General features: G+C 40.4%; 4 protein-coding genes across 11 annotated transcripts in view; 3 read left to right on the top strand and 1 right to left on the bottom strand.

Moving 5' to 3' along the window:
* The first annotated feature begins 13,949 nt into the window (after positions 1-13,949).
* On the top strand, positions 13,950-100,071 carry LOC137881052 (A-type potassium channel modulatory protein KCNIP2). 5 transcript variants are annotated; one of them, XM_068722761.1, is made up of 9 exons: positions 13,950-14,241; positions 94,645-94,743; positions 95,460-95,584; positions 95,741-95,810; positions 96,207-96,277; positions 96,495-96,602; positions 97,152-97,256; positions 97,406-97,468; positions 97,883-100,071. In XM_068722761.1, exons 1-9 carry the CDS (start codon positions 14,169-14,171, stop codon positions 97,928-97,930), a joined length of 762 nt encoding a protein of 253 aa, XP_068578862.1. In that variant the 5' UTR covers positions 13,950-14,168; the 3' UTR covers positions 97,931-100,071. The 5 variants fall into 5 exon arrangements, with proteins under 5 accessions (XP_068578862.1, XP_068578898.1, XP_068578889.1 ...); XM_068722788.1 differs by lacking the exons at positions 13,950-14,241; positions 94,645-94,743 and adding exons at positions 54,518-54,622; positions 54,749-54,893; XM_068722797.1 differs by lacking the exon at positions 94,645-94,743.
* Positions 100,072-100,149: 78 nt separating this feature from the next.
* cox15 (cytochrome c oxidase assembly homolog 15 (yeast)) lies at positions 100,150-103,837 on the bottom strand. Its single transcript, XM_068722749.1, has 9 exons — positions 103,593-103,837; positions 102,772-102,959; positions 102,551-102,673; positions 102,031-102,217; positions 101,665-101,832; positions 101,438-101,519; positions 101,053-101,207; positions 100,808-100,921; positions 100,150-100,722 (listed from the first exon to the last, which is right to left on the bottom strand). Exons 1-9 carry the CDS (start codon positions 103,665-103,667, stop codon positions 100,591-100,593), a joined length of 1,224 nt encoding a protein of 407 aa, XP_068578850.1. The 5' UTR covers positions 103,668-103,837; the 3' UTR covers positions 100,150-100,590.
* A 1,731-nt stretch (positions 103,838-105,568) lies between these two features.
* cutc (cutC copper transporter homolog (E. coli)) lies at positions 105,569-109,001 on the top strand. 3 transcript variants are annotated; one of them, XM_068722727.1, is made up of 9 exons: positions 105,569-105,700; positions 105,815-105,893; positions 106,102-106,161; positions 106,261-106,455; positions 107,618-107,653; positions 107,810-107,943; positions 108,034-108,124; positions 108,206-108,311; positions 108,429-109,001. In XM_068722727.1, exons 2-9 carry the CDS (start codon positions 105,824-105,826, stop codon positions 108,538-108,540), a joined length of 804 nt encoding a protein of 267 aa, XP_068578828.1. In that variant the 5' UTR covers positions 105,569-105,700; positions 105,815-105,823; the 3' UTR covers positions 108,541-109,001. The 3 variants fall into 3 exon arrangements, with proteins under 3 accessions (XP_068578828.1, XP_068578837.1, XP_068578818.1); XM_068722736.1 differs by having other exon boundaries at positions 106,261-106,470; positions 108,097-108,124; XM_068722717.1 differs by having other exon boundaries at positions 106,261-106,470.
* A 3,558-nt stretch (positions 109,002-112,559) lies between these two features.
* The window catches only part of abcc2 (ATP-binding cassette, sub-family C (CFTR/MRP), member 2), a 21,259-nt gene continuing 809 nt past the window's right edge, over positions 112,560-133,009 (top strand). The window contains exons 1-32 of one of the 2 annotated variants that reach the window (XM_068722705.1): positions 112,560-112,730; positions 112,864-113,132; positions 115,084-115,260; positions 115,585-115,725; positions 115,811-115,951; positions 116,092-116,214; positions 116,380-116,435; positions 116,523-116,778; positions 117,010-117,194; positions 117,749-117,926; positions 118,324-118,578; positions 119,382-119,447; positions 119,731-119,868; positions 119,972-120,118; positions 120,196-120,280; positions 120,414-120,480; positions 120,608-120,734; positions 121,737-121,913; positions 122,510-122,677; positions 122,916-123,099; positions 123,269-123,404; positions 123,645-123,747; positions 123,840-124,059; positions 125,824-125,978; positions 126,750-126,905; positions 127,015-127,214; positions 127,578-127,704; positions 127,843-127,944; positions 128,127-128,270; positions 129,401-129,559; positions 129,642-129,808; positions 130,531-130,725. In XM_068722705.1, the coding sequence (XP_068578806.1) occupies positions 113,088-113,132; positions 115,084-115,260; positions 115,585-115,725; positions 115,811-115,951; positions 116,092-116,214; positions 116,380-116,435; positions 116,523-116,778; positions 117,010-117,194; positions 117,749-117,926; positions 118,324-118,578; positions 119,382-119,447; positions 119,731-119,868; positions 119,972-120,118; positions 120,196-120,280; positions 120,414-120,480; positions 120,608-120,734; positions 121,737-121,913; positions 122,510-122,677; positions 122,916-123,099; positions 123,269-123,404; positions 123,645-123,747; positions 123,840-124,059; positions 125,824-125,978; positions 126,750-126,905; positions 127,015-127,214; positions 127,578-127,704; positions 127,843-127,944; positions 128,127-128,270; positions 129,401-129,559; positions 129,642-129,808; positions 130,531-130,725 (4,580 nt within the window). In that variant the 5' untranslated portion in view covers positions 112,560-112,730; positions 112,864-113,087. Of the gene's footprint in view, positions 113,133-115,083; positions 115,261-115,584; positions 115,726-115,810; positions 115,952-116,091; positions 116,215-116,379; positions 116,436-116,522; positions 116,779-117,009; positions 117,195-117,748; positions 117,927-118,323; positions 118,579-119,381; positions 119,448-119,730; positions 119,869-119,971; positions 120,119-120,195; positions 120,281-120,413; positions 120,481-120,607; positions 120,735-121,736; positions 121,914-122,509; positions 122,678-122,915; positions 123,100-123,268; positions 123,405-123,644; positions 123,748-123,839; positions 124,060-125,823; positions 125,979-126,749; positions 126,906-127,014; positions 127,215-127,577; positions 127,705-127,842; positions 127,945-128,126; positions 128,271-129,400; positions 129,560-129,641; positions 129,809-130,530; positions 130,726-133,009 lie in introns of both variants that reach the window. The other variant, XM_068722695.1, reaches the window with a different exon arrangement.

The raw sequence follows: 133,009 nt of genomic DNA, 5'->3' as shown, positions 1-133,009 counted from the left end.
TGGGTACTACACAACGATGGTCACCATACTGTATATGTACATCTGGACTAAACCTTCCTATCCTGCTCTTCAATCTGTGTGGCCATGTGGCACTAAGCTGGTGGTTAGGTGACAGAGATGGGGTGAGCTCCAATGAACCATCCCTGTTTGATGATAACTACCCTGTGGGAGGAAACAACAGGATGCCTGAGACAGCTTGGCTCTGCTACGGCTCCCCCCTCAACAGAGGAGTGTTGAGTCGAATGCTGATTATCTGGTGGGATTCTGTGAGTGGCTAGAAATGAGTAAAGCAACTACCTAAATTAAATCCCAAAGAAGTTTACTCAAACAAAGGTCAGAATATTGAAATATTGATATTGACTTATTAAATATCTGTTAAGATAATTCTATTGGAGTCAACTGTTAAGAATATAATAGAATCTGTCAACTAGCGAAGGATTTGTGAGTGCCAGTGGGATGTGAAAAATGTCTTGTCTACTGTGCCAATTTGGTCATTATAAATCGCGTTAAGCCCTAAGCCTTTTTGTAGGCCTCTCCTCGATTTTTGCAACCCATAGTTAAGAGAGTGATTTTCGTCTAAATATAAGGTGTATTTTAATAGTTTTTATAGTGTAGAAAGCTAACACTTGTGAAATTTGTTCTAATTTGTAAATATCAGTATATATGTTACTGGTTAAGACAAAATTAAGATGGAATACAGCACAAATTGAAATTCTTTGTCTCCGACTATAAATTAATCCAATTTTGATAAGATATTTTTTTTTAATGTTGTAGTTGAAAGCTTTTATCCTCTCCAGATCATAGCCCAATGGGTTGGAAGTCTCTCTGCACAATGTTTTCTTTGATAAAGTGAAGCATTCAAGAGCTAGAGAGGTTAGAGTGCAGAGATTTCAGCCGAGGTCAACCAAAATGTCATTTAGTTCCAGCTGTTCCATTGTAATTTTATATAGTATATAATTATATATTTCACTTCTTTTATGACTAATAGTGTTCAATCTATCATATGCAGAAGTTTGGCATCATTTAGAGAGCCTGGATCCTCTCTGAGCCTGTTTATGTCTGTCATCCATGGGATTTTCTCATCTGGCTTCCACTCCAGGTCTCCTAGCTCAGCCTGTGGTTGGTCGATTTCAGTCAATGGACCCACCTTAGAAGCGTCTGAGTCCTGGCTATCTAACAAACCCCTCGTGATTTTGATAGACAGAAGCGTTAGCCAGTAGGGAGTAAAACAGTGGCGCGTCACCTGAACCGTGCGCACAACCTCGCCAGAATTCACACCCATCCCCCTCACGGTCCCTTTGTTATTGGGCCCTTGTTTCTCCGCGGGGACATTTAAGAGACGCACCGGAAATACGTAGAAATATTGTTGACGGAAATAAGCGGCGATATACAGCAGAACAACGAAAAGGTAAGGAGCTTTGGATGATTTTGAAGGATATTACGCATTGTGTTTCTGGTGTTTGTTTGCTCACAGCCTTGTGAGGGTTTACCGGAGAGGCGATCTGATAGTAGTTCTGGAATCTGTGTCGAATGCTCGTGCTGTTTGATATTTCGGTTGCCTATGCTAACCGTTAGCTTTGTTATGCTAACTCGGAGAAGAGCGACTTATGGCTAGAAATACGTGATTTTGTGATAAATCTTTTATTTGCGTACACTATTTGTGTAGAATGGTGTTTGGAGTGTGTAAGAATGTCTTAGATTGTTTGTTTTAAGCAGATTTTGATTTTTTTTTTTTGAATTTTTTATTTTTTTTTCATATTCATAATTACATGCAAATGTCATTTGCCATTTGTCATTTTTGGACGGTAAATGCTACAGCGGACCCGGAATCGGGGGCGTCGGGCTTAAGCCAACACACACACACACACACACACACACACACACACACACACACACACACACACACACACACACACACACACACACAGAGAGAGAGAGAGAGAGAGAGAGAGAGAGAGAGAGAGAGAGAGAGAGAGAGAGAGAGAGAGAGAGAGAGAGAGAGAGAGAGAGAGAGAGAGAGAGAGAGAGAGAGAGAGAGAGAGAGAGAGAGAGAGAGAGAGCCAGTTGACATTTTGACATTTGAGGACAGATGGAAGCCTTGGGGCAGAAGTTTGCTTGCAATATTTTATTTCTTAGTTTATTTTTATTGTATCGATTGGTTTTATTGTTTTATCTATTGTACTGTTTTATCAGGGTTTAACTCTTAACTTAGTTTGTCATGTTTTGTTGGGCGTCACTGTTGAGTTTCTGTTTTATTGCCTTTCTTTTGCTACTTTGTCTGTTCAAGTATTTCGTAAACTCTGCTTTTAAAGGTGCTATATAAATAAAGTTATTATTATTATTTAGACTATTTTCATTCCCATGTGTTGATCAGGGACACGACTCCCATAAATTAAGGAGATGACACTTTGCTAGTTTATAATAGTATCGACCAGTTAGAGCAAATGCCAGTCTTAGGATGTGGAATCAGATGGAGGCTTTATGGATGGCGAAGCACATTGATTGGTGTGCACGCTAGTTTGAATCAATAGACCATAGAAGTTTAGAGCTGCATGGTTTACAGAGAATAATGGATAAATACAATCCAACTCAAGTTGGAAGGCATATGAGTGTTCAGTGCAAGAGAAAAGGACAAGCAAATAGACATGTAGTCCTGATGTCAGGGAAGATGTGGTGGTTTAATTAAATATATACTAAATTAACTTGGTTTGCTTGGAGAGTGCTGTGGTTGACCGTCCCGTGTTCATCAAGCCCAGGTTTGTGGTTAAGCCCCGGGGGAATGTAAAAAGCAGCAACACACCCTTGTCTTTCACACTAAAGTAATCCGACAACCACAGACACATCATGCTGTCCTTCACAGTTAATATGCTGCGGCCTGCCTGGCCACACCTGATGATTTAATACCCTGAAGGGTTTTAAGTGTCAGTGTGCATGACTGTACTTGCCTTTACTGTATATGTTGCAGGAGGTTTTCACAGTCCTACATATGTACTGCCTTATAGACCTGTGGTCAGTGGTGTGCGTCAGTGACTGACATGAGTGTGGTTGGTAGTTTATTCATGCCGTTTCATGAGTGACTGCTTCTGTGGGTTGAGGTAAAGCTTGGACAACCTCATACAGTATGTTGTGAGAAATGAAATGCTTCTTGCATCTTCTAACACAATAAAAGCTGCTGCCTTTATACGTGCATGACATAAGCCACTGCAGGGTTGTTGATGTAACAAAAAAGTTGGATAGCACACTGTCTCTTAGGCCAACAATCAAGGACACAACAGCTACTTATTGCTCTCACCTGCTGTATTTCAAAGAACCCCTTGAAACTCCCTAATATCTCTTTCCATTATAACAAGCCTCCAGGAGATACCTGAAGTTTTTATTCATTACCAAAAATACTCTCCTTCTGTATCCTGCGTCATCTGCCTGTCTCCTCTGATTTCCCTTCTGTGTTTGTCCCCTGTGGTTTTCTCCTTTCTGCAGTCTTTGAACCAGTATGTTGCTCTGTCTGTCCACCCAAATGTCCTCTTATGTTCCTCATGTATCTTGGTCTCTTCAAACTATTCCCATTGTCTTTCCCTGCCATTCAATCTCTCTACCACAGGATAACCTTGCGTGTTAGCTCTCCTTAATGTATGCGTCTGTTGCTTTTACAAATCCCTGAAGAACTATGATTCCTGTAGTGATTCAGTCTCTTCTTACTCGATCTTGATCCCTTGTTTCCTTTTTATCCAGGGACTTAAAATAGTTTAATTATTGATTTTCTGATACTTTTTTTTAAATGAATCATTAAATATGAAAGTGCCCATCAAACGCTGAACAGAGACAAAGACAGTATCTTAAGATGTTCTGTTGATCGACTAATTGATTAATTATAAATATTTGGCAATTCATCCTCGACTACACACAGATAGACAATCTCTCTGTTGTTCTTAGCCGTTTCTCTTCCTACGTGGTATTTAAAAATATTCCATTTCTGTTTCGTTAAATGGAGCCCTCACTTATGTCTGACCTCTTTATCTGCAATTCTTTTCCTTGCTTGGAGCAGTGTGTATGTGTGTTTTTCACTCATCATTTCTTATCTGCTAGCACATCTCGGCTTGAACCAAGGAGGTGTGTGTGTGTGTGTGTGTGTGTGTGTGTGTGTGTGTGTGCGTGTGTGTGTGTGTGTGTGTGTGTGTGTGTGCTCCCTTAATTTAACTTTCATTCAAAGACCCATTCACTGCTCTTACCTGATTGTCCATTGTTTGAGTCACACCTCTACACAGTACATCAACACTCATTCCTTAAAGCATTCAGAATGATTCTGTAGCAGCTTGGCCCCACTGAGGTGGAAAGCTGTTGCCAAGATTAGCGCTAAGAGCTCTTCCTAACAACAATGTGTGGCGAATAAAACTGAGGCTAATCCTCCCTCCATAGCTGTTGACTGGATGGCCATTTATGGGTGGTTTGGCTGTTGTGTTCTGTTTCCATCTCCTCTGTTAATCCGCAGTTGCCTGAAGTGGTTGATGAGACGCTTCAGCACTTCTTAGTATATACACAAACAAACCGACACACTCACTGGCACCCGAGCTCAGCTTGAGCATAATGCACTCTGCATTGAAATGGTTTTGTATTTTTTCTTTGTGTGCCTGTGTTTGTATATGTGTGTACTATATGTGAATGTGTGTGTATACTTTGTCTACATAGAAGTAATATGCTCTAATATGAGTCACAGGGTGGAAATTAAAGCCTGGGATGATCCCTTCCTCAATGAGCAAACACTTCATTTTGACAGATCATTAACTAGACATTATCTTTCATTAGGCGCCTCTGCATTACTTATTCAACACCCCTAGGACACGCATGCACATTCACAAATGCAGGCACAGATAACCCCCTCCAAACACACACAAACTATGGACTGATTTGATACAATGCATTTGAAACAGTGCACTCACCACATTATCTGTGTCGCTGGATTTGACACATACGGGAACATATTCTTGATAGAAGTCTTATCTAATATAGTTTACACTGAAATGCCATTTCTGTAGCACCCGTTCATTTCAGTCATTCATTCCCCATTTGTTTTATAGCACACTGATCACACAACCACTTTACAGATGGTCCGAGTAATTAGATTGACAATGAGTTTTACGAGATAAGAGCCGGCAGTGTTGTAAAGAGCATCCTGATAAAAAGAGGGACGCTCTTAAGAGCATCACGAGACAGGAAATCATCAGGGGGTGATTCAGATGCATGCTGCTCTTGTCCCTCACAGTGGAGACAAGTGGTGAGGGACCAAGCTCAAACACCAGCAATGTGAGCCCTCCCCCTCCGGCACAAGAGTATCAGCAATACAACTTTTGTTTCAGCTTTGAAACAATCCTCCAGCGACATTAATGGGACAACACATTAGGGGTTAGAGACTGGGGCAGTTTGCGGCCCGCCAGACTCCATCCATCTGTCTGATCGGCACATTTCCTGTTTTGTCTCTCCATCACATCCTGCATCTACCCACCAGTCTCTGCTCTTCATCCATCTCTTTAGCTGCTTTTTTTTTTTACCCACTCGCGCCTTTCAAATCCGGTACGCCTGCTTCGGCCAAGCACACCCCAGTGATCCATCACAGGGTGATTTTATGGGCTTTTCCCACCGTACTGATGGCTATTTAGCTGTCCTCGCCCAATGCAGGGAGATTTGTTATTGTAAGTGTTTGTCCAACACATTTTTGCTGTTGGCTGTTTGCGCTGACGACACACTGATGAAAAACGACAAAGGTTTATGAAAAGTTATGACAATTCATTGCGCCGGCAGATCAATGACACATCAGGGAAATAGGAAGTGATAATGAGATTGTTTTGAAAGGATATTGAATAGATAAGAGATTGAGATGAAGGATGTGATGAAATGGGATTCACCAACGCGTCTCTAGTTTTACCTTCTAATCAATGATATCTTTTAAAAAAAGGTCTCTAGAATCCCACCTCTACCTCTTTATTTTTTCCTCTCTATTGTTGACCATATTGTCTTTCATGGGCACTTCGTGGAACACTTTAATTGCGTTCTATGCCCTTGGTTGCTGTCACTGCTTCAATACACAAGCTCAAGTTGCATTGCCCTGATGGAAGAGCACAGGCACAGACCAACACTGCTAGAAGAACATGAGAGGTTGTGTTACCTCTCAGCCGATGTTCATTACACATCAATGAAAATTCACTTTTAAAATCGAATGTTATAACCCTCTGGGAAACATTGGTAGGTGATTTATAAAGTGATGTTAATGGCTTTCCAATTGTGTAAATTAGCTTTGATCGGTCATCTTGGATGACTAAATTGAGGAACAATACAAACAAGGTATTCGATAAGCAAATCAATTTGAGGTTTATGGTTTGTAGCAGAAACAGCCTCATGGTCCACTAAACACCATTCTTCATTAGTGTAGTGTAGCACGGGAGGTGCATGTGTATGCGTGTTAACACATGTGTTTGTGCGTTGATGCACATGTGTATACATGTGTTTTTACGCAATGTGACTCTTGAGTAAGATAAATCGAATGAGGAGAAACAGGTAGAGGTACCTGGTGTTCTCTCTCTGTACGAACACACAGTATACAGTACATACATAGTATTGTGATGCACCCTTTCTCCTTTATTCCCCTGTCAAAGCAAATACCATTGTTTTTTTATATCTTTTTGCCTTTTCATAAGAGAGACAGAAATCACAGAGATGATGGTAATCATGGAAAGAAAAAGAAAAAAATTGGAGTGACATGCAACAAAGACCCCTAGTCGTACACAAACTGGGGACAACATGGTTCATGGTCAGCGCCCAAACCTCTAGGCCTAGGGCTAAGTGTAATGCCTCTTAAATCATGATGTTATCAACTTCACAAGCAACCTTTTATGTCTGCAAAGTCTCAAAATGTTCATACTGAATGTATCTAGTTTTTCCTACAATATCTCCTGACAACTAAAGCATTATTAAAGGTTTTATGGTTTGTTTAAGTATGTTAAAACACTTTGTCAAGGTTATGGAAATCCAATAACAATTCATTTAGTTAAATAATTAAAGAAGTCAACAGACAATACACATTGTGGGACTAAACCCAGTACTTCCCTGACCTTTTCCAAGTCTTTGAAAGCCTAAACCGAACCAGACAGTTGTAGCTCTGCAAAGCCCGGTCTCCAGTGTCAAAGTCCTGAGATTTGTAAATGAATGTGACGCTTCCTGGACTGGAAACACAACCAGTGAACATAATCCAGGCAGCAATTATACCCTTGAAATGATACTGTATTAGGCAAAAACATTCAGCAGTTTATGAATTAATTTCTAGGAGACATATGATGAAGAGGCAATAACACAACAGTTTTATGCTAATGTCAAAGCCAACTTACTGCCGGCTTTTTAAAATGACGTCGCATAAAACAGACTTTGAGTCTTTCACTGTCGGACTGTATTTTAATGTGGCACAAAGCAGATGGATGATTTATGTAAACACCAATTGTCTGGCGATTAACCATCATAGGGGGCACCTCTGGGTAATATGCTCCAATTTGGAGTGTGTGTGTGTGTGAGAGTGAGAGTCTGTTTGTCTACTTTTCCACAGAAATTGGTCCACTGTCTGGACAGAAATGACACGTCTGGGACAGACTCCTCAAGGACACACGGTGGGAATAAAGATGGCAAAAAAAAAAAAAACAGAGGAAGAGGAAATGAAAATCAAGAGTGATGTGAGTGAGTCAGAGAGAGGGAGAGAGAAAACATGCACTTTACACTCATGAGTAATTCATACAGGTTTCTATTCTGACTGGTTTTCTTTCCTCCAGGCCAATAAACATAAAGAGATGCAACATTATTTGGCTGCTCTGTATTGTGTACCAGAGCTGTATATCTTTGCAGAAGGAGAAAAGGAAGGTTGTAATTCTTGGACACCCACACTGTCATACATTCACCACCCAGATGACAACTTCTGGCATGACTGCGTGTGTGTGCCACTCTGTCTCAGAGGTTGTCATCCCTGAGGCAAAAGGTGGCATCTGTCAAAAGCTATCACAGGTTTTAAATGCTCTCTGAGACAGCAAACATACCCGGGGTCAGGGGTTGTCCTCCTTTGTCTGAGACAGCACCACGAAACAAAATAAAGACAATTACAGTCAACTTGGATTAGAGTGAAAATAAAATAAATCTGACTGATGCACAGAGGGAATCTGTTCATGTTTTCTGAAGGTCACACACTTCCTGTCCTGGATGACATCCTCACATACAGTATCTCTGGATTATAGGAAGGGATGGAGGCTTCCGAGAGATGGAGATACAGAGAGAAAAGAGAATCCGAGTACGGCGGGGACAGGCGGAGAGCGAGAACGGACAGTCAGTTTGGATTAAGGTTACAGTGGGTTTGATGAAAACGGACTGAACTGATAGTAGTAGGTTTAAATGGGAATAAATGGCTAAAGGATGGGAACAGGGGGACGAGGAGAGAAACTATAATGCTTTTAAATGCAGAGGATAGCATGTGGTTTGGAGCCAGCCATTATTTGAACTGTATATAAGAAAGTGATGTTTATGGGTCTAAAGGGCGTTCTGTACAGAAAACTCACTGCAGATAAAAAGTAGTTTGGTGCAGTTTAGAGGTTTATGGTCAATTTATGTCAAGTACATTTTCATCACTTTTCTCAGAGCCAATATTTACAACATAAGGTTTCATCAAATGACCCCGTGTGCCCAACTTAAAAGTACATTACATCTGGAAATTGGACAATATGTAAGTGTATCTTAACAAGTTAGGCTTTTAAAAAATAAACATTATTTTTTCTTAATTTAGGTGGCGTAGTGGTTGTGTAAAAGTGCTAAATTAATTCAAATTTTAAAAATATTTGAAACCCAGGTTGTATTTTTGGATATAAAATCAGTATATTATACCAAAACTGAGGCTTTCAGTACTTCTAGTTCTGCTACTTGTTTTCCTCCTTTGGCATGGGAGATAAGAAACTTTATTGAAGGGCCACAGCATCAAAATGAACTACAAGAATAGATGCATAGATAAGTTGAGAAACCTTTTTTTTTTTTTGTTAGAAAAACAAATGAAACTTTATACCAAATACACCATCCGATGTTTGTTACTGCTTTTGTTTTGTAGTGTAGCGTTGTGTTTGCTAAGCTATTGAGGCACAAACTGTCAAGTTCATCAGAGCCTGGACGTTTGCATGCGTGTCTGCGTCTCACTGGACATCATCAATCAGTCAGCCAGCCAGTATTGTGACTGAGGCCAAGCTGACAGCTCTGTGCTGGAGGTCGCAGGCTATGGGGAATAATGAAAGCAAGTATCATTTAGACGTTTGAAGTGCTTTTTAATACTGCTTAACAAGGAGGGTTTTCTTTCTACTTTTGGGAAGCTCAGGGCCATATAAATACCACCAGTGACAGGTTTGTCTAAGTTAATGCATCTTATTCCCTCCTTTCTGCTGAAGAGAAGAATTGTTCCGGCAAAGAGTGGTTGCCCTTCTCTCACATGATCCTACAGAAACTGCATATATTAAACATTGTGTCTGAGGAAAAGCTTTACATAGAATAATACTGCATTATTTTGCTGTTACAAGGCAGCATGGGACATGCTGATTTGATTCTGGTTGACATCACTTTAGCTATGATTTGAACACACACACACACACACACACACACACACACACACACACACACACACACACACACACACACACACACACACACACACACACCTTGGTTTTGGTTTTGGAATCCCGGAGTTTGTACTATTAATATTCACAAAGCTGTTCGGTTCATGAGAGAGTTGCCAAGGACGGGACTAACCTTGGGGTTGCAGTGAGAGCCAGAGGGTGCATCTCAATAGTTTGATTAGTGTGCCTCCCTCTTCTTTCCTCTCCATTCTTCTCCTCTCCCACTTTTCAACACTTGCACTTGTAACACTTGAGTTTTTATCAATAACTTGCAGACACTAACAACATAACCTGTATGTCCGAGTGTGTGTGTTTGAGCTTTTGAGTGGGTGTGGATAATCCGGTTACAAAGTGCTGGAGGTTCGTGGGTAGACTGGGATTAAACTGCTAATTCAGGCTTGATTTGAATTTTCTAACTTCCAATGTGCAGCAAAGCTCACACGCACACTGACAAGTCAGTTTTTCTATGTTGCGTTATGAAATGAAAGAAGCTTACTCTAAATTGCAAATACCAGCATGGGTAGACATGTTCCAGAGAGAAGATTTGTGATGAGTCATTGCTGAATAGGATCACAGGCTAACACTGTCAAATCAATGAGAATATAAAGCTGTTATGGGAGTTCAGAAAGCTTTCACAAAATTGTAACCACTTATTAACAATAGTCTCTTTACTGTTGGTAGTAGGTCAACTATGATTTTGAATCAGAAGCATGGAAATAACCTTCTCTTACGCTTAATGTTTTCTGATGTTGAAAATATGGATGCAAACGACAGACTGCTAACAAAGCAGCAGCAGACCTCCCTAACCAGCTGGCATCATGCCAGGCGTCTGCTATTCTGTTCTGGGATACAGCAAGGTTGTCTCTGGGTCACTGCGCAGCAATGGATGTGTGCACATCCACATCTAGGTTTTTCTAGAAGTCCTGACCCCGCAGTCACAGACAGCCTCCTTAACTATGACTCGCAGATTCTCTTTATTTTGGCTCTGACTTGCTAAATCCCCTCTAACTCACCATGAATCGATCTCCCAGCGTCCCCTATCCTTCATTCTTTCACACTCCTCCTCGCCTTCATTTAGAATCCACCTCTCCTTGTCTCCTTTCATTTACCACACACAGCAATCCAATCACTAACCAATCGTCCGTATCTGTGAAATATTTTGTTGGTATTAGATGACAGAAAAGCAGGCCTTATGGTTATTGTGGGCCTCTGTCTGTTTATTGGCAGCACGCAGGGCTCAAATGAAGCTTAGCAGGGGGAACATCCAACTCCTCATGACCTTAACTCAACTCTTTTCCAGGGTGTTTTGGTGCCTTTCAGTCATACTTCAAACTCAAAATGTAAACAACCACAGATAAACCAACCATGTAGGCATCTATATGGTAATGAGACTAGTAGATTGGGTTATCAGGATGTGGCCACCTGCTCCTCAAGATTCATCAAATAAGCAAAGCTAAGCCTGGTAACAATACGGCTTCTTGTTGTTGTGGTTTTTAAAAATGCAAGTGGCAATAATCAGAGTTCTGACCAAACAGAGTCGGTCTAATGTACCGAGGCCAAAGTCATTTGTGTATGCTCCCAGTGTGTCATTAATGCTTGCAAACACAGCAATTTTCACCTAAGAGGAATGTGAGTCAAACCCACATTTCTTTTCTGTCTGCCAAACACACAGGAAGCAAATTCTTAATTATGCTGTATAATGACACAATGGCCATTTCAATCAGAGGAGTGAGTGCAGTTTTGTCTCTCATTAAGACCAGCCACTGTGACCAGCTTCATTTAATGGTATTGTAGATTCCACAGGTGTCAGCATGTCAGTTACAAGTAACAAATAACACTTATTAATCACACCTACAAATGAATATTTAGGCATTTTTGGGCAAAATTGTTTAGAGCATAGTCTAAACAATGTTACAAATATAACACTGGGTTAAGAGGGTCACCTGATAACTGCAAGGTCGAAGGTTCCAATCCTTTCCTGGGACATGTCCTGTGTTGAAGTGTCTGAGGAAGACAGTGTCCTGAGAAAGACACTAAAAACCCCTAATTGCTCCCTGGGTGCTTCTCATTGCTCCCAATAAGTTAGTGATGGGTTAAAAGCAGAGGCTAATTTTGGTATATGTGTAAAAAATGTATATGACAATAAATAAAATGTAATTTCATTTAAAAAGTGATATCTGATTTGAATCACTTGAAATGAATTTGATGTGTTGTCCAACCACGTCATGACACTGTTTAAGATACTCTTAGCGCAATAAATTGTACAAACACGGATTCTCAACATTAGCAGTGTTGCCCTCAGTTGGTCACTCGCAAAGCTGGAGAAGTAGTTTTTGAAATGATGAAAAAAGAGAGTTTGAAACAAGGGTTCACATCCTGCACCTGTGAACACCTGAATAATCGCTGCAAGAAGTGGGATTGGATTGACGGTTTTGTAAAGTTACAAAAATTGTCAGGTGCAGCCTCCCCTCTTCTTGCATTGGAAAAGTGTGTCGGAAGGGGCCTTCTGATGCTGTTGGACGATCCCACAAGCACTTAATTTGAAGCATACTGGGCCCTTGGAGTCTATTGTAATCAACATGACTTTCACAGCTGACCTCCTTTCTCTGTGAAAGTCAAAACTACCAACTTTCAGGAGCAGTCTTTCAAGGCATATTTGATGGTAAAAACAACTACTCTGAGACCTCACGTAGAACTAAATCAAATAAGATGATTACAGCATCTTATCTCTCACAGAAGCCAAACCTTCATCAACAACACCATCCTCCATCAGTGTCACACTTCACTGTATGCTCACATAACTGGCCGGTCAAAGGTAACATCTCATGTGCATTTACATGTGGGTATTATGGGACTGTTACATGTGACAAATGCACACTTGAATGGTTATTACAGTGACAGATATGACACATAAGGCAGCCACATCTGAAGACAAGGTCTTATGGCCAACGTTTTCGTGACACATGTCTGATTCCGATGTCAATTGATTCCTGAGAGATCAGGATGGATGACTGAGCGCAGTGGTGAACAGGGAGGGAATCTAGCACCCAGCATTCTACAGTTTACACTCTTCATTCAGCGGGAGGCAAAAGAGTGTGAACATCTAAATAAAAGAAAAACTTCACCACACAGTTACTATAAAAAGAAAGTATTACAATTATTCATACTACAAACTACAAACGGATGGATAGAGTATTATTCATGCAAATCCTAATATAATGTAGGAAAATATGGCATCAAAGACAGATTGCGTGACAGATTGTGACCAAATGTAATTCTGTAAGCAAGCAGGAGTGAGGCAAAGAGAGGAAAAGACACTGAAAGGAAGAGGAGGAAAGGGATAGACGCAAGGCTTCCCAGAGCCAGTGAGTATTTATAGATCAGATATAGTCAGAACCTCTGCCTGGCAGCAGCAGTGTGCTCCTTGTTGCTCCTGCTGATGTCTCTGTACACATCAGACACGGCTTTGACTCAGTGGAGAACATCAGGAGAGGATTTAATGGTAATGGAAGAGTGGCTGGCTGATGACCAACTCTGAGTGAGATTCTGCATGAATGGAGCCAGATAGATATTGCTGGTTACACTTTACAATACGATACCCAAAATGTGAGTTATTACTGGGGAAGTGAGTGAGGAACGAATCAGGAATGACATGATAATTATTAACTCTGAAGGACTGTATAGTAGATATTGATGAGTTTCTAGAGAACGGACAGGAATAAACAATATCATTGATAGATCATTAGGGAGGCTAATTATTAGTCCACAATTATCTGTGGATCAGAGTAAAGACCACTTTCTTCATGAGTTGTCCCTGATTAACTGAATCAGCCAGTGACTGACACAAATGACTCATTAACGGTGTCAGTGTTGCTAATTTGGTGACTTAATTTGAGCAACTTTTGGAGCTACTGCTGCTAGCTACTTTCATTTACTAATTTTATAATCTAGCACACTTTTGCTTTTGCTGTTCATAATCCAGTCGTTCCTGATTTGTTCTTCACCCATTAATTTGTGCACCGTGTCGCAAAGTGTTGTCATATTGCTTATTCCCACAGGGGGGAAATGTTGGAGAACTCACCATTGACATATTCATATTTTGGTAATGTGTACTTTTGTTATGGTCTCCATGAAAAGCAAAGCAATGTATAGATAGATAGATGTGTTTCTCTTTGTCCCCTCTGTCTGTCTGTGTGTGTGTGTGTGCTTGCGCGCGTGCCAGCCCGTGTGAGAGTACCGACCAGAAGCGCGCTTGGTTCACTCCTCCTGGATGCCGAGAGCGCACACAGAAACAGACACGGGGAAAAACAATTTGCATGGCTCTCTCTCTCTTTATTTTTATCTATGGCAAATCAATTATGACTTCTCAACGGTAGCGTACTTGTAGCCATCTTACGTGAAGGCGTACAACAAAACCACTGTTGTTTTCACACGTAAAATCGCCAATATATCAGCTCTTTGCCACAGTTCCACATTCCGGCGCACACGGGGAAAATGAAGGCGAAAAACCGTGACCAAAGCTTGTCGGACTCCAGAGAGCTGGACGGATCCTATGACCAGCTCACGGGTGAGTAAACCGGCATCTGAAACATCGGTGCATGTTGTACGATTGTCTGCAAAAAGAAAGATTCAATATGTCCGGTTGATAATTTAAGACCTAACTTCGTGTGGCTTTGAAATGTCTCAACCTGTTCGTCATTCATCTCATCACCAAACAAAAAACGACTAAATATGTTACATATATTTACAGTTAATTGGTAGAGCAAGTTTATATGTATAGGCGAAGTTTAAGTCTTCTTTCTCCTTAAATTACCAGCTTCCGGGGTAACACCATTTTTATTCATGTAGTTGCTGTATTACCAAAAGTAGTGGAACATAAATGCTCTACTAGCCTTCTTTTGGTAAATAACTACATTGTATTATTATTTATCACAGGGGAGAGATAATGGCGACGAGTTGAAGAAAAATATATAATTGGAAAAAAATACACATTGAATCTTGTAATTGTCATTGTTGCATGTCAATGTGGTTGCATAATGTGGTGCGTAATGTTGGATGACTTTTAAGACAACAATGTGATGTTTGCTGGTGCCGGCTCAGCTATGGGAGACCACCTTATTGTCGCTGTCTTGGCTGTTGTGTAAAGCGCTGCGGGGCGGGTAACACCTGTCTGACCGATCTGATGATGCCCGAATTGTGGAGCAGATTCCTCTGCTGCTGTGAGTGAAGTCTGGGTTTGCAGTTTAAAAAAGAGCTGATGTGTGCAAGCACAGCAGACACCTGAGCGACACTTAATGCCATGTAGATTTTCAAACGGGATCAATTAATGCGCACTTTCGTTTGTTGGCGTCAGCTCTGTGGATTCAATAAAAACGTGTCCCTATATTGTGCTTTATTTCCCCTCGTGTGTGTGTACTTGGTATCGGTGTCAGTATGACACTTGACACACATCAGTTTTATCGCGTTATAACGAAGCACTTCATTGAGTGGCAGCGAGCTTTCCTGCATATACCTGCGCGTTGTATGTGCTCCTCGTGTGAGCTGAGCACTCTCTTGAGGTGTTTCCCTGTCACCACAGCCTCTCATTGTCACATTATTGCTCACAGCTTCCCCTGCTTATGTGAGCACCGTTTGCATGTTAATTGCCAGCTGCTTAAAGAAAATGCTTGCTTTAATGCCTGAACACATCTCAGGCCTGCAGAGTGAAACAGTGCCTGTCCAGACAGCTGTGTGCCTCGGGCTCCACGGGAACACTATAATCTCATTTGCACAAGTCCATGCATTAGCAGCTAAACAGCACTCTGTCCCAAATTGAATGGTTCCTAAATTAGGAAAAAATTGTAAGGTGTCACAGTGAAACCGTGTGTGTGTGTGTGTGTGTGTGTGTGTGTGTGTGTGTGTGTGTGTGTGTGTGTGTGTGTGTGTGTGTGTGTGTGTGTGTGTGTGCGCGCAACAGACCTATGTGTGTATCTTGTGCTGGGTTTATCTTTGATAGTTGTGCATGCGTGTGGGTATGTATGTGTGGGTGAGTTTGGAGGCAGCAGCTTCATTTTTCTACAGTCCATTGTTGAAAGTTACAAAAAAGAAAAGAAGAATTCAAATTTGTTCTGCAGAATTCTAAAACATCCATCAGGCTTTACTACTCAATATGGGAATTGTAAGTCATGTCAGCCAACCCACACAGTGCTGGCCGTCATGCCTGGACAAACACTGAGCTTTGCAGGGCTTCTAAGAGACTACCACACTTCAGCAGCTTGACTTCTCTTTTTTTCTCCTGTTGCCGTGGAACTTTACCTTTTTGGCTGTGTAATCATTTGCAGATTAGTGTGCAATACACACCTGCGAATGAGATGCATTATGGAGGATTAGTAAATGTGACAGTGAAGGAGATGAAACTTTCTGTAATGTAAATCTAAACTCCTCAGAAGAATCATTATTTTGTCTTCACTCTTTCCTCTTTCATCTCCTCCCCTCTCTTCAGTCCAGCTTGTTGAAGTGGTCCCCTGTGTCTGACTGTCCACAAGAAGTCATATTGCTTTTTTAATAGTTGAGTGAGGGGAGGGGGAGAGGGACCAAGTCATTCAGTGTGGCGGAGCAATTTACTCGTGGCATAGTTTTTAATGACTTTTTCAAGGCTTTGAATTGCATGGTTGATTAATCTTTGTAAGACGCTGTCAACTCGAAAACATACATAGCCCCGATGGTTTGGATGGTTATTAAGGCTGGCTCTTACCAAGTAGAGTCAGTGTAATGGAGATATGATGCAGCTAAATCGGTGGTGAAATATTTCTGGTCATAGGATTTTTCATATTATAGACACAGCTGCCCGCAAAGTGTGTGTGTGTGTGTGTGTGTGTGTGTGTGTGTGTGTGTGTGTGTGTGTGTGTGTGTGTGTGTGTGTGTGTGTGTGTGTGTGTGTGTGAGAGACAGAGAGTGAACAGGTGATTTTCTGCATAATTCCCACTAAAATGCAAAAGTATAGGCTATAGTGATGTGAGTGCATCACTTGAGAGAATGGATTCTTAAATGGGTTCTCTTGTGTGGGAAGGACAGCTACAGGTGAGTCACTCTTCTTACTTACAGCGAGATAGTGTGTGTGTGTGTGTGTGTGTGTGTGTGTGTGTGTGTGTGTGTGTGCTGAAAGCAAAGCTGACCTGTGTTGCTTCAAGGTAGTGTGGGTGGTCTCCTATCACCATTTGAGTGAAATGTAACCCTCTCGAAATAACTCCCTCTCAGCCTGCTACATTGTACTGTAAGTGCGCCCCACTGTGTGTGTGCATGTGTCGGAGTGTGTGGTAGCCTGGCGTTCCCCGTTGTGTTGAAGAGCACCGGCTGAGAGAGATGAGAGGTAATTATAGAAGCGTGGTGCAGTAATCTCCTCTTCCACCTCACAAGCCACGCTCAAGAGAAATCATATCACCTACACACACACACACACACACACACACACACACACACACACACACACACACACACACACACAATGGCTTCTCTCTACATATGCATATGCATCTATTATCTCAACCTTGTCACGCTTCCGTCTCTTCGCTCCAAGTCCAGAATACAACCCTGTGAGGTACTAATCATGTGCATCATCTCATGTTAGTGTTTTTTAAAAATATCATTAAAACTTTTGAGATATATTGTTTGTTTGCAACAAATTTCATAATCGATTCGTTGTGTCGCGCGATTATTACGCCACTCAATAAGTCGCGGAGATGTTTGAGTATAAAAAAAAAAGTTGAGCGCGGAGCAGAGCGGTCTGTAATCAACAGATTAATCGATTATTAAAATAATTGTTAGTTGCAGTCCTACAATGATCAATAGTTTAACCATACATGTACGAATGGCTGGAGTGCAGAGGGATAATCACCACCGCTCTTGTGAGAAATTTCTCTGTTTAGAAGTCAAATGATAAGTAAAGTAGTAAAGACACACTCAGATACAAGACAATATTGTGTACAAACACCTTCTTGTTTGTGTGTGTGTGTGTGTGTGTGTGTTTGTGATGTTCTGTGTGTGGAGGATAAGTCAGGCAATGAAGTCCATCTCTTAGATTAGCTGTATATCCATTTTGGCAAAGTGAGCTGATTGCCCAACTCTCAACAGTCAACACAATTGAATGCACGACTTACACACAACTTACACACACACACACACACACACACACACACACACACACACACACACACACACACACACACACACTTTATATCATAGACAAACCAGTCGTGACCTCTGGTTCTGCCGAGTGAAGCCATGGGGAAGTGTCTTAAAACTTGCATTGTCTATACTGACCAGCAGGGGGCGACTCCTCTGTTTGCAAAAAGAAGTTTAATTGTATGGAAGTTAGTGCTGGGCGGTATGACCAAAAATGTGTATCACGGTATTTTGTAAGATTATACCGGTTTCACGGTATATCACAGTATTTTTTTTCCGCGTTAATGCATTAACTAATTAATGCCGAAAATTATTTTATCGCATGTTTAATTATTAAGTGGACATTTTTAACACAAGAACCGTCCGGCCAACCGGCCAGTGAGCGGTGAACAGCTGTTTGTGTGGTGTCACTTCCTGTTTCCTTCACCTACATTCCCCTGGGTCCTAAGCTCCTCCATGTACAGCTTCTTTTCACCCTCTATGTACCAACGTCCATTTATAACAAATACCACACATATTACACGGTACTCAGCGTTGGATATGTGTCTAACCAAAATACCCAAAAAAGCAAAAGTCTCTTTGTTCCTCCTGCATCGCTCTTTTCTGTTCTTAATGTAGCGTCGGAGCCTCTCCCAGCTGTTAGCAGACTTGTACTACCGGGGTAGCTAGCGAGCTGTACCCAGCATGCCGTTCGGTGGTGTAATTTTATAAATGTACAATTATTAGGGTTACAAATCGTTTGTGTCACAAACTGTTGTGTTGTGGTGTTTTCCTGTTAAAGAGCGTTAGTTGTGGGTTATTAATTGTTGTGTTATAAAGTTATAACCATGATTAAGGGTCCCTCTCAATACAGTTAAGACAACTAGCTCCGACCATGGCATCCGTCGCAGCGAACAATATATTTTGCTACCTGTTGAAGAGTGACAGCAGTTGTTTCGGCTATGGCGGTATATGAAAAATTAATATCACACGGGAAATTAAAACCGGTATACCACCCAGCACTAATGGAAGTCTTTGAGAAAATGACCCTACTTGTCTCTTGATTTATTACCTCAGTAAACATTGTAAACATGAGTTAATGGTCTCAATTGCTAGTTTCAAGTCTTCTACAATACAGCATGATGCTCATTTAGTAAATTATGGTCCCTTTTTAGAGTTAAATAGACCATAAAGCCGAGTATGCTTCAGGGCGGGCTTACTGTGATTGACAGGTCGCTGCTGCTTACAGAGCCGTATACGACGCATTTACGTCACTCCTCCGCATTCCAAATATAGTAACTTCTCTTCATTAGTTGCAAAAAAAACAACAACATGGTGACGGCGAAATCGCCAAACTCAAGGCTTCAAAACGACATTGCACAAACCAATGGTTGACGTCACAATGACTAAGTCCGCTTCTTATATACAGTCTGAGACAAACATTTGTTGTAGGTTTCCATTCAATTGTCAAGTAAAATTTATCAAGCTTTAGACATTTTGCAAACAGAAATGTGAATTGGGCACATTTCCAGGAACTGGTTGAAGTGGAGCGAATAAACTAGGTTGGGAATATTGGTCAGAAGTTGGCTAATACTGTCCATGTTTCCTCTTCTACTTCAAAATGTGCATAATACTAAAGGTAATGGGAACAAGGCCATTCACTCATTACTTGAGGTGAAGTCTTACTTAACCTAACGTAACAAATATGTAGAACGTCCTCTACAGTTGACTTGTCTCACGCAGCAGCTCAGCTCTCGGCTCTCGGAGAGATGTTTAGCCTTTGATGAATCTGGACAGTTCATTTCTTTCACACAAACGCACACACAGCTCTTAATGAGCAATTTTAAAAGCTCTGGCATTAAGAGCCATGCCAGACTATAAGTCGACCAAAAAAAAGAAAGCCGAGAGAGAGGGTAGAGGTGTTTAAGGGAATGGCATTACAGTAGCTGGTCTGGAAGCAACAGGACACACACACACAGACCCCAACCTCCTGATTGATGCAGAGCCCCCATTGTGGAAATAATGATTTACAATTGCTAGACCAAAACGATTCCAGGGCTGAGATTGCTTTCATAATCGAGCCTGACAGAGGGAGTTCAGCCTGGAGTCACCTTCCCGGCATGACAGTATTTGCTGCAGCTAGAATCGTAATGGCCACTGGCACTAATTAAAAGACTTGATTTAATGTGTCATCCAATGTGCCGTGACATGTGTAACATACACTGCCTCGTCAGGGATCCTCTCTGGGTTCCCGGGCCCGGGTTGCTCCTGGAAGTGCCAGAATTGCCGATGTGAAATGACTGGATTCCTACATGGAGCAATGCTTGGAGTGGTTCACTTAGGCTTATCTGTCACATTGGCTACATCATTGTGGGAAGGAAAGAAGGAAATAATAAAGAAAGATGAGAAGGAAGGAGAAGGGCAAAGGAATGTTGGAATATGAGTTAGTTGGAAGACTGTATGTAGAAGGTGTTTGACCTATTATAAAAGCTCAATGCATTAGTACAGTCTGACCTGTAATGATATACTGTAGGTGCTGTCTCTCTGACATTTAAATGTGTGCCTCTTAAGGTAAAGTGGATGTTTGCATGTAGAAATAAAAGAGTTCACAGTATGTAATTGGCCATTTATTCTTCCCTCTCCTCTCCCTAATGTCTCCTACATTTCTAAATATTTTGACTGACAGTCCCCACTTAAGCTGCACTCTCTTTTTCCTCTCACTCTATCACACTCCTCCCCCTCACTCTGTCTTCACTCTCACAGATCAGATTGCATAATAATATCATATATATTTCTGCCTAACAGAGTGTCTTCAGTGTCTCATTTTCTGTGCCCTTGTTCATCCCGCCTCTCCTCCTCCGCTCTCCTACTTTTGTCTGCCCCCCTATTATTGACTTCACTTTTTAGCTCCTCCCCCCGCAACCCCTCTTGTGCCTCCCTCTTCTCCGTCTCTTTCAGGCCACAGTGGGACCAGTGGCCTAATGGGCCTGGAAGCCAGTGTCAATCCTAACCGGTTTTAATCTTTGACCAAATCTACGGAGGAGTGGGGAGATCGTTAATTAAAATAAGCCCTGCTCACCCCCCCTTCTCCTCTCCTTCTATCCTTCTCTGTAAACACATTCATTTATAAATGTCTGCAGGGAGAAGAGAAGAGGAGAGGAGGGGAGAGAATGAAGAACGAAGCAAAGGGAGATGGGAAGGCGGGAGGGAGGAGCAGAATTTGCCGAGGAAAAGTCAATGTACATCTGAGGATGAAGGAATAATGGGGCAGCGGGGAACGTAAATTGGAAGAAATATTTGATTCAATGTTTAACAAACGTAGAAGAAGTTTTCCCGTCATCATCATTCTGATGCTTTTTCCTTGTCAGAAATATTCATCAAAAAGCGACTGATTGATCGACTGACTCAGTGTCTCTGAGTGTGACGGAGCCCTGTGTCATTCATTGTGTGTCTCTCTCTCGCTTTGCTGTACTGTCACTCACAACATCTGATCCGCATTACAGGATGATTTTCTGTCCATTAACTCAGCCATTCTCCATTAGACTGATAGTAGCTCATCAGTATGGGGAAGAGGAGAGACCAGCAGATAGCCAACAATGTTACTGTGTAAAACTATGTAGGTCGCAAACCTGTTCCCCTTTCTTTGTGCACTTTGGATCTGTGTGTGGCTGTATGTAAGAAAGAGTCCTTTGTCATCAGAGGTTATCAGGTTGCACATCTCAGATTGGAGATGGGGGATCACTGTGGGTGTGCGTGTGTTGTGTGGGGTAAGCTGTAAACATTTGTGTAGAGGATGTCTGAAGGGCACACGTGACTGCCATCGAAATGATGCCTGCAGAAGTGTGTGCTGCAATCTTCTCATTGCTCTTTTACTCATTTAAGTGGTGCATGTGTGAAAAATTTACTTTGAACAAAAGATGCCGTGTATGTATGATTTTTAAAAATGTGTTGCCTTCCCCTTCATCGCGTGTGTGAGAAAAGTAGAGAAGGCACAAACAAGAGGACAGTAGCCGTGTTTCTGTTTATGTATTTTTATGCACATTTTGAAGTATCTCAAAGTAGTTTTTGCCTATTGTTGGGGGAAAAAAAGTTGAGGCCCTAAATGGCACATGGAAACGCCTTTGCCCAAAAAATTCTGACGTATAGTGAACATTTAGCTCACATGACTGATCAGCTGGTTCTACTGTCACTGTCTTCTCAGATATTCCCATAACGTGCGACTGTTTGTCTTGCTTTCCAGACAGCATGAAACATGGCCAATAGTTAAATTTGCCCAATTAAAATACATTCCTGATGACCTCTCTCCATTTTTCTCTTGTAGATGGGTTAGATGGCCAAGGCAACAATTACAGCAATGCATGACCTATAGCGCCAACATCTGATGAAACTACAGTGTTGCCTAGTTTATACGCTCCAAACCAGTTGATGGCAACGCGCCTGATTCACATTTATTCTTTTGCGACATTTCAAAAGTTTGCTTGACAATTGAATGGAAGCATGGCTAAGGAGTGACTTAAATTTTGTTGTGAACAGGCCTGCTGAGGACGTTTACTCTTTTCACTGAAGGTTCTTCAGTAACAACTTCACTGTGATTGACAGCACAGCAGAGAGTGATAAGGAGGTGGTGGTGATTAGAGAAAGCCTGGGGGTTGCTCTTGTCAAAACCAAAATCTCTCATGCACTCACACAACACACACACACACACACACACACACACACACACACACACACACACACACACACACACACACACACACACACACACACACACATACAGGGTTTTGGCCCGAGGGATGTCAGCGCAGGAGAACACTGCAGCTGGTCTTACAATCAGTTAGCTCTGAGAAAACTTTGGACAAGGTCTAGTCAATAACAAACAGGCGTGCACATTCACACTAACACACATATGTGCGTGCACAGCTGTAAAACAGTCGGGGAAGAAAGCACAGTGGGCAACGCCTAGTCAATATCTGTCTATTAGACTACCAGTCAGAATAAACTGAACATCACTCAATGGACCAGTGACTAACTGATAGCCCTATCAAGCTATGTTAAATGGAGAATGGCAGTTTTTGTTCAGTAGTACACCTGTTTTTATGCCATATGAGTCTAAATGGTCAGGGGAGTTTTACCTGGACTGTATACTGAACTAATTGAAGGTAACATGTTATATTTTTCTGTTGTGATTTGAAGGAAAGAATGAGATTTAATGGTAAAGAAACTTGGATCAGCTTTTAAGTTTACTTTACAAGTCAACCCCTGAAATCCAACAAAAATATTACTTCTCGTGGGCTCCTTTATCAAAACAAAAATCGACATCTGTCAAACACAGTTTGCCATGATCATTTCCTGCTGTAAAATGTGTGGAGAAGTTAAACAAATGATGCTAGTAAACGACATGCTAGACAGAGAGAATCCAATTTGAATTTTTAATCAATATTAAGAACCTTAAAATCTATGCTTGTGTCATCAGACAACATATTGTATTATTGTCCAGCATCATTAGCTCGCTGACAGGCCTAGCTGCCCTTGCTCTGTCCCCCAAAATGGCTGCGTTCATCATTGCTCCTCTGTCAGCCTGGGGCCAGGTTGTCAGAGGGGACACTTCCAGACAACTCGGTCTTTATCTCTCCCAGGAGAGATGCTGAAGTCAGCCAAATCCGTAACCAGCTAATTATGCAACGTGGGACAAGGTAGAAGGAACCAGGACCGATAGCATTTGGAGGCTGCAATATGGTTCAAGGTATTACAATTGTGTGAGAGAGGGTATTGTCAAACGTTGAAATGCTGAGCTGGGGATTTTGCGTTCAGCTTCACTGCGCTTTGCCATTGTGTCTTGACTCGGCTGTTGAACCAGCCTGTACTTCCCCTAGGCAGCCGCGCCAAACTGCACACTTGTAAATACACGGACTTTAGAAATCCAACAACATATTTGTGTACTTGAAAATCCATTTGCTTTAATCAACTCCATTGCACACTGCTCGCTCTGGATGTTTGCTTGTTGGCTGTGGGGCTTGAAAATTCTATTCCCCCCCGCTCTCTCCCTCTGGCACTGGTAAACCGATTACTCACACAGCAACCTGACGTTCCATAAGTGCTTCTCCCCAGGCACCACGGCCTGGCGCAAGAATTTCATAAGAGTTAATGGAGTCATTCTAATCAGCAAGTACAAAAACACGCACAGAATAAGACTCGCACACAGGCAGGTTTGATTGATTGGTGGAGTGACAGTCATGACAGCAAAGGGATCGTTACTGACCTGGAGCAGAGCAACAGCCACTGACATTGCCATCAAAGGTGGACCAGAACTTAATGTCTTCTACAGGGGAGAGAGAGAGAGAGAGAGAGAGAGAGAGAGAGAGAGAGAGAGAGAGAGAGAGAGAGAGAGAGAGAGAGAGAGAGAGAGAGAGAGAATGGCGGCGAAGAGTGAAGAAGGAGAGAGGTGGAGGAAGTCTAATTCTACTCTGATACAATATACATATAATAGCTTGTAACACATAATTAAGCACCTGCTCACATTCACCAGCAGCTCATTACCTGTTGGGACACTTAAAATAGCTGTATTTTGTGCTGCTGAAAGAGCCTAACTTGTCTTTCAGTTTTGTATTTGTACTTTTCATTTCACCAAAAATAATCAATCATGTTACTTAACCAGTTACTTAACCAGAAGCTGTTCCTTCTAGTTATCCAGAAAGGTTTGACTTGGTGACTTAACGTTAGCTAATAGCTTGTAAGTCGAGACTCCAACGGCAGCACACACAACAATTTAAAATTGACAAAAGTGCTTGCTTAGTAGCATAGGATTGTAGGTGAGATTAGCTATTGCAACGTTAGGAGGTCAACAATAAAAATATTTTAAAAATAGCACAATTTTGGGGCATGTTAAGAGCAAGTTTCTTTCTGTCTGTTTTTACATTCCTCAGTTTGATAGAATATTAATACAGACATGTCTAAAAATCAAACCCCATATCAATGTCTAGCATTAGAGTTGAATCCCCTGACCAATTTGCTATCATATAGTACAGTACAGTCATTTAGCAGACGCTTTTATCCAAAGCGACTTACAATCCAGTATCTATCTACACACCGTAGACGCAGCTACGGGAGTGATTTTGGGGTTAAGTGTCTTGCTCAAGGACACATTGACATGAGACTAGCTGGAGACGGGGATCGAACCACCGACCCTCTGATTGAAAGGCAGCCCTGCTCTCCACTTAGCCACGGTCACCCGGTCATATGACTGTAACTCTGGAGGGGAGAGCCACACTGAAACCTACCACTAGGGTGGACAAATAAAATATAAATGTTCATACAATACATTTAATGACCTTCTTACAAAATTCCATCTGTGGCCACCAAACCCGTCTCACAGTGCTGGGCTGTTCTCGGCTTGCCGGGCCGGGTTGTCAGACTTCCTGACAGCATGGTCTTTATGTCTCCTCTGGAGAAAAGCTTAAGTCAGCCCAATGCTCAACCCGCTTCAGGTAATTACATTTTTTCCTAACATTTGAGAAAATGTTAGGAGCTTAAGGTGGACAAGTGGAGATATATATATATATATACAGGATAAACTCAGAGGGACTGAGTTACTTTTGTATTTATAAAGCACATAAACGATAAAAGCTGACTGAAAATGCTTTCTCTGTATTAGATTTGTTTGTAAAATCAAGTCAATGCATCATGCATGACCAAGCGTGATATTGAACTGTGACTCATACCTCCACAGAGCTGCACTGTAAATAATATTGCATGTAACTATAAAGGCCGTAATAAAAATGTACTTGAAGAAAGTCATACAGCAGCATCTTTCTGAAGGTTGTTTTGTCCCCAACTACAAGATGTTTGCTTCTGAGAGTGAATTAAGAAAACACGGTGTACACGTTCTGATGCACATTCACAGAAAGTCATTAAGAGGGGTAACGGTTATTAATGAGGCCAGTATAAAATTCATGCACTGAAATATGGGCCTGTTGTTTCCTTACTGCGTGATCATGACTGAGAGAGGCTCTGCTGGATTTTGGCATCAAAGGAGACTTTATGGTGAATAATGGCACTCCTGACTCACTGAGCAGGTTGAGCACCATTTGGGGATTGAACCAGTTAATTACAGTTTCACTTGTATGTGAGTTATATGCCTAGATAGCTATCACATGCCAATCATATTCATCACTGTAGCTATAGTTCTGTATAATAAATGGCCAAAATGATACTTGGTTATAAGGTCTAGTTACTGTGCTCTCTAAAACTGGTGTCTGTACTAAGATTTTAGGTTTGTTGATTTTAAGTTTGTTATGTTAGGGTTACCATTCTGTAACATGCCTCTTTGATTAACAGTAGACTGTGTGTTTTTACAAACCGATGGATGAGACTTCTCTGGTAAAACAATCTACCTCATACTTTGATCCATATCACATCACAAGTTTGAGCTCATCAATTTAAGAAGCAATATATTTTTGGAGCAATATGCTTGTGAAAGCTGTGCAAAAGTAAGAAGGTCACACCTGTTATTTGATTGTGTTGTCTACATAATAAATACTGTAGATGTCTAATGGTATGCTTATGCTGCTCAACAAATTTTTTAATTAAGTTGTAGCTACAAGTTGTAAACATTAATTAGGCTGCTACTCAGAACTGTAGTGTTTCAGCCAACAGAAGGTTGTTACAGAGCTCAAATCTTACAAATGCTTAAAAGGGACCCTCAGTGGATTCAACCAAGGATGCAATAGGCAATGCTTGAATCAATTTCATATTGGATTACGATTCGATAAAATGCTATTAAACACCAACACATCGAAATCCAGAATTTAATTGTACCTTACTGTCTTTAAGTTGAGCTTAAGTTTTACGTCGACTGGTTTTGTGCATGGTGACAGGAGTTGCATTTAGAGTTAATGCAATCTGTGAGCAGAACAGGGAAACATCTTGGTTGCTGTGTGTGCTTTTGTGAAGTGTTTGTGGGAGTGTCTGTTTAGTACAGTACCACCTCGTTGATATTCCTGAGTAGATCTTAACATTAGGGAGTCATTAGAGTTTGCCAAGCGAGAGGCAGAGGTCTATTAGATTCTTCTCACTTCTTCTCTCACCTTCACTTTTCACCCTCCTTATTTTTTTCTCTTCTACATGCCTCACTTTTATCAATGAGAGTCAGTACCACTTTTAAAGTTTTCCTACTTAACCCTCTCCTCTTCTCCTCGGAGGTGGAAAAGATGATTAAAGTGGATGTAAAATGAATAGTTTTAGCCCCAGCTCTCATGCCTCTCTGGGCACTAGATGCATGCATCTTTGTGCGTATGTGTGTAGGGGTCGTTTGTCACTAAGGAAGATGTATTATTATTCACATTAGCCCTTTAGCTCAGTGTGGGCGACAGGGTGAACACGGATTAAGGTTGTACAGTTAAAAAAGCGAAAGACAGATCTTTCTGCCTGTCAGATGTTATCTGTCAGAGATGAGTCAGTCAGAGAAAATAACAACTTAAGGTAAATAATGTAAGTAAATAATGCCCTTCAGGCATTGTGCTATGAAGTGACTTTTACAGCATAAGCAGGCCATCTGGGTTATTTCCATGGTGAATCATTTCTAATGTAACAAGCTGCCCTTTATTATCATTCCAAAGTTATATATTTTTAACATTTCAGGCTGTTAATAGTGGAGAGCGCCAATGTGAGAAATCTGCAAAAACAATCATAGACTAACATCATTGAGATATGTTTGCTGAATGACCTCTTCATGTCGCAGGAGCACTATTTTGGCTGTGCTGTGCATTATTGTGAATAACTGAATTATTAAGACACATTGAAAAAACATTTTCTCCTTTTGAATGTGTTTAATTTGTAATTCCTGGGCTTTTGTTTAAAAATCTCTCAGTTTAGTGTGAAGCACATCAAAGGTGTGTGTGTGTGTGTGTGTGTGTGTGTGTGTGTGTGTGTGTGTGTGTGTGTGTGTGTAAATGAGAGATAGAGAGAGGACCACAGAAGTCATCTCAAGCGGCCCTCTCAGTTGTCCCTCTCTGTTATAGGGATTGTGAACAGAGAGTCGCTTTGGTCTCAGATCCTTTTTTTCTCTGAACTTCTCCCATTTCTATCAAAGACTTCCAGAATAAAACATCTAACATGCAGTTAAATGTGATCAGGGCAAGCAGCCAGAGAAAAACACACACCACTACTCAAACACACATAGACTAAGGGCAACAGCAATTTAATAAGCTCAGATACAACCCTGTAGGTCAATTGTGGGACGAAAATTAAATAACTTAAAACTTGGAAGGCACCGTTATCATCTGGTCTCCTATCTCGTGTTTCTTCATTAAATTATTTAACAGGCTTTCCAGGCAGGGAAACCAAGTCAAAGTTTTACAGACTAATGCAGCATCCATTTAGTGAGTATTAGTCAAGTGAGACACAGCACACACACACACACACACACACACACTGGAGGTGAGACTGATGCCTGTTGATCTGTTGATTCAGAACTATAATATTACAGCTGCTCTCTGTCAGCACCTCCAAGCAGCTAGAAAAGAACCTCTGTCACCACTCGCCTGCCTCTTAGTCTACCTTTATGTCAGCATAATGCTTGTGGGAATTATTTCTTTCATTTTGTCCTTGGATGAAATGCAGCATTACCCAGACTGGAAGGAGGGGATGTGGTCGGTTATTGCATGGAATTGCTAGGAAGTTCCTAATAAACTAGCCATTCTGTGTAAATATGTCAAAATACACAAAATAAAAAAGAAGGAAAAAATGTGAAGTCTGATGTTATCATGTGCAACACACCAATAACCTCCACACATCACAGACACCTGTTGACTTTGACCAGTTTCCTGTCAACAAACGATGATGTAATCTTGTCTCGTCTGCAAACTTGCAGCCCAGTGAATCAATGATGGAAGATTTACTTTACACACTACATCTGAAAGCTAATGATCATTGCATGTTGTTGGAATATTTCAGCAAGTCAACCTCTGCTGATATTTTTACTACTGAGAGATTAACCCTGGTCTAGGACACTTTAGGAATATTACATGTTATTGGTAGAATTGTCAGTTTTCTCCTAAATGTTCTTCTTTCTCCCACACAATGGTGAACAGTGACGTGTATGTCCGTTGATTTGGGGGATTTAGAGACAACTAGATGACGTCAACGTGTGTTTATGACCCTCCGCCATTGTTAATGGCTAGCTTACATTAGATATGAATAACATTGATGTGTGCAGCCACTTTCAGCCTCAGAAATGGCTGCATGTGTTGTATGTGTGTGTGTTTGAGCCCTTGAGTCACAAACACAAACCGTGCTAGACCTGCAACAGAGGGAATCTGTGCGCCTTCCTGTTCCTCAGTTTCTCCATCTCCTGCTTTCTTTTTTGTTTTAATGGAGACAGTGACAGAGGGAAACGCACACCAAGGAAAGCCTGCAACATATTGTGTGTGTGTGTATGTATGTGTGTGGGTGGTATGCCTTCAACAGAGACAGGAAGAGGAAAAACAGACAGGTGTGTGTTCCTCTTTCACAAGTCTGCTTCGCCTACTTTGCTGTTACAGCAGCAGAGATGAATTGGTCTCTCTATGTCTCTGTTTCCTACCAGCTCCTTAAACAATCCTCTGCACTGCTCTTCACTTAGCTTTGAGTTAGACAGGCGGTCTAAATATAGAATGGAACAATGAGGACTGCTCTGCTCTAATAAGCAATGATTGGTACTTTGTGTTTTCTTTTAAAGACTCAAACTTTGAAATAATAAGAGCTGATGCATATCATTATTATGTATAATTAAGTGTAGCCTCAGTATTGTAGAATTGGTATTTTATGATTTAGCACTATAATATGTGACCTTTTCATACAATTAACACATTAATTACCCTGGCATCTCTCCCAGGAAAACCTGGAAAACTTATGTCGCACAAAAGAGGCTGATGCCTTTCATGTGTCTTGCAGCATTAATAGTTTGTTTTTTTTGCAATAAATACAAGAGAAAAGTTAGCATGAGTCAAAAAAAGAGGTACTATGTTGAAGCAGTCTGTGGAAGGTGCAAAAACACCTCAGCAATGAAAGGCAAGATCTCATACATTGGCACTTATAGTGTGTGGGTGTGCGCGCGTACAGCAGGAAATTGATGGAAGGTTTGGCAGCCACTCTTGCCGTCCTGATGGCGTGCGTGAGAGATTGAGTAAGGGAAGAGAGGAATAGAGAGATGCTGGTCAGTGCTCTCTTCTGGCACAAAAACGAAATGATGTGTCTCAAGGATTTGAGGATCCTCGGTAATGCTGATGACACCTTTTGTCTCTCATTTGTTAGTCAAAGTGCAGGCCATCTTGGCCCAGTAGTAAATCCTCCTCCCCTCATCCTCCCTTCTCTTCTGACATCCCTCTTCTCTCTGCTGAATTTGCGACCTGCATTGTGGCGGTGATGACAGGAATGCTATGACAATAATCCCTTCGCCTCTGTTCTGCTCCTCACCTCTTTTATCAGCACCTCTCCCTCAGCCAGCTCAGCAAAGACTGTTTTCTGTCACATGAAGACAGCTGCTGTGTCAGAGTGTCAAAGTATAGGTTTCAACTCCACTCACTCAAGTGGGAGCACTTACAGATTGTAATATGGATGACAGTGATACGCTCTAGTGCACTCAGAGATACTACGTTGTACGCACGCATAAACACATGCAGAAATACTTAAACAGAGATCATTTTTGCAGGTAAAAGTTTAGGGTCACCTAGAACAATTTATGCATCTTCAGCATCAACGCCTCCCCTCTACTCAGCCAGAGAGTTCACCTTTGTTGTCCTGAAAACACAAATCACCTTTTAGGATGGTTGTTTAACAGCAATAATGCATGCATGTCCACCCTAGCTGTAATAACCACCTGGCACCTGCATGAGGACATTGTGGAAAACCAATGAAGCGTGGGGAGTTTTCACTTTGGTGTGTGACAATCTTTGTCACACGCCAAGTTGAACTTCAAAATTAACTTTATGCATTGTACTTTCTTTTTACCTTTTGCAGCCAAAGCTGTTTCTCTGGGATGCGCTGCTCAGTACTTAATAGGCCAGTGCTCGTTATCAACGCCTTCTAGGTGTGACTCATATGTGAATTGTTTCTTACAAATGGGGACTCTATTTTTCTGTCATTGTGTTTGTGTCTTTCTGACCTTGCTAAAGTTTGGCATTTTGAGTAAAGCACTTAGAAAGTTATAGACAGATGGGAAATATGTGGTTAATCGCACCGGTTAATGGCCCAGTATGAAATCTCAAACACTCGCCCACATGAACACATACACACACACAGACATGTGCGTGGACACATACAAACATTTTCTGTCTTATAAAACGGTGACATTTCTCTGCCGCTCACCTCCCCCCCTCTCCTCCCCATCCTCTCCTCTCCTCTCCACTCATCTTCTCCTCCTCTGCTCCCATTCAGCTGCGTCCTGATGGGGGAGCCTGTTTGTCTTATCGCCCTCCGCCAGCTGTGGTTCGGATCAGGCATCTAGGGGTCTCTTCTTCCCTCAGCTCACCCCACACTGAAATAGAAGGGGGACAATGATTTGTCATGCTTCACACACACTCATATACAATTATTGCACACAAAGACACACAAACACTGACGCATTCACACACTTGTGGAGCTTATCCAAATTTCATGGCTGCAAGTTGTGTGGACGTCAGAGGCAAAATTATATTATTGAAGAAAGTAATCTTGTCCGACTCCTTTCAGCTGGCACTTTCCCCTTTCCACTGTCATTAGATGCTCTCTTTGCTAGACTCTGTCATGCCACCTGACTTTAGCTGTTAATGACTATAGCCTCTCTCCATTCCCCCATTCTCCTCAGTCACTTAAGCACTTTAATGAACCACCTGTACAGCGTGTGCGTGTATCTTTGGCTGTGCATGTGTATTTGCGTGTGTGTCTGTGCAATAGGCCTACTTCAACTGCCTGAGGGTTGCCCCCTGTGTATATGAGCCAATTATCTTTACTTACTTCTCTCCTAACAACTACTTTGAAATGAGCACAGAGAAGGTAGAATAGAGACAACTCTGGCAGCCACAAGGAGCACATGTGGCCTCTCGTTTGTGCGAGAGGCCACCGGTTCAAGCCAATCATGGAGATGACTCTGGCAAAGAAATTTGGATTGCATTTTGATAGTTTAATTATTTGGATCACAGCTACTGCAGTGGACATTTTGCCTTATTATTGATTTAGAATTTCCTCATTTAAATCATGCTTTTTCATTATTTGCCTTCACATGCCCACAGTCACTCAAAACTTCATGAAAAAGACAGTAGTGCTGGTCATTCCTTGACCTTTCAGATAAATCCCACTTTTTACCAAGTATGTATGCACTGGAGTTTTAGAAAGGATGGTTGAAATTGACTTCATGCATTGTTACAATTTTTGACAGTAAAAGTATGTAACACAGATTTTCAGGTTGTGAAGCAGCCATCTGTGTTCCTGTAGACTGTACCTTAAAGACAAAGCATGCAGTAGCACCAACATATGCGTTGCAAACATGAAATATACCTATCTCTCCTTCTTGGAGCTTCAACATGATAGATGGTCTCTGGGGGATCTCTTGCCTTCCCTTTAGTAAGACACGTTGCATTAAACCCATCAGCACATCAGTGGTTGTATTGAGTGAGGGCGAGCTTGTCATGTTAGTTGATGCCGTTCAGATGATGTTGTGCGTGACTAGTATGCTCTGCCAGAACCAACATGGTGCTGCATTAGTCAAAATATTCATATCAACATTAAATCCCATGACTTTAATCATATGGCTGCGTGTAAATTGAAAGTGGTCACTCATAATGACAGAACCCTCGAATATTTTCACCCAACTCTGCAGCTCCATGAAGCTTTTTCCAGCAGAAACCCTTAGATAAACCATTGTGCACTACCCTCCCAGCAACATCAAGCAGTCTACAGACCCAGATATTTTAACCTGCATTATTTTTGCCATTAGAAGTTTGCAGAAGAAACTGTAAACACAGCATTAACACATTATTCCCTTATATAGTTAATATGGCAAGTATTATTCTTTGGAGCGTTGGCAATGTGAGTCCAATATTCAGTCTCGCTCAAGCTCTGCTTTAGTTTCAACTGATTCCTGAGAAAAATATCTGTTTCTCTAGCTGCTAAACACTCCACTGTGTGTTTGCTATTAAGTTTAGTTTCAGTTTTTTAGATTTTATATATTTAGTTTTAGTTTTCCAGTAGTCATAGTTTGTTGTTGTGAGGGCCAGGTATAATGTTTCAGTAGTATAAATGCATACAAAATAAATGGTTGGAGAACTGTGTAGGAACAGCCATAATGTTTAAATCTTTTGATTTTACTATACTTATTTGACCAGTAACATCGTCTCAGTTTAGTTTTAGTTTTTTTGGACGTCGCTCTTATTAAGTTTACGACAATGTTTTTCACTGCTTTTTTTTCAGTTTCAGTTTCAGTTTAGGATAATAATGTTGAATGTTGCTCCATAGCTGCAGGACGGCTTTTGTCATGGATTTTGTATCTGTTATAATTGTTTAGGGTTTTTAATGCCCTTTAGTAGCCAAAGAATGCTTAATGCAACTTTAATGCTCATCTTCTTTTTGTTCAGCAGAATGGAACAGATTGCCTTTTTTTTTTTTTTTAAAAAGCCCAACTTTTTTCCTCAACTGAAGTTAGTAATTGGACTGTCTCTCAAGATTCTTTTTAGACACGCTCACCCAAACCTGCCTAATTAAGCCCACACAAACCTCTGGCAGTTTCTCATCACTTTTGCTGTACTCTGGCCTTTTCTAATAAACTTGAGGTTAACAGGTTGTGGTGGCGTAGCTGACAATAATGCCTTTGTTTATGCTGCTCTCCATGTCACTTTCAAATTACCCGAACACAAGAGGCAGCGGTTGCAATCCACTGGAACCTCTGTTTAATAAACAGAATTCATTCCCTCTGTCTCTCAGCATTGCCTCGGGCAGGGACTGCATAGTGCCGTGTTGTTGAACGCATAGTCAGATGGTTGAAGTGTCCCAGCTTGTAATATTCCTCCTCCTGTTGTATTTTGTGGAGTGTCTGCATGTTTTTCTCTCTATATTTGGATATCAAGTGTCTGTCTTCTATTTAATTATTCAGGTTATTTCTTTGACATGCAAATATGTTCACATGGGCACATGGTATTAAAGCTTTCTTCAATGATTACTTTATTCAGCCTTATATCAAGAGAACCATCTACCAACACACAGAAGCCCAACAGATGCCAAAAATACAGCCACTTTTAATACTTTGACTGGTCGACACATCAAACAATCTAATTCCATCTATTGGGCCATTTCATGGCTCCATAACAAACTCTGAGATTAGGCCAGTGTCAGCTCTCTATGCAAACACACACATACCGTGTGTGTTTATTTATATCCTCTCTATACTGATGGTGTTGCCAGGCTTGTAATGTCTCTGAGGTGTTTTCTTGGATAAAGGTCATCTGAACAATTAACCTTGTGTGACGAGTGAGGGAGCAATGTAAACAACAGGACAGCAGCCCCTCAGTAATAGACAGTCTGCGCTCAAACAAACACAGACATGTATAGCTATACGCTTGGCACACAGTCACCCGGGCTTTGATTTGAGCTGCTTCGTGGCTTTGTGGGTTGAGGTGTGGGACCCACTTCATCATATCCCTAATGCCCGTCTGACCAGGAGACTAAATCTGACAGAAAACCAACAAAACAGAAGATCTGCGTGCGCTTCGAGCCCTTGAAAAAAGGACAATACAGCTGCAGCCAACAGCTTGGAGGCACATTAGCTCTGTTATTGAACACCTGCTGGGCTGGTGCAGAGCTCTGGCTTTCAGTTCTCTGGGGTATCTGAGAGCTGAAATCTATCTGAAGTTAGTGGACGGATGAATGGGATTTGAAAATGAAAATACCTGGAGGAGATTTTATTGAAATGAATAAAACATTTGATAGAGACTAGGTTTAATGACTGCTATATTTATAATAGGATTAAAACATTTCACACTCTTCATTATCAGGATACACACCTGTTTAATAATGTGGGGCAAAAAATACACAAATATACTTTTATTTCCTCATATCTCTTCCAAATAATATACATTACTGTTATTGGAAGTTTACTGGAGTCAAATGGAGACAGTGAGCTGACGCAACAATCATGCTCCCATTTATATACCACCCCTGTCCTTCACCCTGTGTGCTGCTGGTCTATAAGGCATCCAACACTACCACTTCATGTCTTAAGACTCCCCGCTGGTGCTGAGTCCCCGACTCCCTCATGCAGAGATATTTGCCAGAATCTGCTCATGCATCAGATCAAGCCGGCTGTGACGTTTGCATAAAAACTTCTCATAATAATCATTTTAATAAAAACATTTAATATGATGTAAAATCTACTACAGGAGAGCCTAAACATATTTACTAAATTTAGCTATGCTTCGTGTTTAATTCATACAGGTATTTCACATATTATCTGGATCTATAAGTGACTATGATCATGTTGTATGAGGCAACATCAGGCTTTAATTTAGTTTGTAAATTAAAATGTAACAAATAAATACATAAATATAAATTTACTGTATTGTTGTATACTATTAAGATAATAAATCATGTATCAGTAACTTGGTTACAATTTTCTAAATTAATTATAACTACAATTCAGTTCTAGTATATAATGTATATACATATAGAATTGAACTGAATAGATTCACCCTAATGTCACCGATACCCGACCCAGCTATTTGAATCCGTATCGCCCAAAATCCAATATTGGTAAAGGTATCAGTACATCTTTATCTATAAGTAGCTGTGAGAATGCCAACTGTACATGCATGCACATGGATAGGCACAGCAGGTCTTTTTTGTCACATTTAGAAGCTTTATTCCCTTCCATTTCCTAATACACTGCACTACAGTATGCTTTGCTATGGAGTCAGCGTGCAGGAAACTGCTCCACGGGGAGTTGATCTCCAAAGTAACAAGACGGCGAAGTCTGAGAAACTCTGTCCCACACACAAAGTACAGTAGGTGGCATAATGGCCTTTGTGTTCAAAGGTCATACTTCTGCTCCTTTTAAATTATCATCGTTGTGACACCAAAATAGAGAACCACACACCTACATGCTGCATACAAAGAGTTTTGTGATATCTCTGCACATGCAGGTATCACATTCACATTGTTGCTTCTATTCATTTTTTCACATAGGTTTTGCATTGTCATTAAAGCTTCAACTTGTTAATATAAACTCTGTAGACTCTTACTGTACACTCACAGTTTTACTCGCTGTAAGAAGCCTGACACTTATTCCCTCTTTACTGGATCCTCTCCTCTCTCCCTGAGCATCTCTCTGCTGTCATTTCTCCTCATTGGCCCACTCATTTTTACGTCTTTATGTATGCATGCGTGTGCGTGTTTGGTTGAGATTTGAGTGTATTGCCTGTTTGGATAGAACTAATCCATCCCGAGAGATACGGGAAATAATAGAAACTTCATTCAGGCTTTATGAGGGATGCATAAACACAAGTACTCACTCACTCACACAAACGCACACACATGGTTTGATCCTGTTAGCTGTTCAGTGTTTGAGTTGCTTGCTATTACTCTCGACAGCAAAAGCTATCTATTTCTGTTTTGAGAGATGTTGTACGTAAGTCCCACGAACGCACACACACACACACACACACACACACACACACACACCGAGCAAATACTGACAGATTTACAATAGCCAGCAGCTGACATTTTATTGTACAGATGAAGTTAACTGCTCCAATGATTAACAACAATCCAATAAAATAATATGATGTTTTTTTAAAGAATTGTCAATGAATGACACATTATTATTATTATTATTATTATTATTATTATTATTATTAGTAGTAGTAGTGGTAGTGGTAGTGGTGGTGGTAGCAGTAGTCGTATACTTTTTTTAAATTAATTATTTTACATAAATGTACATACAGTATGTTTATGTAATATTTTTTACATATATGGTGCTTCAGTTCCAACATACTAGTTGTTGTTTGACTTTTGCCTGTGTGTTGGCAAAAATACTATCAAGGTACATGTAATCGCAGTATGCTCAATTACCCTGCTGTCATGGCACACAATACTCTGTGTATACTTAACAGCAGGTGAGCCATAGTGTGCAGTGTTGTCTTATTAATAATTTGTAAAATACACAGGTGGTTAGACAAAGAGTGCCTCCGTATTCGATTAATTAATTCAGAGTAAAGTGTGAATCGTCCTTAGAAACCAGCAAGGCAGTGCGCACCAACCTGGGCAAAGCAGGGAGCAGAGAGTAGGGGAAGTGGTACTGTGGGATGAAGATGCCGGCCACAAAGTTTCTGAGTTTGTCGGCTAGGCTGTATATCACCACCACCGCCAGGCACAGGGTGGGAACCAGGGGCTTCAATGCATGAATAGACGAAAGACTCTTCGACGCTGAGGCACACCATCCCCTCCTCCACCTCCCTGAACTGCACACATGATAACTTAATGTACGGATCACATAATAACGACGTAGCTGTGAATGTAGTTTGGTGAGAATTGCATTTTTAGTTAAGATTTTTAAAAAACCAATGTTACTGAGCTAAAAAAACAACAAATTCCGCCTCAGAATTAGAAGACAATCTGTTTATTATTAAAGTCATTTTCAACTCCACAGTTGTGCAGATTGTGGCTTTTTTGTTTGGGTTGTAGACTGTTGTGGGTCAAAGACATCAACTCGGGCTCTTGGAGATTTTGATGGGCAAATGGAAATGGCATTAGATTTGCAGGTATTTGGTCATTAACCAAAGTATTGGACAAATTAAAGCTTTGATCCGGTGATGGCGTTAGACTAAAAGTTCAGAGTGTCTATTTGCACCTGGGTGAGAATAATCACATGGCAGTAATATGGCTATTTACACCTGGCTATGTTGCATATGCTACTTTAATTTGGTATTAGCTAGCTGAAAGAATTTCTGGCCAGCTTTCTGCCACAAACATATATTTAGTATATACAAATATTTAGTTTTAGTAGTAATAGTAATAGTAAGTTATGTGTAACTTAGTACTTAGTGCTAACTTATACTCCTACTTAGGAGTAGATTAATGGGTCAAAGTAAAATTGGTTAAACTGGGTCAAACGCCAGACTTACACCCAAAAGATTGGGGTTTGAATCCATGTGGAAAGCCTATTTTTACACTTAGTTGATATTATTTAGGTTTTTTTACCATTTTATACATTTTTCAGTTTGGTTTGGTTTAGGCTACAAAAGTACTTGGTTAGGTTTTGAAAAAAGTAGGCTACAATGCACTATACACCCAGGTGTAAATAGCTAAATTGGCTTTGCAAATATTATTTTATATTTTATGTATAGTATTGTTGGCTTCTGACACCTGGATACTAATAGCTTCTGCCTTAAATTATTGGGGTTCTTCAAAGTTATTACAATTCAATCTGAGGTGGACATGAATATGTGAAACAAATTTCATAACAATCCATTAAATAGTTGTGAACACATTTCACCCAAAATCGCAAATGTCAACCCAATGGTGACAAAGAGGGGTCACCAAAGTACCATACGTCATCTGAGATCCATGGATGTCTGCTCAACATATCATGGCAATCCATCCAATATAACATGTACTGTAGTCATGAAGTGACTTGGTGCTGTGATCCTCTGTCCTTGGCCATCCCTTCCAGTAAACTAGTCACCTCAGCACTATAGAAATAGCAGTTGTTCCTGCAGCGACAGCTCTCCTTATCCATCGTTGTTTGGAGACTGTCACACTATTTTGTTTCTCCATGAGGCAATATGTCAATCCGTAAACAGGATATCTTACTGTCCTCTATCATTCATTGCTAATACTGAGGTTGGTTAATCAACCATGATATAAATCTCTCGGACATCCTCTGAGGATGGTTGTGTGTGTGTGTGTGTGTGTGTGTGTGTGTGTGTGTGTGTGTGTGTGTGTGTGTGTGTGTGTGTGTGTGTGTGTGTGTGTGTGTGTGTGTGGGTGAGCACTTTTCTCACCAGCTCCTGGCCCTCACTCTTTATGCATGAATCAGAATCAAGATCCTCTTGTTATTGTTGAATATGAGTGTGTCATTGAGACTACCTTTTCAGAGACAAACAGACAGACAGTATTTGTATGTGTTGAAGAATTTAAGAATGAAAAAGGCAACAGGAGAGCAACAGACAGCTCAAAGATTCATGTTATTCACTGCAGCATTCATCTTTTCAGCTCTTTATGAACGCTCTTCTGTTTTATTATGTGCCTAATCTAAATTAGACGCTCCTATGTCTCTCTTTCTAACTGCTTTTCCATTTTTTTCCGCCACTGTTGCCTTTTTGTCTCTCTCTTTCCTTGTCCTTGGCCGTCCCTCCCTCCAAACTGTGTGTCGAGACTTAAGAAGCAGAAAGATAAGGACGGAGAGAAAAGATTGAGTCAGAGATGGTGGGTGTATTAGACAAAATTGGTTGGCAGAGATGGGTCGATAAGAGGGGGATGGATAAATGAACATAAGAGAGGAATAACCCAAAGCATCTTTTTTTTGTTTTTAGAGCTGGATGGTTAAAGCCCAACCTTTTCACAAGGAAAAGTACTTTTTGAAGAGTTTTTGGAATGAAATGGTTCTGTGGGGCTTCAGCCAGAAGACTTAGTGAATTGGAAACAAGGGGCTGCATTTAATATCAGCCACTCTATATATTATAGATAAAGGAAAGTTGTGAAGCCTTGAGAGCTTCTTTTTCTCCAACGCTGCCCTGCATGTCTCACCTCATGCTGCTTCCTCTCTTCTGTCACCCGTGCAGAATAAAAGAGTGCAAGCAGCAGGAGAGAGGAGCACATGCTTCATATTTCAGAAGAAGTGAAAGAGTAAAGCAGGAAGGTATTATAAGGCAGTGCTGACAGAAAAGGAGAATAAGAGAATATAGCAGTAAACCAATACACTATAAAGTAAAGCAGCACATATGCCTGCATGAACCAATAATTCAATTGATAAAGTAATTCCATCAAACTCAACTCAATGTTTAAATGTTATTGACCTTGTCAAAGGCAGTAGTTTGTTGAATTGTTAAGCATAAGACATTGTTTTAGTCAATGATGGTGCAAGTCTTATTATGAACTGTATTCCTCTTTGCAATGCATAAATCATCATATTATCCCCTGGAGCATTACATTATTTTGCAGTGTTTGAGACTGTAAATCACAATTAGTTGTTGGTGTGCCATATTCATTTGAAAACCAATTAGCAGAATGTGTCGGCTTTAATAGAGGTCTGACAACCACAATTTTTATGACTGACATTTCAAGGAAACGAAAGAGAAGTACAAAGGCGTCAAAATGAAAATAATTCTTACAGGTTGCCCTCTTCAGATTACCAAGTTTGCAGTGTCTGTTGCTGATACATGTGCTACACACAATAAGGCTCCATTGACAATGAGGAGCAATGATCACAAAAAGACAAACAGTGTGTATTTTATTGGGTTTCCGTTATTTTGTCCACCCCATATAGCAGTGGAGGAATGAAGTAAAAAAGAAGAGATAAGAACTAGTGTCATTGTGATGTTTGAATACAACATACACACATACAAGCACACACTTTTTCATTACCTTCTGCACGGTTTGACTTTTGTAGAATTGTTTTATGTTTCTTTGTTTCTTTGTCTCCGAGAAGTATCAAATACACAGGCCTGTCACAGCGACTGATGAAAGGAGAAAGCGCTGAGCTTATTTTCTTTGTATTTTTGGATTTGAGCTGCTTTTTTATAATGTTTCCTTACATCTCAGGGTATCACCAGTGAGATAATGCATTAAAAAATGGCTGCTTACGTTTACATGTTGTCTGATTGGTGTGCTGGCTGATCATTTGGTCTGTGTCCCCAACATAAACCCTGGTTTAACATATTGTTATAACAAGTTGAATTGATCTTTTCTATGAATTTAACAAAGCATTCTTTATTTGTGTGTGCGCCAGAATGCATTGATAACATCCATCAGTTCACCTGCAGTTATTTAGAGTCCACAACCAACATATTAAAGACACATTTATACCACTACCATTATGCATTCATTGTAAACAGTTTTTTTGTTTTGATTTGAAATGTCCGCTAAATACAAAAAAAAGGCATATTTGTATGGTGTGTTGCTGGAGGGATTAGAATTTATGTTATCACATATCAGTCAAATATTCCACACATTTTTTACAGTAATTTTATGCATAAAGAAGTTATAATAAGACACAATGTTTGATGTTATGTTCAAATTTACGAATTTACTTTGAGAGTACAAGAAAAACGTCTTTATTCGTCCATCCTAAATATTGTCAAAACCTTGCGAATTCTGTTTATGCTGTTCATACCTAGAGCAGTATTTATCCCACAGTACGTACAGATAATGATCAGTTCAGGTGTTTAGAGAGACGTGTAACTGTTGAACGTGCACCTGTCAAAAGAAGATAACCACTCGGAACAGGTCTAGTTATTTTGAAGAGGAGAAGAGAAAGAATCCATGAGAGACACAGAGAGAACGAGAGCGTTAAAGTGTGTTAAAGAGGGAACCCAATCCAACCTACCAGCCCTCCTCCTCCTCCTCCTCCTCCTCCTCCTGTCACCGATCCATACCTGTCCGCCCACTGATTTCCCATGAGCTCTTGGGTGATTGTGGGAATTTACCCAAGTCGGGCTCCTTTTTACGGAGTTACTGTTCATTTACACAAACACACATGCAAGCATACACTCCATGCGAGAACACATACTGTACACCAATGCTCACATTAGCATTCTCTCCCACTCGCATGCACATACTCACTGTCCTCTGTGTCTTACATAACAGTTGTGTTTACAATGATGGAGGAAAGATGAGCCGCTTGTCGGGAGAAAACCTACAGGCAACAAGTTAAGCGTCCTCTAATCAATACAACTCTAACATAATTTTTTATTCTGTGAAAGATGTTTGTGCAGTGCGCGTTAGTGTTTATATTGTCAGGTCTGTCTAAATGCTGCAGAGTCTGCTGAGTGTCTGGTCTTTCATCACTGTGTTGTTATAGTGGGTTGCAGTTCACCCTGGTTCACTCCTGGCTTCCTGCCCACATGGAGAGAGAGAGAGAGAGAGAGAGAGAGAGAGAGAGAGAGAGAGAGAGAGAGAGAGAGAGAGAGAGAGAGAGAGAGAGAGAGAGAGAGAGAGAGAGAGAGAGAGAGAGAGAGAGAGAGAGAGAGAGAGAGAGAGAGAGAGAGAGAGAGAGAGAGAGAGAGAGACTATTTTCCATTGCTTCACTCCCCAGGATCTCTGGTATGATGGATTGGTGTGTGTGTGTGTGTGTGTGTGTGTGGGTGTGTGTGTGTGTGTGTGTGTGTGTGTGTGTGTGTGTGTGTGTTCACAAAATCTGAAACAGTGTCATTAGACAGCACTTAAGAAGCCCACCAAGAGCGTGCGAGAGAGGTGGAAAGTTCAGCAGCTGGAGAGACATACAGTGAGAGCTCCTTAAGAAAGCTAGGAGGTGTCAAGAGAAGTGAGGGATTACATTAGGAGAGTTGGTGATTATAGTAGTGTGGTGTAAGTACTGCACTTGTCATGATCAAAGCTGCTATTAGTGCTCTTAGTGAGGATCAAATGGGGCTCGTGTTACATGAGTGCAAATGGAGAAGCTGTCAAGAAGTTAAAGTATTTGAATATTTTTTTTTCTTCTTTTTTCTTATGTGTTTGGTTGTATTTTGTCAGCGAGTGGGAAGGTGTATAGGTTTGGGACTCTGGCAGGACATAAATGGCTGTTTTGGGATTAATGTGGCCTCTGAGGGCAGTCCCTCCAACCACCCTTCTCAGACTCAGCATGCTCTCATGCCCTGTATAACCTTTGCACCAACACTTTTTGATGAATTATCCCCTCAGGGTTTGGGTCCCATCAATAATGGCCATACACACCTTCATTTTCTGGTGCAGTCTTCAAATTTCTGCGTTGAAGCACAGAATTTGAGCAAAGAGTTGCTGTAAGCTTGTTGAAAGACAAACAACCCTCCTGACACTTTATACGTAGCTGATATCAAAACACACACATTCCCAAACACAACCAGGCAGTTGCACGGCTTTAGGAGAGTCTCTCTGTGGATCTCCAATCAGGTGGACTAAATCACAGTCAAGGTGACCTGTTGTCCTCTGATGGCTGACAGCAATGGGACTGATCTGTCCCTGTTCTATTAGGACTGATTATATCATTTAGATACAGATGGGTCGTTTAACCCAGCAGCTGTCCTCATCAGACACACCAGACTGAGCCCCCTAGTTAATGGCTGACAAGAAGCCATGAGCGTAACAGAGGCTGGCAATGAAGAGGAAACACACAAATTTGATACACGGTCACCAGGGTGTTGCAGTGGATGAAGGAGCCAACCTGTGACCAAAAGGGCTCAAGCCTATTCCATGGAACCCCGGATGTGTGGTCCGTAACAACTTAAGCAGTATCCCGACTCCTTTTATGCTCACTCCTGCAGTAAATAACTTACAAGTGGATCTTGTCCTCACCAACAGGGGGCATAGCAGCTCTGATTTAAAACCTGAATTGTTTGAATCCAAATAATTTTAGAAAAGTTCCATGTTTTCAGCGATGTCTAAAATTTCCATCAGTTGTCTTCCAATGTGAGTTGTTCCACCATCTGATTTACCACGTGGTTGCTGTCAAAAGATGAGTCGTAAACCGTAATTTGTAAAATTATATTGTCGGACCATATTGTCTGCATCCTGCGGCCATCTGCAGCTCCATACTTACTTTTTAATTCCCGTTTTCCCTCCATACTAGAATTTCCAACATGTTTGAAGACGTTGTCGTCTAGTTTGAAAAAACTTTATTGGAATTGTCAAAGGACAAAGAGAAGTTTGAATTCAATGACAGAAGTAGGTTGTTTCGCACAAAGTTAGTACACTTGAGAATTTATTTATTTTGAATGAGCTGACGGTGAGATATATAGTATGCATTGGGATGTAAACAAAGGCAGTGACCTGGAAAGGAAAGTGGAGATGCTTTTCCATCATCTCTCAAGCATAATGGAACAGACCAATTGTCAATTGGTGGGCAAAGAACTGGACTACTGAAGTCAAAAGAAGGGCTGCAATCAACAACTACTTCTTGATACATTTAGTAATTATTTCTAAAAAAACATAGCAAACATAAGCAAGTCAGAGGATGCCAGGCAAGATGTTTTCAGAGGGAGAATTGTTTCATACAGAAACAAATGTTGCACTGTATATTTTTAGTCACCCACCCACAAGTGAGAAGCTATGCCGTTTCCATGACTGTTTTATATTTAAATAAAAGCCCAGCCAAGGATCAAACCATCATCCTTCCAGTTACCAGACAACCCTCTTAGTCCAGTGAGCTAGCCCCCTCAAGGTTGGTAAAATGGAGGATGTTCTTTAAATTGGCGATTTGCGGATCTCTTACAGGCTGGTCTTAGAGAAAAGATGAGCAGGTGAGAGAGGGACTGTGAAAAAGAAGTCAAGGCATTATGTGGTTCTAACATCAAGGAGGGACGGAGAGATGGAGAGTGAGTGAGAGAGAGTGAGGGAGAGGGAGGGAGAGGAGAGCTGTTGTATAGTGTTAAGTCAGCATCACTGAACCTAGTTTTAGGTCAGAGAATGGGCTGCTGTCAAATTGGGTTACCACAAAAAGGTTTGATTTAATCAGTGCAAAGTCATAGTGTGTTTTAGTGTTATCTGCATGTCATGCAGAGAATGGACACGTTTCCATTTCTCTTTCTTTACCTCCCCCACTCACTTGTCCTCTTCATTTGCTGTATCAGTCATTGCATGTGTGCACCCACACTGTCTCTCTCCCTGTTGACACCTCAACTCAGCAGCAAGTCGCTCACACGACTCTTAATAAAAAGGCTCCTCACTCAGAAGACATACATGAACATATTACATGGATTAGACACACCCACTTGTATTGAACTGGTGCGACTGTGGTCCGGGGGTGGGATAAGCGCTCCCTCCTGTTGCAGAGAAGAAGACCGACTGAAAATGGAAGCGTAGATTTTCCCTCCTCCTCCCACACAGGCAGCCTGGTTCAGAGGGGCTCCGTCTCTCGGAGGCTCTCAGATCTTCGAGTCACCAAACACCTGCTGCCTGAGAAAGAGAGAGGGGGGGGGGGGACCGCAGTCAAGCAGCCAAGAGGTTGGGTGTGAAAGCGAGAGGAAGGGAGACACAGGCTTCAGAGGAATTACAGAGGTCCTGTGTTAGATGATAGCATGTAAAAAGGTGTGGAGCAAGATGTAGCAAAGGCGAGGTGATGGCAGGAGTTCACATCGACACAGGCACTTAAGGAATATCAGAGACCTTTTGTCACTCGCAGAATGCTTGATGCCTTCAAGGAGGAGCAGGTAGCAGCATGAGATTTGGTGCTCCTCTTTTCCGATGTCAGGGTCGGTTGACTTTGCTGCCTGGTGATAAAAACAATGGGAAAACCACAGAATCTCCCCTGTGGGTTATTTGTAGACCTCATGGCCCAGTGATCCATTCCTCTTGCTTATCTCTCACTGTTCATTTGTCAGTCTTGTCTCCCTTGGGTCCATCACCCTTTCCTTCCTCTTCCTTCCTCATCCTCCATACAGTAGTAGCTTCATCCCTGGCTTTATCGAAAAGGAATACGTCAGGAGCTCCCACGAGGTATAAAAACTGAGAACAGTAGAAGAGAGGGTGTGCTGGTGTGGAGGAGAGGCATGGCTTGAGTCTAATAATTATTGTTTTGTTTATATTTTACCACAGCGAAGCCAAAGATGATTATTATTATTAATTAATAAGTGTGACATTTTTTTAGTTGCCATTTATTAATTTTCTGTATCATCTAATTACTCTTCCTGTATTATTGTATACGCTATACAAATCTCTCACCATACCTGACATTTCAGCTCTTTTTCACCATCACAACGCTGAACTGATACAGATTGGGAGATCAGTCTGATGCCCAGAGTAAAGAGCAAAGCAAAAGTCTGAATCTTAAATCAGTAACTCTGCTGTGGGCCGATACAGACCAGTAAATATCTCTGCATATACCCTCCAACTCTTCTAATGGTCCAATTACACTGTTGCTATATTTTCTGTAGACAAGATAATTAACTGTATATAAAAGCAGACAGGCGTAAATTGGTGCCAACATTAATCTAAGAAAAATCGAACCAATAATTGCTTTGCTAAGATTTATGTATGAAGTCATTCCCAAGCTATAAAATGTTGCTATCTATGTACTAAAATATTAATTTGGAGTGCCAACCTTTCCACAATAATGTATTCAGAGTGGAGGTAATGCATTGGTGAAATGTATAATATATAGTATTGAAATCTATAATTTCATGTGTATTTCACTGCTTCCTTATGAATCTAGTTTTTCCGCAGGGCATTATGATCCCCATAAAATGGAATGTAGGAAGAAAATTGTTTCTTTTCATGCTATAAGGGGAAATTACGAGTTTGCACGAGATATTGTTTTAGACCTACAGCAGCTATGGTTTTTACTGGTCTGTCACTGCCCTCTACTGGTGTACACTGTTCAGTACAGCCAACTATTCTTAAGTCATAGGACACAACAGTAAACCCCCATACACTGTGCAACAGTTCTCAAATCAGCAAACAGCTGTTCTGGTGAAATTGTTCTGGTGAAGTTGTACCTCTAAGACCAAACCAGTTGATATCACTGCTATTTCAGATCTGTGTTTCTCTGTGTTAAATAATATTTATAAAAGTATTCATGGGTTTACTGGGGTATGTCAGTAGATGGTGCAGGAAACATACTTTGGTTGTCATACTTTTGACATTTGACATAATATTGACTGAAGCAAACACACACACAAGCCCCATGATAAAAGGTTGTCCACTCTTGATGGGATGAAGGAACCATGTAAGGTCTGTACTTGTGCGGCAACCCGATTCTTAAATGCTTACAGACACACATATTTGTACACACAAACAAATAATTATTTTTCTGTCCATATTCTCTCATCTTTAGAACAGCTTTTAAGTAATATTCATATTTCCCTCCCAGCTGGAAGAGCCATGTATTATTAGTTACCTTGTTCCACTATGGTCTTCATTGAAGTTAGGTGTGTGTGTGTGTGTGTGTGTGTGTGTGTGTGTGTGTGTGTGTGTGTGTGTGTGTGTGTGTGGGTGTTGGTGTTGGTGTGTGTGTGTGTGTGTGTGTGTGTGTGTGTGTGTGTGTGTGTGTGTGTGTGTGTGCACAGTTCATACATTTCTTTTCCCCTGTGCCCTCTCTCAGTCCATCTGTTTGCCCTCAGGGCAGATGACTTCTCCTGGAGTTGTGGCTCTGCAGGTTTTTGCCTGCAGGTGGCAGCAGTGTCATGGAGCTTATGTTCTGGTGTTTGCTATCTGCTCTGCTAGACAGCCAATGGCTACTGTGTTGTCCTTATTAGAGAATATTCACCATCTCATTTAAAATATAACAAGGTTCAGTGTGTTTCCTGCTAAATATCAACAAGATAAAGACATTGATAGGTGCTCTCATCTTTCCTTCTTGGATTTTAGTTGCTTATTTATATTTACTTACATTTTATATGACGAGTAACTACTGTATCAAATAAGTGTAGTGCAATACAAAGTACAATACTTGCCCTTGAAATGTCATACAAGTATAAAATGGCATAGTATGGAAATACTCAAGTAAAGTGTAAGTAAGTACAGAGTAAATGTAGTCCACTTAGTTGCATCCAACCGCTGGATATCACTCTGTGAAACTGACAGAGGACGTGACAGGACTCAAGAAAGGATGTCATGTCCAGTGAGAGAGTTTGTGAGTTGGTTTTCAACCTGTGACATTACCATACATGGCACATGTCTTACACCTGCTGAAACACAACAATGCTCTTATTGAACAAGTCAGATTAGCTTCAACTGACACTATTAATTAGAGCCCTACTGTATGCTGATAGACTGCTAGGACACATCTGCTAGCAAAGCTCCTGATGCTCCAGTGTTGTACTCATATACAGTATATCTTCTGTATGATGTTTGAGGGTTTGCAGGAGTTATTTTGTGACGAGATGCTGCAATTTCCCTTTTTGGTTGAGCCCACTTTTCCTCAATCTGGTTTATCTGAGTTAAACTTTTAATTATAGAATATAGCTATACTTTTCCAAATGATCCCCACTGACTTAACTATGGAGTGCCATTCCACATTAAATCATACTTGCAGCTTTGGAGAGCCCTCACAGCACATTAAAGGGGAGGGTATAAATAATCAGGTAACTTGCGGGACACACTTGCCACACTCCATAAGCAGAAAATGTCCATTATCATGGATACGGATAATTGCTTTGCTCATTTAGCTGTTCAGTTACCTCACGTTATGTTCTGTTTAACTGTAAATGTGCAACATCCCTGAAACAATCTTCATGTCATGTTCATTTTTAATTGAATGATGCATTCATGTGGAGATCAAATATACTAAAATTGCTATATAGAAAATTGGGAGCATTTCTATTGCCTCTCAACAGCTCTCAACATGGAGACGACTGAGCTGGCAGCACACAGCTAATGATGCAAACAGTACTTACAGTGAAAATCATGGCAACAGTGCTGACCGAGCAGTGTTTACCTGGGGGGGACTAGAGGGTAGGCACTACAGTTCGGTGACGACACCATTGTTTGGGTTGGTGTCATCTGCTGTAAACGCCATATGAACGCAGTGCCGAGTGACGGACTGTGAGCGAGCCAGTGGGGCACTCTCACATGCTCAAAAATACACTAAAAGCAAGCACACACAGCCGGCCGGCTATTTAAACAAAGCAGGAAGAAGCTCAGATACACACACAGTGGGAGAGCAACTTCTCATCAAGGTAGATTACTCCACTATATACTTTTATAGCAAATAGTTGTTGCTACTATGTTAATGCTCAAAATCCTATTCATGGCACCCTCATATAGTTTATAGTCGATTTCCAATCCACACTAGCTAGTTTGTAACAGACCCTAAGAGGGCAAAACCTTTCACACAAATATGCAAATGATGAGGGAGAAGTTGAAGGGCCAAGAATGTCTGTCTCAGCTCTGTGACAACTTTGTATTTAAGTCCCTGAAGCCGAGTGCTTCCACCTGTGCCTCTTTCTCGCTCCTCCCTCTCTTTCTCCTCTCCTTCCCTCCACAGTCGCATGTTCCCAGTGAATAGAATGTTGAGTGGGTTTCACCAGCTGGTGCCTTTGCCTGCAACATAAATAGTGTTAAAGACAAATGTGTGTGTGTCTTTGCCAGATACTTAAGTGGAGTGTCAGTGTCACTGCCCTCCAACATTACTTTGGAGTACTTGGGCCTTTGTGCTCATATAGCAGCCTGCACAGACTGCTACACTGATTCCAAATCTGTGGTAAATCATTATGTTGTCCTTGTCCCTCGAAACACACAGACACACAAACTTGATCTTTTATAATATTTACCAGCCGCAACACTGGTGCTGTTTTCACCTTGTGAGTCAGTGTATGTGTGTGTGTGTCATATTGGTAAAATGTGGTCCTGGAGACAACTACTGTAGCGGGAAACTACCACAGAGGCGGTGTTGAGTACTTTACCAGATGTGGATGGATTTTGTGACCCCTATAGTGTCCCAACCATGCAAGATGAAGTCTTGATACAAATGTGTAGTTGAGATAGAGTTCGATGGCACAATTTGGCCTCACTGCTCTTGTGATCCCAGCTTATCTCTGCATCTGACTCTCCTTTAGTACAAACCTTAGTTTCGAAACAGGGAAGGAAAAGAGGGAAGCAGGTAAATAAGGTCAATCAGACAGTCAGTATAGATTTATCCTCCTGTTGACCTGCCAAAAAAAGCTCCAGATTTCCAGTCTTTCTCGGTGATGTTTCTGACAGCCACTTCATGATGAGGGCAGGTCTTAGGCCTCCAGGGTCTCCATCCTAATGATGGATCCAATCACTCAGACAGCCTGCGGATCTGGAGCGTCACTGTCGGGCCAATGGTTCAGCAACAGTGCCTGCTACTTCATCTTTCTTCTTGTCTGTTTGACCTCTCTGTCTGTCTGCCAGCATGTTCCTCCTTCCTTCCTGCCTCCCCGTCTGTCCATTTTTCTGTTTTTTGATCGCTGACATTTTAAGGCTGAAACTATTTTTAGTCCTTGAATGAATACAATGAAGAGCTGCTGGCATTTGATTGAAGTCTCAATTAACACTAAGCACAAAAGGGTTTGTCAGCGGATAATTGGTGCTAAAAGAGCCTGTTGTGTGAGGTGTTGTGTTCTTTGTTTGTGTTGTATTTCTTGGTAATAGTCGATAATGGACTGCAGCCTGGATTTCGCTCTGCTAGGTTCACACCCTGGACATCTTGGTGGTGGTGACTCAGACTTCTGGACAGAAACACATACATAGTCTGAGAATAGGCGACTGAGTCTTGGCATAAATCCTGGACATGTCACAGTGTCTTAAACAACAACACGTGCAGATATCTCATTCTGAAGCCACACCCCTCTTTCCACTTCTTCTCATCTCCTCCATCTTCCCCTCAAAGAAAATCTTCATCTTTCCGCTGGGTAGCAGTAAACTAATTCTGACTCTGTGTAATTTTTAATTTGACCACTGCTTCTTACTATTTCTGTGTGTCTGTCTGGTTGGCTCAACTAATGGTGCCACAGTGTTGCAGACAAGCCTTTCTACATCCTCTGTAAACCTATCAGATATCTGGAGATGGTCTGACATGCTCTACCTCACCTACAGTGTCAGAGCTGGAGGTAAAATAGTTTGGTGTTGAATATGTAAAGCTTTTCTGAAAGGAAGACAGGTCCCTGCAGCCCAGTTGCCTGGAAAAAATGTTGGCATTGTCTGTAAAAGCGACATGCAGAGCAAGTGACATAGTATACGGAGCAGCCTTTGTTGAAAGTTACATAATAACAAGTATGAAGGTGAGAAAGTCTACAAAGGGCAGGTGGGAGTGGTGGTTGATGGGTCAAACAAACAAAGGACTTTCACCCAGGAGACCGCTTTTGGGGTCTTGATTGAAACCAGAAGTAGACATTGAAAAAAGATCATGGTTTGTGTTATAATAACAAAACAACTATGTAACGAGCTTAAACTCAAAGTACTTCTGTTGCCTAAACCAAACCAATCGTTCATGTTGCGTCTCTGCAAGCATGATAAGAGTAGAATATTAAAAGTACTCATGAAACCTATTTTTGGTTCAGGATCATCAACATTCAAGGTAGAAGTTGTATCTGGAATCAAGTGTGTGTCGGACACAATTGGTCCAGTAGGTGTCACCCTTGTGCTTTAATATTGGTAGGTGTGACCAATACATAATCCATCAACGGCAAAGAAGCAGAAGTTGAACTTGTTAATAGCTAGACACTGCTAAGCTGTGCAACAGCAAGTACATCAATAATTAACCTGTCTATGAAGCTCCTCAGTAGCATTATTTTTAGGCTTAGCCGCAGCACCCTGGTTTACAAATATTGCCTACATTTGTCTGGTGACTAGGTCGGTCCTTACCTTGCACAGCAGCTGGATTCTCGTGATGTCAGGAGATCACACAATAATCCTGGTATCATACCATATATCCATCTTGTCAGGTTTCAAGTATTGCGTTTGTGTCCGGCAAACCAGTGCACAGACCAATCAGCGTCCTGTGAGGAGCTAAATGCAGCTACGCCGTGGCTTACGTGTGTGCGTTCCAAACAACAACGGCAGCTCCTAATGTAGATGCTACAATAGCATCAGTTTTGCCAGAACTGGAGATGGACTGCAGATGGTTCATCCTATCAGCTGCCAAGTATTCTTTGAAAGTGCCTGCCCTCTACAGTTTCCAGTGACTGCTTCTCAGACGGCTCTGTATAACAAACCATCTGGCGGGTCAGGTTAGGTTAGTCCCTGAGTGATAGCTAATATTCAGAGAGAAGTCAAAATGACTTTTGATTTCAAATCTAAGTAACATTTATGATCTGAAAACTGAAAGAAAATTACATGGATAGTTCACACAAACTTTGTTGTTTACTTTTCAGATCTTTTTGCTGTATAATTTTAGAATTTCCAAAAAAATGTTGTGTTCAAGTGCAGCCCTTTTTAGCATGTTCACAAGAACAAACCATTTTAACAACTCAATAAAGAGGCATTAAGAACATTTTACAGTAAGTGATTGATGTTGTTGTCTATTCTTTTGTTTTTCCTAACATGTTGTTGATATAGAAAAAGCACAAACTAATTTATTAACTTAAATTTGTGAAAATAAAATGAGGCAACATACATTTTTTTTTCAATTTCTCTTTTAATCCTTTTTAAAACATTTTATATGTTTTAGCAGTTTGATTTGTGTTGTAAGGTTTTATTCTGTTTTTCTTATTTACTGCCTTTCTGCGTTATGCAATTAGAATTGCCTTTATGTTTTGTAGTTGCCTTGCTTTTATATTCCAGACATATAAATGTTGAGTAGCCTCTTTTTCTTCCATTTTTTCATCTTCCAAGCACAAAGTTGGCTGTATTAAACTCCATCATCAGATCATACACACTGTTGTGTGAATGTGTGTGTGTTTGTGGTAGGAGACGGTACATTGTATCAGCCACCAGTGCAAATCGGTAATCCTTCATGCTACACTGATCACTCAATCTATTTCTTCAGTTCTTCTTCAGCTCAGTAGGTGTATGGATTTATGGGTGTGTATGTGTGCCTGCGTGCTGTCCTTCACTACAGTGTGACTCTAGACATCTCTATTATCCATGGGCTTAGGGAGAGGAGCAGTGTGCATGAAGGTGTGTGTGTGTGTGTGTGTGTGTGTGTGTGTGTGTGTGTGTGTGTGTGTGTGTGTGTGTGTGTGTGTGTTTTTATGTTAAAATAAGTTTGTTTGCATCCCTCACATTTCTTTACAAAATCCTGGCTTCAGAGTTAAAGTTAAAACTAAGAGATGAGTATTCATTGATTGCCTATAATCCTGCTATGCACGTTCTTCAGATTATCTTGCTCGCGTTTATGAGAAACTTTTCTAATATATTAAATCTGCTATTGGAGTTGAGCAATGCAGTATGAATTACCTAATATTTCATAACGTGTTGTCAGGCTTGCAGTATACTGGCAGGTTGATGAAGACGGGGCCTGAAGGCAGAAGACAAGTTCAGCTGACTGCTGTCTGCTCTACTTGCCCACCAATGTCAACAAATGTATCTGTAAATCTGTGCTGCAGTGAGCTTCACATTCTCCACTATGTTCATCAGCTAGTTACCAACTTTGTCTATCTTTAAAAGCTTGACAGGTAGCTTACATAGGATTTTATTTTATTTTCTCTCAAAACAGCTGCTAGCTACAGCTGATAACATCACTGATGTGCTTGTTCTAAACCCGGCATTAACACAAGTAGGGGGTTTAATCCTGATCTGAATCATTAGAGATCCCTGACCCAAGAAGCCAGGAGTCACCATTAATAATTAGTAAGTGATCCTTGTATGATCTTTAATACCGACTCAGAACAACCTTACAGTCTTTCCAATCTGCTCTCCCACATGCTCAGAGAGCCCTGACACAGCCAAGTAACACAGCAGGACTCTGTCTGACAGCGTTGCATCGACTCTTGGGTCCAGAACAGCTCACTGTCCAACGCTCACCTGTACTTTGACCCTATTTTTTGACTGCTAAATGAGAATGAGAGCACAGAGCCTGCAGAAAGAGAGCAAGCACATTTAGAGGAAGCATCTGCCTGACGTTTGATTGATTTTCTCCCTGACCTAAGGAACAGACAGGTGTGTATGTAGGTGTGTGCGTGTGCCACTACCAGAAAAATCCATGTCGTCTGAGGTTGCTGTGGCAACGGTAATCACTTTTAATTCAGCATCAGGGAGAAGGAGAGAGTATACAGGTGGAGTGGCAGCAGTTTAGTAGGGCAATGTGGGAGTGGGAGAAACAATAAAATGTGTCGACAGGGAAAACAAGGTAAGTGTGTTTCCTTGTTTAGTGACTGCAAGCGTTCACACTGAGTGAGTGGACTCAGAATGATAAGGCTTTACATCAAAATCTTTCTGTCTCAATGCCACCGGATTTAAAAGCTCCTCCTCTCTCTTCCCTTCTTCACTCATATCACCCCTCTCTATTGGCAGATAATAATCTGTTTGTCAGCGACTGGTGAAGGCTGGTATTTGTCCAATAACCTCTCTCCTGTCAGGCTTTTCCTCTCTTTTTAAATTTTACCACATTGGAGAATGGAGGGAAATATATGAATTATGCATTCCCCTTTTTGCCCCATCTCCACCTTCCTATCTGTCTCTTCATATTCCTTCACTTTTCCTTTTGCTCCTACACTCCCCCTCCTCTTCGTCCTTTTCCTCGCTGTTATGAATGCCATTAATGAACGAGCGAGCGAGAAACATACAGACAGACAGAGAAGGACGGTGTGTGATGCTAATTGATGGGTTTGCTTCGTTTCCTCTGTCACTTTTCTCAACCTCCTGCTGGCTCAAACACACACACACACACACACACACACACACACACACACACACACACACATACATACACGCTCAGAATCTGTTTTCTTTATGAGCCATGAGTGGAGGAAAAAGAAAGAAAAATATCCCCAAAAGATGTGTGGAGCTCGAGAAAAACCACCACCTGCCACTCAAGACAGCCTCCTTGTAGTATAGCGCTCACACACATACACAAACGCATTCCCGCATGTGCGCCGGTCCGTAATTTTCCGCCACACTCTGCTCCCAGCCAATGAGAGGCCAGAACTGGGCTTCTCAGAACGTGAGAGGGAGGAGGCAGAGCGCGGCTGGCTGATTGACAGCCAGCGCCCTACAGGTGGAGAGAATAGCGGAGAGAAAGAGAGACGGGGGAAGAACGACAGAGAGAGGAAAGAGAAGGGGTGAGTGAGGAGGAGAAGAGAGGCAGGCACACCTACTGTACACACACACACACACACACACTCACACACACACTCACAGTGCTCTGTTTCTCTCCTCCTACCTTGAGAGCTTGCTTTCCCCGGCAGACTAGCCGACACAAACACCACCATCACTATCATCACTTCCACCACAGCTGCACCAAGATGAGCCAGTGCAGGAAAAGGTGCAAGAGGCAGCTCACCAAGGTGGCTCGCTATTTCTACCACTTCCTCATGGGAACTCTCACCCAAGGTAGGCACCCAAAACTTCCACTTCCATACACATAGAGCTTTTGCTGGTGCGTCCCCTTCTTCCGCGAGTACAGAAGCCAAATGGGGATGGTCTTCACTGGAGTTTGCTGTGTATTTAGAAGAGGTTGTTTCCGATCTTTGCTGGTGGTCCTGTTGTTGATCCATCACTTCAGTGTCCTGCTGTGTCTGTGGCTGAGTTTGTTCTCTACCTGAATGATGGTCGGGCAGATGAATACGTTTTTGCATAGATCTAAAACGAGCAGATTCTTTTTTTTTTTTTCAAAGAGCGTGAGTGAACTTGTAGGGTTTGCGTGTGTGTGTGTGTGTGTGTGTGTGTGTGTGTGTGTGTGTGTGTGTGTGTGTGTGTGTGTGTATACAGTACGTCTGAGTGCTTTGTTTCATCTCCAGACAGAGAGATCATACAAACAAAGACATCAAACAGCTTAAAGAGTATTCTCTGCATATTTTTCATATGCATTGTATATAAGTGTCTATGTATGTATGCTTGTGAGCATATGTTTTTTTCCACTTTTCCTCTATATGCATACAAACAGAATCAATGATCTGTATGCACAGTGAGAATTAGAAAACTGTTGGGGTTGAATGAACTCACTCCTCCCCTCTTTCTATCATTTTTTTGACTCCCTCATCCTCCCTCCCACAGCTTCATTTCTCTCCTGCTCTCTCTCTGGCAGTCAAAAAGATTGCCCTCTAGAAGCAAGTGGCATTCCACCTCCATTGAGAAACTCTCAGTGGGAGAAAGACACAGAGCCTTTTATCCAGCCCTTTAGTCAGCTCTCAGTATGACATCGACTCACCCATCCTCCTCTCTAGCTCTCCTTGTACACTTACACACAACTTTACAATGCTAATCTTTGCGCTAAGATTAGAATAAAGTTGTATAAACCACGTTAGAATATTTTCTTGATACTTAAAAGGTCTTATTTCTTTTCTGTACTCACCCTCTTTGTCCTACTGAGCTTAGTGTTGAATAAAGTGTCCTTTGCCAGAAACACCCTCTATAATGTGCCTTTTGACAGCCTGCTGCTAAGCTTTACACCCATTTTCCTCTGTTTTTCTTGTGAGTGATATTGAGCAGCAGCTCACATTGCCTTGGGGAAGACACAGCAGAGTAGGGTGTTTCTATTGAATCCCAGCAGTTGATCCTAGAACAGGGGTCAGCAACCTTTACTATCCAAAGAGCCATTTTTCCCTATTTTCCACAAAATAAATTTCGTCTGGAACTGCAAAAGCTATTTGATATTACAGCTTATAAAGTTGTATATTATATATACAAAAATTATAGTTAGTTGTATTTATGAAAATAGACAAAAAAGACAATTCTTGACATTCTATTGCTATTTTACCTGTTATAACAATATCAAACTATTATGAAGAGGAGAGTTTTTTCGCTCATCTCCAGCGTGATACTTTTCAGCAAATGCGGTGTGTTTGTTCTGGAAGTGTCTTTCTACATTACATTTTTTGCACATATCAAGCATACAGGTAAGCCGGCATTGTTTGCAGTGAAAGCAAATAAATACGTCCACACAGAATTAAACTTTCTATTTTCCTCTGTGACTTTTATTTTGTTTATCCATTGACAGGTTACCGAGGGCGGGGGTCTGCAAATCATGATTAGCCACCTGCAGGGAGAAGCGCTTGACCACGACGTAATAGGATGTCACATTTTAGTTGACAAAACATTAAAACATTTTTTTATTTTCAGTGACACAGTAGAGTAGACACCCACGTTCGCTACTTGACTGGTTCTTAGCAGTCACGCCGTGTCCTTCCCTGATTCGTCACACCCCTATCACGTGACCCTTACCCGGAAATTCACTAACAGCCTTGGTTATCTATCGACTACCAGGTTAATTTAACACGGACAACTGATTACAGGCGTTGCTGACCTTGTTGTCTTTACTAGCAGCTGTTGTTCAGTTAAAGTCGGCATGTGTGCGGAGGAAACAGCTGTTATTGTAGCGATTAGCGAGCGGTGTGTCCAGCGGCATTATCAGACCCAAGGAGCGGCAATCTGAAGTCAGGTTAGCGGCTTTGAGCAACCAATCTACTTCCTGTTTACACCGGCCCCACCCGCATGCCCAGTGTACGTGAATAGTCACGTGATATTCGTTTTCAGGCGTTGTAGTCTGGACGGAGATCGTCTCTAAAACGATGCTGAAACGCCGCGTGGATGGAGATCGTTTTTGTTTGTTTTTTATTAGTGTGGATGTAGATTCAAGGAGCCGCAACAGAGGGGCTGAAGAGCCGCATGCGGCTCCGGAGCCGCGGGTTTCCGACCCCTGTCCTAGAAGGTGGAGATAAAGCAATGTTTTGATGACCTTGTCAATAGAGCGGTGCGTGAATGCTAATTTGACATCTGTGCCGCTCATCTCCACCTCGGCTCTTCTCCTCGTTATCTCCTCAGACTTTGACATCTGCAGAGCTTCATGCTCTGACAGCAGCACTTGGATGCGAGTGCATGAGGCATACACACACACACACACACACACACACACACACACACACACACACACACACATGTTATAATCCATGTGTGAACATTGTATTTTGACCAAAACAATAACATTGGGTATGATGACCAATTTAGTCATGTGTAAAAGAATCAATTACCAATATTTGTGCTGATAAAGAATTATTTGGTTGTTAGAATGATTTCAGGTTTTTTTTTTGTATTTTGTTTTTGCGATGCAAATGTGTGACAAATTACCACATTAAAACGGTCAAATCTTAAAGCATTTAAAACTCAAACAATCAAACTTTGGATTTAACAATGAAACACTGATAGATATTTTTTTCTAAATATGGCAGTATATTAAGTAGATTGACTGAATGATTAATTGGCTCTAAAAAATGGATAAGACTGATATTCTGTATTTTTTAAATCCAATTTCAAGGTGTAGTCAAAGCCTGAGAGCTTATTGCTCTGTGCCATACACATCTGAAACTACTAAAAGCGCAGCAATTAGCTACAGTACATTGTAATGAGCTACATGTTCCTTCGTTACAATGAACATGGGCACATCTTGCTGTTAATAATCCACCGAATGCATATTAATCCTCCGCTGACTATAGTTCCTGACAAACAAAATTCAGTTTTTTTAGCATTTGCTAAAAACTACAATGCCCAGCTTTTAAAATAATTTACTGAGCCTTTTTAATACAAAACTATGTATTCCTGTGTTTTCTTTAAAAGGTTTGATTGAATGGTATTCATAGAGCTATCTACTACTAAAGAAATTCTTAGTCGAATGACACCTAACATTTTAATCAATTAGTTAGATTTAATAAACAGATCTGTAAAACTGAGTTGCTCCACAGATGGTATTGCAAAAGCAGTCCTTTTAAATCTGATGTACTCATTAGTTTCTTGGAAATAAGTAATTTAGCATGAAAAACATGGATAATTGATTAATTAATTGACTTTGATTGTGCATAGCTGCTAATTTACGACCATTAAAATGCATGAACGAGTTGAAATTATTGAATCATGAATGTACCAGACATCTGTTGGGTGCTTCATGCATCAAAAACAAATTATTATAAAGTCAGATAAGGAAATATAAACATTGATAAATTAAGTTATGGAGTTTGACATCGTGCTTTGCAAAACAAACTACTCTCTGTTTCCACAGCTAACTAGCTACCAGAGTCTCAAAGCCCCTTCAACAGCTCCCCTCCATGAAGTATTTATTAAAAACTGTGTGTGTGTGTGTGTGTGTGTGTGTGTGTGAATGCACATACGCATCCTTAAGTTTGCCCAGAATGGAGTTACCATGACTACTGGCTCCTGTGTGTCTGTTCCAATAGGAGAGAGAGAGAGAAGGAGAGCGATGTCTGCTTCAGTGTGATGGGAGCCAGTGAGGGCAGAACTGTGTAATGGCTGTGCTACATAGGGATTTCATCAAGGCCATTCACAGTTTGGTATTTGAGTATTGTGGCATTTTTGGCAGTGCTGAGGGACGTGTGATTTAAGTCGAGCATGGACTCTGCCATCAAAGTTGTGTGTGACCCTTAAACTATGCAAAGAAGGACACATGAAATGAAGAAAGTCACGGGTTACTTGGTGTTTTATTATCCCTCATTGGATAAAGTCAGCAGACCATGTTTGAAAGATTCTACCAGATTATTCTTGATTTTATACCCCAACTGAGCCTTGATACCACACAATGTTTCTGGATATGTTGTTGCGTCTGTAATTAGTCCAGTCTATTATAAGTATACTTATAAGTATGACCTGCGTATTCCACCACAGACCTGCACGATGCTTAGGAGTCTGATTGTGTCTGGTTATGGCTGGTTGGGGTTTGTGTGTGTGCACATTACTGATGACAGTCATTTGTAGTCACCCTCCTTCTTGCCCCTACTTTGCCCAGTAATTAGTTTGTTTCATTAGCCTCTGTAGGGGAAACAAGCCACTCTGATGTGTGTGTGTGTGTGTGTGTGTGTGTGTGTGTGTGTGTGTGTGTGTGTGTGTGTGTGTGTGTGTGTGTGTGTGTGTTCTCTGCCCTAGAGCTTTGTTTGTGTCAATTTGCCTAATAGTGGGACTAGCTTTGTTTAGTGCAATTAAGATGTATTAAATACCGCTAAATTTGTTTCCCCGCCCACATACGCACACAAAGTATATCACATAACATACACCAACTTAACTATACACACTATCTTCCTTTTGTACTTCACTCTGTTGCATGACACAATCTTCGTCTATAGATGAGTTGTTGTGGCTTTGGCTGTATAGAATCTCGGTGAACCTTATTGATCTGTCCTATAGCGGTGCTCTTATCTCACGTAACGTCCAAGCTGACAGCACAGGTCTCTTTCGTCATTCTGTACCCTCTCCAAGGGCTGTGCAATATATCCATATTCTATCTGTATTGTGATATAAGACTAGATATTGTCTTAGATTTTGGATATTGTAATATGGCATAAGTGTTGTCTTTTCCTGGTTTTAATGGATAAATTACAGTAAAGTGATGTTATTTTCTTACCATGTCCCACCAGACTTTCCTAGCTGTTCTGTTATTTGATTATTTCTTAAAAATATCATTGTATGAATATTTTGTGAAAGCAACATATAGGGGGATCAATTGACAGAAATGGCATATAATATTATTAAGTGTGTTTTCATTAGTGTATAATCATCTCAAAGCAAGGATCGTGTTTTCGCCTTTTGTGGAGCTGTTTACTTGTTTGTCTTGAGAGAGGGTCCTTTTCACGGCTGCCAACTCCACCGCAAGTTGCAGCCAGATCCTTCACACTAAATCTGTAACTGAAGAAAAAACCCTAGTAATACCACCTGTGGTTTGGCATGAAATTAAAGAGGTTGGATTTGTGAGCCTGTGCCTACGCTAGAAGGCTGTGCTCACCTTCACAGTTGTTTTCAATTTTGGGGGCTGCCTAGGCCTCTGCCCAGGTTGAATTTTGGTGTAGCGATGCTGGGAATTGCAAGATGTAGCAATATGTAATAATTGAGGTTTGTAAGACAGAGAAACAATCAAAAACTCTACATGCCTGTACAGTCCTGAGAAGAGGCCCAATCAGGCTTTGATGACGCAGCATAGCAAAAAAAAAAAAAAATGTTTAGGTGTACCATGAATGTGTATAGTGCTATAACTGATGGCTAACCATGACAAACAGCAAATATATGTCAATTTTCTGATACTTTCACATACTATCTTTGTCCAATTTATATATTGTCCATGTTGTGCTCTTTAAGTATTATTTATTTTGTACTGAGACCACATAATCCCCTCCAAAACATTGAATCAGTGAAAAAGGCCTTTGATTCTGTTGCTGATACACACATCTGTGTTTGACGGGTCAAAAACTGTCCACTGCAATTGTTTGTCCCTTTTCCATTGCCTTATTAATGCATCAGTACACACAATATTGAACAACCCAGTTTGACCTTGTTGTCTACATGTTTACTGCCCTGCATACTTTAGCATTGGCCCCTGAATGCATTCTCGTTCTGTTTTTGCTAAATAACAAATGACAAATGTTTCCCAGTAATTTCACAGTGACAAAGAGCGGTTACATTTTTTCTAATCAAATAAACGAGCGACACCTTGTGCCCTAACAACTTTTGGCCGCAGTAACTGTACACAAACATGCTGCTTTGACTTGTAAATTGCTTTAGCTTGTAATGAATAGTCTTAAATCAATATTTCATATCTGAAGATTAATGTGTTTGGGAGCTGTGTAATGAGCAGCAATACATACTGGTCATTGCTGCATATTTATTCTCTTCAGGTGATTCAGATCATGTGTTGCAGAAACTAGCTTCCTGTGACTTATTCATTTTATAAAATGCCCCTCCCCACACGGCACCTTCATACTTATGAGCAAGAATTAGTCACATTAATTTCCTTCTTCAGAGTCATTTGTTAGGGGATTTGACATTTTTGGAAATTAAACTGGGTGTTAGTCTTCTTCTAGAGGCTGTTGTGGAAGTAGACAGGCCCAAGCAGCAGAGTTATAAACTACAAAGTGCAAAGTTATACTTTGTAACTCATAACTCTGCTGTTTGGGCCTGTCTACTTCCACAACAGGGCTTACATTGGCTCAGATTGACAGACACCACGTACATTTCCACAAGTTGTTTGATTCTCTCTGCAGCTCCATCGCTGCTATGACCAAAGAGATTTTGTTATCAACCTTTCAGCCATGAATAAAATATGTTCGGTCTCAGCCTTGGCCCAAGCCTAGAGATTCTGAGCTTTATGTGTATTTGTGTTCAAGATATTGCTACTACCTATTTTGTATTTTATTTTAAAAAAAAACTCTCTTATGCTGTTTGAAGTATATGTGTATCTTTCCTCTGAACTTATCCCCTTCAAGCACCTGTAGAGTTGATACAGTTAGATAGTGTCACCCTCCCTCTTGTCTCTGACAAATATCATTACACACCCATCCATCTCGTTCCTCTCCTTTTCAGGGAAATTGACATTAAAGTCAATTTTAGACTAAATGAATAAAACAGAGGCTGCCTGTGATGGTAAATTCTGACGGGTGCTTGCAGGGGTTTGTGTGTGTGTGTGTGTGTGTGTGTGTGTGTGTGTGTGTGTGTGTGTGTGTGTGTGTGTGTGTGTGTGTGTGTGTGTGTGTGTGTGTGTGTGCGTGCGTGCGTGCGTGCGTGCGTGTGTTGTATTTGCGGGCGTGGAGTGTCGGCCTACTACTGTAAGCCATATCACAGTGTGTGGTAATGGCACTCACAGTGGGAAGGCAGTTGTTCATTTCCATAAGGATAACTTACGGTACTCCAAGCTTAAGTCCCCTGCTCGTGTGCTTTACTGTGGGGTGAAGAGGACACACTCTGCCAGGCTGAGCTGCATGTTGTCTCATATTAGTGTATAATAGGCAATACGAAAACCCAGCGGGAAGCGGCTTTTAATCCTCGTGTTTTGGTAGAATGACTTGCGGGGCAGAAACAGAGAGATATTCATTTAAAATATTTTGTTCCACTTCATTTGAGATTGTTATTTTACTGGCTGCAATGTCAAGTTGTGACTAGTGTTTTGTCATTTGATAATCTGTTGACATATTAAAAAAAGATCTTAAAGTGAGGGAATAGAAAGATAGAAAGCGACAAAGTGAGAAGACGGGAAGGGATAGATAGAGACAGAAAAATGCCACGTCCTATCACGTCTGAGCACTCACATCCATTTTAGGAACACACTCGTTTTGTCGCCAGACATGTGAAGATTCCCACTTAAATTATCTCGCTTGCGCTGATTATTCTTGTCTGTTGTTGACACCTCCTGACTCGTACATTCACAGTCGAGATAAAAAGGTGGCCTAAAAATAAACTCCTTGTGGAAGTTCACGGTCAGAGCCTTTGCAGGAAAAAGTTCCTCTTTGAAGATCTATATTTAAACAATACATCTCTGTTACGCACGTAGTGCCAATTTTATGCACACGCAATGGCAGTCCAGATCAAGTTATTAAAGGAAGAGCGACAGTTGGTTTGTAGTTATTTGTGCACTCCGTGTATGCTGAATAATCCCTCTGTGTATCTGTTGCTTGCTTTCTTATCCTTTGTTTGCTCTGGCATTTATCCCACTGTTTTAGCCCTAATCTGCTCCATGCTGTTCACATTTTCGCTCTGTTAAGCTGATCAAGTCAGTACTCCAGCTTGCTCTGCCCATCAGGTACTCTAGTGTCTATATCAGGGTTGTGTCTGCACTTTCTGCTTCTTATATCCACTTTCAACATGATTTAAAGCAGGTTACAGGCTTCTCACCTCCGACCAGCTCTTCGACTTCCTCTCAAGAGATACTGGTGGAAAGACAAGAAGCTAGAAATGATGTGATTAAATTTCAGCTCTCGCCCAAAGCTCAGGCCGGTGTGAGCTGTGTAATTGAATGGTGCAGTACACCAGACTGTTCCCGTCATACCTCATCTCTCTGAAGAAGAGCACTATCAGATTGGCCTGCTGATCTTCAGCTGCTTGTATGTCAGTTTGCTGTGCCAGCGGGGCTTTCAGGTGGAAGCCTTGTCCCTTTCACCTTTCCTTCTGCTCCACACTTCCTGTATAGTAACAGCTCTCAAGCCTGCTTCTTATTCAACTTCTGCTCCCTTCACCTCCATCCCTCCCTCATCTTCTTCCCCCTTACGAGAGAGATGTGAAACACCAGCTTCATCTATCATGTGTATACACACACACACACACACACACACACACACACACACACACACACACACACACACACACACACACACACACACACACCTCACATGTGCTAAAAATAAACTAATATTAGCAGCAGAGAGTGTGGGCAGTGAAAGGGGGCAAACTAGGTATGAAAGGGGGTGTTGGAGAGAGGGGAAAAGAAAAATGTGATGCAATGTGCGGACAAGGAACTGAAAGAAAAGGTTTTTATTTTTGATTGCTTTGTTGGTTGGCTTGGTTATAACCACAGATTATAGACATGAGCTAACTCATAGGTTTCTGAAGGGTTTTGTAAAGCCTGACTTATGGTGGATTAGGACTGGTGGGGGCAGAACATTTTTCAGCAAAGAGGGAAGAGTATCGAGGGGTAAAGGTCTCATAATTCTGTTGTCTGAGCAAACATGTATCCAAAACCTACTTTCTTAAAGATTTTGTACTTTTTTGTTACGGTTTCAGTAACTTCACGGCTGCAGTAGAATATTTGACATGGTGTAGTAAAGCTGTAACTGCTTTATCTCTGTCCTGAATCCAAATAATCTAGTTTTATAAAAGCCCTTCTGGAGACAGGTGTTGCACATTGGCATCTGCTATAATGACACTGGCATCGTTTAGCTGTTTGCAGTTTGTATTTTGTGTCAAAAGTCAATTTGTGGGCATAAAACACTCTTCTCCATTTTTCACAGAGAGTTGTTTGTATGTATTCAAGTTTTGTTCTTGTGTTTGAAAAACAAATAGTAAGAAACTGGACATCTTAGTTAGATTCAATGTTTTTCTTTGTGTCGTTGTCTATGGTGCTGAAACACGGATACTTACATGAGGCACTCATTTTCTGTTCCTTTTAACCTCCAACTTTTGTCTGAAAAGTTTCCATTTAATGAACTGAACAATTTTTATTACAATTTTTTGCTGGGTATACATTTTTTGTAGTTAATAGGCTGAAACGGCCATTACTTTGACAAATGATCTATTATAATGCATATCAGGCGCAGAGGGACACACAAGAAAGAAGAATACATTAACATATAGGTTGTTGTAAGTCTGTATGATAAAATTTAAATATATAAATAAAGTAAATATAGAATATAAATATGGCTTGAAATATTATAGTGCTCCAACTGGCATTTCCTTCAAGTCTTTCTCCTTGAACTCTGACTAGTCAAGTGAAACACCCTCAACCTTTTCACTTCTCTCTGCACTCAAAGAGAAGGAGTAACATTGTTGCACAGAGAGCAAAATGATCAGATGAGTCCAAGTAGCCCCAACATTCATGTCTGCATGTATCATATGGTAAAAAAAAGTGGAACTGTAGTTATGCAAAACTGTTGGATAAAGGGAGGATTAAGTAGTTCTAAACTGAATGAGAACAGTACCATCTGCTAGTTTAATTTTGACCCTGGACAAATGGATAGAGAGAACTGTCTGTGACCGTGTGTTAGGTTATTGATCTTTCCTTAGTATCGATGAATCTCCTTCAGACACAGATACACTTGAGCCCCCACCACTAAGCCATACATGCAGTGAGAAGCATTCCCAACACACACACACACACACATATGTGTTCGTACATAAAGACCTATAGCCTTAATATGAAATTCGGGACATTCAATTTTCACCTTAACGACTTGCTCTCAATTTTTCAGGGGAAATTTTTAGTAGTATTTTGATAAATAATTAATTTTCTAATCAGCTCTTTCCAGCCAGCCCCTCAGTCATTAAAGCCTAACTAACTCAATGGAAGTGTATTTTCCATCCCCCGTTGACAAGTTCTCTTGGCAGGTGGATAAATTTACTGCTAACTATAGCTATCAGAGCAGTGAATAAATGTAAGCTATTAAAGGCCTCCGGGATCTCTGTTATACTCCCACTGCTGTATGGATGTGAGCACAATGTGGACACCTGACTCTTTCCTTTCACTGCTAAGTTAATGCTTTAGGGCTTGTTTTTGCAGCCGTACACTAGATACTGTACATGGAAGAGCACCTTATAGCTAGTGCTGTGATAACAGATTATAGAATTGTGTACTTGAATAACCTTTCTTGTATGTAAATAGACATGTATAAGGTAATGTTATAAAAGTATGACTTTAATTATATTTATGTTTTCTCATAGTCTAAAGGTATGACCACTCTATATTTCCACTGAACTATATTTCCCCGTACTCTGCCCCAAAAAAGGAAATGATGCCGTGGCTCTGATGCGGATAATGAAAGGATATTGATTATGACAAACAGTGTATGCGAGTGACAATACAGCTTGTAGTCATGGTAGTGTGATAATGTACTAAGACTAGTGAAGAAACAAGCTGGAATAATAACGTCTCCACTGTTTCTATTGGCCGACTGGGCACATCTGTGCAGTCAAAGGTGAGAAAAGGTGAACTCTGACCTGTGAATTCACAGGAGGCTGAAGCTCACAACGAAACAGAAAGTCCATCTTTAGGGCTTCAATAAAAAAAAAAAGGGAAATGGATACCGGAAATGGGAAGAGACCATATCTTTATGCGTCAAAGTAAATTAGCCGGGGATGGGGTGAGCATGGAAAGGCACTTGGTTTGGGATTTTTTTTAAAGTTCTATATACAAGGGCTGCAATCTAATTGATTAATTTCTGCCAAATACGTTGTCGATTAATTGAGAAATTGTTTGGTCAATAGAAAATCAAGAATATTTTCTAGAGCCTAATACAACATTGTAAAATCTTCATACATTTCAAATTTGTCTTTTTAAAACCCCAAAATAATCAATTCACTAGCATGAAAGATCATTTGAATTATCAATTAATTATGAAAATAGTTGCTATTGTTTCAGCTCTAACAAATACTGTAGATGTTTGTATCATGTTAAATTAAGAAACCCCCTGACGTGTAAGCTTAATGGAAAAACAGATGTTATGTAATGACTAATTTTTTAGACATTAATACACTATATGTGTGCTGACCCACTATAGGGCACTGCAGTATTTTAATATGGATCTATGCTCACAAATAAATATGAATATGGACATTAGACTGTAAGCTCATCCATCAAAGAGGTGCCACTAGAAAAACACAAAGTAAAGCATCTGACACCTCTGCAAATTGGAAAATGGTTGCCATGATCTGAATAATAATCAGCTGTTTTGTCAGCGTTGGTCCGTGTTGTTTTCTCACCATGAACAGACTTCACTTCAGTCCACCTGGAAGATGACAGAGACCCACATCTCCAGGCAACCTTTGTGTTGTTTGAATTACATCTTTCTCAACTGCTTTAACAAACCAAAATATAGGAGTAAAACATAACACCTTATGTCATATTTATATGCTAATGTACAAATACAGTAAATTAGAATATTGGGGAAAAAAACACAAGCATTTGGGACTTATTTAAAGGAACATTGAATTAGATCTATCCCATCCCTCTTCTTTTATTTTCCTCCTTCGGTCTTTCTCTCTGGTCATACTCTTTGTAATGGACAACTGTGGATGCGAACAAAGAAAGGATGCACATCAGGCCTATCCACCAGGGAGGCTGGTGGTCAGAGGCACTAAAAGTCTGATGGTCCCCAAGTGGGACAGAGCTGCCTGTTCCATTCAGCCATCCAGGCATGAGGACGCCAGACCTCGGACAACCTTGAGAGGCTATGCTGCGGACTTCTAGTCAACATGATGGAGAGGGAGCAAGAGAGAGTGAGAAGAGGGTGAGAGAGGAAAAGGATTGTGGTGATAAGAGTGTGTTCCGGGGTAGTGATGCATAAAAAGAGAAAAGGAAGTGAAGTTAAGCAGGAGGAAACCCAACCAGGGGAGAAGAAAGAAGCTGAAGGAGACGACAAAGTTAAAAAAGAGATAGTACTGAAGCTGGGATGAGTAGAAAGTCTCTGAATTATATTTTATATTTTTTTCTACACAAACATTTCAAACCTAAACACTAGCATTTGTATCCTCCCCACTGCTTCCCTTGCATTTCTTTATCCTCAGACTTGTATTTCATATAAAACATTTTAAAAAACAGGATTGTCGTAAAGTGTTTCACAGACTAACAAATTCAGATAATTGAGAAAAAAACAAGTCAAAGTGCAGTCCTCACGAGCAAAGGGTCGATTTAGTGAATCATCTTAGTCATCATGATAATGATGGTTGTGTGGTTACAAAACTTTTCTCGGCTGAATAAAGGTACAAAATAAAATTACAAGCAACAAACGTATTAAATAAATAATTAAATAGATGAATAAATATGTCAAACCCCGCTGAGAGACTTCATCAGCACCGTTCCTGATTGACAATAACGCTCAACGTCTCTCTTCTCGCTGTTACTGTAAATGTGTCACTTGCTAGTCAGTTTCTTGAGTGGCACTTGTCTGTCATCTTTTGCTGCATCAACTTGATGTCTGTCAGCCAGTTGTGGGCTCCAGAAATATGTTTGTGTGTGTAACCATGCCATGGGTGGCTGTCACAGTTGTGAGGTGATATGTCATTTAAAGACTTTGTAGCACAAAAAACACAGACAGACACACGCAGGAAACAAACAATGAAACCTTGTTTTGTATCCGAATAAAAGAACCTTTGACTTTTCCAAAAAAAACAGATTTATTTTTTCCAAAAATGTGGAATGATTTTACTGTTTTAGATGAAATTCTGATCATGTTTCTAATTATGTCACATTGTGCTTGTATTTTATGTAGGAACCACTGGATCAAAGTTAATTATTTGCTTTTAGATATAAAACAACATAAGGGCACATAAAAGGCAAAATATGTTACTACATAGAGGATAAGCAGCGTTTACTAGATTAGCACTCTTGATCAATTATAATATTATACCAACAAGTATGTATGAGTAGCTGATGTGTTTTTTTATAGTTTTATTTTATTTTGTATCTCGTTATGAAATAGAAATACACTGCATCTTCTCCATTCTCAGTGTCTTCTAGTTATTTGAGTGCCTCCCATAAACAAGTCTTTGTGTCCTTGGTGCAAGTCAAACGTATTCAAATCAGATTCGTATGGAAACCAGAATATACACTCCATCAGTTATGTGTCATACTCAAGTGTTTCATGCGTTATTAATACTGTGATGTCCTTGAAAGGTTGCATGTTCAGGGCACACATGATTACTAGATATACTTCAACGCTTCACATGCGTGTCATGTACTACATGTGGAAGTGTGCCGTTATATCTTAAGTTCACCTTTGTTCCCTTACCGTCATCGTTCACATCACAACTAATAATTTCATCACCACCGCAGTTTGCTCCTCCCTAGTGTTCTCACCTCACACCCTCCTATCAATCATAGAGATGTGTTCAGTCTGCTCCTTCTCTCTGTTCTGTCCATCTCTTGAGTCTACATGATGTCAGTCTGACTCCATTTCCTCAGATCCAAGCCTTTCGTGTGTGTGCGCGCATGTGCTCACACACACATATGGGTATGTGTGATCCCATCAGTTCCCACCCCCGGTTCTCCAAATCTGATTCCTCTCAGGGCTATTTTTAGCTGTGGAGGCCCACTCCACACTGTGTTACACGTCATGACCCGTGTTCCTACCTGCCTTTGTGAAAAAGGAGCACATGACAAAAGCAGCGTCACTGTGTGTGTGTGTGTGTGTGTGTGTGTGTGTGTGTGTGTGTGTGTGTGTGTGTGTGTGTGTGTGTGCGTTTGTGGGGTGTGGACGATTTCCAGAAATTTAGCACCTGCTTACTCGCCACATGTTACAGGGGTTTTACTTAAGGTTCCCTCATTCTGTGTTAACTTAATACAATACATACATGAGCATTTGTGGCAATATGTGACTATATATGTGAACACCCTTCATATAAATACACACGCATGCAATCATAACCAGGTGTGAATAGACAAAGTTAAAATTGTATTTATATATAAAAAACATATTTATTTATTTATATATATATATATATTGAAAACCGTATTAGCTAAAACACGAAAACATCAAAGATGGTGATTACAGTTAGAGCAAAGGTATTGTAAAATGTGTGAATTAACTTTATTCACACATTAACATTAAGTTCCCTTTGGAAGTACAACAGTCATTGTTTCAATTAACATATACAATAGTAAATTAAGCCAAAAGTTACATAGTTTGTCTCAAATTGCTCCCTATTTACTCTATAATAAACTATATTTATTGTACAGCATTTTATTCGACTGTCTGACTTCTAACTAAATGTGTCCACTGTAAAGCCCTCAAACACACTTCCACAATAACACCACAATAGACTACAATAGTGTTATTCATGGCATGTACACTACTTTCTGCTAACAATCCCTCAAGTCAATGCTCTACATTTTGCAGATGAAAAAATTACAGTGACAGGCGACTGTCAGTTATGACGCATAATGATGGTGATTCATTAGTGCCCAAAATGTCTATTTACTGTTCACTGTAGAGTAGTACACTATTGAGCTTCTATTATTGTATATAAGGCCTAGTGAATGTGTGAATCATCTTTTAGTTATATCTGCTTGTGTTTTAATATATCTTCACTTACACGCACACATAGAATGCTGGAGACACCAGCATAAACTATTTTATTAGCTAGAGACGGACACTGTTAAGGACATAGAGGACAGCTGATGGGTCACATGAGTGAACAAAGAGGTCAATAGTGAGAAAACTAGCAGACAATCATTGATCATGGCTATGACCCGTCGTTTTCCTGCTGGCAAGGATTGATTGATAAAGCCTGGAAATAGAAATCTCTTCAGACAACTACAGTGTGTTTACTTCAAAGATCCTCTGGGAGGCATATGCAGCTCCTCTAACCCCACTCTGCGTGCATGTACGTATTTGTATGTGTGCCCTCTCTGCAGAATACTAATGGGCACCATTGCCTGCACAACCATGATAATGAAGTTTGTCATGTCCACAAGGTCTGCTAATATCAGAGAGACAGCAGCGCAAAAACCTAACTGTGTGTGCAGTGAAGCACATGCTGAACTGTGTGTGTATGTTACCATGTGTGCTATGCATGTATGCTGGATCAATACATTCACCTGCACAATATAATAGATGAAATGGGAATGGCTGTCCTTGTCGGTTTTACCAATACATGGAGCAGAGTGAAAATGGACGGAGCAGGTGTGTGTGTGTGTGTGTGTGTGTGTGTGTGTGTGTGTGTGTGTGTGTGTGTGTGTGTGTGTGTGTGTGTGTGTGTGTGTGTGTGTGTGTGTGTGTGTGTGTGGCTTTGTGTGCACCCAAAACTGGGGAATTGATGCTATGTGTCGTGTCTATTTCTCTCTTGCCCACTCTCGCTGGTGACAGTTGACAGGTTTAACACAATAGAGTGTTTGACTGGGCCTGGCTGTCAGAGACAATCACAGCTTTAACTCCTTTCCTGTGTCCTCTCCTTTCCTGTCTCCTCTCCTCTCCCATTAAATATCCTTATCATTAAAAACGAATTAGCCATTGAGATGACATCTCCAGTCTTTCTCTACCTCCACAGTTTTCTACATTATATCTCTTTCCCTTATGTAGACAACTGGTTGCACATTTTGACTCATAAACAAATTGTTCCTATGTTTAGGTACTGATTCCTGATAATTCATCTTGTTTGTGTGTGTGTGTGTGTGTGTGTGTGTGTGTGTGTGTGTGTGTGTGTGTGTGTGTGTGTGTGTGTGTGTGTGTGTGTAATTTTTATGCTTGCTCATCAATAGTGTGCCATCCACCCTCAGTGACTTTGCAGAGTTTTGTGTGTGCAGTACAGGCAGATTTGTCCTTTGGTATAGGTTGGATCATTTTGTCCCTTTTGATTAGCTGGGGAATCAGCGTTGCGGCAGCTCCACGTGTTCATTGCCGTTGTCCTGTTTTTCAACTGAGACATTCATATAGATTCAAATGAATGGACTATGGGGCCTAGCAACAGTATTTGTCCTTAACTCGACTGAGTCAGTCAAAATGATGAATTCAGTTGGCAGTTGGTTCCTTCAACAGATGCAGTGACAGAGAATGTGCACATGCTGTAATTAATTAAGGATGTTTTGTATTCTATGCAGATTCCTTTTAAAGTCAGGCATTTTGCTGCACTGCTAGCACAGGTTAGCCACGTCAGGTCGCTGTACAGGTCAAGGTCTTTTTTAAAGATCTTTTACCTTTTGATGTACATTAAACCTGTGACTCTTCAGTTATTACCTCGTCTCGCCAACCACCAGAACACTCGGCTCTGTGCCAGGCGTTGTATGCTGTTCTAATAAAGGTGAAGCTAAGGACTTACTGCTTAGATGGTGTTACAGACTTGGCACCAGCTCAAAACTGCCTCATGCTTTTATCAGTTTAGTGGATATGGACAGAACATTTGAAAGTCAGGGGTAGGACCATCTACCAGAACATTCTGTGCACATTCAAGTCTCTGTGTGTGCTTGAAATACTTTGAAATGTATGTAAATACTTTAATCTACACTGACCTCTAGTGGAGGTTGATTGAAGTTGCACTTGTTTGACCGAACATACTGTGACACTGATGTGTTTTCATGATGAAGGCGACTTTCTCAATACATTTCTATTTTAAGATACCTCCTTTCCGAATGCACCCTCACCTTCTATATTATTTCCACAATCCAGACTCACTCCTGTATTATTTTGTAATTCTCATTCCTCTCTTACAGTCTGCTGGTCTGTCTTTCTTCCCTCTCAACCTTCTTTCCCATTCTCTTTCTTTTCTCCCAGTAGATCTCTAGCCATCCAGCACCTGCTCCTTGGTACAGTGAAATTCAAAGTGCACTCACTCTGCATTCAATTTGTTGTATAAATAATACATTATCTGTTTTGAACCTTGCTGTTTGTGAACTTTTTTGTGTGCTTGCTGTGTCAAAAAGCATAATTTGTTATCCGTATATCTCTAAACAGCCTTTACCATTAGCTGTAGCTGCGTCTGTTGTTTGTATGCTGTGCTGGCCCACCGATGTCGCTGCTCAACATCTATTGTGTCTTCTCCTGGAGCACGACAACAACTACTACAACACAGTTGTAGACATAGACACAGTTTATAAGACATACTGTCATAGCACAAACTATACATGAATGAAGGACATAAAGGGCCTCATTCAGACCAGTTGAATGGTTAAATGATGGTAGGCTGCTTTTCTTTCGTAGACATTTACAATAGCAGTTAGATCATGAGTACTGGGTGTACATCAGTGGTAGATGAAGTACTCAGATCTTTTACTTCAGTAAAATTATACCACGGTGCAGAATTACTATTTAAGTATATGTACAAAATGATTGTCATCACATACATAAAGTACAAAACATAAAAAGTCGTCATTATGCAGAGTGGCCCATTCCACTCTTATTTATTGATGCATTCATATTTAAATAAATTTAATGTTGCTGTTGGTAAAGGTGACATTTATGTCTTAAGTCATTTGTGGATTATATTTTATTTTAATCTAAATTTGCAAAGTAACTAGAAACTTAAGTTAATGAATACATATAGTTGAGTAAAAAGTACAGTATTTATTTTCCTCTGAATTGTAGTAGAAATATTGTAGAAAATATGAAGGCTCAAGTAAAGTACAAGTACCTCAACATTGTATGTAAGTACAGGTACACACTATTATGTGTGTGATTCCACCCACAGTGAAGGGGAAACCCGACTGTGCCGCTGATTATCTCTGAGTGCAGCATTCTCATAACACACATGCTGAGCGGTGATCGTGTGTTGGACAATAAGTGGCAAGAATACAGGAGTGTATATTTAAGTGGACAAAACAAAGCATTAAGGCATTGACAGAAGGTAATGGGATGAAGTTGGATATGCTCACGTGTGTAGGAAAGTAGGAATGAAAAAAAGAACTACAATGAATTCATTTGGCACTGTTTGCCCTATTTCAAACAATTAAAATAATTACACTATGTCTGATATTTGCTCTTTGTGTCCACTAGATGTCCCAGTCTAGCTGACCCAGGATTTAAAAACGCTACCTCCTTCAGTTTCCAGTCGAACCGTCTGTTCTATCTCATATTATATCTGTATTGATTGTCTGTGTGGCTCAGCTCACAGTGTGACGTGGAAAGTAACGACAACATGTCTGGCAAGACATCTGTCTTGTTGATTTGGTGATTTTAAGTCTGTATGCTCATTCCAGCCCTCACGTGATGTTGTAGCGTCAAGTGAAAGCGCTACGCATGGCGGCTGGAGGGGGATTTTGATCTCAGTACTCGTAATGTTTTTATTTGGCTCTTTTTTTCAAAAATAATTTGCGATTGATTTTCTGTGTGCTTGTGTTTGTGAGTTTCTCTCACTTAAGCATGGTCGGTCAAGCTTTATTGAAACAGAGATCAATAGTCATGTTCTCCAAGTAGCACATTCTGTGGATTAGAGAGTTTAACATGCAAGGATCGATACACGCCTCAGCCGTAGCAGCTTTATTGTCATGAAGTTTCAACCTTCATCGCTGCGGAAAAAAGGTATTTCTTTGTACTACAAGATTAGAACGTGCAGGCCTGAATTCTGTCTTAAATCCTCTGCTGCTTCAAGTCACAGTCTATCTACCTGATTTTTCACATTACTGATTCATAACCCCTGAAGTCTTAAGTTTGACATATACAACCAGTGCAAAAACACTGAGGTATGAGTCAATAAAGCCTTTCACTTCAGTCATAAAATCCATGAACCCATCAGCACAAATGTGAACAACACTCTCCTGAGTTTAGCACCTATCAATTGACTGGCTGCCCGACAGCATCTCTTACAGTATATTTAGCAGCAGAAAAAATTTGGAAAAATCAATCGGAGCCAGAGGGGAAAGAGAGGAAGTGAGGTAATTTGTGTTTCGTTTTTAGAGCTGAGTGACTCTGATTGTCTAATATGATAGGTCACATTGTGTGTGGAAAGATTTTTTTTCACTTTGAAGAACTTCATTAGTCTGAGTTGTCTCACCAGGAACTGTGTATTTAAGGGTCTGTATACAGACCATTTGGGTGGGGAGAGGGACTAAACCATATCTGCTATATTTTGAGAAAGCATGGTCCTCCTTATTGTTAGTAGTACTTTCTTTTGGTCCTCCTCTTGACTTGAAAAGCCTGCAACACCCTCCTCCTAATATTTAAAAATGATATGATCTTATACCCGTACTGGTATGATGCCGAACTTGAATTATAGTTTACTTCAGTGCTGTTCCACTGTCTGTTAAGATGCGGAGGTAAGTGAATCTCAAATTTACTGCTGATACGCGTCGTGCAAGAAATACCATTTCCCCCAACAATTGTTTTTGTCTCCTTAGAGCTAAAGCAAGTACCAAAGCAATATTTTATTTACAGTAACACACTGTAATCTAAAATTGTTCATTTTCTTTTCATTTGTTTTTTTTTCTATTTTCCTTTCTTTTTTCGGTTCCTCATTAAGACTTTTTTCCCCAAAAAATATGGTGAAGAAATCAGCAGGAAAATATTTTTATGACAATAAGTGCAACATAAACAGGCTACAAAAACTGTCACACATTACACAAAAGAGCACAAACTATTTATAGTCTAGTTTATATTTATAGTATCCATAGTAAAGATGCAGATAAGTATTGCACAAATGTACATCAATATTTGAGGATTCAGAGACCATCCAAATACATTAGAAGTAAAAAATCGACCCAATGTGCTATTTGTATATCAGAGCCACATCTTGCTACACACTCTCTGAGGATTAAAATGCACTTTTGTCTGAAAGCATTGCTTTTTTCAGAAAGCTATTTGCTCTCCATTGCTGGTGCAGAGCTCTGAGTTATACAGTAAACAGATCTGTTTCACTGAGTTGTCGAACTTAATTGAACTTTCAGACAATTCTCGTTTCTTGTGAAATTAGAGTCCCTGAGTTTCGCCAACCTCAGCTCTGTAATTTGAAATAAGTGTAAATTTGATGAAGAATAGAGGGTAAAGTAGGGGAGGAGAAAGGTGAGGGAGTAGAGGACACATCTGCAGGTCCAATTTGCTATCATGACAGCCAGAATGAGCTGAAAAATCCTCCTGGAGGGGAGAGATGCTGGAGGGTAATAAAGAATAGATGCCTCTTCCCTCTGTGCTTTGCAGATCGCCACACAGAGGGACCTGATCTTAGTGTCTCAGGCTTTTCAGTGTGTCCTTCCTTTGTTGCTTCACGTTCTGTTTCTGTCTGTCTTATCTTACTTCTCATTACTCTCCCCTGCCACCATGTCTCATGCAACAGCCTGCCTTGCTTCTTCTTCTCTTCCTCCACCTCTCTGTTTCTCCCCTCGAACGACAACCCTTTAATAAATAAGAGGGCAGAGAAATCATTTTTAACCAACAAGCCAAGCTCTGATTTCTCTCTTTCCCCCTCTCTGTCTCGTTTGTGAGTGTAGGGTTCAATATTTCTCTGTTGACATTGTCCATGTCTGAAATGGGAGCTCAGCTTGAATACAGCGGGTATACATTACTGCTATAGAGTGAAGAGAAATTGGTCTGCTGTGGCGACGTGTTCGTTTGCATCCCCACCATATTTGAGAAGAGTGATGTGACATAAGATTAGGTTTCCTGTCACCTTGTCTGATTCATTTGTCTATGCGTGTGAGCATACATTGACCCATGTCGCTCATAGCGATGCCGTTTTTGTGACAGATTTCTCCGTAATGAGGCATGCTGCTGTATAGCCCAGTTAAAAATGTAGGAACAAGAATGTCAACAAAGAGAAACAACAACAAGAGTGGGCGCAGTCACATTTGTTAAAAACCTTTGCTGTCTTGACTCTCACAACCTTTTCCTCTCACCCAAGATTCAGAAAGGGAGAACACAAAGAGTGAACATCACACCTATTTTCAATTCTGTTATTTTTGTAACATTAGGAGAAGCGATACCCTCACTGGGAGTCGTGGTGGGAGGGGCAGAACCTCAGATGGTAGCTAACAGTCACAGATGCACAAAAGTATCAGAAAAAAAAATCACCATATGACTGACTGATAATTTCCTATTTTAAAACCACCCCTAATACCTTCAAACTACTCAGTGCCTCCTTGGATGTGAAAGTGAATGTGGTTCTGCTGGTATTAGTAGTTATTATTAGAATGAAAGACCTGAAACCTTGTATAAACTGGGTATGAGTTAAAAGGTTCACTGATTCACAACAACTGACTAGCAATCGGTGAAAGCTGTAAAGAGGAAATGTGTGTGCAAAATCGTTCACTTATTGACTGTTCACTATATGATGTATGGTGAACAGGGACCAATTTTAGACACAGCTCAAAAGTTTTCTTGCAACAAAGATTACTACAATTTCCCATAGCATCAATGAATTCAAGAGGGAATGGTTAATATTAAAGTAACAATTCTGCTTGAGAAGGATACTACTGAAGCTTTTCCTTATGAAAAGTCACATTTTATTATTTGCAAGACAGATATTTTTCTCTCGGGCATAGTAGCATCAGCACCAGAAGCCACTGTATGTGTCTAAGAAATTGTTGTGTTTAGCTCCTATATCTGTTGTCATCTTTGATGTTTGCGTTTGCTGTACCAAAGCCAAATATTCTTTGCCCATTGAGCTCTGAGAGAGACACATTCAAAAAGTTAATGAGACATTGCATCGACCGGCAGGCATACAGGCTCCAAAACAGAGGCAGCTATCTCCATACAGTGAAAACACAGATTTGATATGTTCTATATATGTCTCAACTATATTGAATTCAGATGAACATAAATATAGTTTCTTTCCATTACTTAAATCTGGCTTTTAATGCTCTCTTCCAGTTACCAAGGAAACCACATTAGGCAAATCAATGAAGGTAATGTCACTGGAGAGGGAGGGCATACCTCAACTCTCTCACCCAACCAAACAATCTGTCTCACTATGTGTGTGTGTCTGGCCCATTCTCTCTCTCTCTCTCTCTCTCTCTCTCTCTCTCTCTCTCTCTCTCTTTCTCTCTCGTTATCTGCCTCCCTCTTTCCCCCTCACAACACACGCTTCCTGCCAACCACTGCCAAAGGACTAGCAGGCGCAGCACATCCCAAGTTTCCATTACTCAACGGGGGCCTGGAAGAAGAAAGAGAGAGGAGAGGAAAACCGTAAACTTTAGCACAGGTGTTGTGGAAATCTGGAGCTCTGTGTTGCAGCCTGTAGCTCCAGCAGTATGGCCTCCAACAGGGATTAAGAGGGGTTGCCTGGGGCCAGGTTTTGGGTGACGGAAGAGAAAAGCCCATCGAACCAGGCTGCTTTATTTCTTATTTCTATTATAGTTAACATAGTTTTATCATCAGTCTCATATTCTTAAGTTAGAATACTAGATTAGATCAAAGTGGATAAAAGTGAGGAAGTAGGTGGAAGTCGACTCGGCTGAGCTAAAGTTGGACAAACTCTTCAGGTTGGGTACAGTTAGACAGGTGTTCAGTCGCTTGCCCGACCCGACCTGGCTCGGTGGTGCAGTGCTGGGCGATGACAGACGGCGGTCTCCCAGGATGTTGAGTCTGGATGGCTTGGAGATGATCGCTGTGCTGGTGGTCATGGGTCTCTTCATCAAGGTTCTGGAGCAGTTTGGGATGTTCGAGCCCGTCGGAGGGGAAGGTAATGGATTTTCTCAGAGATTTAATGGTTTAATAACGGGACATTAACGTGCAGTAAAGGTTGAGTTCACAGATTGTATAGGTGGGGTGGGTGTTTTTGAGTGTGTGCATGAGCTGAGACGCTGATACTTTCATCTGCAGTGCCCGTTCAGTCTGGTTCTGAGTGGGCTGCAGGCCTGTCTGAGGGTTTAGGTTACCAGTGCAACTGTTAGCCATGCAACTCTCTCTGTCTCTCTTTTCTCTTCTCCTTTCTCTCTTTTCTCTCTTTTCTCTCTCTCTCTTTCTCTCTCTCTCTCTTTCTCTCTTTTCTCTCTTTTCTCTCTCTCTCTCTTTCTCTCTTTTCTCTCTCTCTCTCTTTCTCTCTTTCTCTCACACACTCACACACTTACACACAGAGAGTAACTTTAGCTGAGTGTGAGGCCTCCCTCTGCCCCTGGGCCGTGTGCTTTTACCCTTTAATCAATAACACTATGGACAGAGTGGATCTGAGTGCTGTGTAGAGAAACGTGTCTCACTGAGGGAGTGTCATCCTCAGTGTCGGTACTCCCATTAGCCTTCGTGGAGCTGTATGAAGACAGAAATTGTCTTTGCTGTAGATCATAGGTCAACATGCTTTGTGGTTGAGTTGATGTGATTTGACAAAAATAATTTAGTTCCAAAGTGTTTCACTAAGGGATTTTTGGTTTTACACTAAAACAATTTTTTTTAAAAGACAGAAGCACTTATTGATTTGTGGTTCATCAGCGGTCAACCATATACTCAATTAGAAGGTCAGTTCACAGATGTTTAATTATAGTTTAACAAAATGAAACATTTACTGAATGATACTTTTACAACACTTCAAATAGCGCCCTGCCTGTAAATGAAGGGTTGACTGAAAAGGTCCTTGTCCCGCTCTGGCTCACCCCTAGGATCTGCCACCACGTACCAAGGCCTTGTTTGGACTGTCTTATCTGGATGACCTGTGCTTTGTCCCCCCTAAGTCCAATCTACTTTACCTTGTTCACACTCGCTTATCTGTTCTTTTAGTGACAACAGGGAAGATGGGATTCTTATCTCCATTGTGTTTTTGTTTTACTCTGCTCATTGCCCAGAGTGCCCTGCACACTTTGGGCATCTGGTAACAGCTGGACTCTGACAGGGTCTTTGGTTTTCTTCTCATGAGAAGAATTTGCTCTTCTACACTCATTTTGAGTTGCCATGCAAAGGGAAAGCATGCAGTCTAGTTAGTTAACATTTGAACACACTGCATAGATTAAGAATTTGATGAGTCTATCTCCATCCCTGATGCACGTGCTGGACTGGACCCAGTAGTCAAGGTATGCCAACAGCTCTGGCATCAACTCAAAAATATCCCCTTGGAAAACTATGGTGTATATATGCTACAGCACTCCACATACACATGCATAACACACAAACAACACACACACACACACACTGGAGGCTCCATTTATACACACTCTGAGCATCAGTCTTCCCTATATTTTGACTATTCTTTGTGGAATATAGCAGAAGTAATACGTGTGCGTGTGCCAACTCCTCTGTGAGTACTTAAGCTAATGAATTTTCTCTTTAATGGAGGAACTTAGTCTGAGTAATACAGCCTCTCTGCCATCTGCAGAAGCATGTGCTCACTAGAAGGCTTGTAACCAATGCACAATCCATATAAGGGCATGTGATCTACACTTGATGCACACATGCCTCTGTTTGTTATTTACTTCAAAATACTGGTTATGCCATCATGTGATTAATCAACGATCTATTTTGACCACGTGTACCTGTGTGAAAATGTCAAATGCATTCTTTCACATGTGTAATCTGTCCCCTTTCATAATAATCCTCTGCCAGGCCAGCTTCACTCCTCTTTGATTAATTAACTCCATTTTAATTTAATAGTGGAGTCTTGTGTTGGCTGCTTGCGTGGCGGTGTTTTTTTATTTTCTCTCTCAGGATATTGATCTGCTGATGTGAGTTGACTTGATAGCACGTTGTACGTTGTATGTACTTTAACGGAAACCCTTTCCCCCTTTACTTTGGCATGACAAGAATAACACAAAAATGGAAAAGTTTGCAATGGTAGATGAAATAAGTGTCTTTGTTTCAGTCAGTTTTGGAAGAAAAAAAAAGAAAAAGAAAATAAAATATTAATTGTGGTTGAAATGCCCCCTTTTCTCCCTCTTGCCAGATGCCTACTGAGTCATTTTCTGGTGAGACAGAGCGAGACAAGTAAAATACAGAGACTGTGAGACTCCCATTACTTTAATGAGCTGTGTAGCTGACCTTACACTGATTAAACACACACACACACACACACACACACACACACACACTCACAGCATGCACTTACTTTTGTGTTCTCTAGAGAAAGTGAAAGAGGAAAAGAGAAAGAGCAGGATGTGTGTGAAGATGATGCATACAATATGTGTGAGGTGCACTCTGGTCTGGAAGTGTACCGGGCTCTGATAGATTTAAAGCCAATGGCTAATGGCTGGAGTGTTTTCCATAGAGGTTTAATAGGTGGAAATTGAAGAGTTGTACAATGGACGTTCTGGGCTGAGTTTGATGGCAGCGTGCCTTTTCTAACAACACAGTGATTTCCTTCACATTTTTCTTGTTCTAAAAACATTCACTGGATAGAATTTGTTGCTTTCAACTGCAAAATAAATCTTTATTTTCTCCCACCCGTTTTACTTCTCGCTGTCTCTCAGTGGATATATATGTCTAATTAGGAATGACCTGCTTAGCTGGGTGTGCTGCAGTGAGCTGTGGTCACTCTCTAGCATGAAAGGCATGACATCTGGCCATATGCACCACGGCCTCTCTCAGCCTTTGATTTCTAGAATAAACTGCTGGCACTGAGCTTGACGCGGTCCTGAATGTCGGGGACCTGTTCCATGCTGCTTCATCACTTCTCAAAGGCCTTTGATATTTTAATGTTTCTCCTTGTCTTCATATCAACTCATACCATAGCAGCGGGATATGAGCTAGGTGCCAAACCAGCCTGTAGAATCGAAGCCTCAACTATTTAGAGCAACGTCTTACCTTGATCCTACTGTTTGATTCACGTTCGATTATTTGGGTTTGATCCCTGTGGAGGACCCAAGGAGAAATCCAAGAATCTAGACTCCATGATGTGACAAGAGGGCATTGATTTATACAGAATATTAAATATACAGATTCTGTATATATGCTATTTTAACTTTTCATGTGTGTTAGATAAATACATAAAAAAAGGTAAACCAGCAATTTTAAAGAGATATGCGTTTAATATACGATAAGCCACTACTTTGTTTTATGCATGTCTTATTAAAAACTTTTACACATGTCAAATACTTTATAAATGAGACCAAATAAATACATTTAGGCGGAGTTAACATCTCATTCTTTTCATTTCCTCTCATCGGTTAAACAAACAGAATGTATGCTAGCCTTTCATATTAGATTCAGTGTTATTAAGTAGGTGACAATTATCAGAACAATACAAACATTCAGGCTCCTCCATGTGGCTCAAACGTGTACAGCAGATATCAGTGTTGAATACAAGACTATATAAGATATTCTTCTAATTTATTTGGCGACCCTGATACAATTTCATGCAACTCTTCTGTTGGTCTCGACCCAGTCTTTGTGAATGACTGGTGTAGAGCACAGACTAAATCTGTTTGCTATGAACTATTTATGCTGGTGGCATGGCTCTCTGGATGGCAATGTGAGTTTCCAACTATTGGATGGATTGCCATGAAATTTGCTACAAGTATTCAAGGTCCCTGGAGGATAAATCCTACTGATGTTGGTGACCCACCGACTTTCCTCTCCCGGCACCAGCAGGTAACATGTTCACTTCACTTCACAAAATCTACTGAATGAATCGGCACAAAACGTTGTATAGACATCCACGTTCTTCAGAGAATGAATCCTGTGTGTGGTGATCTCCTGACTATTCCAAATGCGCCATCATGAGGTTGACGTTTTAGTTTATCATTGAAATGCAATTGGCTGGATTGCTGTAAAATTTGGTTTGCAAATATTAGCAAGCACACATAGTAAACTGAGAGGGTGAACATGCTAAACATTATGCCTGCTAAACATCAGCAGTGTATTAGCATTCTGATCAGACTTTTGCTCAACGGCTCAAAATTAGTTTGTGAATGCTATGTGCATTACCCAAGATAATGTGTAAAAAAAAAGGTTGTTGTGATGATGGATTAGCAACAGACAATGATACAAATTATATATTGTATTTAGTTTTGTGGTGTGTGTCGCATATGTGAATGCTCTGATCTGTGTGTCTGTGTGGGTCTGTGTGTGTACCTTTTGATGAACGCTATAGATTTAGCTCCATCATAGAACAACATCCTCTATCCTTTTGCTGTATATAAAAGGCTCAGTAAATCATTTTTCCTTCTTAAGAGGTTATTTGGCTATGATCAGCACTGTGTGTGTGTGTGTGTGTGTGTGTGTGTGTGTGTGTGTGTGTGTGTGTGTGTGTGTGTGTGTGAGAGAGAGAGAGAGATAAGTGAAGGTAAATTGCTCAGCGGTCAGCTGAGGACCCATTTGTGTCCAAGCACGCACACATTCACAGAGGCACGTCCATCTACCCTCATTGCAATTGCCCTTCAATAGACAGGTACGCTGATGGAGAATGCTGTGTGTGTGTGTGTGTGTGTGTGTGTGTGTGTGTGTGTGTGTGTGTGTGTGTGTGTGTGTGTGTTTTGCAGCTAATTCAGTCTGTAGGCGTCTGAGGACATTATATCTGATGATATTCTGTAGCGCCTGGAGTGATACAGCGTGCTATAAAACGGATTCCAGCCTTTGCACCTTAGTTGCATGTTTACCCCCCCAACCCCACCCACACACACACACACTTCTACACTGTTCTCTATAAAGTAAAGCTGAAAATACCCCCCAAAAATGCTCATGATATTCTGTGTCAATCACCTATAATAGTGCCTTACCCTCAAAACAAATAAAGAAATGTAGTCTGAAGGTTATGATTTGTACAAAACAAATATTGTTTTCAATAATCAGCCAGGGAATCATTATTCTACTCTGTTGGGGAAAGTTTATAAAGTTTGCCACAAACTTGTTGTCTAAACCACTGACAGAAGCTACAGCATCTACGTGGCTTTAAACAGTAATATAACTGTCGTGAGTGTGGAGGAGACTGTCCTTGTTGTCCTTGTCCGAGGCTCTTCTTGTCTCTGCCCCTCTGACGGCATCATAGAAGATGAGAGCCTGGGACGCAAGAGGATAAGACGGGAAATTGAATACACAACTCTCTCTATCCTCTGTCTGTCTGCATGTCTCTCTCTCTCTTCTTTTCTTTCTCTGTCTCTGTCTCTCTGTCTCTCTTTCTCTCGCAGTCGTGTATGTGAGTGAATGAAAGATTGTAATTGTATGGCAGGTGCTCTGTGGATGAAAGAACAGAAGTTGTTGATGTTACGCTGCTGCTCTTCTTAAAACACTGCAGAAAGATGATAACATTGAGAATAAACTAATGAATCACACACACACACACACACACACACACACACACACACACACATACAGACCTGTCCTTGAAAATATCCCTTGGAAGATTAGCTTCAACGCAGCTTAAACCTTTTCCCCTATGCAGCATAACATGTAAATGTTCCGGCAGTTTATAATATCATTTTCTGTGTGAGATGCTCCAGCAATTTGCAGGCAAAAGTTATATTACGCGAAAGGTTCCGCCACAGCTTTAGTGTGATCAAAGCAGCAATATACCCATATTATAACCAATTCCACACAGGGTTAAATAGTATTATATGATGATTTTAAACCCATTTACAAGTAATAGAAAATAAAGCAGTAGGCGAGCATGGGCTTGTGAAAATATATGAAATTTGCACTGAAAAGGCTTTTCCAATCATAAAGTTACATACAGTATGTAACAGATTGGCAGCTGTAAAAAGAAAAAGATAATCGACATCTTTCTCAATTGTCTGTTTATTACGAAATTAGGGTTTTCCAATAATGCATATAGATATTGCTCTTTACATTTTACACACACACGTAAATGTAAACCAGAGGTTGTTCAACAGTTAATAATAGAATAAATGGACATAAAGAAAAAACAGACAATCAAACTAACACGTACATAATCTAAAGCACAGGGAAACATATTCAGACACTATTGGAATTAAATGCTATAGACGTAATATAAGTAGTGCTTTTAAGAGAAAATCTTCGTTGAGTCAAAGCTCGTCACATTTGAGAACTATTGATTCAGTCAAGAAAAATGCATTTACAAAAAATACGTTTACATACCAGCCTTAAGGATCCTGTAAGAGATGCACTTTTAATAGAACTTTGACTTTAATTTACCTGAATATTGCTGCCAAGAACAACAACTTTTTTTCTTCATATGTAACAGATGGTCTTATCCATCATGTCTTTTCCCCCTTTTGCTTTAAATGCAATGTTTGTTTGCACTTGCAAGGTTGGGTGTTTATCCTTGTTTTGTATTTGCTCAGGGAGATCCTGGTTGCTGTATTGTTTATCCACTGTTCCCACATTGAACTCTACTCTTCATACAAAGGCACTATAATTAAGATGCTCTAAGGTTTTTAATCATCAGTTCACAAGCAAACCATTGCACTTGTATTAAGTGTTTGTAAGTTAGGAAGGTTTTTTAAATGAATCTTGCCATTAATTTGAAATAATAACTTAACTTCCCAACTTCCTCTCATACTAAAGTTCCCACTCACTCACGCTTGACAGTCACTGGGAACTGGAGAGAGTCTGATTCCTGGACTGGCTAACTATCTCACACACATACTATGTGCTAACAAGGGTGCATACGCCTTGCAGCAGGATTCACCAGGATAAAACATTTATATTGGGCAGACAGTGGCTATTATTCACCCTGTTTTACAACAACCTGGGAAGGGCACAGACTGCTGTCAGTCTGCAATTGATTTAACTGCCAATTTCATCTTCATTCATGACTGGATCCCAATAAACGTGTTGGATAACTTTCCTGTTGGCTGTTGCCAGCAGTCCTTAGTCACTCTTAGTCCACTGTTTTTTGTTGCAACATAACAATGTCTTGTTTGGCTGGAAATGGGGTTAGTTTGCTCTGTTGCTGTGACAGTCATTTCCCTTGAAGATTTGTTTCAGTGGTCTTTTCGGAAACAAAAATCTTTCAACAGCTGAAACCAAACCTTCAGAGAGACGAGATTCAACCCTTTTAGCTGCTTGAAAGTTTTATGTTTTCTGTTGTATCGACCCGTTCAGGATGTTTACCTGATTTGGCTCCTGGCAGGAAAGAGCAGAGCAGAGTGTTTAGGATTTGATGGAAATAAGTTTAGAGCATTGTTGTGAGCGATGCAAACCCAATTTAGATTGACTGCTTTAGATCACTCAAAAACACAGCATGAATATAAAAAAAAAGCATGAATGCAGCTGAGTGCCAGAAAAGAAGCTTCAAAGTATAACAGCTGTGATGCTGTTCAGTCTGCTCTAGTTTTGATCCGACACATTGTCATAATAGCAAACATGAGTGTTACTATACCTTTCAGTATTGTGTGGATGTGTTAGTGAGCGTGTTGGAAATTGTTAATGGCTTGCGATCAGTCATTACCCTCCTACTGTTTGTCTGGTCTCTGGAGCAGAATTTAAATGAAGGACAATAGCAGAGAGAGAGAGAGAGAGAGAGAGAGAGAGAGAGAGAGAGAGAGAGGAACAGCAGGTTGAATATAGGGTTGCTAACAGAGTGTCTTACCTCGCACTGCCCTCTTCAGGTATAAAAGTTAATTGCTGCGATGTGTGTTTGGGAAGGTCAGAGGTTTTTGGCCTTCTGTTTCAGCCTCAGTGTTTATTTGGCAAAAAAAACATGTGTTGTGTAACGTTAAATATTGAAAACCACTTTCACTTTTATAAATGCATATAATCCAATTGCTGAGATAAAAAGAAAAAGATAGTTTAATAATTTCTAACTGGAATTATTTTACATTTTTAGTAAAAGAATAATTAAGCAATATTTTTTTTTTTTTTTTTACTGGAATGTCATTAGGATCGTTATGCTTGGCTTTTTTTCTATAAGAAAAATCTACAAAAACCTTTAATTGTGGTCATAAATAGTTTTAAATCCTAAATAGCAATGCTTCACACATTTGTTTTCTCTCTATCACCTGTCACATAAACTTGTATCCAACCAAGACACATAGAACGACTATAGTATATTCCTGAAAACCAAATGTCTAAATGTTACTATTCATCTAATTGATGTTGTTCATATCACGTTACCTAGAAATAATCCATTACGTCTCATTTCCTCGAATGAGAAAACCTCTCTGATCCATCCGTCTCACCTGACTGTTTCAAAAGAAAACTCTTCATTAGCAGCTTTCTGTAGTTTGCGCTGAAAGAGCTTGGTCTCAGAAGAATTAATCTGTTTTTGTCCCACATCGCAGTATTAAAAATATCCTTAAAAGCTAATGATCTATGCAAATGGTTCTCTTCTTTCACTTATCTAATTGGAAACACACTCAATTTTGAGCACCATTTGTCAATGACCTCCTCTGTGTCTCCTCCTCCTGCACGCATTCACACACACACACACACACACACACACACACACACCCTCTTACTCTCAGACATTTTAATCAGTTTTGAGAGTAATAATTGCCAAGGTAGACATCTAAATATGGAGGTATTTCAATTACTCTGTATGTCTGGCTTCAGGCAAAATATGCCACACGGCGACTAATCAACTTACTAATTAACCTAGCTTTTTATCACAATCTAAGTGTGTGTGAGGTTGTCAGCTTCTACCATAGATTAGCATTCAGGCAAGTGCACCTGCATCAACATATAAAGATCAAATGTCTCTTGGGATGGATTACAGGTGTCGCTTCCTCATATACATTGGCTGTAAACAGTTTTGTCAAAAATACGCTCCTGTGGTTAAGCTCCTGTATGATTTTCCACCCTGGAGGAACCTCACTGCCCTAATCAGATATTTAGATGTGATGAGTGGAGGTCAAGCGGAAAAAATAAATGCCTGAGGAACTTTTCTGGAAGCCGCTTAGTACGCTCACCACTGGCTTGCTAATTATATCAAACACAACACTCACTTTCAAAACATATGGGGCAACATTTTCGCTCAGTTGGACACAGCTACTCCACTCATATCTGATTAGCGTTGAACTGATTAGTAATTCAAAGGTGTGTAGACACTGAATTTGTTCGATTTTTAGCCATGCTCTAGGGTTGGCAATGACGGTCTGCCAGTTTGTCTGCAGGTCGTTAGCTACTGGACAGATTGCCATGAAATGTTGACATGTGTGACTTTGAGGGAAATGTCTCAGGATGAAATTTCGTGTTCCCCTCAGGATGAATTGTAAACACTTTGGTGACACTTTAACTTTTCATGTGGTGCTATCATAAGGTCAAAATTTGCCAATCCCATCAGCCTCACCTGTACTTTGTGTTAAGTGTAATTGGCAAAAGTTAGCATGGTAACTAGCTATAGGGTGAAAATGGTCAACAAATAACCATATTAGCATTGTCATTGTGAGCACATTGGCATGCAGATATTAGCTTTAGCTCAAAACACCGCTGTGCCTATCACTTTCGGCTCACGGAGCAGCTAGTGTGTCAATTACATAACTGTTTTTTCAAAAGCATGGCTATATTTCAGTTTGGAGCAGCTTTCAAATACACGTAAGATTTGATACAATACATGACATACAGGCATTGAAATGCTGTTTGTGAAACAACGGTTCTCTGTGATCCAGATTTATTCCACTGTGATTTTATAGTAACCTAGACGTCTAGACATCTTTTGACCTGCACATCACCAAATCAATGCATGCAGGGCTACAATTGTGCAGCAGTGAAGTCAGCTAGAATTCATGGTACCATTAATAGAAACAACCCCAACAACAGTAACAAGTTCAAAGATCAGTTCCTTACAATATTCCTGGATCACAGAGCCGTCATGTCTGAGTTAAAGTTAAAGGGGAGATTTTTTAGTCTTTACTTGCAATATATTGATCTTACGTTTCTGTCTCGGTATATGACAGATATCCTCGTGTTTTATGGAAGTGATAATGGCAGATAGGCGTGACCAGCCTTAATCTCTCACACTTTCATCCTTGATTTGACTCTCCGACTGCAGACTTTGTTTGAGAATTTACTGGCCTGAATATGTCACTGTATTTAGGAATTCATGTAGCCTATTTAATTCACCATGCCCATAAAGGCATGCAAATGTATTGTAGTGTAATGCTTTATGTATACTATAACTCTATATAACTAGTAAATCCCATTTAATGACTGCTTTTCTCAATTATGTTCTCTTTAATCATCTCAATTCATGTGATCATAAAGAGCCTCTTGTAATAATGTGTGATCCTTCATTGCCATTAGACGCCTTTAGATCTCTCTTATTGTACTTGAAGCAATCAACTGCCACAGTTGACTCTCTCTCATTAAAAGACAGTGATTGATGGTTGCACTCTTTGAGGGTTCATGAGCCCAGTTTCCGACTTTGAACGTGAACTCAAAACCATTGCTTGTTTGTCATTTTGTTTACCAAAGAGCAGAGTCTGCCTCTGATTAAGTGTAGTGTTCTTCAGTCTCACAAGGCCCCTTGAGGCTCGGCAGCAATACCGTAGCTCTGGGTCTCATTTTGACTGAGAATCATTAATCACATGTGACGGCAGATAGATCAAGCTCTCCGTAAACCTCCATCTCCTGGTTTCTTTGGTGTTAAGCCAACCTACTCACAAGCACAGACCGACACAATCATGCACATACATATATAGAGACTAAATATTCCCCCGTCTCCCCTCAGTTTCCTGTGGAACATCCACTTCCAGTTTTGATAACAGGGTGTTATTGAACATGAAGTAGAGGATGAAAGTGATGGAGCACTTTGAATCCAAAGGGTATCACTTTCCACTTTTGTTCAAGTCTAGCCATTTCTTCTCTTGGCATGCACTGATTTAACTTTTCTTCCCCCAACACCAATTCCAGAGACTGTCTTGACAAAAAGGACAAAAGCATCAGGCATTTTAGCAAATGCCCCCAAACAACATATATTTATGTTTGAGTGAAGTCCCTTAGCACCTGTGGTAATTTTCACACCTGTTCGTTGGGAGAAAAGGAGGATGTCGTATGATGTTTTATATAGCCATAAGGTCCGCGGACAGAGGAGATCAAAACGGCAGACTGCAACTCACGAGACCATTGTTTTCTTTCCATTTCCTCAGTCAACATTGGTTTCTTTTAAGCATGACCACGAGCCTAAACTAACCCAACTATAACCAAGTAGTTACTGTCTTTGAACACATACCATTCTCTTTCCCTTACACTAAGTCATGTTTGTGCCTAAACCTAACCAATGACTGATTCTGGCCTTTTCACCTTTTATCAATCTCACATGACCCCGTCAGGTATTTTAAATCCATTTGGGAAGAATGCATCATCATGATTCCATTCTTTTAAATCCTTTTTTTTCTGCCCCAGTTCTTCAGAGATTCTGTCTGCCAGTGGTAAAATGTTAGTGTGCCAGATGTGACATCAATATATCCCATCCCGACTGAAATATTCCCCACTGTACTGGGTTGCATATGCAATACATGTTATAGCCAGATTTCAACTCCAGACAGTGTGTATGTGAGTGCATGTGTGTTGACTACACTCAGGGGAGATTGCCACATCTGTGAGTTTGTCCACAGTAGCCGCTGGGTCAGATGCTTCGCCTCTCTGTCATCATAGTCTCCCTCCTCCCTCCTGTTAGTCTTTCTCTGCTTCTTCTCCTAATTTCTTCCTGCATTTTCCCCTTGGTAGCTCTTTTTTGATTCTTTTGATTTTTGGATTCAGCCCTTGCTATACCCCTGGATGCTGTTGTTTCCTCCGTTCCACCTTGCCCCTCCTTTCCCCGTCTCTCTTCGTATCTCCTCTCTCGATTAATTCTTCTCATCTGTTTCTTGTATGCACCCCCTCTCTGTTTCCTCTCTTAACCTACAAATAGTACTCCTCCATCCTTTTCCCTCCTTCCTTTTCTCCTCTCCCTCCTCTGCCCTCCCCTTCACTCAGTCCCATCACACTGACCCAATTAAACATGGGGAGGGACACAGCAGGAGGAGAGTGACGGAGGTAAGGCGAGAAAGAGAGGGAGAGGGAGGACAGGCAGAGTAGAGAGAGTTTGAGAGTCATTTGCTGGAAAAGCAGAGAGAGAGAGAGAGAGAGAGAGAGAGGGAGTCACAAAACAATTGCCGACAACCTGCCAGGACACACAGTGAATTGTCCGAACTTCACCTGGAACTTAAACAACCTTTGACAGCCTTGGAGGTGGCGGGGGTGGAGCAGCAAGTCGACAGTCCTGCTGCCACGCACTTACCGTTCTCGATGAAGGTGCGAAGAGAATAACAATCTACCCTCAGAGAAGAACGCAGGCGGGGAGCCATGCGGAGTTAGGATGGAGGAATATCGGCATATAGAGGGAGACTGAGAGGAGATACTGAAGAGACAAAGACAGTGCATTCCTCGTTGAAGCTGAGGGGGGGGAAGTGGTTGCCCCGGGGCAAGAGGAAGATTTTGGTTGACAGTCACGGAGAGAGAGGAAGGGGGAAAGGATGTATCTGTTCCTAAAAGAAAAGTGGGAGGTGGAGGGGCTGCAGACTGTGGGTATCCTCCTGGTGGTCTGCAGCTCCCTCAAACTGATGCACTTTCTGGGGCTTATCGACATTTCCACGCCAGGTAAGGGAAACGGTAAGCGAGCGAGAGAGAGGCGCCGAGAGAGAAATCAAAATGATGAATTTGGTGAGGGGACATTAGGAGGAAACACACTCAGCTGTAAAGGGGAGTGTCTACGTGTGTGTGTTTGTTAGGATTAAACGTAACAGATTTGTGTGGCCTAATTTCTTCACTAAATAGCTGTCATGTTGGTCATATATGTATGCCCCCCTGTGTGTGTGTGTGTGTGTGTGTGTGTGTGTGTGTGTGTGTGTGTGTCTATGTGTGGGCTTTGTCTGAGACTGAAACACTAAAGTACATATAGTATACACCTCTCTAACTCACATATAAGTGCAGAATGGTAAAACAAGATTATCATGCTTCATTTATGACACAAAAGAAATTCGAAACTTGAAAAAATGAAATACATTTCATTGAAAAATTCATGTCCAGAACACATGTTAATGTAGGCCCATCCATACTGTGAAAACAACATCTCTGAAATGTATTATTCAATACATTACTTCTTACAACTAAAGGTTTCTGTCTGCGAATTATTTGATCATACATGAACTTTACTTGCTCCTTTTACTGTGATGAGGATGTGCTTTCTAAAATGTTTATTTCAATGTTTTTATTTAGTTTTTTTTGCTTAAAGGGGCGCTCCACCTATTTTATAAATTTTTTCCCGTCATAAAGAGTTCTACAGTTTATTGACTTCTGTGTCTCTGGAGGAGCTTTTTAAGTCTGAAAATATCATCAGGATCAAACTAGGCATGGAATATGATAAGATCTTTCCAGTGAGATGCTAACAAAAAAATGCATTATAGAAATTGTAGGATCCAATGTTTGGATGTCCAATGCAGGAATAGTGGGAGGAAATTAATGACATTAGGTAAAGGTTCTAGGCCTCATTCGAAACCGCAGACACACAAAGAATCAACCGAACCAGCAGATTGTCCATCAGTTCTAATTTAATCCCAATATTTGTGAAAACTGCACAGTTTTTAAAATTGCAGTTCCACATCTCTCATCATCAGAGGGGCATAGAGATAGCTGAAAGGTTCAATGTTGGATCTGCAGTATACTGTTTCACTGTAATATGTTTGCCGCCTTCACTTTAGTTGACAGTTTCTCTGTGCCTTGAGAAAATCCTCAGATCTCTTGAGTTTATGAGACACAGAGCTTCTTCAAAAGTTACTGGATATTGCCAAAAATGTGTTGCCATCAAGTTAAAAATAGAACTGTTTTTCTTATTTCCTGAAGAGTTGTGATGGTTTGTCAGTGTACCCTGGGGGAAATTATTGAACTCTAATTGCACAGTCACTACAGGTCACGCTGGGCAAGAATGTCTTAATGCTGAGGAACACAGAAAGTTGCTTTTTTTCCTGCCTGACGAGGAATACACTATCGTTCTTTTGTGTTTTTTTCTTCCCTACTCAGGCCAAACTGAACTAATTTCTGGTCTCATTGTCAGTGCCACTCAAAAAACAATTTTAACTTCAAAGGCTGGGAAACAAATTGATCACATTACTTCAATGGTGTAATGAGCGCAGTAACCTACTTGTTTTCAACAAAGGACAGTTTCCAACCAGCATTCTGTTCATATGAACAACTTCCATATTAAGCACTGCATCTTTTTAAACTCTAAGTTGATAGTATGCTTTAAAACAACAGTGAAATAGAAAAAAAACAAACATAAGTTTCGTTCAGTAGATAATGTGCAGTGAGATGTTTTTGGGGCATGCTTTATGATATATAGGGGACTTTAAAGAGATATGACTGTGTGCAGGTTTATCCCTCTGAAATCAAACATCTCTATTCCAAGACAAACTTGGCTAAGACAGCCAGAGCACATTTACTCAAAGACATCACAACAAGCAGGATTTCAGCAGCAAAGGACAAAACTACAGAGAAAGAAACAGGAGATGGAGAAAGAGCTGTGAAAAAAGGAGAGAGGAAACGGTGTCTCAGTCCTAAAACAAGCATATCTAAGCTTTGACAGTTTCCTGTAGATTCAGCTTTCCTAGTCCTTACAAGTATTTCAAGCTCAGTGTTCCATGCAGAGCAAAGGAAGGAGAATTCATGAAGTTACTTTTTTTTTCTTTCTTACCTTTCTCTGTCCAGGCCTTCAGAACAATCGGTAGAAATTTAATTTAGTCTGCTACATCGAGAGACAAACTGCATCTGTAACACATTTGTGAAGGTTAAAAATGTATTTCACAACTATTAAAGATATCATCAAACAATACTTTCCAAACGTTAGATATACCTGGTAGATATACCACTGGTTGCACTTAGTTTATTAAAGTATTGTGTGTAGGTACAGTTCTGAGGTTTGACTTTACTGTTTCCATTTTTGTTTGCTACTTTTTACTTTCCTTCACTGTATCTTGCAAATGGTATTATTGCAAATTGAACTCCTCTGCATTTATTTGTCAGCTCTAGTTGGTACTTACATTGTATATTTACATAAATAAAAAACACAACATGTATTTTAATATGATGTATTATGATGCATATATGATACTTTGTTATGTAGCAGCAAGTAACAAATAAAGCAACAATAGTATAAAACAATCTCACCCAATGGTCCATTTAGTAGCTGTTCTGGAGCTTTCGATCATACCACATGATCTTCCTCAGCAGATGGAGTTACCCAGTTGTCATGAAATTGTAAATGATCAAATTTCTATTTTTCTGGCCGCTTCTCATCCACGTTGGTTTACGAGTGTATTTTTCATCCAGTCCAGATTAGCAATTAGCTTCACCTCAAGCAGTTACAACGTTAAAATGCTACATCCACCACTGCTCAGAAATACATTGTGGTTACTCTGCCATCAGACGTAATTAAAGGTTCATTTTACCTTATAGATTAATTAAGATTCACTCTGACCATCTGTCAAAAAGTACAAAAATGAATCAAAGTATTTGATATTAATTTCTGTATCATGGGCAGCTGTTGGGTCCATATAAAAAAAAAGAATATATACAAGCTCACACTGACAGCTGAGGGCTGGGCCTGTGCTAGGTGGCTGGATGTATTAATCTGGTATCCATCGGGCAATGTGCTCTGCCTCTTCTGGCTCCAAATGATGCCGAGCCACAGGTCAGGAGGCTCCATGAAGCAGAGAGACAACAGGGTGACGCATCACACACATCACATCATAGTCAGTAGAGGTGCTGTAGTTCTATTGTTTTTCACCCCATCGTGGCCTTCATCCCTCAGACCGCTTGGGTCCTGCTAAAAGGGGTGAGGAGACTGTTACCATGGAAACTAAGCAAGAGTAAGTACATGGGTTCATGTGTGCGAATGTGTGTTACTTCCTCGATCTGATTTTCATTATCACTCCGTGAAACTTGCCGAGATAGGCATCATGAGGTTTGATTTGAGATGAACTGGTGGTAGACGTGATGGGCTCTGGTTGGTTTTGAAATACATCTGTCTGGCAAATTGTATTCTACTATTCACAATTGCCGATTGTGAATTAAAACTATTGCTGTTTGACTTGTGTTTTGGATTGATGGTCTCCGCTGGTTTTTCATACAGTTTGCTGAATGTGGCATGGTGACAAGAGAGCCAGTCTGATCAGTGAAACTGTGTGTTTCTAGGGGTCACACTGTGCTGCTGCTGTGTAATATCTACCGTTTGAAGTGGTATTCATGGTCTCCCATCACTGAGCCAGGTCAGCAGGCAACTATCAATTTGACTAAACGGCATGAATCAGTCTGTTGTTGCATCTTTCTGTTGCATGGAGTGTGTTATTGGTTTTTACAGGCATGTGTGTGTGAAAACAGAATTTCATTTGCAGACTTGCGTGTGTGTGTGTGTTTAACCCTTGTACTATGGTTGGTGATTACAGGTAATCCTTCCACCAGCCAAAGCAAAAAAACCATAAAGCAGCGATTCCTCAAGCTTCTGCCATGCTGCAAGCCCGAGGCTGCCCCCTCAATCAGTGAAAGCAAGTGCTCCTACACTCTCTATACATTTCTACTTTCTCCCAACAACTCTTTAGTGAATTCAGAAGATTCATACAGATGCTTGTGCGGATGCAGTTATGTACACTTAGCCAGCGAAACATTCAGTGAACACAACATACAGTCACACAGGAACACACTCAACGTGTTTTGTTCCGTTGGGCAATAGAACTTGTGTGTGTGTGTGTGTGTGTGTGTGTGTGTGTGTGTACAGTTATTGACAGGTATTTTTTGGAGAAACAGGTGGAATGAGGTATAGTTGTTATGGATGTGTCTCCACAGCTTTTAAGATGCCTCTTCTTTACCATTTTCATTCATGTTAAGCCTCTTCTCACTTTCTCGGTATCCCTCTCTCCAGTGTTCCTAAACTTGGAATTCAAGAAGTCCTTTTATAGATGCTTTACTGACCAAGTTTTGCTTTGTTTGGACAAAGATGTGTGGAAAATGCTTGACTTAGTAACCTCAAAACTAAGTATCGAAAACAGGATTTACTCATGTATTGATTGAGTGAAATAATAATGATAAAAAGATTAACATTGTTGTGAATAAAGAATGTTATTTTGTCACACTATACGATGAGCTCAATATCAGTTTGATGGCTTCATAAAAAATGTGTTGGCCTGGTCATGGCTGCCCTGGAGGTTGGTGTGGGTGCAGTGATGATAAATGCTAGCTAACAGTGTGTCTCTCCCTCACACAGACAGCGTGGAAGATGACTTTGAGTTATCTACCGTGTGCCATCGCCCAGAAAGCATGGACAAGCTGCAGGAGCAGACTAAGTTCACCAAGAAGGAGCTGCAAGTCCTCTACAGGGGCTTCAAAAATGTAGGTCTGGCTGGAGAAGAGAGTGACAAGGCAGACTGCAAATTAAAAAATAAACATAAAAAGTCTGGTACTAGTTACATTATTATGGGAGTTGAGATTTATATTTTGTGGTAGGTGGTAACTAATGAGTTTTTTCAATTCACATTTGTGTTCCAGGAGTGTCCCTGTGGTGTGGTGAATGAGGAGAACTTTAAGACCATTTACTCCCAGTTCTTTCCACAGGGAGGTGAGTTGTCAACTTCTACTGCTAAACCGGAAGAGCCCAAACTGTCTCCATAATGCTTTGATTACACCATTCTTTCTTTCTTCAGAAATGTATATGTTTTCAGATAACAGCATTCATTTTGTAAACGTACACATGGAGCTTTTTGTCATCACAATTAAATTAACATAATGAACTCATTATAAATCTGCTTTGCTGAACAATACATTGCAAAGAGGGGAGGCAATTTTTCATTTCATGATATTTAGGTTGATGAAATGTTAACCACTTGCCTCCAGTTGTATCTGAAATGATTCTTATATCTTGGCTATATTTAGCTGGCTGCTAATCCAAGCTGTTCAAAGACTTTGCTTCATGTTTCGAGGGCACACGGGTTACTGTAAGTCTCTACCTTTGCAGATTCAAGTATGTATGCACATTTCCTGTTTGAAGCCTTCGACACTAACAAGAACGGCTCAGTTAGTTTCGAGGTGAGCTCTATTCTTATATCAGCTTCATTTTTAGAGATAAAAGCAAATGTGTGCTCCGGTTAAATCTGCCACCATGACTGTATCCACACATGTACACATGTACTCGCGCTAAAAACATGCCCACAGAGATTAGTGCTGTGATGAAGATTTGACTGCATTTACTGTGTTAAGACTTAATGCCAAAACAATACAGGTAATTGTTCCCCTTCTATCTCAGGACTTTGTATTTGGCTTGTCTATCATCTTGAGAGGGACCATTAATGACCGGTTAAACTGGGCGTTTAACCTCTATGACCTGAACAAAGATGGCTGCATCACCAAAGAGGTAACACACACACACACACACACACACACACACACACACAGATGTTACACTGTTCTTTGCTTTCTCTGAATGACTTGCTGTAATGGTTTCTCAGCAGTGCTGTTGGTCATGTCCTCAGTAATAGGGAGCCTCCACATCCCCCACAATACTATTTGTACATTTTGAGTTTGGTGGAAAACAGGTGTGGAAATGTCTGCCAGTATAATGACCTGTTGAATACATCAACTTTTATTTTGAAAGTTAGAACTGTGCTCCAGTATGTCAAATGTACCCTGGGTATATATCTGGCCATTACATAACCAAGTTCTTTTGACTAGAAGGAAATGGTCACTGATGTTATATTTCACCAACAAAATTAAACAACGGTGTATAATATACTAAATAGTTTTTGGTAATTTTTTAATCAAATAAGGCAAAATAAATGAACAAGCTCTACGACTCATACTTGTAAAATACTGGCCATAGCCCAGCCTCAAAGTGTTTTTTTACATTGTCCAACAATTTCTACACCCTTTATAATATTTCTTTCTTTTGTCTTTCACTTTCCAGGAGATGTTGGACATCATGAAGTCCATCTATGACATGATGGGGAAGTACACATACCCCACTATGCAGGACGACATTCCAAGAGAACACGTGGAGAGCTTCTTCCAGGTCAACAGTCTTTACTTCGTATTAACCCCTCAATTTATGATCGTTTAAACGATAGAAAGATTACTGATAGAAGTATTGTTAGAAGTTATGTACAAAATTATAAACATTTTTCAGTAAGTAAAAATTTGGCTGCTACATTTTTCTTTCAGAAAATGGACCGGAATAAAGACGGGGTGGTCACTATAGAAGAGTTCATTGAGTCATGCAAAAAGGTGGGGTGGAAAGGAAACAGTTCGACATTTAAATATGCTTATTTGCATTATTGCAGAGAGTTAGATGAGAAGATTGACACCACTTCCTTGTCTTTTGCGTTAAGTATGCAGTTGGAGCCAGGAGCAGATAAACGTAGCTCAGCATAAAGACTGAAAGGATTTTCAGTGACTCCACTGCGTCTGGCAAAGAAATATTTACACCACATAACTCTTGTACAATCATAATTTGTCATATTGCATTTTGTTTGTGTATAGATAAAACAAAAAAGAGATAACATGTTCACTAAGTGAGCTTTTTTTTTACTTTAGACAGAGCAAGGCTAGCTGTTATAACTGGTTCATTAAACTTTGAATTCTTACTTTCCCCTTTGTGAATCATTATAAGAAGAAATGACACCCCTTATCTCTGTCTAGGATGAGAACATCATGCAGTCCATGCAGCTGTTTGACAACGTCATCTAAGAATCTGGACCAGAGAGTATACGCTGGCACCAGGGAGGGGAGCTTGTGTGAAAGGGATCTGGATTGAAAAGAGAAAGAGAGTGTGTGTGTGTGTGTGTGTGTGTGTGTGTGTGTGTGTGTGTGTGTGTGTGTGTGTGTGTGTGTGTGTGTGTGTGTGTGTGTGTGTCTTCTGACTTGCAAGCTTGTGCTTGTATGTCTGTTGAGAGCTGTGAGCCTTCAGGGCACCGAGAGGCCGTCTCCTGCTTCCTGGACCCCCAGTGACATTTCTCCAAGCGACAATGGAGTTCCCCCGACCCATTTCCTCATCATGCAGAACCTTAGTTTTATCCAAAAAGGCACAGAGAAAGAAGGCTAGCAGCGGGCTCACATCAACTGTCACATGCAAGACCCCCCCACCCCCCACCTGTTTTATTCTAACTTTTATTTATTACTATTACCGATGGAGGAACTATCACAGCCTGTAATGGCTGAACTCAAAGGGAGGACGTTGCCTCCAAACCTTCATCTGAGCTCACTGTTCCCTGTGATGGCAGAGATTTGTGAATCTGATCCTGTCTATGAGCATGTGGGTAACACCTCCCAGGAGCCGCTAGACTGCTTGTGCACCGGCCATAGAAATAGAAATGAATCTACCACCCTCTTGTGGACGAGACTGAGAAGGACACTTCCTGAGGAAACAACTGACAAATAGAAGATCAAAGTGGTTTTTACAAATGGAGGTTCAATCATGTTGTTTTCCACGAGGAACAGATTACAATATCGCATGATGATGTCACTAATATCCAATTATGTATTTACAGAGATACTCCAAAGTCTGCTTGTGTGTCTGCTGTTCCTAGTCATTCACAGGTGCCTCACCCTTTGTGTATGTGTGTGTGCATGTGTAACAAAAGGAGATGTCCACCATCTTACCTATGTAAGAGTCTAATGGTACAACACCCACCTCCATTCATGGGATTCTGGTAGAATAATTCCGAGCCTTCTAAACTATTACAGTCCTAGCTGTAGGTGTCTATTGACTGTTGTACATTTTCTAGCATTCCCAATGGTGTGATATTAGGCAGTACAACAAGGGTACTGCACTAATAGTTGAGCTGTTTTGACCATCCAAGCTTCTCTCAACACAGGACAAGCATAACACAGTCTTACTAGTCTATCAATGTACATTCAAGGGGAATTTATTAGATTTCAGATTGTATTTGTGAACTTCTTGTAATCGGAAATGTCATGTGGCTGTAGCAGGTTCTACCACTTCAAAAAAAAAGAATTCAAAGCCCTTGTTGCATTAAAATTAGGCTCATTCAATTTCAAGAGGCGTAGTATGTGTGTGTACTGTTAGTGAGAGAGACATGGTTTAATACTTTTTTTATGCCCCCCCCCCCCCCCCCCCATGCGGTATTCTCCCTCTTTCTGTAACACCAAAGAGAATATATAAATTAAAGAGGTATATACAGCCACTCTTGGGTTCAGATACAGTATATAGCCCACCTGTGGGTGAGAGAGAGGGAGATGCTGTGTAGTATGTAGGGCAAGGGGCAATCAGAGATAAAAGCATATCATTTGGTACGTGGGGATGTGGTTTATCTGCACTGAAATTTAGTTTTACGTTGCAAACCCACACGTTATTAGAAAGACATTTGAAGAATTTGCAAACACTTAAGCTCTCTTGCTAACTGACAGTAAATTTCCACTGTCCCTATTTAATAAACATATAAAATAGCTTATTTTTAAACTAGAATGGTGCAAGTAACGGAGACACTCAAGCCGTAATTTAATAGGCTATAGTATCTTTTAAATGCAGACTGGCTGACATGATATAGCAATAATGTTCTCTACGCATCAACAACTCTCCTCTCATCCAACCTCTCAGAGCACAGTATGGGGTGCACTTAAGCCCTGATGAAAATATGCACTTCCAACCCTGACATTTTTTTCTGTTCTGCTTTATTTATTTAGGTAAACTTTTTTTCTCTGGGGGAAAAAGTGGTTTGGCTCTGATTGTTCCTTGCCAATAGTTTTTAACTTCTATTCCTGACCACAAGTAAAACCTGTCTATACCCGCATGTACTGTGTCTTGAAAACCTACTAACCTGTTGTACTGACTGTCTAGTTAGCTAGCCTCAACTGGTTGCATTACGTATTCAAAATGTGTATATTTTGTACAGAGACAATAAAATTCACAGTTACTATGCAAAATGGACTGAAATTTGAATTTCAAAGATGGTACATAATTGTCTTTATTAAAATAAGAGTGCTTTTAGACTTACGCTTCCAAATATAGAGTACAAAGCAACAATCAACATTTACATATTTTACCTTATACATCACAGCAGCAATACAAGGTTCATAACTTAAATATACATTATTTTACACATAATCCCAACAGCCACATCGGATTCAACTAACAGGCAGTGTATGACCAGACACAAGGCAATAGGTGAGATGTCACCACATGAGGACTACATTGCAGCACCACAGGAGAGATGCTTCAGTGTAATTATGCATAATAGTCCAGCGTTAAATAAAACATTTCCACATTATCAACGCTTTTGTTTTTTCAGTTTTCTCTCTGAAGGCCTTGTTCGTAAGGACACGGCTGGCTCTTAGAGGCTTGAGTTGTGGCTAGTGGGGATTGCTTTCGTCCATAAAGCAGTGGGCATTTACTTGGGCATCTTGCGGAGCTCTGCCAGAACCCAAATGGCCAGTGAGAGAAGAGCTACTGATCCAGACTGGTGCGTTGCTGCCAGTGGAGTGGGGACATACAGTAACAGGGTGCTGATACCGAGGGCAACCTGAGGAGCACAAACACATGGAGTTCAGTTACACTGAGGAGTAATGGACTGAGGTTACATGTTCCCGGGCTGAACGACAGCCTACCTGTCCATAGGCCATTGCCGTGAGGAGGCTGATGGCGATCTTAGCCCTCCTGGGGAGCATCATCCTCCGGGAGAACAGATACAGGCCTGTAATTGCGGTCAAAGAAGAGATCGCCTGAAAAAAAATAAAAAATACAGCAGACCATCAACAACCTACTGAATGGGATAGAAGAGGGTCCAAATAATGTTTAATGTATGTTGAAGTGTTGTCCAGAAGATTATTTCTCTTTAGAAAAAACGACGCACCAAAATTCTGTGGTCGAACTGCACAGTCGTGGGATTTTCAAAGACGTTCTTGAGGGTTGGAGAGAAAGCCAGCAGATCATCTGGGATCCACCGATCTCCCATTTTAGGGAAGGAGTTGTACACCAGCCCAGCATCCAACCCAGCAACAAAGGCACCTATGTAAAAGCATTTGCAAAATGTTTACAAATAAAACTGCATATATGGACTACATTCATTTCTATTATCTTAACAGTCTGCAACATTAGATTAGAAACAGAAAGCACTTCTATCACTATATAGGCTGCTTTTATATCTACCTTGCGAGAAATGCATTCAGATGTTTATGTTTGATGATGTTATTTAATGTTATTTGATGATGTTGTATTCACACCAGAACAAACAGTACCTGAAAGAGCAGTAAGGAAGACAAGTCCACCCGTACCCTTGGCAAACCTTCTAAGCTGCATGAGACGTTTGGTTTCTGCCAGCTGTAAAAGAGATGCCGTTAGGAATAAATACAAAAAAACTAAAATTTGACAAATTGCTCACACAGATCGAGGTTAAGTATGTATTAGTTTAGATGTAGACCGATTGTATCATAGGTGGTCTGAATGCAGGAGACTGCCTCTGTACCTTGTGTACAGGCAGCAGCAGAGTGAGTCCTGTCCAGAGACTGGCGCAGTAAAGCAACAAGGCAGAACCAAGGTGAGCACTCAGGCGATACTGGCTGACCCGCGGGATGTCGTAAGACTCAGGCTTCTCCTCCAGACCGCTTTTTACCATGTACCACCCCAGAAGGCCCTGAGATTATATATATATACACACACACACACACACACACACACACACACACACACACACACACACACACACACACACACACACACAGACACAGACACACAGACAGGTGTTTTTGACCTCCATACAACTTGACTACAAACATCATGAAGCAAACTTCCTATGATCCCCTCCCACTACCACAGCTGTATTGAGTCTTACCTGGAAGAAGACAAATCCGCAAAGCCCAAGCACTTTTCCCTTCATGGAGCGAGTGAAGTATCCTTTCCTCCAGAAGTAAGCGGCGGGGAGGACGTACGCAAGTCCAACCAGCCTTCCCCACATACGATGACCCCACTCCATGTAGAAGATAAACTTAAACTCTGGCAGAGTCATGTCATGGTTCATTCTGGGGAAACATAATGACAACAGAAAATGTGTCTTTAAACTAAGGACACAATCAATACTTTTGTTTACAACATGCCACTGAGGTATAGTCAATTTCAGAATTGTGAAAGCTGTGCTCTTATTAAATGAAAATATAGGCCTGTTTGTATTCAGTGTGTAGAACCAGTGCTGGTGTGAAAGAAGCTGACAACATCAAACACATTGCAGACTTAAATGTAGTTGTATTCAAGCATTAGCATTCGTAAATTAAGACATGTCAAGCACATTTTTAAATAATTAGTGATAGGGTGCCTTTAAAACTGTCTTGAGGCAAACAGAGATGATGGGGCCTCACATTTTGAATTCAGGAAACTGTTGGTACTTGGAAAACTCCGCCTCCCACTCTGCTTGCGACTGAGGCGGCCTCATCTCTCTCACCAGATGCCAGTCCACCATAGAAAGCCCAGATTCTGTTAGCCTTGTTGAAACAAACGCACATATGAGCACATATCGACACCACTTCAATACAAGGAAGACAATTAAATAAACAGACACTTCACTTTGAAGTCACTTTACCTTGTGACACCACCCAAGACCACCGCCCCTACCACCAGCCCGCTGCAGCCAAGTAACCAGCGACCCAATATGCGGTTTGTGGCCACGTTTGGGACAGTAGCTGCTGCCGGAGCAGAGGAGGCCCCCACCTTTGCTGTGATGGTGCTCTGACCTCTCTTCACAAGCCAGCGTCGTAGCTGTGGACTCCGCTGGTGTTATTAATAAAAAGAAGAAACTGTCACATTTACATTGCCAACAAAAATGTATGTTAACTACACTAAATAAATAGCAAAAGTGTGCTTACAAAGCAACATATTGATGCCCATGTTTTTGGAGGATAATTACATAAGGGTATAATATTTGGATGTACACATACTTTCGGCCATGTCACACATGATTAACCCACAAAACACTTCCTCTCGCCTGTTAGTAGTAATAATAATACATTTAAGTTGTAGCGAAATTCATAATATGGATTTATTTTCCAGCGTTCGCGTAAATGTGACAGTTCACGTAACCGTTACGTCGGAATGGTTGGAATTCGGTGAAGTGCCGTTAACGTTAATTTACCTGTCACGCTGACGTAAGCTATCGTTGCGGACGTGACAGCCGCAGAGTAATGTAAGCCAGGTAACTTTCAATGCCATAAAACGTAGAGCTACATAAACGTTGAAAACCACACCAACGTGAAACAAAGGGGATGTGGGTTGAGATGGGTTAGCTTGAATATGTCTGACGTATCGTGTCATAATAATGCTTGCAGTACAGTTGTCTGACCTTTTTCAGGCGTATCTAATAGCTAACGTTAGTAAGCTAATGTTAGCAGGTAGCTTTATACTTACGCTGCTGTGTTGAAATCCCTTTCCAGCACTTCTGCAACTGCAAAAGATGGCTGTCCGTACTGAGGAAAGTAACATTTTGAAGTTTAGCTAATGTCCGTTAGCGCTGGGCTGGTCCTGTAGTGCTGCAGTAAAAGATGAGGCTTAGTTCAAAGCTGTAATGTTAGCTGGATGTTACTGGTAGTTACACAAGCATGTTTCCTAACCAACAGTTCTTCTTCTTCTTCTTCGTCTTCTTTTTATTTTTTTTCTTCTTCTGGATTTAGGTCGGTTGGCATCCATCTTATAGGTGCATTACCGCCACCTTCTGCTCCGGAGTGTGGATCAGATAATAGACTTACAATTGTTGTCATGTTTTCAAGGGTACATGTGGTGTTGGGCAAAGTGTCTCATAACAGAACAGATCTATTGAACACGGAAAGCCAAACTGGCTACTATTGTGGAGAGCAGGGCCGCCTTTCAATCAGTGGGTCGGCGGTTCGATCCCTGGCTCCTGCTCTACTAGTCTCATGTCAATGTGTCCTTGAGCAAGACACTTAACCCCAAAAATTGCTCCCGTAGCTGCGTCTACGGTGTGTAGATAGATACTGAAGTGTAAGTCGCTTTGGATAAAAGCGTCTGTTAAATGACTGTGATGTAATGTATTGTAGATTATAATGATGTTATGCTCACTGTAATTAATCACACAGCATTTTGAGCATCATTATGTGCTTTACTTTGTTGCATACTTGGGTTTATTTTATCTCACATGCATGTAGTCGTGCAGAGTTGTGGAAACCATCATCTCCTCTTTTAGTGGATTTGTTGGTCAACTCCAAAAACACCAACATAAAAGCTCATTTGTGTTTCATTTTTTTCCCAAACACTGATCAGGTCAGTGGTTTAGTGAAGGTGTATGTATGTGTGTTCCAATAACCATACCTCCATTCTATTAATATGCCAGAAAAATATCTAGTATGTCCTAATACACAGTATATCAAATATAGTTTGCAAAACTGGTCGCATTTTGCAGTATGCAAACAACTGGTGATGTCTGGGATGCCATATTTAATTCTGAGGAGAAAACACTGACTGGGCAGATTGTTTTGTATCTCCAATTTTGTGGTTTTGTGGTCAGATCCAAATATCTCAATCCAGCTTCAAGTCTTTGACCCAAACACTGATTCAGCAATAGATTCCAATTCCACGTTTCCACCAGGCCTGATAATATAGTGTGAACTGTTCACCTTTAAACTCAAAAAGTTTCACTCATTTCTAAACTGAGAACAATGTTAAGGATGTAAGGGGATTAATTAAAAAAAAGTTGTCTTACCTGCTCAGTTATCGTCCAACTCACAGCCCACTACCCTCAGCAGGTGCTCCTCCTCGATCGTCAGACGACGAGGTCCTTTTCCAGGCTCTTCTGTTGTCCACGATAGTAATGTTCCAGTAGTTTAGTTCTCCAAAAGATTTGTATCAAGTAGCTTTTCTCGAGAAGTTAAAAACTCAAAGAGTTGTCTCTCTATAGTATGGCTGTCCAAGAGGTGTTCCGCTCGTGTTCAGGTCCAAGTGCAGAGTGAGGAATCAGAGAGTTCTGAGGCCTTAAGTAACCTCGGTCGGGTCTGTTTCCATGGCATTTAGAGATGCGCATGAGTGCGTGCGTGTGATTGGGCAAGACAGAGAGAGATAAATATTAATTATTTTTTCATATTCGTCAAATATATATTTTATTAATAATAAGGGTACAAATTATAACAAAAACAAGTTCAGGTTAAAAGGGCTTTATTTAATTGTTTGAATTGAACGGGTTTAATATCCAGAATATATATGAAGTCTTTTTTAATTTTAATTTAAATTTTTGTTATAATAATAACAACATTATTGTGTTAAAGGACAATTGTCATAAAGTCATGAGGTCACACACTCCGGTACAGTAGGTGGCGACATTCACCATAAACGTTGGTTTGTAGTCCGCCAATAAACTGAAAAGAAGAAGAAAAAGAAGGTTTGCTGGGTTTAACGGGAGAAGTCAGTCAGTCAGCTGAAGTCAGTAACTTAAACATGTACTGACTTCATGTCGCTTCCAATTGACTGATAAGGTTCCATGAATTGATAGGAAGTGGATTGGACAGGTAGTTGTTGTGCAAGTTTTTTTCTTCTTTTAGCGAAAAGATTGTGTACGTTTTAGCAAACACCTTGACGATTAGCTAATCTCTTTCTGTTCCTGACTGTCTGTCTCTGTCCAGGCTGTCGGGATGGCAGAGAGTTTTCTACTGGAGGCATGTGTGGACTCCGTGGAGTCTGCTGTCAATGCTGAACGAGGAGGTTGGTACCGCGCAGTGAACCTAAACTCACTTTACTTGCCGAAGAGGTGATGCATGCATTCGTAGGGGGAGAGGCTGCAGTCAGATACAACGTATCTTGTCTGTACTCTGATGAGTAATTAATGGGCGTGTGATGTTATTTCATTTCTCAAAGGTCACAGACCATAAAGGTTCATAGGTGCTGTCTGAGGGTTTGTTTCTCTTCACAGGTGCAGGTCGACTTGAACTGTGTTCTAGTCTTCTGGAGGGAGGACTCACTCCCAGTCAAGGTCCGCTCAGTTCATCTCTGTACAGACAACCCTAAACTCTTGAGTATCTGCTGAGACCAGACAAACACACGCATGCCTTCATTAAATGCTTTGCCCCAGGTCTGCTGCAGGTCGTGAAGCAGTATGTCAAAATTCCAGTCTACGTGATGATACGGCCTCGTGGGGGGGACTTCCTGTACTCTGACCAGGAAGTGGAGGTGATGAAGAAGGACATAGAGCTGATGAAGAACCACAGAGCTGACGGACTGGTGCTGGGAGCGCTGACGGAGGACGGACGGGTGGACGCGGAGCTCTGTATGGAGTTTCTGGGTATTGTCTGCCCGTGCACCTGAGCTCATCTATGGGCCGACAGGACACTAAACAAAAACAACCAAGATTCTCAGTTAACAATGCATCATGTACAGTTCCACAAAAGAAGAAAAGTGGGTGTTTCTGGCACAACTTCACCTACTTCAGAATCAGGTTTATTGTACGCATACGAGGACTTTGACTCCGGTTTTCACTTTGCTCACAATGTACATGCACAAGTTTACAAATAAACAAGAAAAATAAATTTAAAAAAAACAAGGACAACAAAAAAAGTAGAACAGATGTAAGTATAAACATTTACTGGCTATGTACAATATAAATATATATCCAAAAGTGTGTGTATATATATATATATATATATATATATATATATATAAAAACAGTGACAATGTGATTTCAAAGTGATCAGAAGGCTGAGATATTATACGACAAGTGTTTCTGGGGTTTTGACCTCTTCAGTTCCACTAATGATCCAGTTTGGAGTATTGGATATAAAAAAAATAACATTTGTCCTCAACATAGCCAGTTGACATTTTGACATGTCATAGTGGGAAAGGCAGAGGTGTGACTAATAATATTAACATGGCTGTATTCCATTTAGCTGTTCAAGTTGTAAGCGGCATCTACAGTACATTTAGGAAAGTTGGCACACTGGGCCCTTTAAATTGAATATAGACATTCATGGTAATAGTTCTGCCCACCTCAAGGGAAAGTTACTCAATGACTTTTGTCTGTTTTTCTAAATTGTGCGTACTATGCAGTATGTTTTATGTAGCAGTCTATTTTGTATTTATTCCAGATGTCATCCTCCAATAGTTTCTCATAATTTGTCAATAGGTTTGCTTGACTTTTTCTATGTTACAGTACGACTTTTTCCAGAAAATACAATGCAAATCAGAAAGAGAAAATACTGTAGCAATAATCCATAACAAAGATAATTGTGTTGGCAGTGGCTCAGAAAACACAGTATGAAGTAAATGTTTGAGTCTTATAGAGTTTGTGGCACTGAATAAACAACTGGCAATACTTTGTGTGTAGACTCAGAAAAAGAGGTAAAATGTTAAGAATGTTTTTATACTGCAACTGACACATTTGAGGTTTTGTATCATCCCATGTATTTTTCTGACTGTCATTTTTTGCTTTCCAGTTGCTGCTCAACCTTTGCCTGTCACCTTCCACCGAGGTAACACTCCTTTTAAATCAAAGCTTTTGAAAAGTCCATGCAGCTGCCAGTATCTACAGGAGAAAAGCTATCAGAAAGCCCATTAGAGAGATTCATCAGTGCCTCCTCAGACTTATGAGCTCATGTTTTTAAATTGATATTTTCATCTGACTGCAGCTTTTGACATGGTTCATGAACCAACGGTTGCCCTGGAGACTCTGGTATCATTAGGCTTCCAGCGTCTTTTGACAAGTGGCTGTGATAACTCTGCTTTGGAGGGACTCCCGCTCATTAAACAGCTCATTGATCAGGTATGTATACCTTATATGTACACATACATGTTTGCATGTAGGCATATTAAAATAGCAGGGCTACTTGTCTGTGCTGCTAAGTCATTGTAGGTGAGACGCCTGTGTCTCTTTCTCTCTTATGTCCCACTCTCCACCTTTCCTTCCACTCAACAGGCTAAAGGGAGAATTGCCATCATGCCAGGTTAGTACTTCTGCTTTTTTCCTGTAAAATGTACGTGTGTGTTTTTTGTCGTTGTTATTGTTTATTTCTTTTTTGAAACAGGAGGAGGTATCACTGAGAGGAACCTGCAGAGGATTTTGGAGGGCACGGGGGCTCAAGAGTTTCACTGCTCAGCCCGCTCCACTAGGGATTCTGCCATGAAGTTCAGGTATTAATGATTTTTCCTATCCTTACATACATTACAAGATTTCTTGCAACTATAAAGAATAAAACGTAAAGATAAATCTTTTTGTTGTTGCTGTCTGTGTAATGTTTCCATGTGCAGGAACAACTGTGTGACGATGGGAGCTGCTTTCTCTGCTCCAGAGTACGGTCTGAAGGTGGCAGATGTGAGCAAGGTCCGCACTCTTAATGCAATAGCCAGAAATACCATGTGAATGGATACAGAAAACAAAACCGATACCTCAAAAGTGATCATTATATATTAATTTCATTAAAGCCCAGAATAATTACTTTTCTGAACTTTTTCTCCTTTTTTATTTAAATCCCTGATCAACCAGTCCTTGTAAAGTTAGAGCTCAGGGAAAACCTCACAGCCTTTCTGGGATATCCAGTCAAAGTATCGCACAATGTAGAGTGATGAATAATTTACATCTATTATTGTACAGCTGTATGTTGCCTCAAAAGAAGTGTAATAATCTACACAATACTGTGTAGCTACACTGCTGTTTTCCGAACAGTATGTTTTCGAGTAGGTGAACTATATTTATTTACAACACTCCCTATTCAGTTAAAAATAATGCAAAGTTGTGACCTCCTCTACTCTTATTTTTTTTACAAGGACAAAAACATTGTGAGTTTGCTCAGAATTCAATTAAAGTCCCAAATATTTGAACAATTGTGTTCATTTGTATTTATTGCCAGTGTTGTCAAATGTCTCCTGCATTTAAAACCAGTCTCTTATTAAATTAGCTATGAAAATACGCCATACTAATGCAGAATCATGCTTCATTTAGACTAGTTTTAATTATTGTTCATGAGTTTTAAGAGGTTGGAGAGTCATGTTACTATATTCATGTTCACGAATATCTAACCAGGCTGTATCGATGTGGCAAATTTGAGAGTCATTCAACAATGGGGCGGATCAATTAGACAATCAATGGGGCACTGACATGGCGGAGGCGTAATATGATGCCATGTCATAATAATCAGTTTTATTATACCATCATTTAATCTAATCTAATTTGGATGCAATAATTATTTTTTACAATTATTTTACGTCACAAATGTCAATTTGCCTTGTTAATCTTTGTAAAGAAACATGATTTTCAACACTACAGACTCATGTGGCATTACAACTACTGTATGTGTCGTAATCTATGCAGCCCAGTAACATGTTACTATACAGTGAACGATAAGACACAGTCTGAAGAGCCTTTGATCCCATACAAGTAAACACCCAGGGGTTGTTTCAAGAACCAGGTTTGATGAGTCATCTGAATGACTAAGAAAAATAGGAACTTGTACTGATGGGTTCAGGGTTTATTGGAGCAAAGTTATCCAGTTACTTCACTAAACTTACGTCTTAGAAAGAAATCTGCTGAGCTATACTAGCAAACAGTAATATTGTATTGCGTCTTCTATCTTTTAAGTCATTTAGTCATACCAATGTATGACAGCATTGTAGTTCTGTGTTAATGATGAATGGTCTCTAATTCATTTAGTTGAAAACCAGTTTCATTTATTTGTCTACTCTCTTCTAAATGCATGTACCAGACACCTAATATATCTACATTAGAAGGAATATTAATAGATTAGAAATGATAGTTTACATTTATTAGAATAAAACTCAGCCTATAAATTGTGATGTTTCAGTTTTAAGATTAAGATTAGATACATTTTCTGCTTATCGACTAACCGGTTCCTCTCTAGTCTTAGCCTATTCTGTATTTTCTTTAAGGGGACCTTTGCCTCTTCTATACAGGATACCATGCTAAAATGTCCAAAACTAAGCTCCTCAAGCTGGATGAGAAACTGTTTTCAATCAAGTATTTATGCACATCTCTGGTTTCAAATTGCTATCAGTTGTATAATTATTTTTGCCATTTTGTAAAATACAAATTCCATAATGTTTCTACTCTAACCGCCCTACCTCCTCTTCAAGCTGTGTTCGGCATTTGCCTTCCCGCTCAACATAGCTTCTCACAGCTTTAGTAGAAGTTCCTGTTAATATACTAATTGCACCTCACTATTGTTCAAAAAGCATTCAGACTTAGCAGATAAATGCAAAGGGATAATTAGTATAGAAGGTCATGATTAGCACCATTGTTATTCAATTTATTTTTGTATAGCCAAAAGTTACAAAACACAAATTTGCCTCAGAGGGCATTACGATCTGTACACATGCGGCATCCTCTGTCCCGGGACCCTCACATTGGTACAGGGAAAAATCCCCCCAAAAAATCCCTTTAACGGGAAGAAAAAAAAGAAGAAATCTCTCTAAGGTTGGCCAGAAGTGCAATAGATGTCATGTGGACAGAATGAACAACATAACAGAGTTAGAACACATTAAATGCATACGACAGTAATGATTAATATAATGAGAGTGGCAAGCAGAAAAATGATTACGACCGCTAGCAATAACAGCAGGGGTGGATATAGAAGAATAACAATTTTAACAAAAGCAGTAATGGTAATCGGCAATAGCAAGAAATGCGACTAATAATAATAATGATCGTAGCAGTGGGGGTCAGGCAGGACCATGGCAGGAGGGAGGACCAGGGTCTCCTGGGATGACGGTCACGGTTACTGTGGATAAGTGGAGAGCAGGGCTGTCTTTCAATCAGAGGGTCAGAGGTTTGATCCCCGACTCCTGCTCCACTAGTCTCATGTCAATGTGTCCTTGAGCAAGACACTTAACCCCAAAAATTGCTCCCGTAGCTGTGCCTACGGAATATAGATAGATACTGAATTGGATAAAAGCGTCTGCGTTTGCCTGTAATGTCTCTCTCTGGAAACCTGCGAGGAGTGTTCTGGAAAGTTTCTATGTAAATCGGGAGAAGAATTTGTAGTTCAATCAATTGAAATAAACAGTCTTGTTGCTTGCAAGCGGAAGATTGTACAACAGAGCACGTATCACAGCAGTCTGTTGAAAAAGCCTTCAACGAAACACAATATTCAATATCCTTTATACAGTTGTTATCTCTTTAAGGGAGTCACACCCCCTAGGGCTTATGGTTGTATTCTGCTGAGTTCCCTCAGCTTCGGTACACAAGGTAACAAAAAATATCACAAGCATAGGCTGTTATTCCCAGATAGTTGTTTCTGCTACTTTTTCAGTAGCCTTTTCCTTTAATAGCTGGTAGGTAAGTTTCGGGTTCAGAGCAAGGACACACAGTTATTTATGCATATTTTTACCATTACAGGAGAGAAAGCACAAAGACTCCGGGGAAGAAGCAAAGTCAGTAATGTGCATTAATGGGACATGAATTCATACAGAAAGAGAGAGAAGAGGAGCTTGATAACTGAAGGCTCTGGCTCCTACCCGACTTATCAGATTCAGTTCCAGCATGTGTCACATGGCTATCATTGGGGCTAATGAGTCAGCCGTATTACTACCCCCATGTGGATGTTATCAAACATGTAATTATTAACCGCCCCAAGTATTCTGTTGTAAAGATTGCCACGGTCCTTGAAAGACCTGACACACACGCTTTGGTGCTAAAAGAAGTTGTATTGGCAGCAATGTAAATTAATTACTATACAACAAATCTGCCTTGGACATGCTGAGTAATCATTTTACTCCACTGCAATTTAGGCAAGTTGTATCACAATGTTTGCTTGTTGACATTAATTATAATAGTATGATCATGTTTATCAGCTCTGTTTTTGTTAAATTTGTTTGTTAGAATTTGGCCGTATAAAGCTGGGAACATGCTGAAGTGGTTTACATCTGATGAGGCTGGACGGCACGCACACACGGATCACAACTACAACAAAGCGGTACTGTTGATACATTTTTGTCACGAGTTCATCTTCCTCTTTAAACGCAGACAGACTTTCACATACACACCAACAGCAGTGCTTTTTGTTCCAGTGGTTTGTGTTGAACTGGTGTCTGGTAGCAATTTACCTCTGGAAAGGTCTTTTAAAAAAAACTCGACATTAACATGGCAAGAAAACCCGGTGGTTTTACACAGTAGCACAAAACATTGTTTTTTGGTCATGTACTGTACATGTACTGTCGCTTATTTCAATGCATGATTGCCTAAAACTAATCTGATGTGACTTAAACATAAGTCCAGAGAAAGTGAAGGCAAGCAGAGTATAAGTGGAAACACAACAGGAAAAGGGGTCTAATGAGCTCTCTCCCTCCCCTTCCCTAAACACATTCCCTTTTTGGGTGGGCCCTCCCCCTAACATGAGGAAAAACAGCACAGCAATACTTGTGCAAGCTCCCCTGTCTCTCTCTCTCTTTTTCTCTTACATGCAGCCATCTGCCTGAAATGTTGAACTTTAGACAAATCAGAGCGTTGAGGAGTGTCTGTGGGCTGGTCAAGGCAGGATTCTTTCTATGACTATGACTACATTTTTTGAGTTATTCATTCTCCCATCTGGACGGCTGGATGTGCGTGTGCCTCTTTCAGACATCAAACGAGTACTGGCAGAGGACAACCCTTAAGATCCTCTGCCTCAAAAAAGAAAAAGAAATCAAGATGCAAGTTAGGCATTAACCCATCTGCTTTTTTTCATTAATCCAGAGCTTCTTTCCTCTGCACAAGGAGGCTGCAAGGTTTGGTTTCTGCTTAAAAGCCTCATGCCTCAAAGTCCCACAGAGTCACGTCCTGCAATTGTCTCTGGAGTGTCGGTGGACAGGGGAGAGAGAGGGAGTGTTTGAGCCGAGCTTGGCAGCAGTGGAGCAGAGGGTGAGAGGTGTCTGATTGTCTACTCATCTGAAGGCGACGGAAGCGATCAGTTGTGGACCATGTGTGCTGCAGCTCTGGAGGAATACTGTGGGTCCATCTTTTGGGTGAGTTAGTGGGGGTTGGGGGCAATGGCTTCATTGTGGCCTCCAGGTCATCTCAGTTGACACAGTTGACACAAAAGAAAAACACTGAAAAACCTGTAAAACATTTGATGCACACACATATGATTGTTGGCTTATAGAGTGAATTCACTTAAATGTAACTGGAGAAATACAGAAATACAACATCACCTGTGTACTTTAATATAATACTAAGTACAAACTTTCTTTTTAGTTTTTTTCTGTTTATTTTCTGTTTAACATGTTATTACAAAATGACAAATATAAACCTTATTGATACATTCAAAACAAATGTGCTCTGTGCGCTTCTTAAAGGTTGTAAAATTGCAGGATTCCTACATCTGATTGTGGTATTTGTACAGGTGCTCATGTTCTCGTGTCGATTCCCTTCAGCATGTGCGAGACATGCGAAGACATGCTATGAATTTTTTTTATTCAACCTTTATTTAACCAGGAAAGTCCCATTGAGATTAAAAATCTCCTTTTCAAGGGAGACCTGGCCAAGACAGGCACCAACATCAGAAACACATAGTTACAGAATGTCACAGATAATAGTTCAACATGAAGAACTATTATCTGAAAGATGTTATGTGTTTTCACCCCTGTACACAGTGAGCTCAGTGAACATGTGACTGACCAGTAATGCCTCTTAAGATATGAGTCAGCTTTTCTGTTTATGAGCTATAACGCTGCATCTTTATTATTGTTAAGAATTGAGGAAATGCTACACACTGTGGTGTCAACTTCTTGCTGCACTTCTTTGTCATTCGACTGAATATCTTTGGGTCTTGAAGTTTTTGTCGGACAAAAAATATTTGTAGACATCACCTTTGACTCTGGGAAGTTGTGATAGACATGTTTTCACTTTTGTGTCATAGACTAAACTGTTAATCAATTAATTTAAAATATATTAACCTCTAGTGAAAACAAGTGTTTTTTTGCCCTCATGGGGAAACTTATGACAGAATCCATTTAGCTGATTAAGCATCCACATAATTGCCTGAGTAAAATACCTTAACGCTAATAAACGCATGATGCCATCCAGAAAACATAAAAACATTCACTATTATTAGTATCAAGATTGTAGCCTATGTAATGGCTCATCCTTGTTTTAATTTGTATGCTGTTAGATCCACTGCTTAGTTTAATAATTACCTTTGTGATATCAAAAACTGGATGTCAAAAATGTTTCTTCATCCGACTCAAACAAAAGAGAGGTCCTTGTCATTGGGTCCCAGCACATATCAAAACAAATTATGCCATCTGCTGGATCGTATCAAGACTATAGCAGGACATCTTGGCGTCTGGTTGGACAGTGATTTAAGTTTTGAGCAGCAATCATGTTTTTATACTTAGACATATCTCAAATATATAATCTAAAGACACAGACCATTTCACACGCCTTCATCTCATCACAGCCTTTACACTGGCGTGAACCAAAAATCTATTGATCGACTCCAGACTGTACAGAACTCAGCTGCCAGGCTTTAAACCACACCAAAGAGATGTGATCACATCACTTCTGTTTTATTCTGTTTTCACTGACTCCCAGAATGTAAGTGCTTGAAATACTTTTAAAGCATTTGAAAAGCTATATTTTCTATATTATTATATAATACGTTGAACTCATCAGTGTTTCGCTCATTTCACTCCACATTCCTGTTAGTCCATTTCCACCCATCTCTCCATTTCTCTCTTCTTCGAAAGAGCAAATTACTCATGCTGCTGTGCGTACAACCATAAGCAGGGATTTAGGTTTTAATCAAATAGGAGTCACTGTTGATTCCATTTCTGATCGGGGAGGTGTTGTGGGTCTCTGGGGGTATACAGTGTGATTTTGTGTTTGCCTTTCTCTGAGATTAGGAGGGCTCTGTCATTCAGTGAAGAGTTCTCCTTGTGTGATGTAAGCATGTTTGTGTTTGTGTGTACACCTCAGAATGCTTCATATCTGAATAGAGCAGACCCCGACCTCCCAGTATGTATAGAGCAGACGGTGCTGGTCTGGATCCCCCTGGGGTTCCTGTGGCTCTCTGCCCCGCGACACTTACTGTCTCTCTGCAGGAGAACACAAGTGGACACAAAACACTTGTCCAAACGCTACATCTGCAAACAGGTAAATTAATGCACACTGAAAGGCACGCTGTTCTAGTCATAATTGATGCTGAGAGGAGAGAGAGCAATAAGTACCCCATGGTTATGAAATCTTGGTCCAAGTGGGCAACGATACAATAATTTCCTATTCTCAATAGGCTAATTTAGAATTTTTTAGATGTATAGAAACACTCGCAGAAGCTTGGAATAGTAATCTGTGGCTGGTATGTTATGTTATATGGTATTTTTTCAACAAAGAAGTTCAATTAGTTAAAAAATTGTTATATGGACTTTAATGTGATTTAACTGTCAATCTTGCAATCTTGACTGTCTTTCCTCCCCTCAGCTTGTGGTGTGTCTGTTGTTTCTGACGGCCATAGCAGCCCTGGCAGTCACATTAGGAGAGGATTTTGGTCCAAGCAAAGTTTCAACAGTGAAAAATCCTGGTGTATACTACGCAAACCCCATCCTGTACGCAGTCACATGGGTAAATATAGCAGGTTTTGTACGGATTTATTTGGTGCTCAAGAATTAAAAAAAGGTGACGATTCTTTTCATGATTTCTCTGTTAGATCCTTCTGCTGTTGTGCCAGGAAGGAGTGAGGCGGAGGGAAGGATCAGTAGACTCAGCCACTCTCTTCCTCTTCTGGTTTCTCCTGGTTCTGTGCGACATCTTCCCTTTCCAGACCCTCCTACGAGAGGCACTCAGGCTGGTAAGAGCAGAAACGGTAGATCATGTTGGGAGCAAGGCACTGAGCTAGCTAGAAGAAAACTGGTATCCTTAATCAGGCAGAATGCAATCACTTGATTTAATGTATTCTAACTTTCTGATACACTCTTTTGTAACCAACAGGGAGAAATCAGTGATTACCCTCGTTTCTGTCTGTTCTACATTTCCTTTGGCTTGGAATTGATTGCCCTTATCCTCTCTGCTGTGGCTGATATTCCCCCGGAAGCCGAGGAGCTTGTCAAAAAGGTACCTTAGCACCCAAATGGAGGCATTTTTGTGTTTCTACATTTTTATTTGATACTGTAAGATTCATAATAATATAACAACAAATATAATACACTGAACCTTCATCATAAGACGGCCTGCGTTGAACGTAATCCAACTGAGTGCTTTTATTGTTTTTATCCACAGAATCCAGAGGCAGGTGCAGCCTTTTTGAGCAGAATCACTTTCAACTGGATTAGCAGGTAAGTTAGAAGTTTTGCTACAGTAAGAGTCCAAGCAAACACTCACACATGTATGCCTCAACGTCCAACTTCTCCTTATTTCTCCAGTATGGTGGTGAAGGGTTACAAGCGGCCCCTGGTTCAGGAGGACATGTGGGAGTTGAACGACGCAGAAAGCACTGCTTTCATCAACCAACGCTTTCAGTATTTCATGCAGTCGGAGTTGGGTGCTGCTCGGGTCCGGTTACAAAACAAGTTGAAAATAAAACGGGATAAGAGCAGAGGCAAAGCCCAGGAGGAGTCCTTTCAGAATGGCCCCTCCAACAGTCTGGGGAAAGGCGTGAGTCAGGATGTGCTGATGATGGTAAGAGTGTGCAGAGAAAAGCCCTTGACACACATAGTAATAATTATAATAAGAATACATCTTCTTTATATAGTGCTTTAAAAGGCACTCAAAGACACTTTACATGGTAAAAAAAAAGGTACAGGACATTCTCTTGCACTCTTTAGTAGTGCCATTGATTCTCTGTTAGGTGGTCCAGATTTATTGTTATTGAGTAGAGCCTATCAGTGTTTGAACCTTGTTTTTCTTTAGGAGGAAAAGGTAAAGAAAGGAGAGGAAAAGAAGAAGAAAAATGACAAAAAGAAGGAGGAAAAGGACCATCCCAATTCATGGCTTATTTCCACCATTTACAAGACCTTTAAATGGGTTCTTATTGAATCTGCCTTCTTCAAACTTCTGACGGACCTGCTGGCTTTTGTCAGCCCTCAACTCCTAAAGTGAGTCACGTTTTCAATAACACCCTCTTTCAGGCACCAAGATATGTTCCCTGATTTCCTGGAGTTTTGTCGTAAGCATCTAAGCAGATTTCTATTGATAGTGATTTAAAATGGTTTCATTGCTCACAGAACACAAAGCCTTAATCTGCATAGTCCCAACAAAGTAATACTGTTACTGTTCACTGCTGTTCACTGGTCAGTAATCATTAACTCAGCGTCAATAAACTCTCGAAAGGATATTGAACTGTTGGCAAAGCTTCGAAGGCCACAGGACACTGAGCATCATTTTGTATTTCATCGTTGCACTCCTGTAATGTTGTTGTTTTCATGAATAACCTTGTGAGAGTCCTAACCCGTTCAGCTTAACTATACACTACTCATTGATTAGCTTGAATCACTAGGTTCTAGCAGGGGAGAGGAAATGATGAAGAATGAATAGAAATAGGATTCATAATGAAGGAACTCATTATAAACATAATAACTGCCTCTAGATGCTTAAAATATAGTAACGTTTGTTCAGCTGCTCCATTAACTACGTTTTTTACTCCTCCCAGAGTGATGGTCCAATTCACTCAGGACAAAACTAGGTATACCTGGGAAGGGTATCTGTATGCAGTGCTGCTGCTAGTGGTGACAATTTTGCAGTCTCTATTCCTGCAGCAGTACTTCCAGCGTTGCTTTGTGCTCGGGATGAAGGTTCGCACTGCCATCACGGCTGCTGTGTACAAAAAGGTACCAACATTCTACTAACTTTACCTGACACATCGTTACCAAAAAGGAAATATATTACCATTCCAGTTCAAATCATAAGAAATTACCACATATCATTTATAACCCCACTCAAGAGACAGCTGTGTGAGTAAAAAAAATCACTTTCACTGTGGGCTCCATGCCTTGTATCCTTCAAGAGCAATTTCTTGCACTATCCAATATCTTGTATATAGTTAGATACAGTAATTATTATTGTATTTTTGATGTTTGCAAATTCTTGTGATAGCTGTGCCTCCAAGAGCCCACTGCGCTGTATTCAATCAGTCAAGATAATTGTAACCTGCACCAAATTGTCCTCCTCTTAATTCCTTCCCGTCTCCCTCTCTCCTCACAATCTCTTCTTCATCCCTTTTCTCAGGCATTGGTGGTGTCTAATGACACTCGTAAAGAGTCTACGGTTGGGGAAACAGTGAACCTGATGTCGGCGGACGCCCAGCGCTTCAACGATGTGACCAACTTCATCCACCTGCTGTGGTCCTGCCCTCTGCAGATTGCGCTGTCCATTGTTTTCCTGTGGTTTGAGTTAGGACCTTCTGTGTTTGCAGGACTGGCCGTCATGGTGCTTATGGGGCCAATCAATGGAATTCTAGCAACAAAGGCCAGAAAAATCCAGGTCAGCAGAAATGCAAACTCATAGAGGATTGTTGTTACACCTGTAGAATAAAGTTCACTGTATATATCGCAAATAACAGACCTACAATTTTACTTTTGAATTTGAATTATAGCCTAAAATACTTGTCTTCAAAATATAAGAAACAAGTAATATTGAATGCTAACACCCATGTCATTTGAAATATGGTGCACTAAGAAGGAACACAATACGCCAGGATTTACTTGAGTGCAACAGTTAAGGGGTGAAATGTTAGTAAACTCCTGGTGCAGAAATATGAACACTACAAACAATGGAAAAGTATTTACATACATTTTTACGAATGTGATATGAGCCAAAGGTCCTTCAGAGTGCTTTGTGCAGAAATGATCTGCTATATTTATTACTTAAGAAACAACAGAGAGATTGGAACCTTTTCAGCTCTTGACTCTTTATTATACTGATTATTTAGATAACACAGAAAATTACTGAAACCACAGACACAAAAGCTAAAGATAGCCATCTTTATTTTCTGTGTTCAAAATGAAAAAAATGAATGAAAATAAAATACAATTTTAAAATAACCAATTTCGTGGTCAGCAACTCTCATCTCCGACAACCACATATTCATTAATCAAGAAAAAATTGTCTGTCTTCTACAAAAGCTATGGCTTTTAATGAGGGTCAAATGGGCCAAGTATTTCCCCTGAGACTTTGTAATGCTACAAATTACCTCTCTTCATGGGTGCATTATTATCAGTTATTCTTACATGAGGTTAACAGGGAGCTACATTTATCTGCTAAATTACATGTCATCTTCTTTTCAGATAGAAAACATGAAGTTCAAAGACAAGCGACTGAAGATAATGAATGAAATACTTAATGGAATCAAGGTGAGTTAATGGCCCATCATCAACACCACGTCTGTTCCCTTTTCTGAGTAAAACTATTTGAGGCCGACTGGTGAAGGTGGGGGACTCTGAGTGAGGCCTTCCTCAGATGAAAGGATGTTATGCCTCAGGAAGAAACTGAAATGTTATTGCTAAGTGGCTTCCATTATACTGCATCCACCACCTGTGGTTTATTGACATTGACTACATTAGGTATGAATGCTATTCCTCTGTTCCCTCACCCTTCCTTTTCCGTGTCCTCCACAATGCCCTCTACTCCCACCAGATTCTGAAGCTGTATGCATGGGAGCCATCCTTCCAGGCACAGGTTGAAGGCATTAGGGGGGAAGAACTTAAAGTCATGAGGAAGTTTGCCTACTTGACGTCTGTTTCCACCTTTATCTTCAGCTGTGCTCCAGCTCTGGTGAGTCCTGTTAAGGAGCTTTGCAAAAAAACGAGAAGTGGCTGGTCAAGGATGGTCTTTGCAAAACCCTTTTTTCCTTACGCTGTCTTTTTTTTTTTTGCAGGTTTCTCTGGCCACATTTGCAGTGTTTGTAGGGGTGAGCCCAGACAACGTATTGACTGCTGAGAAAGCGTTCACGTCCATCTCTCTTTTCAACATCCTTCGATTTCCCCTGGCCATGCTGCCAATGCTCATCGCTGCCATGGTGCAAGTAAGGGAACAACCACGAACGGTACACGCACATAAACCAGACCTAAAAGACCACTAACTTGTTCTTTTGCACTTCAGACTTCAGTGTCTAGGAAGCGCCTGGAGAAGTTTCTGGGAGGTGAAGACCTTGAAAGTGACATTGTGCGGCATGACCCCAGTTTCAGTATGTTCCCATCATTATTTACACCTGTTCTTCCGCTGAGCAGTGAAGCATATTTATATGTGCATGTACGGTACATAATGTCCTCTTTGTCCATCTGCTTTCATTTGTCTGTGCTTCTGTGTTTATCTGCTAGACTCTGCTATTAGCATATCTGATGGTTCCTTTGCTTGGGAAAGAGAAGGGGAGCCTCTGCTGAAAAAGTATGTTTGTTGTATCAAACACAATATTACACATTTGGATATTACACTATATGGCTGCAAAACATTATTATTTGTCCATACTGTGTTTCACAATGTTGAACATATTTATTCGGTGCGTGTTTGCCAGCGTGTCCATGGACATTAAGCCAGGTCGGTTGGTAGCAGTAGTGGGAGCTGTGGGCTCAGGAAAGTCCTCTCTCATGTCAGCCCTCCTGGGAGAGATGTACAGCACCAAAGGATTTATCAACATTCAGGTAACACCCTATTTCTGTCTTCATATCTGTCTAACAATAATACTGTAGCGTGTTTGGCAAGGGGCATATAATATTCACAACATGAAGGTGGTTTTTTCAACTGAACATTCACTTTAGAACTGACAGACCATTCATTGCTGTTTGTCTGTTAAGCTTACAATACATGATTGAATTTATTTGATGATTAATAATACATAATAACTCTGCGGAGCAGTAATTACAATCATCAAGGATTAAAATACAATAAATCCTGAAAGGCGTATTGCCACTGGGGTCCTCCAACATAACACAACAACAACAACATAGAACCGAAACACCATTTGAGAAAGAAAATGCATATAATGGCAGAGCGGCGCAGCCTACATGTTCCAAGTTCTCTTCATAATGTAATTCAGGCTACACGTTACTGAGAAACCATCTTTTCAAGTCCAATGATGTTAGCAATATTAGGACTGAAGGAGGATTTTTTTATACAGCAGCAGCATAAAGATGTGTTTTATCCATCAAAGTCTAAAAAACAAAACAATTAACAGTAACAAATTACTACCTCATGTTAAATATCTGAGTCAATGAAAAATAATTCCATTTCTCTTGATCTTGCTTTTCTTAGAAGTGCGAGCCTTTTTATTCTAAATCCAATTTTGAGAACTCTTACTTTCCCCAGTCCAATATAGTAATCCATAATACTAAGTTGCTCTTTGGCTCAAAGAGCAGTTTTGTCCATATTCAATGGTGAATAGCTTGAACCTTATTTTACTTCCTAAGAAACTCCAATAGTAAAGGCTGCTGTAGCAATGCGAGTTCATCAAACAGTTGAACAATGCAGCAGTCAAATAAGGCTTTTAAACTTTTCTTTTTTTTAATTCGCAAAAAGTACAATGAGTTATTTTTGGCCTCTCATCAGGTGAGGTGTTTGGTTTGAATGAAAGCCATGGCAGGGGGTTGCACACCAGTGTGGTTAGAAGGAGCTCTGTGCCTGACTCTTAATTTCTTTCTGTCCAGGGTTCCCTTGCCTTTGTTCCACAGCAAGCCTGGATTCAAAATGCCACTCTGAGGGATAACATCCTGTTTGGCTCTTCCCATGAGGAAAGCAGGTTCCAGGGGGTGATACAGGCCTGCGCCTTGGCACCTGACCTGGAGCTGCTACCTGGCGGTGACCTCACTGAGATTGGAGAGAAAGTAAGATTCAAGGATAGAGCACAACAACACAATCATAATTGAACATTTGTTTCAGTTGATTGCAAAGCACACAAAACCATTGGCAAGTGGTGCCCCTTATTTTGAAAGAGAGATACCAATGTTCTAATTATTGTCAATGTACTCTTTATCGTTGAATATGTTGTCAAATGATTGGGATATTAATTATCGGTCAAAACACCCTTCAGTCCACCCTTCCTTTAGCCCATTTACTCTAACTTAGGTTTACTTCACATTGTTTTTTCTGCTGTCATTATTTCTTCTTTCCAAATATGAAACCAACTAGCAGAGACTTAAAATCTGCTCACACATCCATTACAAAGTGGTGGTATTTTTTTGGAAGTATTTTTCCTCAAGGTTGTTATTTATTTATTGAAATGTAGTTCCAATACTGAAGATTCAACAACTGAGGCTTATCTGCCAGCTGCCAGGCAACATTACATCAATGAGATGTATTGTCCAAAAATTTACCTATATTAAGAAAAACGTTGTAGCTCCTTGTATTTAAGCAAAGCTCCGGATGATCCTTTGAACCTAATATAGTTTTATGTTGTTTCTCTCGTCTCCTCTGTCCTTAGGGCATCAACCTCTCAGGGGGTCAGAAGCAACGTGTGAGCTTGGCCCGGGCAGCTTACAGTCAAGCTGACATTTATTTATTAGATGACCCATTGTCTGCTGTGGACTCTCATGTAGGAAAGCATCTCTTTGATAAAGTAATTGGACCCAATGGACTACTCAAAGACAAGGTTTGTGTGGAGCTTACATTATGCATTAATCAGTAATATATGTTTCACAGTAACATGTTAAATGTATGTTAGTATTGGTAGCAGCAGGCAGTTCAGGATATGAATAATTTTAAACCAAAAGTAGGAATAATACAAATTTAAAAAGTGAATTTACAATCATTTCTCAGATCTTACATGTCTTCTTTTTTACTGTCCGAAGTGAATTATGATTTCACAGCTGAGGTCTTTGTCTGTACAGACTCGTATCCTGGTGACTCATGGAGTGGGCTTCCTGCCATACGTAGATGAAATAGTGGTCTTGGTGGATGGAGTGGTTTCTGAGGTTGGATCCTATAACAGCCTTCGTGCCAGCAGGGGTGCTTTTTCTGAATTTCTGGACACGTATGCCAAAGAGCAAAGCAATCAGACCTATTCAGAGCCAGGTAATTACACAACTTTTTGTGGATGTAAGCTGCACAGCATACTCCACTTTTGTGGCACAACCAATAACTGAGGTTGGAATATGTCGAGTTACTATGTGATTATAAAATGTATATAGAGCTGCAAATTTGTAAGACACCATGTATATGCTGTGTGACCAAATTCATTCAGATCATTACCAGGATGTTGCAGACGTGGAGCTCATACCTGAAAGAGAGGACACTCTACCCGACTCTCCTTTGGAGGACACAGTTTCTGTTACACTTAAGAGAGAAAACAGTATCCGCCGCAGCCAGCGAAATGGAAGGTTAGAGCAATGAAATGAAGTAGTGGCTGAAAAAAATAGAGGCACGGCTTGTGTGAGTGAGTGAGGATTAATGTGGACGCAGTGAGCAAGTCACTGCGATTACAAGATCTCATGTCCGAAAAGTGTCTCACACACTACCTCTTGTGTTCATGCACAGCATGGAAGAACAATATTTGAATGTCCTACTAAGTATGTCTTTATTATGTTTTCTTATTTGGTCTTTTCTGTCATTTTTTCTAGTGTCAGACTAAGAAAAAATAGCTCCATAAGAAAATCAGACAATGTCAGTGATTTAAAGAAAGGCCAGAGGCTGATAGAGAAGGAAACTATGGAAACAGGAAAGGTAATCCAAGTTTGTTGAAATACTTTTTTCAACAGCACAAATGATACAAAAATAGAACCTGTTTCTTAGCCTGTTTTCTCTCTTATATCCAGGTGAAGTTCTCAGTGTACCTCCAGTATCTGCGGGCCATGGGCTGGGGATATACTGTCATGGTCTTCCTGGTTTACTTCATCCAGAACGTTGCTTTCATCGGTCAGAACCTGTGGCTGAGTGACTGGACCAATGATGCTGTGGATTACTACAACATAACATACCCTAACTGGAAGAGGGACACCCGGGTGGGAGTGTTTGGAGCTCTGGGAGTGGCTCAGGGTAACTGAACAGATAAACTCATTACAGTTTCTATGTTGTTTGTTTTCACAACTATTTTCAGATTAGGAATAGTAAAACTCTCCAGATCCTGTAGTTTTACAATATTTTATATGCAACCTGCACATTGAGTTTCTATATGCAACATATTGTATTCAAGGAATAGTTTGACATTTTGGGAAGTAAGCTAGAGCCAGGAGTAGTAGTTTTCATGTCATGGGCTGGATGGTAGAGATGGAAACATTTTCGTGGCCTATATGCATTCACATCATCTGACAACTCAAGACAGTTGTACTAGGGATATAAAATTATACCCATTAAATTAGGTGTATTACTTTAAGCAACAGACATGGTCCATGTGTTTGGTTTCAGGCTATTCTTTACTGTTAAGCACCACATTGAATATATTCAAGCGTTCTAATAAATAGTTACATCACATAACTATTAAACTAAACATTAATCCTATAACTAAAATCACAAATTGCCATTTTTACATTTCTGTTTGTGTACAAATTAAACAGACAAGTTATAACATGTTTATTGGTGAGCTATAGAGGTGCTGATTAGCTTGTCTTTGAACTTTGGACAGAGCCAGGCTAACTTTTTCCCCCTGCTTCTAGTCTGCATGCTTAACTAAGTTAGTCGCCCTCTGGCTGCAGCTCCATACTCAAAACAGAGTTTGAGAGTGGTGTTCATTTCCTCATTTAACCCTTCAGCCCTTCCTCTAATGATGTTAAACTAATGGGCAGATTATAGGAATTGTTTCTGCTAAATTGTGATTTTCAAACATCGTTTATTTTCATTTTAGTAACAGCATCTTACTGTTATGTTTCACTAATCTGGCTAATGTAGGAAACTAAGTACAAACAAGGAGGGGTTTTGAATGGCACAGAGGAATGATATTTTGTTTTTGGAGAGCAACCTGTTATTAGATTGAAGACCAAAAGAACAAAAGAAACGTATTACAGAAGTACAAACATTTAATAACTTGTAACAACTAGTACATATTTGGTTCAAGAAGAAATATAGTATCCTTGCTACGACTACTACTAATATGTTTTGAAATGGTGGTTTACATCCTAAGACAGCATATTACAGGGGACATTACGTAACAATATTGCAAAAGGCCGGACAAATTACCAGCAGCAGTATTTAATGTCCTCTAAGTTTCGTTCCTGAATAGAAGTTGTGGTTTGTTTGAATTCTTCCTTTTGTCAGATGAGGGAATACAAATATGAATAAATGAAGGTCACAAAGCCATAACTGCATGTGCTGACCCTCACTTAAATTACATCTGAAATAAAAAAGACAGAACACCCGTATTGTGATACTTAAAGAGGTTTGTGAGTGACTGAAGGTCAGCCTCTTAACCTTGCAATGATTAGCACAGATCTTTACACATTAGAAGTACACCAAACAAATCATTTCTTTTTACTGCAGCTTTCTGCCGGAGAGCAATTGGAGATATCACACTCTCCTGAAGCAGGAAATATCTGATAATATACAGTATCTTGTCTCCCCACACTGACTGCTGCTCGAGTTTATTCAGAAGATTGCTCGCACTTTAGTGTTAAGTACCTCATTTGGATGTTGATGATGGAACCACTTGTGCCAATCAGCTGCAGAGGCAGAACTATAACATATGGTCTGTACATTACTTCAGAATTCTTCCTGAACTAATGTAGTGCTCCATTTTTAGCAACTGTGGACAAATGTATTTATCTGTGTGAAGATGTAGTTATGTATTTTGTACATCTTTTCTGTCAGGCCTCTTTGTGTTCCTCGGTACACTTCTCCTGGCCAATGCTTCGGTCGATGCGTCACGTACCCTGCATTCAAGGCTGCTTAACAACATACTTCGAGTTCCAATGGTATTCTTTGACACCACGCCTATTGGAAGAGTGGTCAACCGCTTTGCAAAGGTAGGGTTTATCATTTACCTTTTGATATTTGTGTCATCTTTTACTTTTTTGTAATGTGATGCCCTTCTTCTTTCATGTTCACTCAATGTGTGCTCTCCACATGAAATTGTTTTCCTCTGTTCTGGGTGATCTTGAAAATATTATAATAAGTTTCTATGACGTCCAAGCCCATATTGCATTATAATCACAGTTATAATGTGATTATAAGTTACATTAAGTGGTCATTGGGTGCTTTAAGTGGTTGATGAAATTCCTGAGGTATAGGCAGATGTAATACATTACAAGCTGGTTATAAGTCACTATAAGTGGTTATTGTTTGCTTTAAGTAATGTTAAAAACATCTCATTAAATCTACGCCAGAACAACTTTTCTCTTTACTTGAAGCACCCAATGACCACTTTGGTTATTTGATTATAATCACATTATAATGCATTATAACAGTGATTATATTGTATTATAACAATGATTATAATGCATTACAACTATAGGAATTATAATACGCTGTGATACTTGTAACAACAACAAAAATGTCACTGAGTTGCCTACAATTATGAAGTATTATGATACTTGACCTTATAAGTCATTATAAAATGCTTTGTATTGTGTTTTGTTTTTGTTATAAAGCAATATGAATATTTATGAGTTGTTAAAAGAATACAGCTTTAATAACGAATTATACGTATGTTTGTAATGCATTATAGGTATGGCCGTCATTGAAAGTGTTACTGATCATTTTAATAGAGACTAACTTTTCCATCGCTTGTTCTAAAGGACATTTTCACAGTGGATGAAGCCATTCCACAGTCCTTCCGCTCCTGGCTCCTGTGTCTGCTGGGCGTGCTGGGGACACTGTTTGTAATCTGTCTGGCCACTCCTTTCTTCACCATCATCATTCTTCCTCTGGCCCTGGTCTACTTTTTTGTACAGGTAAGCTGACCAAGATAGCACAAGAAAGAAAGGAATGCAAAACATTGAATTTGAAATGAAACCTTCCACTGTTTTCTGTTGATTTCTCTTGCCCTCTCTCTACACCCAGCGCTTTTATGTGGCAACTTCAAGGCAGTTGCGTCGGTTGGACTCAGTGTCTCGCTCTCCTATATACTCACACTTTAGTGAGACAGTGTCGGGTCTGTCAGTGATAAGAGCCTACGGCCATCAAGAAAGGTTTCTTAAACACAATGAAACCACTACTGATGAAAACCTCAAGAGCCTCTACCCGTGGATAGTGTCAAACAGGTCAGATATTGAACTCCAACAAAGTCACTCGCTGTTTTTAAATCTATTCTTAAGACTCACCCGTTCTTCTCTACCTTCCCCTAGGGTCCCGGCTCATGTATGTTTCCTTTAGTATGTTAATAATTGTATTTACTTTTAAACCTGGGTCTTGAACTATTTTGTCTAAAATGTATTTCAACCTATTTTAATCCTTATTATCACATGGTTCGTTTGTGTGAATTTAGTTTTAATGTTGTACTGTAATTGTTTTTACCCTGTATGTGACGAACCTTGAATAGTGGCTTGTATTTTAAAGTGTGCTTTACGAAATAAATTCATAATTGATGATATCCTTGTTTGTGTATGTGTTTATTCACTCTGCAGATGGCTGGCCATTCGTCTGGAGTTCCTTGGAAACCTGGTGGTGTTTTTTGCTGCTCTGCTTGCCGTCATTTCTAGGGATTCCCTGGACAGCGGCCTGGTTGGCCTTTCTATATCCTACGCCCTTAATGTCAGTGACTCACACACTCATTACACACACTGCAGATAATAATGATGTGAATGTTAATGCCAATAATATTTGCTTGATGACGATAATGGTGGTATATTAATGCTAACAAAGCAACGGGGTCCTATTGCGGCTTTGCAGGTGACCCAGACCCTCAACTGGCTGGTGAGAATGACGTCAGAGCTTGAGACAAATATCGTTGCCGTGGAGAGAGTGAATGAATACTCCAAGCTTGAGAATGAGGTATGTTGTATTGAGAGCATTTTTTCTTCCGGTGGTGTCATTATGTAGCTAATATTTTTTCTTTGACTTTTAATATGTCCATATTCTCTTCTCAGCAGTTTCCATCACTTAGGTCAGGATTAGACAGACAACAGAACTGCTCCACCATTTCTCATCTGTGCTGTGTGTCTTTTTTTCTTCAGGCCAAGTGGGTTACTGACACTCGGCCTCCAGAGAAGTGGCCCCAGGCAGGAAGGCTACAGTTTGACAACTACAAGGTCCGTTACAGACCTGGATTAGATCTGGTGCTTCATGGAATCACCTGTGACATCGACAGCACTGAGAAGGTCTGTGTGTATTTGTCTGTATACCCATCATGTGGGCATGTCTGTGCCTGTAGGCTTTATCAAAGTGTACATCTTAATTGGACTGCTGAATAGAAAAAACCCTAGATCAATAGTATTTCGCCAGTATGCCTCAAAATATATCAAATATGTATTTCGAGCAATAGACTATAATAATATAAAACAACCAATTCTGTTTAGTTACAGTATGTAGATGCTGTTTATCATTTGCAGTCAATTGTCTAACTTTAGATCAACAAAACCTGTAAAATCAAATGTAACAGGTTTGATACTAGAATAAGACAGAAAGGGATTTTGTCATCAGATTTTGTGTCAGATTTGAGACTTTGAAGTCAGCTTTAGCACTGACTAGATACATCAAAGGGCAGGTTATACTGCAGCCTTCTCAAGATGATGAGAACAACATCCAAATTTATTTTGAGTACCATCTATTTTTGTGCCTTTCATCTTTAAAAAGACAATACTGATGATTTGTTTCCTCTTGCCTGCTGTCAGTTGCTTTTCTTTGCAGCATTTTTTACTTTATTTTTCCTTGGTCGTCTGAGTGTTATTGTATCTGCAGTGTGCAAACCTGCTGCACTGGGCACGCACAGCTAACAACATAAAAAAGTACAACATATATTGCCTCTGATGTTATGGAAGTGCCTGCAACAAGTCAGAGATGATGTATGTTTTAACTGATGGGCGAGCTTTATAAGAAAGCTACAGCTAGAGTTAGACCCACTCTAAAGAAACGCCGCCGCTGTTTCTTAAAAGCTTTCAAAAAATCTGTAGCGGGATTCTAAAGGCACCCTGTTATCCATGTGAAGAAGCCTCAAATTATAGTATTGCTTTGAATTTCTGTTGTTATAGAATACACAAACACCTTTCTTCCTCCAGAAACAGATAGTCAATGACTATGGTTTATAAAACCTATTCAAAAGCTACAATTTTCCAGAATGATGTTGTTTGAGGTAGAGTGTTAGTTAGATTTGTATTTTGGTTTGGTGTGGGTTTGAAATGACAAGATACATTTGTATGTTAATTAATTTAATATAATTGTGCATCTTTTGTTTCTCTGTTTGTATTTTGTAAGTCAATAATTGATATTTGCTGTCTTTCCCTGCGTTCAGATTGGTATAGTCGGCCGCACGGGGGCCGGGAAATCCAGCCTGACCAACTGCCTGTTTAGAATTATTGAAGCTGCTGATGGTCATATCCTCATTGATGATGTAGATGTTTCCACAATTGGCCTGCATGACCTCAGAAACAGGCTCACAATCATACCACAGGTATTCACAACAAACAACACAAACCTACACGCAGCATTCAGTTTTACATGGTACACTGACCTATCCAACCCTGTGGGCTCAGGATCCAGTGTTGTTCTCTGGGACCCTGAGGATGAACCTGGACCCATTTGACAAATTCAGCGATGAGGCGATATGGAGAGTGTTGGAGCTCTCCCATCTGAAGGACTATGTGGCGGGGCTGCCGGAAGGACTCCAACATGAAGTCGCAGAGGGGGGAGAGAACCTCAGGTGGGACATGAAAATAAATTTTACTCTTCTGCAAACTATTTCTTGCTTTGAGTGGAAAGCAGTTCACTTTCAGTTGGGTTATAAAAATATTTAAATACACACACTAAGTTAACACTCAGGTAAATGGCACAGAATAAAGTTGAAGATTTGTTGATTTATAAGATAAGATAAGATAAGATATACGTTATTGTCCCGCAGGGAAATTTGTCTTGGGCTCCAAGCCGCTGCATCACACAATACACATGCTAGCATCCCAATCCACGCATAGAACATAGATCATACATGCACTCATGATAAACATGCTTAAATACACATGTCGACAATAGTTCCGAAAAATAAAACCAGGTGTGATCAACACAGATAACCTGCAAACATCTAATAATGTGTAAACCCCCTCTAATACACTCTATTCCTTAAAATATTATCAGCTTAACAGCTTGTGGCTAAATGTGGTCCTTGAGACATCCACTAAAGATTTTGTTAACACGATGGTGTCACAACCGTGCAAGAGGCAGTCATGAAACTGCACAGGTTTGTAGTTGAGATCAAAATCAAGGCAGAGTTCAAAGATGGGTGTGATTTGAGCAAAGGCCCCAGAAGTAGGGTGGTAGGATAAGGGGGCATAGGCCGCTTTATACCCCTGGCCCAATTTTGTGTTACAGATGGTTTGTGGTGTATTTTTTTCTCTCACTTGACACTTGAGCATGTCACTCTGTTCTCAGTGTTGGGCAGAGGCAGCTGCTGTGTCTGGCACGAGCACTGCTGAGGAAGTCTCGTATCTTAATCCTGGATGAGGCCACAGCAGCTGTTGACCTGGAGACAGACGACCTGATTCAGAATACCATCCGCAAAGAGTTTTCACACTGCACTGTCCTCACTATTGCCCACCGTCTGCACAGCATCATGGACAGCTCCAGGTAAGTTAGTGTCACCTAATATGTCTTGATGAGGTGTCTCTGCATTCATTTCTCATTTTTCAATACCAAATTTGATTCTTCCCTTCACTTGCATGTGGTGTGGAATCCACATTTTGCCTTTACACGTTATTTATGCAACATTTTCTCATGGGGTAATTCCACCCAATTATAATGTGTTTGTTGCCAAAGGACACAAAATAACAAATGTTATGAAGCAAACAAACTGAAAATGCAATATTATTGTTCCTCTGCTGTTGCATCCACCTGTCTTTTATGACAGTACTAAATGGCAAAGTTTGATAAAACTCAAACTGTGAAATAAAAACACATACATTTATAAAGACAAAATAATCCAAACTCCAGGTCCTCTTTCTCACATTCCAGGCCTGTTGCTCGATTTATTTAAGCATTTTAAGCATTCAAGACTTTTTGTCCATGTTGGCTTGAACGTTTAACAGTTAATTGTTGAGCTTGAAAACAGCAGTTGGCAAACCGGTCTTCTACTTGCTCGTTTGTTTCAGAGCTTTTGACCATATCACCCGTAAATTTACGTGTTCAAACTTACCATTACTCTGAGCACTTGTAGGACTAGGTTATTGTTGCAATTGTTGAGATTGCAATTATTTTGATTATTTGTGTGTTTGTAAAAAACAATTTCAGACTATTGTCTTATTCAGTCCCAAACAATGGGCTAGTCTGACTCAGTATTTCATGTGGCAGGTGTTCCAGCAGTTAGTGTGCAACCACTGTTGTGACAGAAGCCTAAGAGCCACAGCTGTCAGATCCAAGTCAGCTCCTATATGCACATCTATGAAACCCAACAAAGCTGCACTTCTATGCCCATCTTGATGTGGATTTCTATCATGAGATCTCCTCTGATTGTTTGCCTTGATGACAAACCTCTGAGCAAATACTTTTAAATTAAATTTGAATGGCTGTACTTGTTCTATCCACTGATGACAAACATGATCGCAGTTGCAATGATTTCTGCTGAGAATATTGACAATTTATTGATCATTCTGCAAAAATCCATAGAAATATCTTTGAATATGATCTTTAACAATATGCTTATACATTTCATCTGTTACTGATGAGCTGTAAATGAACGTATGGATCTTGGAGAATCCATGGAGGAACATCACTTCAAACAACAGATGGAGTTGAACTCTTTCATAGCCATTTTTTCTACAGTCGTCTCTATATTCCACCCAAAGCCTCTGTCATTAACCTCAGTATTCTCTCAGCATTCACTTAAAACATCAGTGGGGGTCTTTCCACATCCTTGTCACTACTAAGATCAAATGGCAACTCACCAACGTTTACGAAAAGAGTATTTATTGGAGTTCTCATAGCCCCTAAGCATAGTCTTAATGATCTGCACTGAACCCTGTAAAGTTGTCGTACATGCTTTTACCATATACTTCCAGAATCAATAAATAAACTGAAGGGAAACAGTAACAGTCTTACACTTTTTCGGCAACATATATTATTATACTGTACAATAAGGATTTAAACTACAAAATACTAGTCTTCCACCATTTGTTTACCATTGCCCCCACCCACAAGATGTATAATTCACAACAATAGATTAAAATGATTAAGATAATAAATACAAAACAAACAAACGAAGAACCTAAATAGTAGCACTTTCTGTAAAGCCCATTACTATGATGCATTATAAACACTTTGAATTTGTTTTAATTTGCTTATAGCACTGTATAGCTAGAGTTAAGTTCCCACAAGTATTCATACAACACATTGCAAAGCTTTTCATAAAGACTTATAAGGTCAAGTATCATATTTCATAATTGCTAGTCACTACATTTTAAAGTGCTTTATAATGTGTTATGATTATTGGTGTAAAGTATTGCAGCACTATAAGCAGATTATAACACATTACAAGTATGCTTATAATACAGTACAGTAGTATATGTATGTCTGTTTGCATAGTCTTGTGCAGCACACAGTATTTGTTTTACAGTCAGTCCTTTAAAGACATCTGAAAAAATCAGGTGCACAACGTGTTGGCCACTAAAACATGAACTCATGACTTCAGAGAACTGAAATCACTGTCATCTGCAGCACTTTTATAGCAGATGCTGCTGTCTCTGACCACATACCCCATTGGTAAACAATGCTTTGAATAAATGTTTATGTTGTCTGAATTTTTTCTTTTTTGTAAACTTTAGGTTATGTGTGGGGCCCAAAATGGTGTATAGTTTCCATGGAAATACAAACAAAGACAATGTTTAAATTTTCCTTGTGCTATAGGACCACTTTAGGA

The sequence above is a fragment of the Cebidichthys violaceus genome, unplaced genomic scaffold (assembly GCF_023349555.1).
Source record: "Cebidichthys violaceus isolate CVI_PGR_0920_01 unplaced genomic scaffold, fCebVio1.0.p SCAF_10, whole genome shotgun sequence".
Classification (NCBI taxonomy): Eukaryota; Metazoa; Chordata; class Actinopteri; order Perciformes; family Stichaeidae; genus Cebidichthys; species Cebidichthys violaceus.
The sequence above is the reverse complement of the archived record's forward strand: the minus strand, read 5'-3'. Positions and strand labels throughout refer to the sequence as shown.

Bases quoted from the DNA above. Each gene is read 5' to 3' on its own strand.
- LOC137881052 (XM_068722761.1), top strand. From the start codon at position 14,169: ATGAAGGCGAAAAACCGTGACCAAAGCTTGTCGGACTCCAGAGAGCTG. The intron at 95,811-96,206 runs GTGAGTTGTCAA...CTACCTTTGCAG, and splicing joins CCAGTTCTTTCCACAGGGAG to ATTCAAGTATGTATGCACAT. The intron at 97,257-97,405 runs GTCAACAGTCTT...TTTTTCTTTCAG, and splicing joins ACGTGGAGAGCTTCTTCCAG to AAAATGGACCGGAATAAAGA.
- cox15 (XM_068722749.1), bottom strand. From the start codon at position 103,667: ATGTTACTTTCCTCAGTACGGACAGCCATCTTTTGCAGTTGCAGAAGT. The intron at 102,960-103,592 runs GTAAGTATAAAG...TAATAACACCAG, and splicing joins AGGGATTTCAACACAGCAGC to CGGAGTCCACAGCTACGACG. The intron at 101,833-102,030 runs GTAAGACTCAAT...ATATAATCTCAG, and splicing joins GCGGATTTGTCTTCTTCCAG to GGCCTTCTGGGGTGGTACAT.
- cutc (XM_068722717.1), top strand. From the start codon at position 105,824: ATGGCAGAGAGTTTTCTACTGGAGGCATGTGTGGACTCCGTGGAGTCT. The intron at 106,471-107,617 runs GTATTGTCTGCC...TTTGCTTTCCAG, and splicing joins GCTCTGTATGGAGTTTCTGG to TTGCTGCTCAACCTTTGCCT. The intron at 107,944-108,033 runs GTATGTATACCT...AAGTCATTGTAG, and splicing joins TTAAACAGCTCATTGATCAG to GTGAGACGCCTGTGTCTCTT.